This window comes from Anabrus simplex, chromosome 14 (genome assembly GCF_040414725.1).
Source record: "Anabrus simplex isolate iqAnaSimp1 chromosome 14, ASM4041472v1, whole genome shotgun sequence".
Taxonomy (NCBI): domain Eukaryota; kingdom Metazoa; phylum Arthropoda; class Insecta; order Orthoptera; family Tettigoniidae; genus Anabrus; species Anabrus simplex.
The window spans coordinates 3550740-3694918 of record NC_090278.1 but is presented as its reverse complement, the minus strand read 5'-3'; the positions used below and the strand labels follow the sequence as shown (position 1 = coordinate 3694918).

Below are 144179 nucleotides of genomic sequence, written 5' to 3'. Positions count from 1 at the left end.
AATACTACACCACAGTGGCAGACATAAATATTACTACTATTATATATTTATTGAAGAACATTACAGGCTTTCGGCCCAAATACATGTTCCTGTTACAAAGAGAAGGACGTGCCGGAAGGATGTGGGTTCGAATCCCCATCAGGAAGTCGTAAAATTTAAGAAACGAGATTTCCACTTCCGGAGGTGCGTATGGCCCTGAGGTTCACTCAGCCTACACCAAAAATGAGTACCAGGTTAATTCCTCGGGGCAAATACGACCGGGCGTAGAGCTAATCACTCTAACCCATCACATGCCGAGGTTATCAAGGGTGGAAGCTTTTATGTTCCACTCCTCCAAGGGCCTTCATGGCCTGTACGGAGGTGACTTTGCTTTGCTTTGCTTTGTTGCAAAGAGAAAAAGAAATGAACTAAATCTACCAAGTGGACACAAAATAAAAATTAACTAAGTCTACACGTGATTAGCTGCCACCCCCGGAGGCCCGGGTTCGATTCCCGGCTCTACCACGAAATTTGAAAAGTGGTATGAGGGCTAGAACGGGGTCCACTCAGCCTCGGGAGGTCAACTGAGTAGAGGTGGGTTCGATTCCCACCTCAGCCATCCTGGAAGTGATTTTCCGTGGTTTCCCACTTCTCCTCCAGACAAATGCCGGGATGGTACCGAACATAAGGCCACGGCCGCTTCCTTCCCTCTTCCTTGCCTATCCCTTCCAATCTTCCCATCCCTCCACAAGGCCCCTGTTCAGCATAGCAGGTGAGGCCGCCTGGGCGATGTACTGGTCATTCTCCCCAGTTGTATCCCCGACCAAGAGTCTGAAGCTCCAGGACACTGCCCTTGAGGCGGTAGAGGTGGGATCCCTCGCTATGTCCGAGGGAAAAGACGACCCTGGAGGGTAAACAGATGATGATGATGATGATGATGATGATGATGAACTAAGTCTACAATGCGGTCGCTCACATGGGCGGGAGACCTATCCACATGTGAGCGCCACCCGTATAACTTCTCTGCATTCAACAGACTGAAAAGTTTTAAGTTACATTAACCAAGTCGACACTGCAAAATATGGCTTTCTTCTTAACAAATCGTGCTTTTATGCTATAGGATATCCATGCATGCATCAAAAATAAGAAAATATTACAATAAACAATACATTCTCTCGCGTCTGTGGTTTCTGAGAATGGGACACGGGTACTATCTTAACTTAATCTTCACTTATCCATTCAAACCGTGAAAACAACGTTAATTGAATGACACTAGGTTTAATTTTCTAACGACTGGAACTAACCTTCAGAATTGGAAGTAACCAGTTCTACCAACTTGCGAAGAAAGAGAATGGAAGGAGACTGATAGTTTCATTTGACCGTTGATATCCTCATCATGGCAACATGACCTCGAATTTTTTTTTTTTTTTATTTTTTTTTTTTGATTCGTTATGTTCAACTAAGGAGCGCCTGTGAACTTCTTCTTGTTTTTTCAAAATGTCTTCATCCTTTCGCTGTGCTTCTTTTTGCGTTCTTCCTGTAGCTTGTCGTTTAGGTTGATCAGCAAATTTCTGTTTGTTTATGAGATTTATGAATGTTTTTCTGTCTCTCAAGATTTCTTCATTTATACCAATTTCCTGAAGGTCAATGTTTATTTCTGTAAGCCAGTTGTGATTTTTTAGAGATACTACGAGATTTAGTATTTTCTTTGTTAGCTTATTGTTATCCATCCTGATCAGCTGACCATATGTCCGACTCGTTGGCTGAACGGTCAGCGTACTGGCCTTCGGTTCAGAGGGTCCCGGGTTCGATTCCCGGCCGGGTCGGGGATTTTAACCTTAATTGGTTAATTCCAATGGCACGGGGGCTGGGTGTATGTGTTGTCTTCATCATCATTTCATCCTCATTACGACACGCAGGTCGCCTACCTGGCGAGCCGAACCCGTCCTGGGATATCCCGGCACTAAAAGCCATACGACATTTCATTTCAGCTGACCATATTATTTTCATCTTCTTTTTCTAATGGAATCTTCGATTTTTTCTGTTACTTTGTAGATATCCTGTGATTTTCTTTTCATCTCTCTTGTTTTCCTAGGTTTTTTTTATTTGTGATCTGCCACCAGTTATCAGAGTTTCTGATGGATAAAGAGCTTCTACTTTGACAACTGGGTCGTAGTGTCACAATTTTGCGTTTTGGGATATAGATTTTTTGTTCTATCTGCAAAACAATTTTATATGCTTTTTGTGATTTTGTAATTCTTTCTTTGTCCGCTTGCTGATTTATCCAGTTTGGTTGTATAATTTCGCCCAGGTATTTGAATTTATATACTTGGAAGATTTTCTCAAATCTAGTGATTAGAGGTTGGTTGTTAACTCCTGATTTTGTACCTTCCATATACTTTGTTTTTCATATGAAATTTGCAGACTTGTTCTTGCCGCTATTTCATGAAGTTTTTCTACGGACTGGAGTGCTTCTTGTTTGTTGTTGGAGAGGATTGCAAAGTCATCTGCAAAAGCGAGGCAATCAAGATTAATTTTTTTTTTGAGAAGTCTACCTATATTGATCCCTTTAGTTTCATTTTTCCATTCTCGGACCACTTTTTCCAGAACTAGTTTGAATAGTAGTGGTGATAATCCATCACCTTGTCTGACCCCTGTTGTAATTTGAATGGCTCTGAAATTTCTCCTAAAAATTTAACTTTCGCTGTTGTGCCTGTTAGACTTCGCTTGATCAATTCCCTTGTTTTTCTGTCGACTTGAAATTCCTCAAATATGTTGAATAGAGTCTGTCGGTCTATTGAATCAAAAACTTTTTTGAAGTAATACATTTATTTATTTATTTATTTATTTATTTATTTATTTATTATAATTGTTAATCAATCAATCACTACTGATCTGCATTTAGGACAGTCGCCCAGGTGGCAGATTCCCTATCTGTTGTTTTCCTAGCCTTTTTTTTAAATGATCGCAAAGAAATTGGAAATTTATTGAACATCTCCATTGGTAAGTTATTCCAATCCCTAATTCCCCTTCCTATTTGTTCCCTTGAATTCCAGCTTTATCTTCATATCGTGATTTTTCCTACTTTTAAAGACACCACTCAAACTTATTCGTCTAGTAATATCATTAATTGCCATTTTTACACTCACAGCTCGGAACATACCGCTTAGTCGAGCAGCTCGTTTCCTTTCTCCCAAGCCTTCCCAGCCCAAACTTTGCAACATTTTTGTAACGCTACTCTTTTGTCGGAAATCACCGAGAACAAATCGAGCTGCTATTCTTTGGATATTTTCCGAATCTAGAATCAAATAAACCTGGTGAGTGCCCCATGCACTGGAACCATACTCTAGTTGGGGCCTTACCAGGGACTTACATGCCCTCTCCTTTACATCCTTACTGCAACCCCTAAATACCGTCATAATCACGTGCAGAGAGATCTATACCCTCTATTAAGTTGGAATTCAAGAGGACAAATTGGGGCAAATATTCGTTTATAGGCAGGGGAGTTAGGGATTCGAATAAGAATAGGCTAGGAAAACAACAGATAGGGAATCCGCCACCTGGTCGATTGCCCTAAATGCAGATCAGTAGTGAGTAATTGATTGAACATTTTATCTTATTATGTTGATCATAAGTGTTTTTTTTATTTCGTTTATGCCAATTTGTGTATCTTTTTGCTGAAGATGTTCCATATTAGGAAAGAACATGCACTTTTTATACTGTAATTAGTTTTTAAGTTGGATTAGCAATAAAAAATAAATAAGTATTGCAAGGCGGGTTTCTCCATTTAACCTAACCTTAGTTGAGTTGGTGCCAATGCGGGACAACAATGAGATTTTATAAGTTGTAGCTGTTCCTCATGCAGACTTAACTGTCAGTCAGCCCGTGACTCTGACCATCGCCCTCTACTATGGCTGCGCTAATACGCCTTCTCATTCGTCCAGTTATACATGTAAACGAGCGAACACGGCGTAGTTATCAGTTCAGGTGCTTGGGGCGCTGAGAAGCTGGCATTGGTCTGCTTTACGAGACTATTTCAGCGATCATTGCTAAGCGTGCCGGAGTAATTTGAGCCTGTGTTTACGTTACTTTGTGGTTTTCTTTGTTCGTGGACCGTCTTATGCTTATGTTCATAATATGGTTTACTGTTGTGTTCCTTGATGTAAAAGCAAAAGCAGATCGGGAAATGGGATTTCATTTCATGAATTTCCTCTCAACGAGCATCAACGTCGAGAATGGTTAAATATTATTTCAAGGAAGGATTTCTCGCCGAATTTCACTTCAAGATCATCGGTAGTTTGTAGTGTACACTTTCTGGAAAGTGACTTTTGTCCCGGTTTAAAAGTAAGGCGTCTGAGACCCAATGTTGTTCCTAGCGTTTTTCCCGCCTATCCAGCACACAAACTTCCTGCTGAAAAGCAGATTAGGCGTAGTATTCGTAAGTCACCAATTACTCACAGAAGCAAGAAAAGGAAGTGTGATGAAGGCTCTGAATCCACTGGCGGACTGGGCGAGGATTTACGTGAAAATGAACTTCAGCTGACTGTCAGTTATTGTTCAGTAGGGACACAGACACATTCTGACCTTGAGAGTAGGTTGTATAAGGCGGATAAAGAGAAAGCAAACCTTCGAATGAAATTGTGGCGGGCTAACATGAAGAAAAAGTGTTAGAGGACAGACTAAAGTTAGCACATAATAAGCTAGAACAATATCAGAATAAGTATTACGATTCTTTAAACTCCGTAATTGAAGCACAGCAAAATGACGCCAATTACTCTGATCTCAAAGCATGCATTTTGCTAGACATGCTGGAGAATTTTCGCAAAAAACTACCAAGATGGTCCGAGAATATGATAAAACAATGCGTGATTTTTCAATCTGTCTCTCCTAAAGCCTACAGATTTGCGAGAAACTATATGCTTGCCATACCGAGTAAATCTACACTTTCGCGCTATGTAGGAGATATAAACTGTGAGACTGGAATAACACCCTTAATAAAGGAGCGCCTCTTAGCTGAGAGCCAGCGCCTAAATGAAGCGGAGAGATTGTGTTCATTGATAGTCGATGAAATGTCCTTTGGGCAGAAAGACACTTCATTCCATGTTGAACAAATAAAAACCACTCAAGATGACTGTCATGCATGTGAAAAGAGAAATCCATTTACCCTGGCCAATAACCTTCTCTGCTTTTTTGATTTCTGGTGTGACTACTAAATACAGACTACCAGCAGCATTCTTCTTCTCTAAGAGGCTTTCAGGTACAGAGCTACATACTTTAACACTCACAACAATAAAGGAAGTTGAAGCTTGTGGCTTTTTCGTGTTGCGCATTGTGAGTGATAATCATAAGACGAATGTCAGCATGATGAGAAGAATGTCTTCTTCAAAAGAAATCAAACCGAAGATCTGTCATCCTGTTGATAGTGAAAGGCATCTTTTTCTTGCCTTCGATCAATGCCACATTCTAAAAAAACGTAAGATATTCTTTACTTGAAAAATCTATGTTTGATGGTTTCCAAGACATAAGCGGTGATTTTATAAAGAAACTGTATGAGATTCAATCAAAAGATACTGTGAAACCAGTTCCTTTCCTTACTCGCTAGCACATTGAGCCGTCTAACTTTGAAAAAATGAGTGTGCGGCGCGCGAAAGATATTTTCTCGACTGAAGTAATAACAGCCCTAGAATACTTAAAAGAACATTCATATAATAAAGATGCGCGCGATTTTGTTAATGCAGGTGCCACTATCAAATACATGATATCAATAAAGAAATGGTTTGATATACATGATGCCAGTAGCCCACATGTAGCAACATTGCAGCCGGACAAGATGCATTTCTTCAGCTTGGATGACGAAAGATTGGAGTGGCTGGTAAATGATTTTCCCCAGTACCTCAAGGAACTTAAGACCGCCAGTGAGAAAGCCGGAAAGCAATTTCTCAGCAAGGAGACGTATGAGGCCATTCTGTTAACGACAGCATCAACAGTGGGTTGTGTCAAGTACCTTCTTCGGTCAGGATTTCATTTCGTACTGACCCGAGCATTTAACAGTGACTCTATAGAGATGGTTTTTAGCGCTCTGCGGCAAATGTCAGGCAGCAATGACATGCTGGATGCTAGAGCTGTCATTTTCAGTCTCAACCGAATTTTGAAAACGGGAATCTTAGCTATTCCTGCAAGCAGTAACGTAGAGGTGGAGTCTGGCACTTCTGTGATCGGAAATGCGGAAGAGAGAGAGTTCCAAACACGCCCCAAGGTCAACGCAATGTAGTGCATTTACCAGATCAAGTTACGCGTATCCTTGAGGATATGCACAAGTCCCCTGGTAAGTTACTTCTATACTTACGGTAGCTAATGTTTAATTATATTGTACAATAACGATTTCTTTATTGTTGGTCTGAGGCACGATTTAAAACCCGAAAATTTTCTCTTTCAGATCTGGGCTACCCATCTATGAAGTTAGCATGCCTGTCGTATATAGGAGGTTTTGTTGTTCGAAAAGCACTCCTAAAAATCAAGTGTGACTTCTGTTTGATTCTTTTGACAAGACCGAGGTGTCTATCAGTGCTAATGGACTTGGTTTATAAAAGAAATGAAAACAGCAGGCTGCAGTCCCCATCTGATTTGCTGCTGTGGATTTTGAAAATTATTCATGATTTTGTATTGAAAGCACAAACGTTTATGCATAAAAGTCCTGGTGCGTCTATGTGCGACTATTTAGTGCCTGTTTTGCGGGATTCTCCTCACTTCAGTTGTCCTGAAATCGCACATTCACAGTTAATTAGTGAAGTTATTTCCGAGTGTGCTATTCCTGTATTTTTAAATAACATAGCTACATCAACAACAGAGATCTTTGAAAGACCGAAATACTTGAACTCAAAACCCTTAAACAGAAAGGTATGTAGCTCTCAAACAGACAGGTGTTTGTATCTTTCCTGTGGTACCGTTGACGTTATTTTTTACGGCTTTTTCCGCTGCGGAGAGACAGGCTCTTCACTGAATTATTTATTAAGATGTAAGGTGTGATTTAAATATGTTCACCGAGTGATTGGCTAAATATTTAAAAAGATGTATATAAATTACTTTACATGTGCTGTAATGAACAATCGTGTTTGAATGCCAGCGAAACAGCGCTCCGCGGTTAAAATGGAAACTCATATCGCTGTATTGGGAAGGCGTATTAGCGCAGCCATAGTAGAGGGCGATGCTCTGACATGCCTGCATTAGGGGTAAAGTCTATCGGAACTATGTTACTCTCGCTACATTACAGAAGAACGGATTAGACGGCACTTCCTACCACCAAATTAGTTCGCATTCCAACCTATGAATGCCTTAAAATCGAAAATCTACTCATAACATTTACATCTACCAAATACAGTAGAGACAATACGCGACACTGAGCGAGATATCGAGGGACAGCTATTGGAGCTCCCTCTAGCGAGTAGACCTGGAAACTACTGATTCTGTTATAAGAGCACGTGTATTTTTGTGTGAAGTTTTTGGTGTTATTTATGCGTTTTCAGTGAGTTGACATAATTAAATAGTAGCGTGTGTCATTCCTTGAAATCTCCTCTCAACATGAGGGGAAAGGTATGTGCTGTGTTTGGCTGCTGTAATTACGAAGTAGAGAAAAAAGCGCGGTCGTTCTTCAGGTTCCCTCGTGACAAGAACATGTAAGTAATATTGTGTTTGCATATATATTCTTCCAGTGACAGAGGTTTTTGTAGTTGTAGGTGTGATCTGTGCGTTTTGAAATGTCACATAAGTAATTTGGATAAGGTGTACAAGAAAGAAGGGACGTTACGCTTATATAAGAATTATAAGATCTGTTCACATCATTTCCAGGCCAGCGACTTTAAAAATCCTCGACTATACAGCCAAGGGTATGTTACATTTTTACTCTAATTGTACGTAAATATTCCTCAAAGCATCACTATCGACAACATTTTCATACTTTTCTTTCTTTTATCCCTCTTCTCAGATTAAAGCCGGGATTTTATAGATTTTCTTTCTGTTAGTAGGCTTCATGTTAAGAGGAAAATTGTCCAGCTATTAAATGTTAATTCATTACATCATATGTGTAAGGACTGTGCCGATATTTTTATTGACAAGTGTCTTAATGTGATGATACAATGTTTTTAAATGAGAAAAAAGACAAATCCAACCGCAAGAGTTCAGGCAGGAATGCTAAAGCTAAAAAAGTAATGCATAAATGAAAGATCAAACCATTTCACAGCAGTCCATTTCACATTTTGTTTATGTGTCTAATTTCAGTCTTTGAATAATAACCTTTTAAATAAATCTTCATTCATTTATCCAGAATTGCTTTATCAACTTCGAAGTTAATATCTCAATAACACTTTCTTTCTATACGTAATTTATTTATCCATTTCCATTGATATTTGAATTTAGCGCGATTTTTTCAGGTCAAGTCACTAGGAGCGCCACCGTCGAATTATCTCCCATTTTAGCAAGGCTAAATCCGTAAGTGTCGCGTATTGTCTCTACTGTATTTGCATCTACATCTACACCTGGGAAACTGCCCTAAATGCAGATCAGTATTTGATTGATTGATTGATTGATTGATTGATTGATTGATTGATTGATTGATTGATTGATTGATTGATTGAAAATTATCTTTATTATTATTGTTTGAGCCATCAGTTCATAGACTGTTTTGATGCAACTCTCAATGTCACCCTATCCTATGCTAATATTTTTATTTCTACGTAACTGCTGCATCCTACATCCACTCTGATCTGCTTGTCATATTCATACCTTGGTGTATCTCTACCGTTCCTACCATCTTCACTTCAATCAAAAACTAACTGAACAAGTCCTGGGTGTCTTAAGATGTGTCCTATCATTCTATCTCTTCTTCTCGTCAAATTTAGCCAAATCGATCTCCTCACACGAATTCGATTCAGTATATCGTCATCGTGATTCGACCTACCCATCTCATCTTCAGCATTCTTCTCTAACAGCAGATTTCTAACGCTTCTTCTCTCTTTCTTACTGAACTAGTTATCGTCCATGTTTGTCTTCAAAAACTTCTAATTCCTGTATCAATAACATTATTAATCTGTAAATACAGAGAACTACACTATCACCATTACATCATTAAAAAATGTACTCATTCATGTAATTAAAAACAATTTCAGCCAAAATCTATTTTCTACAGTAAAATTACGAAACTTAAAGCTATAAAAATCGTATTAATCATTCATCCAAAGTTGATTTTTATTTATGCTGGGGAGGCCCAACCCGCCTCCCCTCCGTGGCGATCATCCAGTAGAATCTGTCTCCCCCGTTTTTAAAAATCCTATTAATCCTTCATTCAAAGTTGATTTTTATTTATGCTGGGGAGGCCCAACCCGCCTCCCTACCGGGGAAGGCCCCATCGCCGCTTCCCCTCCGTGACGAACACCCAGTAACATCTGTCGCCTCCGTTTTTAAATTTCTTATCCGTATTAGGACAGCATTCTCAACTCAATTATCGCTATGTTTCTTCTCAAGTCTCCGCAATCCATAGAGACAGTGTCGGTAGTGTCGTCGGTGATCGAAGGCACTGTTGAATGCTTAATAGTTTCTCGTCTTGTATAAGATTTCTACTAGAGGGCAGCGTCAGATTGAGAAGTATGTACTGAAGACCAGTTGGTCGGTGACTCAACGTTAAGAAGGCCGAATACCATGAATGCGGTTCCCAAACGGACAGCTTGTTCATGGTCAATATAACTTCCCCGTTGCATGTAAGCTGTTGGCGAGAAATTTTCAGACATCCTTAAGCGCTTCTTATTTGAAGTGTTACCAGAATTCACGCATTCTGTACGTCCAGAATATGTGTGTACTTGAAATGAAATGTCGTATGGCTTTTAGTGCCGGGATATCCCAGGACGGGTTCGGCTCGCCAGATGCAGGTCTTTCTATTTGACTCCCGTAGGCGACCTGCGCGTCGTGATGAGGATGAAATGATGATGAAGACAACACATACACCCAGCCCCCGTGCCGTTGGAATTAACCAATTAAGGTTAAAATCCTCGACCCGGCCGGGAATCGAACCCGGGATCCTCTGAACCGAAGGCCAGTACGCTGACCGTTCAGCCAACGAGTCGGACTGTGTACTTGAAATCCAAGAAGGTTGCCCGCCCAGTAGCACAGTGTCAGTCCGAATGTTGACTTACAACAAAACAGAATGAACAAATAATCACACAATAAAATTGGGTATGCTACGTTCGTCTCTGAGGGTCACCCGGCTGAACTATATAAACAATGAAGAAGTTGCTCGAGCAACTAGCACCCCCGGAATCGACGCCCTATTCCTAGTCCCTTTTGAAGCTAGTTTATGACACTTAACAAATTCTCCTTCACGGAGTTCACTGTGTATTTTACTTGCATCAGGAGGATTAGTTTGCTGATTTAACATGGGATCAGGACTTAGGATGCGGAGTGTGTTCGAGCAATACATAGTCTCCGCCGTGGGGTCCCGAGTGGTAATTACGTAAACATTAGCAGTGCTAATGAGTATGTTGCAGGCATTTATGTGCTGTAGGCTGATTTACCATTTGGCTTTACATAGTCCAAGGCCTTTATACTTCTTTCCTGTGTACAGCGCACGGTCTGGAAAATCTGTTTTAACCGGATTATTTCTTTCAAAGCAATTTCAATAATTTTGTGAGAATCTCGTAGAAAACTTGTGGGTATTGCAGTAATTCATAGAGGGACAAAATGCCGTATTAAGAACTGTACATTTCTGATCAGATTTAAGCAGTGGCGAAGATACCACCGCACCGACACAGATAGGTCTTATGCCGTCGATGTGTTAGGAAACAACTAGGAGTGTGAAGGAATCTGCCGTGGCCTTACATTTTATTTTGCATCCGGGAGATAGTGAGCTGGAGCCTCACTGTCGGTAGCCCTGAAGATGGTTTTCCGTGATTTCCCATTTTTACACCAGGTAAATGCTGGGGCTGTACCTTAATTAAGGCCATGGCCGCTTCCTTCACACTCCTAGCCCTTTGCTGTCCCATCGTCGCCATAAGGCCTATCTGTGTCGGTGCGACGTAAAACAAAATTTAAAAAAATATGTATTTTATTTATGACAAGATATGAGTTAAAATTAATGGTATCTTTGAAAGACACACCCAGATATTTGACGTCTTCTCCTTGTTTTAAGGAATGGATTATATTATTATTATTATTATTATTATTATTATTATTATTATTATTATTATTATTATTATTATTATTATTATTATTATTAAATAATAGTTATGTAATTTGCTTCACGTCCTATTAACAACTCTTTTACGGTTTCCGGAGACGCCGAGGTGCCGGAATTTAGTCCCGCGGGAGGTTTCTTACGTTCCAGTAAATCTACCGACGCGAGGCTGGCGTGGCACCTTCAAATACCACCGGACTGATCCAGGATCGAACCTACCAAGTTGGGGTCAGAAGGCCAGCGCTTCAACCGTCTAAGCCACTCAGCCCGGCTATTATTATTATTATTATTATTATTATTATTATTATTATTATTATTATTATTATTAGTAGTAGTAGTAGTAGTAGTAGTAGTAGTAGTAGTAGTATTTTTAGTGAATTCTCTCAGTATTGGAAGACGTTAAGCAAATAACTGTAAGTTATTCTGTGTGTTCTTGTTGTTCCAATAGGCTTTCATTCTTTCCGAGAAGACGTGTTTACGTTCTTCCGACCACTTTGGTCTGTACTGTTTTTGTTGTTGCTCTGATGTAGCTCCTCAATTGTTTATGTTGTGTCTAAATTAATCTCTTTCTAGAATGTCTATTGAACTTATGTGTGCGTTTTTGAGTCCTTTCGAAGTTCGTTAAGCCAGGCTGTTGAGTTCTCAAGTGAGGTTACATAATCTATTATAATTTTTGTCAGTCGATGTTCTGGTAATTTAGTGAGATGACCGAAGAATTTCCTTCGTCTTTTACTAATGTCAATTTCGATGTTTGAGAACTTTCCTGTTGTTTTGATTGATTGAAACCTGTAACCGTCTTAGGTGTATCTTGCTCCTAAGATATTCCTGATGATCTTCCTCGCTTCTTTTTTGATTTCTTCAAGTTCTTGTTTTCTGTTGAGTGCCAGTATTTCACTTCCGTAAAAGACTGTTGGTTTTATGACTCTGTTCTAATACCGAAATTTTTTAGCCTATATCTGGACATGGGTTTTTTGTTGTAGATGTTCTGGACTAACTCTAATGTTCTTGAATTTTTTGGAGACGAGTTTGTTGTGAGATCTTTCCAAGGCCTGTCGGTTCGATAAATTCTCCGATGTATTTAAAGCAAGGGACCCTGTCAATTGTATCATGTTTTGTTCTCAGGCTCTTCATATCTGTATTTGATGTGTTACTGCTTATAACTCCTAGTCACTAATCAGGTTAATGCATTTATTTACTCTGCTGTATGTACAAAAATTAAGACTTTACAAGCAAAAACACATCTTAATGAATTCTCGATATCGGGCTCCTCCTTTCTTTTGTCTCTTGCTCTTTCACTGCCTTCTAAAATCTCCTACAGATCATAATTATTTATTTATCTCGAACAATATCTGTAGTCCCACCTTTTCTGAACTTTCTTTATCTCGAGCTGTTTAACGGCAGTCTCCTCATCCTATGTTAGTATCGTCAGATCATCTACAAGAGAGAGGTATGGTACGCTTGCGAAAGCCCAGTCGGATTGGCGTTCAAAGTTCACATTTCTTGAGCTCCTTCTCCCATTTTTCCATAACTTTATCTAGGAGGACGTTGAACAGAATAGGAGAGAGTCCATGCCTGTTTGAATATCGAAAGGGTTCTGACCTTTCCCCCATAAACTTCACTTTAGATTTCGTGCCAGTCAGTGTTTGTTTTATGAGTTCTCGAGTTTTGGGATCTAGTCCCCTCTCTTCTAAAATTCGGAACAGTGAGGGCCTATCGATTGAATTGTAAGCCTTTTTGAAATCTACAAAATTGCATATGAGGCGTTCTTGCCTGAGAGCCCGCATATTGAGTATGGTTTCCAGGTTAAAAATTTGTTCGGACCATGACCTATTTGGTCTGAATCCTGCTTGATATTCAGCTAATTTGGATTCTAATTGCTTTTATGTTCTATGCAAGAGACATGCTGATGAAATTTTGTAGGTGACAGATACAAGAGAGACCATTCTATAATTATTTACATCTGATTTTTACATTTTTTTAATGTAGTGGATGGATTAGAGCAATCTTTCAGTCGTCCGGGTGCTTTAAAGTTATTATTATTATTATTATTATTATTATTATTATTATTATTATTCCCTTTACCGTCCAATGTTGGATTTTCCCTCGCACTCAGCAAGGGATCCCACCTCTACCGCCTCAAAAGCGGTGTCCTCGAGCGTTAGACATTTGGTTGTGGATTGAACTGGAAGAAGGACCAGTAACCTCGCCCAGGTGGCCTCACGGGCTATGCTGAACAGGGGATTCGTGGGGAGATGGGAAGATTGGAAGGGATACGCAATAGAAAGGGAAGGAAGGAGTGGGAAACAACGGAAAACCACTTCGAGGATGGCTGAGGTGGGAAACGTACCTCCTCCAATCAGTTGACCTCCCGAGGCTGAGTGGACCCTTTCCAGTCCTCGTACCACGTTTCAAATTTCGTGGCAGAGCCGGGCATCGAACTGGAGCTTCCGGGGATGGCAGCTAATCACAATAAATAATACACCGCAGAGACGGACATGGTTATTATGATTATTTTCCTCATTGTTATGCTTCTTCTTTTTCTTATTGTTTTATTCGTACTTTTAATTGCCGTATGAATCATCATCGTCATCAGATTCTAAAAGCAATGCCTTGTTCCTGCAACCATTGTTCTCTCAGTTGTCCGGCTTCATGGTGGCCTTTGGTCACAAGGGTCCCGGCTTCGATTCCTGGCAGGGTCGGGAAATTTAACCATCATTGGTTAATTCCGCTTACACGGGGGCTGGGTGTATGTGTCGTCTTCATGATCATTTCATTCTTATACCGACCCGCAGATCGTCTACGGGCGTCAAATCAAAAGACCTGCATCCGGCGAGCACTCCCGGCACTAACACCTCGATAATGGAGACTCAGTGCCAAGTCTTGAAGAAATGTTTTCCTCGGTCGTCCTTGGTCTTGATTCTCCCTTCCAGCAGATTGGTAAGAAAGGTATTATGTGGCAAGATGTGGCCAGTGAAGTTAACTCTTCTTCTCTGTATCATTAGCATTAGTTCTCTCTTGCCTGGAATTTCTTGCAGATTTTTTTTTTTTTTTTTTGTGGTTGTTCTCTTTCCAATCCATTTAATCCATGATTAGGTCATTAAATATTTATTTCTCTTTTATATCCCAGTGCCAAGAAGACTCACAGTTTATGGCAGTATTGCGAATAATATTCAAGGACTGTTGCCAATTAGATATTTCTCTTTTATATTATCAGTTTACTGCTTGTTATAGTTCATTGTAAATATAATTATTGTGTGTAATCAAAGTCAACAAGTGACATATAAAATTTTGTTTGCAACTGCCGACGGAAACCTCAAGAACATTAATTTTCTTTTGTGCAATATAACTTGACATTTATTTGCTTGTTTGCATATGTACCGTGCCAAAGAAGAGGCACAAAAGACTTACGACCAATGTGAAAGCTCCAAGAAATTTAATTTCATCCCGTGTAATTACTCAATATTTGTTTATTTATTACGTATTTCATACTATTGTGTACTATCTGCAGTATCATCGTCGACGGGCAGTCATATAGAATGTGCTTAGTTATCTAACTCCCCAGCTACTTTCCGGCAATATTCAAGAATGGTGTTTGTATAGGGACGCAGCACTAATCCCATCTATCGGAGACGAGTGGCAGCAGAAGAGACAATTCACATCACAACAATGATGTCCGACTCGTTGGCTGAACGGTCAGCGTACTGGCCTTCGGTTCAGAGGGTCCCGGGTTCGATTCCCGGCCGGGTCGGGGATTTTAACCTTAATTGGTGTATGTGTTGTCTTCATCATCATTTCATCCTCATCACGACGCGCAGGTCGCCTACTGGCGTCAAATAGAAAGACCTGCAACTGGCGAGCCGAACCCGTCCTGGGATATCCCAGCACTGAAAGCCATACGACATTTCCTTTCACAACAATGATGTTATAATGTTATTGTTGATCTTTGTTGAGCTTTCGATAATGTAGACCTTCACATTTTATTTTCTTCCGAATCTTGAATATTAGAGCATCTCATGCTAAAGCAGTCCCAACGACATGAAAGATATAGACAGCTAAACATACTCGTTACAGCGCCCCTGGTTGAAGCACAACGAACTAACTTTTGCCTGTAACTGTCATGGCGGCTTCCACTTCTTGGTCTTGACAGTTAGCCCTTATCAGTTCAATGAATTAGTGAGATTATATGTTATTGCAAATTAAAGATTTATTTAAAAATAAACACGATATTTTCAAACATGCTTAATGTTGCATTGATGTTATAATGGAATAAGCACAGTGAATATGGTGAGCATTTGCTTGGTTAAAACAAGAATTATGTATGTAGAAGGATGGATAATTCGGCGTCATGCACTAACAATAAAGTCATTCACTACAGAAAGACATGTTATAATGTACAGCAGTTCATTGAGGAATTCACACGCGTAGAGAAATATACCCTGCCTTTTCATGACATACCTTCAGTGTCATTCTGGTATAATTTTTGAATTTTGCTTCTTGGTCTGGTTTGTTATGTTTTATGCTTTTTGCTACTTATGACTACTTTCTAAGAACTGCTGTGCAACATGCAGCTCATACGTCCGTTGGTTGCGGTGTAGAATATCTCTACGGTATCCTCTGCCTGCCGTAAGGGGCCACTAAATGGGGTAACCCCAGATTCTAAAGTTGAGAACACCTGACCCCTGGTTGAGTGTAGCATTCCTTCCACATACGGTATCCTACCAGCATTACCACTTTAATATTTCTACCGGACCTCTCTTGGTCAAACCTAGCTTGACTTCATTCTACTGAATTCATAGCCTACATTTATTTATTTATTTATTTATTTATTTATTTACTTATTTATTTATTTATTTATTTATTTATTTATTTATTTATTTATTTATTTATTTATTTATTTATTTATTTATTTATTTAGTTTAACCTTGCACACCTCTCAAAGACCGTACTCCATCACACATCATCTCCAGATCCTTTCTATGGCAGATTAAGAGAAAACAAGCATAGCCTATGTTTTGCCTGCAAGTGTCATGGCTGCCAGTGGTTCAAGTAGATTCAAAGATGGCCATTAGATTAGCAGTCTATATTTTTAATGTCGTTGGGCAGTCCGTACTTCTTTCATGACCCCCCCCCCCCCCCCACTCGTCTTATTCTTCAACCGATAATTCCTTTATGGTTTCTTCTCATTTTTTGTGATCATGACAATCATGGCAATCTTGATAGAAACCATCGCCATTTAACACGATTAAGCAATATTTCCATGTTAACAATGCTTGACTTGATATGGACTAAGCAACAAAAATGTAAAGGGCCCCATACACGCGCAGACTTAGTCGGAGGTAAGTCTGCGCAAACCAGTCTCTTCAGACATATCTCTGTGTGTATGGCCGATAAGTCTGCCGACAAAAAGTCTGCAGGCAAGTCTCTGACATTCTGGCACTGCTTGAATTCAGCCGGAGACTTTGCGACGAAAGCGCTATCTCAGAGTTGCGGCAGAAAATGTAAATGTGATAACCTACAAATATGAAAATTGAATTAATTTTTTTTTTTTGCGCGCGTCTTCTTCGTGCAGAGCGCTACATTGTGTCCAAATAACAACTCATCTTCTGTACCGACTATCTAATTAATTTCAATCCCTATACATTTTTCAACCATCCGAAGCGCATAATCTTAAACAGAAAAACAGCTGAGCGCGATGTATTCAACTTCCTCGGCAAATAATCATTTAGTCTGAGCGTGTGTGGGCAACTGCATACTTCCGACTTACCTCCCGGAGGCAAGTCCGTGCAGGTAAGTATTCCAGAAGTCTGCGCATGTATGGGGCCCTTAAATTCATTGTTCTATCATCATAGTCGGTATGGTAGAACTGTACAGGACATAAATGATTGTAACTTTTGTTACGGCATGCAATACTTTTCGATAGGAAAACAAAGGTATTTAAAAAAATTAATTTTACGCACCTTCCGCTAAACTACTATTTCATCCAGCGTAAATAAAGATTGTTTATATCCTAGACTGTAGCACCTTATTCCCCGACTCTATACACCAATTTTCATTAAATTCTGCTCACTCATTTTCTCGTAGATCGGCGTTGATATGTACTTAGCAACGAAATCGAAATTCATGAATATCTCTGTTATCAAAGCGGGTACGTTAAAAATAAAAATACATAAATCATCGGAAATTTAATTCTATATAACTTTAGTTATGTAGTATTTATCGAATGAACCATTAATAATAGAAATATTTGAGAATTAAATTTTAGGCTTTCCCCTGAACTATCATTTCACTCAGCGTGAATAAAATTATTTATAACCTAGATTAGTAGTGTATCATTCTCCGACTTTACATTCCTATTTTCATTAAATTCTCTTCATCCATTTTCTTGTGATGCCCGTACAAACATACAGAGAGAAATGACGGAAATTTAAAAAGAGCATTTCCTTGTTGCTGTGGACACGACCGACACAGAAATACCATTCTTTTTAAATTCTGAGCAATGGACAGACAAAACTCTTATTTTATGTATATATATGAGAAATGGCGTGTGGCTTTTAGTGCCGAGAGAGTTCAAGGACATGTTGGGCTCGCCAGGTGCAGGTTTTTTGATGTGATTCCCATATGTGACCTGCGCGTCGTGATGAGGATCCAGTGATAATGAAGACAACACATAAACCCAGCCCCCGTGCCAGCGAAATTAACTAATGCTTGTTAAATTTCCCGACCCTGCAGGGAATCGAACCCGGGACCCCTGTGAAGTGATACAATGAAAAATAATCTGTAAGTACGCCTTACATCTGTTTATATAAAATAAGAGTTTTGTTTGTACATTGCTCAAAATTTAAAAAGATTGGTATTTCTGTATCGGTCATATCCACAGCAACAAGGAAATGGTCTTTATAATTTTCCCTCATCTCTGTCTGTCTGTCTGTCTGTCTGTCTGTCTGTCTGTCTGTCTGTCTGTCTGTCTGTCTGTCTGTCTGTCTGCCTGTCTGTCTGTCTGTCTGTGTGCATGTATGTATGCGCATCACGAGAAAATAGCTGAAGAGAATTTGATGAAAATCGGTGAAGTCGGAGAATGGTGCACTACAATCTAGGATATAAATAATTTTATTCACGGTAAGTGAAATAGTAGTTTAAGGGAAAGCCTAAAAACTAGTTCACACAAATCTATGTTATTGGTGGTGCTATCAATCAATACTACATAACTAAAGTTATATGGAATTCATTTTCCGATAATTTATGTCTTCTACATTTTTACCGTTCCTGCGATGATAACTGAGACATCAAAACAATTCCACTTTTGTTGCTAAGTCCATATCAACGCGGAAAGTGGGCGAACAGAATTTAATAAAAATTGATACGTTAAGTCGGGGAAGAATACAGTACAGTATAGCAAATAACTTTATTCGCGCTGGATGAAGGCCTAAAATTTATTCCTCAAATATCAATGTTATTAGCGGTCCTGTCGATAAATATTACATAACTGAAGTTATACAGAATTGCATTTCCAGACATTTATGTCTTGTAATCGTACATTTTTATCGTACCGGCTATGATGGCAGAGATATTCATGGATTTCGATTTTCGTTGTTAAGTACATATCAACACCGAACCATGCAAAAATAAGTGAACAGAAATTAACGAAAATCGGTAGGTAATATCTGGCGAAAAGTAATACATAACAAAAGTTATAGGAAATACAATTTCCTGTCACTTTTGTCTTACCGTACATAGTTTTACCATACCAACTATGATAATAGAATTGATGAATTTAGACGTTTGTTGCTTACTCCATATCAACTCCGAACATTGCTAACATGGAAATATCATTCAATTGTGTTAACCGGCTATGTTTTCTGTTATGATTGCGTTAAAGTGTAAAACGGCGTGGTCATCGGTCCATACCGTCAACGAAAATTGTGATTAAAAAAGGAGAAAAAATCATATAAGAACGGGCGTTTGAGGAATAAGACAAGGAGTCATGAAAGGAGTAGGAAGAAAACTAAATGTGAATTCCTACAATATCGAAAGCTCATAAAAGTGATCAACAATAACATTATATTGACCATTGTTGTGATGTTTTGTGTTTTGTCTCTTCTGCTGCCACTCATCTCCGATAGATGAGATTACTGCTGCGTCCCGAGTAAAACAGCCTCCCTGTATATTGGCGAAAAGTAGCTGGGGAGTTAGATAACTTTGGGCATGCTATATTTAAACCCATTAACGACGGGTACTACAGCTAGTAATAAAAATAACAACGAAAACAATAAAAAATTCAAGAAAATATTCAAAATATAGAAGTATTTCCGTCTATGGCTTTTATTTCAATGATCTATTACACTTGGTGATGAACCAACACAAGCATTGATGTTCCATCCTTAGACCACGGAGGACAAAGTTCTGCTGGCTGTATACCAGCTTGAAGTTCAAATGTAAGACATAAGATGGCACCACAGCATAGAGGTGTGATGACACACCCTACTTCCACTGAAATCTCACTTTTTAAAAATTTGTTGAATTCATCTGTGGGGAGCACATAAGCAATGCCAGAGAGCATAATATGATAATAGTGGAAACTCTTGCGATAAACTGATTCTGCGTGCCATCTAGCGGTTCGAGGAGATAACTACACTTGCTACTACAGTGAGCTGTGTAATTAAAAGTGACATTTGTAATTAAGATAGTTATGTGCCTCTTTATGTATCACTATTTTGGAAATGGAAGGGCGAGGAGTTATTTGTGCTATGTACGGGTGTTTTATTTACAAAAGATTAAGTGACCACAATTCATTTGACGGATTACAAAAACAAAGTGCTGTGTGTAAACCTGTTAATGTTTGTGTGTCTGTGTTTTTTCTATTTATGTGAATTTTTTTGATTAAACCTATGCATGTAATCGATTTTGCAGGTGTACTCAGTGGGGCAGATTTAGATGAAAATATGGGGACCGAAGGAACAGAATATTTAAATAAAGGCTATGTAGTGTGCTCGGACCACTTCACAGAACAGGATTTCAGAAACTAAAGGATATATATATAGATTTTTGTGATGTTTCTCCACAATGATGATGCTTTCATTTGTTAACAAGGAGGATCACATATAACTGCACTGATTTTTTAAAAATCATTAGGGCAAACGAATGTAACAATCTAACCCGAGATGCAACTATTTCGCAGTTCCATAAGAGGTGTAATGATATGCTAAATCAGTTGCTCTGTGCTTCTCATGACAGTAATTGTGAATCTGATGTTGCAAACTTTCTGATGACTCATAATGACGAAGTACAATTTTGAAGCTAATGTCACTAAACAGCTTGAGGTAAGTGATCGGGTAAAGGCTTATTATTATTATGCAATGCAGGAAAATACAGACCATTATGTCATGAGCTGGACATGTAGCGAATTTCCCCATGCTGAGTGTAGGGATATGTTGTTATCTTATCACAATGATTATTGTATACCGGGAGGTACACCTCATCCCCGTGCATTTAAATGAAGCGCCTTAAGGAACACTATCTATCGTACTAAACTTGAAACAGCTAATGCATAAAGTTGGGACATTGATCAGAAGATGTCACTTCTAAATGACAGACTTATATGTTATTTTAAAGTTTCCTAAACTGACTGGATTTCTTTGTTTTGTTTTGGTGTATCACAAGCAGTTCGCACTTTTCTTCATAGGTGGCTCTACAAAAAAACTGAGGTCATGCACTCTGGTGCAAAGTGGTGTAATTCTAGATTTCAAGAAGTTTTGTGTTTTTGAGTTTTCTCAACTAAATTGACTATTATTATTTTGATACTTCCCGGTTTGCAACACTTCCTTCTCATCCCGCTAGCGTTGGTTTTTAACCAATCATAAACTTTCCGTATTTATTTTTCAGCCAATCATAGGCTTCTTGTAACTTTTTGATTATCCAATAAAATGAGAGGGTGTGTCCGGATTTAGTCCAGAGCCTTCTCGAAACTTCCCCTTGGGTATAAAAGCTGCGGCTTTTCCAAGTTAACTTGTCTTATTGATCGTCGTGTTACTGAGTGTGTGTGTTCAGAGAGGAGGCGAGGTTCCTCATTCTTCGGCAGGCAGAACGTCAGCCAAGGTAATGGCCACCAGTTTTTATCTCTGTACCTTTCTCCACAAACTGACCCGAGGGGAAGGTTCTAATCTTTGACTATGTAACGTCTGTTTTCTAAAATCTAAACTTTCTTCTTTCTTATGTAAAATTTCATAAAGACTTTAACTATAAATCGGGGATAGAGAGTGCGTTACCCTCTGGAATTCCCCTTCAATTTATCTTGAGGTGACTATGATTTTGTAACTGTTTTCTCCTGTAAATCATTAATTAATTTGTCCTTCTAGTCACCTCAGTAGTGTGGGATTAGCCTCTGTATCATCAGGCCACGAGCCCACGTAGGGTTTAAAAAACTTGGTTTTCAAGGAGTGCAAGTGTACGCCTCCATACATTTTTGAGTTTGGGCCAGTAATTTAACCTGTTCTTCTTTTTCACGAAGGCCCAGTAGCATGGGTACTGTGTACCCCTGTATAAAATAAGGTACTTAACATGGTATTATATATTGTAGGTTGGGTCTAGAGAGGCCAGAAATTGTAAGGTATTGTGTAAAGTTGCCTTGAGTAGGCCGTAACAGTTGGGGAGCGCAGTCTCCTTGGTTGAATTTGTAGAGCATGTAAGCTCTTTTCTGATATTTGTGTAATATTGTGGGGTGCCTTTGGAAGGCCGTAAATTGTAACAGTTGGAGCAAAGTGCTCTTGAAAATTGTGTTTTGGGGGATATCTCTCCTTTTCTACCTGTCTAAACGCAACATTAACGATGTTGGGACCTTTGTAAAGTATGAGCTTGAAGCTCAAAACTGTAACTGCTCTTTTCTGGCGTTTTCCTGTTTCTTCTATTCTGTACTTAACTACTTGCACCTGAAAAGTTGTTTGTTAAAATTTAATTTCTGAAAAGAAATATAACCTTTAATTAAAACTTTTAAATTAATCTTTGACTTTCGTAGATAGACCCATTCCAGCCCGCACCTTCTTTCACCTCTCTGTTCCACGGAAACTCCGTAACAATTATAATATGGGGATTTGCGGATAGAAATGTAGAAATATGATAATTTTAAAATGATGTTTCCAGATGTGCGTGGGGTAATTTGTCTGCCAAAATATCAGGAACATTTGAAAATAGATTTTTTGTTCGAAAGCACACATGGAATTAGAAGCAAATTGACTGGCAGTTTCTTAAATCAAAGAATGAATGTAGTGAAAGTATATGTAACAGCTGTATAAAATTACTGTCTGACAAGTATTTCAAAGTCCTTATTAAGGCGCATGTGAATGATTCAACACAGAAAATTATTGCCCGTAAAAAAATATCAAACTGAAAAATATATCGAATATCCCGATATACGTTACAAGAACGAAGCAAACGACTTAAAATATGTATTTCGTTCGGTTTTTGAAGTCGAAATATGTACCGTTTTAATAGCTCGATGGGTGAGTGTTCTCCTCGAACCGGTAGATGGCAGCACTACGCGCTGTCGCCGCTACTCTGCGTGGTAAGTGAGGAGAGTTTCCAAAGCTATTTGGCAATGCACTCCTTGACATTATGTACAGTACATTGCATACCCCTTTGAACACCTTATGGCTAAGACCCCACTCGTCTTTATCCTGAACTTAAATACGAAATTTCATGAAAACCACTCCTTCCAATTGTCAGTGATGCTTAATTTAGTATGTTTACATGGGGATTGAGATCGATTTGAGTACACTTACCGTATTGAATACGATCCCCGTTTACATGTAGTATTTGAGTATCGTATTGAATCCGCCAGGCATCATTGACGTATACAGATGATGCAGAATTGTAGTAAAATCGATATCACCTCTTAGAATTTAAAAACGCCAAATGAAGTAGAAGCCCAGGAGATAACTTTCAGTTTTGAAAGTATGTGTGGTATTGCAAATGTAATTGGTGCAATAGATAGAAGCACTGCCTTCGTGATGTATATTACGAAGGCAGTGATAGAAGACACATTTCAATGTTACCCCCAACATAAGGTTATCGTGATTTTTTTAATCGCCAGGGCTGGCCGTCTTTTAATATGATTGCAGTTGCTGATCATTTATACAGGTAAATATATTTACTGGGTTATTATATTTGTTATTTCGACAGAACTTTAATGATGATGATTTTGTCAGAACAAACATGGAGTGTGTGTGCAGTCGTTTTCAATACGATCTCAGTACGATCCGCGTTTACATGGAACTCAATTCGAGCCAAGTACGATACGATCCCAGATTTTACCGTATCGACCTTGAGACTCAGTCCGAACTGAGTCCCCGTTTACATGGCGTTTTCAATACGGGAAGTGTACTCAGATCGATCTGAATCGTGCAGGTAAACAAGACGGACTCCAATCCTCAGACCTTAATGCTACTCTCGTCGTTCAAAGATGGCGAAACGAGTAGCCGGAATTGTTGGGAAATCCGGGTTTGTTTTGGTTTGTTGTTATCGTATGTAGTCTGTGTAATTTTATGAAAGTTGACGATAAATGTTAGTTTCTTTGTAGAATATAAGTGTGCGAGTGTATTTATATGAGTCAGTGGACACATACAATCTATAATTATACGCAGTAATGTGAGAATGTGCTTGTTTTGATCGTGTTTTTACCCATTAAAGAACATGAGTGCATTAGGTGGTCCAGGTTTTAGTGTAACTATGGCAATGCCTCTCATACAACTACTCCTAACTTTCCTACGGAATAGAACATTAAGATAGAAATGGATTAGGAATATACATTGTGATTATTTTGAAGTCCATGACAAAACTGTAGCGTGCATACATCATTTTGAGAATAAGTCTGAGGTTATGGAAGCCATTTCTCTACTTCCAAACTATTCTTGTTCCTCGCAAAATATGAATTTAGATAGAATATAATTGATATTGTGTTATTGCGTCAGTGTGTATGTGCTTCAAAGTGTCGAGTGATTTAGATGCAAGTTTATTTTACAATAATCTGTGCTTTGCCTGCGGAAATGTTTGACTGGATCTTGGAGTATAACAGAACTTATAAGTGTGACAGTTGGAGCAATCTGTATAGTGTTACACAGAAGAAATAGTGACTTAGAGGGATTAGCTGGATTTGTAACGCAGGGATTTACACTACCAACACCTTCCGATTCATGCTGTGGTTTATCATCTGTTACCAAGCAGACTGCGCCGAACTGAAGCTCGTCCATGTGGTTAAATATCAATGTTTAGTCAATGGAGTTTTTGCACTCATGTTCTTTAATGGGTAAAAACCTATTAGATCTTTAGTGTCTGAACGTTTCATTACTAAGCTTACTAACGTTGTGTGAAGTGCTGTTATGCCTTATCTCAACAACCAGGGCCGTTCAGTGGGTTAACAACCATTTCGGGTGTACTTGGGCTGAGTGACTCAGACGGTTAAGGCGCAGGCCTTCTGACCCCAAGTTGGCAGATTCGATCCTGGCTCAGTCCGGTGGTATTTAAAGGTGCTCAAATACGTCAGCTTTGTGTCGGTAGATTTACTGGCATGTAAAAGAACTACTGCAGGACTAAGTTTCGGTACTTGGACGTCTCCAAAAACCGTAACAAATGTAGTTAGTGGGACGTAAAACCAATAACATTATTATTTCGGGTGTTCTTCCTATTCGTTGGGTGCTGAATTTAAGAAATTGTCCACCACTTCAAAACTAAGGCAACAAATTATGTTTCACAGTTCTCATGAAAGCGAATAAATCGAGGAATTTCGTACCTTAATTTAGTTCGAAACATTCAAAATTATGTTAGAAATATCACTTTAACAGTTTTATTATGAATTTTCATCTATCCAGCGAAACGAAATCAAAGAAAAAGCGTTATTTGATGAATTGAAATTTCTAAATAATCTGCTTGTTGGTCTTTTTTCTAGTAGAATACATGTGATTCTTGTTGGCGAAGCGTTTTCATACGTATAAAAGTGATTTTCCCTATGATGTTATATTTATCATGTTAATTTACCGCCGTTTATGTAATATGTACGTGGTATTTTCGTGTTAGCCAACACCAGTAATCCGGCTACTTCGGCCGCCATGTTTTTTTTAATATTACGGTCTGAGGATTGGAGTCGGTCTTGATGTAAACGTACTAATTGTGACGAAATGTTTTGATGTCTTTGGAGATTGTTTATTGTTGTGACTAGATATTCACTGATAGTACATGAGAAGAATATTGTAGTATAAAATAAATAATAAGTGCTGAGTTATACTAGTCCCCTACACATCCTTATTCCGTTTAATTGTATTATTACAACCAAATAGCAAGAATGAGAATAGGAGGAGAATTTACAGAAGAAATCGGACTAGAGAGAGGTTTTAATGTTGAGAATATTTCTTAGCAGACGAAGTCAAATACGTCAGCCGCGTGTCGGTAGATTTACTGGCATGTAAAAGAACTACTGCAGGGCTAAGTTTCGGCATTTCGACGTCTCCGAAAACCGTAACAAATGTAGTTAGTGGGACGCAAAGCCAATAACATTATTATTTCGGGTGTTTATATATAATACAAAAAACCTAAAATTAAGCGATTTCCTCAATTGTGCCGAAAGTTGAAGAGTTAAAGAGCACGAAAAATTTTCAAATTGTGAGTCCTGGATAGATCATTCAAACTAAAAACATAAATTTCGAAAATCATTTCCGGCCTAAATGCAGTTCCGGAAAAACGCTTGTTTCTTTACTCGTCTCCTTTATGACTCAAATCCCTGCCAAATTAACTTATTTACATAATTCTTTCTGTAATGTGTTCCTTGGTTCAGTACCCTTAGGCGTTGTTTTGATTTTTTGATAAATGTCCACATCGAATGTAGTTATAAGTGAAACTGTACTGGGCGGTACACCTCCACGCCGCTTATTTAAACCTTGCGCCAGTTGAAACTCCCCTACTGGGAGAAGTCTGAACTTGGTCTTATGTGTTAATTTTCAAGTTACCCTGAAGATGCCACTACTTGGAAATTTTGAAGTTTCTGAACTGTGTTGTTTTCGATGTATTTTTGTTTTGCTTGTAGTAAGAAGTGTGAACATTCTCTTCTAGAGGACACTACTGAAGAACTACAACGGTGCACCCTAGTGCGAAGTGAAAGAACTGGTTTTTTTTTTGGAGAATATTTAATTTCAAAAGTTTGTTCTTTGCTAAATTTCTTTCAGTCATTGTTTAAGTTGGCAATATTAACCCTTCCTTTCCCCTTGTTTTGAATCTAGCCAATCCCGAATTTCTTTAATTAATTTTCCACCAATAATGTGTTTCTTCTTCATATTGTGTAGGGGTTCTCTTTATCCACCAATAAACTGATTGTGGGCGGGTGTTTTCCTTCCTGAAACGCCTCGAACTTTCCGTGAGAGTATATAAACTGCTGATTTTAGGGTCTCTGCGCCACTTCAGTACCATCTTTCAGTGTGTAAAGTACATAGCAGGGGGCGGGAAGCGCCTCTTTCTTCGGGGGGCAGTTCTACTCCAAGGTAATGGCCTTTTAATAACTTCTTTTCTTGCTAGCTCAGCAGTTTAACTCTCGGGGCGGGTCCGAAGCGTTTCTACCATGTAACCTTTTCCTAAAATGTAACTACTCTTAGCATCTATTATCTTTTAAAGCTACATATTGGGATAGAGAGTGCTTAACCCTCTCGATCTCCCACTCATCTTGTTCTGAGGTGAACTTATTTTTCTCAATCGATTCTTCCGTAACAGTAATGTAAATTGTTTCTTTCTTAAGTCACCTCTTTAGTATGGGATTAGCCCTTGCATTTACGGCCTAGTGCCAAGTAGGTTTTAAACAGTGTATTAGGAGTGCAGATCGCCTCCTCTCCATTGTTATTTTAGAGGTCAAGTAATTAACCTTTTTCTCACTTAATAGACCTCAGTAGGTTGGGTATGTTACCCCTGTGTATATGTCCTTAGAGGACAACTTGAAGGTGGAGTTTGGTGTGGCCTTTGATTGGCTTAAAGTTGAGAGCGAGTGGCTCTTTTTCGAAAATTGAGTGTTGTATGCCTCGAGGAGGCTTTACTGTGTAATTTGGAGCAAGTGCTCCTGGGCTTGATTGGGGTCTTCTGCCCCTTTGTTGAATTCGGTATATCGTAATGCTGGGCTAATTGCTCAGAATTGTGTGTCTGGCTCTCGGAGCCCAAATCCTGTAATTGTACATTCTCGATTAGTGGTTTTGCTACTCTGTACCTGCCATTATTGTTATTTCTTGTTTTTTGCTAAGAAAATATAACCTTGTTAAATTTTACATTAACTTTAATTTCGTAGTTTGAGACCCATTCACACCCGCACCTTCTTTCACCTCTACCTACCACAAAAACACGGTAACAAGTGGTAGCAGAGCGTGGTTGAATGGGTCTCAATTTAGCCCCTTTTGACGGCTAAACATTGTTTTGATTCGAACTCTAACAATTTTCTCTGTTGCTGGAAGTTTTGATTTTTTTTTCCTTTTTCAAAATTGTTCTGTCATCATGCCCGGTCCTCGCGATGTTCTCCATCTTAATTATTTGCGCAAGGAGGAGTTGATCTATGAATTAACTATTAGAAATGTGCAATCTGGAGGCACGGTTGCAGTAGACACAAACAAGCTTAGAGAGTCCCTTGATTTGCCCATTTCCATCCCCACTTTGGGAGACAAAGAAATTGACGACTCTCTTTCCACGATCATCGAGAATATTACTGGGCTAGCATCTGTAGTTAGTTTTTTTGACGAAAATGATCCTTCTCCTAATCAAATTAAGCGTGTGCAAGCCAGGCTATTTCATTTTTCAAATAGAGTTAACGATCTGTTGTCGCTAAAGTTGAATGACGTTCAGAGGAAGGAAGCTAGTACGGTGTTTGAAAATATTTCTGAATTATCTAGTAAGGTCACTCAATTGTTAACTGGGGAAGTTCCTCCCAAAACTGATCTACCCGCTACGGTGAATGTAGGTAGCGAGGAAGAGCCTCCTAAGGGAGAAGTTAATAGGATAACCGTTGGAGCTCAAACGATCTCTGCCCCATTGGACAACGAGTCTGAACGCCGTGCATCGTTGAATAATGTACGTTCTGAATTAACTTCTTTGCCACTGAAACCTTTACCTACTATGTCACCTGGGTTCAGCAGCTTGCCTCATCCATTGGCAATGTTGCTCAGAGGTATCTCGAAGTTTTCGGTTAACACTACCAATGAAGTTATTTCTTTCTTAAGGTTTTTTGTTGAATTTCAGGATCATGCCCTTGTTTTTTCTCTTTCTCCATGTCAGATTTTGCAAATCATCTATCCCTATGCAATAGGTATTCTCTCAGACAAAATAGTAAGGGCCATTGCCGAGCAATCATCTATTGAAGACTTCCACGCCCACTTGCTAGCTAACTTCATCCCGGCTAGGGCAAGGTTATCTCTGATTCAGAAGTACTATTATCGAGTACAGAGATTGGATGAAAATCTGGCTGATTTTATACAAGACATTAAGTTTTATACTAGGGTTTTTGCTCTTCATTTTCCTGAAGATCAGATTGTACAGGCTATTGTAGAAGGAATTTCACCATCCTATAGGTCATATTTGTGTTTCGCGGCGTGCCCGCAAACCTTCTCTGAACTTGAAGCATTGGCCGTCTCAGCGGAAGGAGTTAGATACGCCGATTCCTTGCGTGTCGCGAAAGAACCCCCTCCTTCGTTTAGTAATACTCGGCCTCCACCTCGCCGACCAGTCACACCCCGTAAATGTTATGCTTGCGGGTCGCCTGACCATCTTCGGAACAAGTGTCCATTGATCAAGTCTAGTAGGGCAAATAATGGAGCTGGTTCATCACAAGGCTGTTTTAAATGTGGGGCTTTCTCACATATCGCCAAGAATTGCCCAAACTCAAATAGCACCCCCTCCTGCTCAACTTCTGGTGCAAATTCGACCAATGCCAGTAATAAAAAATGACTAGTGGCTTCGGCTGAGTCGACTAATCCCTCTTCCCGAGGCTCAGCCCCTGGTAAACAGGTCGAAAATTCAGGGAACGTTCTATCTTCAAATTCATCTTTTGAATGCCCCAAAGAATGTCTTAGGATTGCGGCGGATAACCCCGCACCGGTTTCTTTCCTTAAAATTGAGTTAAATAATGAACCAATAACAGCTTTATTAGATTCAGGCAGTGTTTGTTCAATTATTTCGGATCAATGGTATTCAAAATTGAAATCGGTTTGTAAACTACCTTACTATGGTTCATCTCCTGTTCAATATGTTTCGGCTAATTCATCTTCATTAGAAATTCTCGGTTCTGTAAAGGTCAAAATTCGTATTTTTAAATTTACATGGAAAATCAAATTGTTTGTGGCTAAGCACTTGTCTTGCCCCATCATATTGGGAGCCGACTTTATTTCTCACACTGGTCTTGTGCTCGATCTTCAGAGTAGGTCGTGCACTTTCAAATTTGCTTCAAATTGTAAAATCCCCTTATTAAAATGTAATTCTGCATCATGTTCATCTATTTCGCCTACCCAGGATGAGATGTTGTTAGACCTTAGACATCTACCTGAGGAGCAGGCTGATAGTATTCGTAAGTTGTGTCAGTCGTTTCCAGAGGTGTTCTCTGATACTCTTGGTGTTACTGACCTTATCGAATACAAAATTGAGGTCACGGATTCGATTCCTTTCCGTTTTCCACCTTATAGGCTATCTCCACCTAAAATGAAGGCTCTGAAAGAAATCATCGATCAGATGTTGAAGGATGGTATTATTAGGCCCTCTAAGTCGGCGTGCTTCTACACCACTGCTCCCCTCATAGTGCGGGCGAGCGGTATCTCAGGGTACTTGAGGGGTCCGAGCGGCCGCCTTTGGACGCAAGCTGCAACGGCCGGTCTGGCCATCCAACTTAATCAACATCGAAATATTTAATCAACTACATGGACATTTACTATCAGCAATTACTACACTTGGGAATTCAACAGCAATATTTGGTGGACTTTGAAAATTTTTCTTCACTCTCAAGTATTAAAAGTTTTTCTTCTGAATTCAACTTCTACAAACATAAAGACATTACTTCAGCAGTTACTACGAGAATTTTTGAAACTGGATCAAATCAAATTTTCACTATTTTGATAAATGCTTCTGCAATTAATCTCCATAGCAACATCATAACTTGGACCTTGTTTTCAAACAAAAGTTTATGTTCTTCTGTGTTACCCCCTTGGAGGAACTTTTTTTGGGGGGGGGGGAGGTCTGAACCGGGCGGTACACCTCCACGCCGCTTATTTAAACCTTGCGCCAGTTGAAACTCCCCTACTGGGAGAAGTCTGAACTTGGTCTTATGTGTTAATTTTCAAGTTACCCTGAAGATGCCACTACTTGGAAATTTTGAAGTTTCTGAACTGTGTTGTTTTCGATGTATTTTTGTTTTGCTTGTAGTAAGAAGTGTGAACATTCTCTTCTAGAGGACACTACTGAAGAACTACAACGGTGCACCCTAGTGCGAAGTGAAAGAACTGGTTTTTTTTTTTGGAGAATATTTAATTTCAAAAGTTTGTTCTTTGCTAAATTTCTTTCAGTCATTGTTTAAGTTGGCAATATTAACCCTTCCTTTCCCCTTGTTTTGAATCTAGCCAATCCCGAATTTCTTTAATTAATTTTCCACCAATAATGTGTTTCTTCTTCATATTGTGTAGGGGTTCTCTTTATCCACCAATAAACTGATTGTGGGCGGGTGTTTTCCTTCCTGAAACGCCTCGAACTTTCCGTGAGAGTATATAAACTGCTGATTTTAGGGTCTCTGCGCCACTTCAGTACCATCTTTCAGTGTGTAAAGTACATAGCAGGGGGCGGGAAGCGCCTCTTTCTTCGGGGGGCAGTTCTACTCCAAGGTAATGGCCTTTTAATAACTTCTTTTCTTGCTAGCTCAGCAGTTTAACTCTCGGGGCGGGTCCGAAGCGTTTCTACCATGTAACCTTTTCCTAAAATGTAACTACTCTTAGCATCTATTATCTTTTAAAGCTACATATTGGGATAGAGAGTGCTTAACCCTCTCGATCTCCCACTCATCTTGTTCTGAGGTGAACTTATTTTTCTCAATCGATTCTTCCGTAACAGTAATGTAAATTGTTTCTTTCTTAAGTCACCTCTTTAGTATGGGATTAGCCCTTGCATTTACGGCCTAGTGCCAAGTAGGTTTTAAACAGTGTATTAGGAGTGCAGATCGCCTCCTCTCCATTGTTATTTTAGAGGTCAAGTAATTAACCTTTTTCTCACTTAATAGACCTCAGTAGGTTGGGTATGTTACCCCTGTGTATATGTCCTTAGAGGACAACTTGAAGGTGGAGTTTGGTGTGGCCTTTGATTGGCTTAAAGTTGAGAGCGAGTGGCTCTTTTTCGAAAATTGAGTGTTGTATGCCTCGAGGAGGCTTTACTGTGTAATTTGGAGCAAGTGCTCCTGGGCTTGATTGGGGTCTTCTGCCCCTTTGTTGAATTCGGTATATCGTAATGCTGGGCTAATTGCTCAGAATTGTGTGTCTGGCTCTCGGAGCCCAAATCCTGTAATTGTACATTCTCGATTAGTGGTTTTGCTACTCTGTACCTGCCATTATTGTTATTTCTTGTTTTTTGCTAAGAAAATATAACCTTGTTAAATTTTACATTAACTTTAATTTCGTAGTTTGAGACCCATTCACACCCGCACCTTCTTTCACCTCTACCTACCACAAAAACACGGTAACAGAAACAATGCATTGACAAACATTAGCGCTCGTAGTGGTAGAAAAAGGGCAAACTACTAATCTAATCGACTGGATAACGATGGTTAAGGAAAGGATTGCAATTTTTAGGAATTAGTAAAGAATATTATTTACAAAAAATTCCCACCTCATATCTGTAGGATCTTTCAAACATTGAGTTGCTTGCCTGGTTTTTTTAACAACGTGCTTTACGTTGCACCGACACAGTTAGGTCTTATGGCGACGATGGCATAGACAAGGGCTAGGAGTGGGAAGGAAGCAGCCCTACATTAATTAAGTTACACCCCCAGCATTGTCTGGCTCCGTGGCTAAATGTTTAACGTCCTGGCCTTTGGTCACAGGGGTCCCGGGTTCGATTCCCGGCAGGGTCGGGAATTTTAACCATCATTGGTTAATTTCGCTGGCACGGGGGCTGGGTGCATGTGTCGTCTTCGTCATCATTTCATCCTCATCATGACGCGTAGGTCGCCTACGGGCTTCAAATCAAAAGACCTGCACTTGGCGAGCCGAACTTGTCCTCGGACACTCCCGGCACTAAAAGCCATACGCCATTTCATTTTTACCCCCAGCATTTGCCTGGTATGAAAAAGGGACACAATGAAAGACCATCTTCAATGTTGTCGACGGTAGAGTTCGAACCCCTATCTCCTTAATGCAAGCTCACAGCTGTGCGCCCTTAACCGCACGGCCAACTCTCTAGGAGAGAGGAGTTGGACAGGGCTGCAGTTAATCACCAATTCTGTTTAATCATTGTTGTTGTTTGAATCATCAGTCCATAGACTAGTTTTATGCAGCCCTCCATGCCACCCTATACTGTGCTAACCTTTTTTCATTTCTACGTAACTAATGCATCCTACATCTGCTGTACGGAATGTGAAGGGTATCTGTATTGATTACCCGGATAAGATCTCAGTTTCTCAAGTTTTCTTCCTTTCTTTTTAAATCCGTTTATCTTCCAGGGTTGGTTTTTCCCTCGGACTGCGAGGGATCCCACCTCTACCGCCTCAAGGCCAGTGTCCTGGAGCGTGAGACTTTGGGTCGAGGGGATACAACTGAGGAGTCCGGCTCCATTGCTAAATTGTTAGCGAACTGGCCTTTGGTCACAGGGGTCCCGGGTTCGATTCCCAGCAGGGTCGGAAATTTTAACCATCATTGGTTAATTTCTTTTGTACGAGGGCTGGGTATAGGCCCTATGTGTCGTCTTCGTCATCATTTCATCCTCATCACGGCGCGTAGGTCGCCTACGGGCATCATATCAAAAGACCTGCACCTGGCGAGCCGAACATGTCCTCGGACACTCCCGGTACTGAAAGCCATACACCATTTCAGCTGGGAAGGAGGACCAGTACCTCACCTTATGGCGGATGGGAAGATTAGAAGGGATAGACAAGGAAGGGGGAAGAAAGCGGCCGTAGCGTTAAGTGAGGTACCATCCAGGAGGAGAAGTGGGAAACTAAGGAAAACAACTTCCAGGATGGCTGTTGACCTCCCGAGGCTGAGTGGACCCCGTTTCAGCCCTCGTAACACTTTTGAAATTTTGTGGCAGAGACGGGGCACGCACCCGAGCCTCCGGGGATGGCAGCTAATCACACAAACCACTACACCCTAGAGGCGGTCTTGTCAAGTTTTACAAGCTGAAAATCGTCCTGTTCTCTTCCATGGTTGAGCAAAAAAGACAAAATAGGGCGATACCCTATACCTAGGTCTGATAACTACTGAAACCGCCTGAAGCCGCTTTTGTCTTGTTTCCTACCGGACGAGTTGGCCGTGTGATTAGGGGCGCACAGCTGTGAACTTTCATCCCGGAGATAGTGGGTTCGAGCCCCACTGTCGGCAGCTCTGAAGATGGTTTTCCGTGGTTTCCCATTTTCACACCAGGGAAATGCTGAGGCTGTACCTTAATTAAGGCCACGGTCGCTTCGCTTCCACTCCTAGCCCTTTCGTATCCCATCGTCGCCATAAGACGTGACTTAAAGAAAATTCTTCTTCTTCTGTCTTGTTTTCTCTTAATATTACAGACATTATCATTGCCAACCTCAAATACAGTTCATAAAATCTCGACTTTGGAGAAAGTAGCGTGTACGAAACAGACTTAGAGCAAAGTTAAACTTCGGGAAGTATTCGCTTAAAGTCGTGTTCTTGTGTACCACCCTAAACAGGTGGTGTTCAGACCAGTCCTGGAAAGTGAGGTTGGCTGAGCGATGGTACTTGACCGTCTACTTTCCATTTTACTAGATCGAGTTCATTAAATCATTTTACTAAACTTCTCGGCCAAACAATTTTGTCCGAACACGTTTCAATCACTCACCACTAGTGTGAACCAGCCTCGCGTTCCTTGACCTTGTGAATGACGCTCGTACATCACCTCGAATATGGAAACAGGTTGACAGCAAGTTGAGCTGGCTAACCTTCGCCTCATACATTCCTGCTTCCAGCGAGTTGAGTGTTCCCTGCATCAGGACGATAAACCTAAATATATTTGCACATGAGACATTTGGAAAATGGAACAATTTCCTGTTTAAAATACCGTAACTTCAAAAACTTTTTTTTTTTTTACATTTTCACAAACGATTCTGTAATTAAAGCAACAGTAGTCAATTAACAGATCTGAATAGTTCAGATGGCTAAGTACTGGCATTTCAATCAATCAATCAATGAATCACTACTGATTTGCATTTAGGGCAGTCGCCCAGGTGGCAGATTCCTTATCTGATGTATTCCTAGCCTTTTCTTAAATGATTGCACAGAAATTGGAAATGTACTGAACATCTCCCTTGTAAGTTAATTCCAGTCCCTAACTCCCCTTCCTATAAACGAATGTTTGCCCCAATTTGTCTTCTTGAATTCCAACTCTATCTTCATATTGCGATCTTTCCTACTTTTAAAGACACCACTCACACTTATTCGTCTACTAATATCATACCACGCCATTTCTTCACTGACAGCTCGGAACATACCGCTTAGTCGAACAGCTCGTTTCCTTTCTCTCAGGTCTTTCCAGGCCAAACTTTGCAACATTTTTGTAACGCAACTCTTTTGTCGGAAATCACCCAAAACAGGATTTTTTTCCAGTTCTTGAATCAAGTAATCCTGGTGAGGGTCCCATACACTGGAACCATACTGTACTCTGGTTGGGGTTATACCAGATGCTTATATGTCCTCTCCTTCACATCCTTACTACAACCCCTAAATACCCTCAAAATCATGTGCAGAGATCTGTACCCTTTATTTAAAATCCCATTTATGTGATTACTCAATGAAGATCTTTCCTTATATTAACACCTAGGTACTTACAATGATTCCCAAAAGAAACTTCCAACCCATCAACGCAGTAATTAAAACTGAGAGGACTTTTCCTATTTGTGAAACTCACAACGCGACTTTTAACCCCGTTTATCAACATACCATTGCCTGCTGTCCATCTTACAACATTATCGAGGTCATTTTGCAGTTGCTCACAATCTTGTAACTTATTTATTACTCTATACAGAATAACGTCATCTGCAAACAGCCTTACCTCTGATTCCACTTCTTTACACATATCATTGATATATATAAGAAAACATAAAGGTCCTATAATACTGCCTTGAGGAAATCCCCTCTTAATTATTACAGGGTCAGATAAAGCTTCACCTACTCTAATTCTCTGAGTTCTATTTTCTAGAAACAGGGCCACCCATTCAGTCACTCTTTTGTCAAGTCCAATTGCACTCATTTTTGCCAGTAGTCTCCCATGATCCACCCTATCAAATGCCTTAGACAGGTCAATCACGATACAGTCGAGTTGACCTCCTGATTCCAAGATATCTGGCCTTCTGGACTCAAGTCGGCAAGTATTTGAAGGGGCTGAAATAAGCCAGCCTGTTGTAGGTAGATTTGTTGGCACGTAAAAGAATGGCCGGGGACAAAATTCCAGCAGCTTAACGTCTACGCAAATCGTAAAAATAGTCGGTACGCAAATTCAATATTATTATTATTATTATTCACAAAGTTGTACCACAATAAGGAACGCGATTGAACTTATTTAGTAGTTGAATTTGCTTTCTTGTCTTACCAGAATCTCGCTGGTTTTTTTTTCTTCCGTTCTTCCGTCCATTCAGTGATGGTTCTCATTTTGGGTTTTTCAGCAAAATGATGGTTGTTCACCAACGTTCTAAAGCTAGGCGTGTTCCATATGATTTCAACAGTTATGTTAAATTTTTGCAGGTCTTTTTCAGTCTCGATTATCCAATATTATTCTTAACTTTTTATTTATTTATTTATTAACTTAATTATTTATTTACCCACGAAGCACAAGATACAGCTACACTGAGCAAATTTCACTTGTACTGTCAACAGACTAATTAACAATTGTAATAACAACTGTCCAAATCGAAAACCATAAGAATGTCCATGTTCATAGCCAAGTGGTCGTGGGTCAAAATGGCGCTATGACCACTTCACAATCAACTTATCCTTAAGGGACTGTTTACACCCCTCTCGAATATACTCTTACTTGACTTTTTGTGAGGAGGCATGGTTAAATATCTTTTTCGTAATTCTTTCATTCTCATTACTTAAATATGGCCATAAAATTTCTATCGTCTTTATCTAATGCTGTCTGATATTTTCTCAGAATGCTGGTATAATTCAGGAGACCTCGTTTTCATCTACACTCCTTCTATGCATACTGGGTCAAAGATTTTCCTAAGAATATTGCTTTCTTGTTTTGGTCCGAATCGTTGGCTGAGTGGTCAGCGTACTGGCCGTCGGTTCAGAGGGTCTCGGGTTGGATTTCCGGCCGGGTCGGGGATTTTAATCGCTTCTGATTAATTCTTCTGGCTCGGGGACTGGGTGTTTGTGGCCATCCCAACACTCCCCGCTTCATATTCAGACGACATACCACACTACCAACCACCACAGAAACACGCAATAGTGATTACATCCCTCCATATAGGGTTGGCGTCAGGAAGGGCATCCGGCCGTAAACAGGGCCAAATCCACATGTGAGACGCAGTTCACACTTGCGACCCCACAGATTGAGAAAAGCGGTAGGAAAGAAAGAAGACGAATTCTATGCGATTCTATATGATTTTTATAATTTAGAACTTCTCCCTCTGTTTGCTTCAGGATTTAATCCGGGTGATATCCTCTAAGTATCTGAACTTATTTCCCTGGGGGATTTTGTTAAACCGAGTTACCAGAGGTTGTTTGTTTAAATATCGAGGAGATTCTTCCAGGTATCGGGTTTTCTCATATGAGATTAGGATTCCACTCTTAGATGGATTTGCATGAAGTTTGTCCAGGAACTGAATTGCTTCTTGCCCATTGTTGAATAGAATTACCAGATCAATTATTATCATTATTATTGTTATTATTACTTTACAGGGTTTCCGTGGTTTTCAGAAGTGTAAGAAGGTACCGTTGTGAATGGGTGGACAGAGAAAAATAATGGAAGCATAATTTAAAACACCAAATTCTAAAATTTCATTTCCCCCCACCCCCACCTTAAAAAAATTTAAACTTGATAGATAATCTGAATAAGCAACAACAAATAACAGTTCAAGAGCTCGTCAGCTTGGATAACAAGGTTGGACTATAAGTCCAAAAATCAGGTACAATAGGGACAATTATCGGCACAGTAATTCATAACGAAGGAGCTTTGTAGCTCTAAAGGTACGCATACTTGCTCCACTCTCTGGCCCCAGGGACTCTGAACTTTGGAGCGTGGGTTGGCGACCACGGGGTCCTCAGCTGGGTCCTGGCATTGCTTCCACTTACTTGTGCCAGGCTCCTCACTTTCATCTATCCTATCCGACCTCCCTTGGTCAACTCTTGTTCTTTTCCGACCCCGACGGTATTACGTATGGAGGCCTAGGGAGTCTTTCATTTTCACACCCTTCGTGGCCCTTTTCTTTCTATGACCGATATCTTCATTTTTCGAAGTGTCGGATCCCTTCTATTTTCCCCTATGATTAGTGTTATATAGAGGATGGTTGCCTAGTTGTACTTCCTCTTAAAACAATAATCACCACCACCACCTCCACTCACTTACATCCTATAAGACCGAGCTCCAAAATTTTGCCAAATTTACACTATCTACTGTCATTTCTGCTCGACATTCTATTACACACTCGTCTATGAATGATGACAGTTTAAACAAGGTTTAAGAGGATCGGCCAGAAACAAAAATGCTAGGAGGCGAAACACTTGTAGTTCTAATGAAAGACACTTAAAATCCTACATGGCCCGAATTTACAGAGGCTAAGGCGGTTAACTACATGCAAAATATTAATTTCCAAAATAGTGTTAAGAGTTTTAGAAAATCAAGTCACCCCCGTACCAAGTTGAATGGGAATTAATACAGGGTGAACACTCTTTGTTCCCGAAGTTACAGCAGGGTTTTGAACAAGGTCTTCAGACTTGCTTGAAAATTTACATTTAAAAGGCGATATTAAACTTCAGAATTTCACATTAAGAAAAAAGTTCGAAACCTTCCCCTCAAGTTAACTGTCTGGAGCTATCAATGTCTGCCATTACCTTGAACTGTTGGGCCTTCCAACGACAGCAAGGCTGCCCCTGCCCCCAACTACGCCGTACACACACTTAGCCCGGAGCGATGAATATGACAATACGGCCCTAAAGCGCCCAGCTTATATAGCAACTCAGAAGGGAAACTTCCAGAACTCTCTTGACCTAGGCAGAGTGCCTGTACACACCCCCAATTTTAATTGGCTAGAAAAATCTACACGAAAATTTCTGATTGGTTAATAACTTAAGGAAGAAGGAAGCCGTAGTAGTGCTGTCAACCTCAGCACATAAAGGAACAAAACAATGCAAAAACACTTAAGGTTTACCAAATTTGACAATAGCAAATTCCCTTAAAATGAATTGTCCGTCCTCCCGCCAGAGAGGGCTCATAGGCCGATAGTAGAGACATCTAAGGATAAAAGGTCCAAATTTCTTCAGATACATAGTTTAAGGTTTACCGCACAGATGGCCTTCTAGAAGGCGCGCCGTTCAAATGGACGGAGAAGGTGTACCTCCGGTGCAATTATTATTATTATTATTATTATTATTATTATTATTATTATTATTATTATTATTATTATTATTATTATTATTATTATTATTATTATTATTATTATTATTACAGCAATCAACTACTAACATGTAATGCAGATGGTGTTAAATTTACAGCATATATAACTTACATTTCTGTATAGTGGTGGTGATTCTTGTTTTGAGAGGAAAAACAGTAAGTAAGTAATTCGTCTTTATTCGTGGCGAAGTTAGGGCTCGAGGCCCTCACTTACACTTAACCACAAGATTTAAAATTATTAAAATATATTTTTAAACATAACAAATCTTTTTTAAAATAATATAGTACTAATATAAAATATGGAGATAGTAATAAAATAAATAATTATAGAATGTACAACACGTCAATATAGATGAACATGATAATAATTCTAAAACTAACACTAGTAATAATAAAAGAAGGAAACACAGTAAGAAACCTGTAACTAGCAAATACATTTCTAATTTTTGTGAAAATAAGCTCATTCACGCACTCACACTACGCACATCGAACAAGTCAGGTAGAGGTATTCAGCATATGATTTCGGCAATCGATCTTAAATCTCGTATGAGAACGTAAATCTCTAATGGTAGCACGTAGGGTATTCCACAGCCTAGCGGCAGTGACTACAAAGGAGCGGTTGTAAATCCTGGAGTGACTAAGGAGCCAGATCGTGTATCGTGGTTGTGATAGGAGGAGAGGTAATTAAAGTTTGATGAGAGATACACTGACTGACAGAGCAAATGCAACATCAAGGAGGAGTCGGCACGGAAGAATAATTGATGTTTATTTCAAACCGATATGCAGGTTACACAATGCGCACGGCATCGACTCAGTAGGATGTAGGACAACCGCGAGCTGCGATGCACGCAGAAACACGTCGAGGTACAGAGTCAATAAGAGTGCGGATGGTGTCCTGAGGGATGGTTCTCCATTCTCTGTCAACCATTTGCCACAGTTGGTCGTCCGTACGAGGCTGGGGCAGAGTTTGCAAACGGCGTCCAATGAGATCCCACACGTGTTCGATTGGTGAGAGATCCGGAGAGTACGCTGGCCACGGAAGCATCTGTACACCTCGTAGAGCCTGTTGGGAGATGCGAGCAGTGTGTGGGCGGGCATTATCCTGCTGAAACAGAGCATTGGGCAGCCCCTGAAGGTACGGGAGTGCCACCGGCCGCAGCACATGCTGCACGTAGCGGTGGGCATTTAACGTGCCTTGAATACGCACTAGAGGTGACGTGGAATCATACGCAATAGCGCCCCAAACCATGATGCCGCGCTGTCTAGCGGTAGGGCGCTCCACAGTTACTGCCGGATTTGACCTTTCTCCACGCCGACGCCACACTCGTCTGCGGTGACTATCACTGACAGAACAGAAGCGTGGCTCATCGGAGAACACGACGTTCCGCCATTCCCTCATCCAAGTCGCTCTAGCCCGGCACCATGCCAGGCGTGCACGTCTATGCTGTGGAGTCAATGGTAGTCTTCTGAGCGGACGCCGGGAGTGCAGGCCTCCTTCAACCAATCGACGGGAAATTGTTCTGGTCGATATTGGAACAGCCAGGGTGTCTTGCACATGCTGAAGAATGGCGGTTGACGTGGCGTGCGGGGCTGCCATCGCTTGGCGGCGGATGCGCCGATCCTCGCGTGCTGACGTCACTCGGGCTGCGCCTGGACCCCTCGCACGTGCCACATTTCCCTTCGCCAACCATCTTCGCCACAGACGCTGCACCGTGGACCTATCCCTATGGGTATCGGCTGCGATTTGACGAAGCGACCAACCTGCCCTTCTCAGCCCGATCACCATACCCCTCGTAAAGTCGTCTGTCTGCTGGAAATGCCTCCGTTGACGGCGGCCTGGCATTCTTAGCTATACACGTGTCCTGTGGCACACGACAACACGTTCTACAATGACTGTCGGCTGAGAAATCACGGTACGAAGTGGGCCATTCGCCAACGCCCTGTCCCATTTATCGTTCGCTACGTGCCCAGCACAGCGGCGCATTTCACATCATGAGCATACCTCAGTGACGTCAGTCTACCCTGCAATTGGCATAAAGTTCTGACCACTCCTTCTTGGTGTTGCATTTGCTCTGTCAGTCAGTGTAATTCGGTACACCTGAGTTTAGAACGCCATGCAGAAGGGACAACATGTGGAGACTGCGACGCTGATGAACACGAAGCAATGACAACTCCCTATAATAGGGTGAAATGTGAGAAGCATATCGAAGCTTAAATATAAATCGAATACAGGTGTTTAAACTACGTTCGAGCATCTTGTTACTGTCTTGAGTTATGTCCGTAAGTGCAGTGTCGCAGTAGTCTAGAATTGGTAAAAGATTAGGGATTTTACCAGTTGTATTTTAAGATGTTTTGGAAATATGGAAGAGTAGCGTTTGAGAGGAAAAAGAGATTTCTGCACTTTACGGCATGTATTTGTCACTTGTTCAGTCCAGTTTAGTGTCTCAGTCATTATAACACCTAAGCATATTCGAGAAGCCGCTAACTTACCCATCTTTAAAACCAAGCTTGTTAATTTTCTAAAAGTAAAAATGCCAAGCGTATAGAGTACTGATTTAGTATACTATATCACTGCTGTTCATATTTGGTTTCTATCACTAGGATGCCTTAATATTATTTTTATTATTCTTCATTGTACAGTATATTATACTTTTGTCCTAGAAGCTGATGTTCTAAAATCTCATCTTTGTTGCCAAATGTAATTAGTTGTTGAGTCATCAGTCCATAGACTGGTTTGATGCAGCTCTCCATGCCACCCTATCCTGTGCTAACCTTTTCATTTCTACGTAACTATTGCATCCTACATCTGCTCTAATCTGTTTGTCATATTCATACCTTGGTCTACCCCTACCGTTCTTGCCACCTACACTTCCTTCAAAAACCAACTGAACAAGTCCTGGGTGTCTTAAGATGTGTCCTATCATTCTATCTCTTCTTCTCGTCAAATTTAGCCAAATCGATCTCCTCTCACCAATTCGATTCAGTATCTCTTCATTCGTGATTCGATCTATCCATCTCACCTTCAGCATTCTTCTGTAACACCACATTTCAAAAGCTTCTATTCTCTTTCTTTCTGAGCTAGTTATCGTCCATGTTTCACTTCCATACAATGCCACGCTCCACACAAAAGTCTTCAAAAACATCTTTCTAATTCCGATATCAATGTTTGAAGTGAGCAAATTTCTTTTCTTAAGAAAGCTCTTCCTTGCTTGTGCTAGTCTGCATTTGATGTCCTCCTTACTTCTGCCATCGTTGGTTATTTTACTACCCAAGTAACAATATTCATCTACTTCCTTTAAGACTTCGTTTCCTAATCTAATATTTCCTACATCACCTGCCTTCGTTCGACTGCACTCCATTACTTTTGTTTTGGACTTATTTATTTTCATCTTGTACTCCTTACCTAAGACTTCATCCATACCATTCAGCAACTTCTCGAGATCTTCTGCAGTCTCATATAAAATAACAATATCATCGGCAAATCTCAAGGTTTTGATTTCCTCTCCTTGGACTGTGATTCCCTTTCCAAATTTCTCTTTGATTTCCTTTACTGCCTGTTCTATGTAAACATTGAAAAGGAGAGGGGACAAACTGCAGCCTTGCCTCACTCCTTTCTGGATTGCTGCTTCTTTTTCAAAGCCCTCGATTCTTATCACTGCAGACTGATTTTTATACAGGTTGTAGATAATTTTTCGTTCTCGGTATCTGATCCCTATCATCTTCAGAATCATAAATAGCCTGGTCCAATCAACATTATCGAATGCCTTTTCTAGATCTACGAATGCCATGTACGTGGGCTTGTCCTTCTTGATTCGATCCTCTAAGATTAGACGTAAAGTCAGGATTGCTTCACGTGTTCCTACATTTCTTCTGAAGCCAAATTGATCTTCCCCCAACTCAGCTTCAACTTGTTTTTCCATTCTTCTGTAAATAATACGTGTTAAAATTTTGCAGGCATGAGATACTAAACTAATAGTGCGGTAGTTTTCACACCTGTCAGCACCGGCTTTCTTGGGAATAGGTATAACAACATTCTGCCGAAAATCGGATGGGACTTCTCCTGTCTCATACATCTTGCACACTAAATGAAATAACCTTACCATGCTGGTTTCTCCTAAGGCAGTCAGTAATTCAGAGGGAATATCATCAATTCCAGGTGCCTTGTTCCTATTTAGGTCACTCACAGCTCTGTCAAACTCTGATCTCAAAATTGGGTCTCCCATTTCATCAGCATCAACAGCCTCTTCATGTTCCAGAACGAAATTATCTACATCGTTACCTTGATACAACTGTTGGATATGCTCCTGCCATCTTTCTGCTTTGTCTTATTTCCCTAGAAGTGGCTTTCCATCTGAGCTCTTAATATTCATGCACCTAGATTTCCTTTCTCCAAAGGTTTCCTTGATTTTCCTGTATGCAGCATCTACCTTTCCCAGGACCATACAGCCTTCGACATCCTTGCACTTCTCCTTCAGCCATTCTTCCTTAGCTACCTTGCACTTTCTATCCACTTCATTCTTTAATCGCCTGTATTCTTTTCTGCCCTCTTCATTTCTAGCATTCTTGTATTTTCGTCGTTCATCAATCAGGTCTAGTATCTCCTGAGTTATCCACTGATTCTTAGTTGATCTTTTCTTCCTTCCTAACATTTCTTCAGCAGCCCTACTGACTTCATTTTTCATGACTCTCCACTCTTCCTCTATAGTGTTTCCTTCGGCCTTTTCATTTAGTCCTTGTGCAACATGTTCCTTGAAACAATCCATCACTCTCTTTTCTTTCAACTTGTCTAGATCCCATCTTTTTGCATTCTTTCCTTTCTTCAATTTCTTCAACTTCAGATGGCATTTCATGACCAACAAGTTGTGGTCAGAGTCCACGTCTGCTCCTGGGAAAGTTTTGCAATCCAACACCTGGTTTCTGAATCTCTGCCTAATCATAATGAAGTCTATTTGATACCTTCCAGTGTCTCCAGGTCTCGTCCACGTATACAGCCGTCGTTTGTGGTGTTTGAACCAAGTATTGGCGAGGACTAAATTATGGTCAGTGCAGAATTCAACCAGCCGACTTCCTCTTTCGTTCCTTTGTCCCAATCCAAATTCGCCTACTGTGCTACCTTCTCTTCCTTGGCCTACCACTGCGTTCCAGTCTCCCATCACGATTAGATTCTCGTCACCTTTGACATATTGTATTAAATCTTCTATCTCCTCATATATTCCTTCAATTTCTTCATCATCCGCTGAACTAGTAGGCATATAGACCTGCACTATTGTGGTGGGCATTGGTTTGGTGTCTATCTTGGCGACAATAATTCTTTCACTATGCTGGTCGTAGTAGCTTATCCGCTGCCCTATTTTCTTATTCGTTATTAAACCAACTCCTGCATTACCCCTGTTTGATTTCGTGTTGATAATTCGGTAGTCGCCTGACCAAAAATCCTGTTCTTCCTGCCAACGTACTTCACTTATACCAACTACATCTAACTTTAGCCTATCCATCTCCCTTTTCAGATTCTCTAACCTACCACAACGATTCAAACTTCTAACATTCCACGCTCCGACTCGCAGAATGTCAGTATCCATCTTCCTGATGATCGCCCCCTCTCGTGTAGTCCCCACCCGGAGATCCGAATGGGGGACTAGTTTACCTCCGGAATATTTTACCCGGGAGGAAGCCATCATCAGTACATCATTCATACAGAGAGAGCTGCATGTCCTCGGGAGGTGGTTGCGGCTGTAGTTTCCCGTTGCTTTCAGCCGTGTCGCAGTATCAACACAGCTAAGCCATGTTGAGTATTATTACAAGGCCGTATCAGTCAATCATCTAGACTGCCGCCCTTGCAACTACCGAAAGGCTGCTACCCCCCTTTCGATGAACCATTCGTTAGTCTGGTCTCTCAACAGATACCCATCCGATATGGTTGCACCTGCGGCTCGGCTATCTGCATCATTGGGACACGCAAGCCTCCCCACCGCGGCAAGGTCACATGGTTCGCAGAGGAGGAAATGTAATTAATATTATAATTATTCATTGTACAGTATATTATATTTTTGTCCTAGAAGCTGATGTTCTCAAATCTCATCTTTGTTGCCAAATGTAATTATTTGTACTGCACCATTATGAGCCTTGGCTCAGGTGCCTCTTTTGAAAAAAAAATAAAATAAAATAAAATAAAAAGTTTCTTACTGAACTTACCTACAGCAGGGCTAAATTTTCCTTCTTCTTACTCTTCTTCCTGGACATTTCCGAACTACTTTGGGTGAGCACTAGTGTAGACTGAACCCACCTTTACTGCCACATGCATTTTTTGCAGTGGTTTTTTTTTTTTTTTTTTTTTTTTACAAGTTGCTTTACGTCGCTCCGACACAGATAGGTCTTATGGCGACGATGGGACAGGAAGTGGCTAGGAGTGGGAAGAAACCGTCCGTGGCCTTAATTAAGGTACAGCTCCAGCATTTGCCTGGTGTGAAAATGGGAAACCACGGAAACCATATTCAGGGCTGCCGACAGTGGAGTTCGAGTCCACTATCTCGCGATACTGGATACTGGCCGCACTTAAGCGACTGCAACTATCGAGCTCGGTGTGATAAGAATCGACAGCTGTCAAAAAGAAGGAGCGATCCAGAAGGGAGTTGGTCCCTTCTCCATTTACAGTATATATAACAGGCGGCGAAAGAAATCAATCCAAGGAGAGGAAATCAAAACTCTTGAGATTTGCCGATGATGTTATTTTATTCGAGTGCAGAAGATCTGCAGAACTGCTGAATGGTATGTAGCCTATACAGTCTTGGAGAAGGAGTAACCAAAACAAAGCCCATGGCACTACAGCCCTTGAAAGACCTTGGCCTACCAAGCGGCCGCTGCTCAGCCTGAAGGCCTGCAGATTACGAGGTCAGCACGACGAATCTTCTCGGCCGTTATTTCTTTCTAGACCGGGGACGCTATCTCACGTCAGATAGTTCCTCAATTCTAATCACGTAGGCTGAGTGGACCTCGAACCAGCCATCAGGTCCAGGTAAAAACCACTGACCTGGCGGGGAATCGAACCCGGGGCCTCCGGGTAAGAGGCTCGCACGCTACCTCTACACCACGGGACTGGCTATTGGAGAAGGGGTATACGATGAAAATAAATCAAAAGGAAATGTAATGGGATGCAGTCGAACGAAGGCAGGTGATGCAGGAAATATTAGATTCGGAAATGAATTCATAATGAAAGTAGACGAATATTGTAACATGGGTAGTAAAATAACTAATGATGGCAGAAGTAAAGAGGACATAAAACGCAGACTAGCACAAACAAGAAAAGAAATTTGCTCACTTCGAACACTGATATAGGAATTAGAAAGATGTTTTTGAAGACTTTCATCTGGAACGTGGCATTGTATGGAAGTGAAACATGGACGATAACTCGCCCAGAAATAAAGAGAACAGAAGCTTATAAACTGTGGTGTTACAGAAAAATGCTGAAGGTGAGATGGGCAGGTCGAATCACGAATTAAGAGATACTGAATCGAATCGGTAAGAGGAGATCGATTTAGCTAATATTGAGGAAGAGAATGGTAGGACACATCTTAAGACAACCAGGACTAGTCCTGTGGGTTTTTGAGGGAAGTATAGGCTGTAAACTCGTCTGGCTTAGAACAAGGTATGAATATGACAAACAGATGAACGTAGATGTAGGATGTACTGTAGTTTTCTGTGGTGATTTGTAGCGTGATGTGTTGTCTGTAAATTAATATGTGTATTAGGTAAGAATAATATAAACTGCAGGAATTAAGCAAAGTTAAAACCCCGACCCGTCCGAGAAACGAATCCGAGGCCTCTGAACCGCTGGCCATTCGTCCAAGGAGCCTCACAGATGGCCAACGATTACCATTAATGAGATGTACAACGGAAGAGGACCAGCCGTTCGGAAAATGGGGCTATTAAATTGTAGGACTAATTGAAAATGAAGGACTCTCTACGTTTCGCACATTTAACACTGTCAGATTTCGGAGAAAATAAGAATAACCAAGTATATTCCCTTAAGTGTTAGTTAAATACGACTAGATTTCAATACACAAAGGATTTTATTATTTTATATTTATCACTGGTATCGTCGCATTGAAAGAGACTGGATTCTAAATTACCTCGATAACATGTTAACCTTTGAGGCACAGAACAAGATATCCTATTTCCTTCCATAATGGCATGGAACAGAAACCAGTTTAAAAAAAGATAATTTGGTAGTACAGACGGTAAATTTGACAGTAGATTATGCGGAAATGTACCTCGAGGTTCTTCGCGATTGCCAAGAACAACCTCCCGAGTCACTTATTAAGTATAGCCTCAGACCATATTTTTCTCAAGGTTTCTTATTCTTATTATATTTCAAAAGTGTCGCTTTCCACACGAAGAAAAAAAAAAGGAGTAACTGATAACATGGCACGTTCGTGTGTGCGTTGCTAGGCTACCTGATTGCTGTGTACCGAGTTCTCTTTCCTTCTCTCTTCCGACAAGTTCAAAACAAAACACAAACGAAGCAAAGCCCTTGGAGCGGTCGCGGCTTGTCTCTCGACCCGAGTGTAATGGGCCTTGCTTTGACAGTTGAACATCGGCTGAGCCAAGGAGAAGGCGGTGAAGAAGACAGATTAACCATTTGTTCTTATGAGAAGTGCTGTTTTTCTTTTTTTTTTTTTTTTTCTTTTAGACACTCCATCGACGTCATAATAACTTGCATATATGTTGTTGAAATATGATTGACTAAGCAGTTTCAATACCTCAACAGAGGAGTGAAGGGTGTTCTAGTATTATTTCGCTAATATTCATGCTATAGGCGATAAATATTTAGCTTGAGCGATTTGTAAAATAAATATTGATATTACAATAGCGTCACAACATTGCTGATAGTTTTCATATGCGTTAAAATAAATATTCGTGTTCTGGTTTTAAGACACGAATTCGTACCTAACCTTTCGGTGGTTATTTGTGCTGTATGTGTCTTAAATACTTGAAATTACTCTATATTTTTGAAAAGGTTGTAAAGAAAAGACTAGTATATATTAAGAATAATGTGGGCAAGAACAAGAGGATTCAAAGAAAGCGGGTTCGTAAGAGGAGAAGATCGTCTTTCATCGTCAACAATGATGAGAAGTTTCGTGATTCTGGTTTTCATGGCCTCTTCTACCAACGCCTTACCCGTTAACGAGACCGAAATATGTAAGTACAGTGTATTACTCTTATTCTGTACACTTTTAAGTGATGAATGTTCACTTTGTTTTCTTTTGGTACCTACATTTTAGACAGAAAAGTCGATCGACACTATTTGTTTTTAATGATAGGGGGAAGTCCAAAAAGCCTCCGTGGCTCCGACGGCAGCGCGCCAGCCTCTCACCGCTGGGTTCCGTGGTTCAAATCCCAATCACTCCAAGTGAGATTTGTGCTGGACATAGTGAAGGCGGGACAGGATTTTCTCCGGGTACTCCGGTTTTCCCTGTCATCCTTTATTCCACCAACACTCTTCACTATCATTTCATCTCATCTGTCATTCATTAATCTTTACCCCCAGAGGAGTGCGACAGGCCTCGGCAGCCGGCACAATTCCTATCCTCGCCGCAAGATGGGGGCATCACTCATTCCATCTCTGACCTGGTCAATGACTGGAAAACAGCTTTTCATTTTCAATACTTTTGGAATTTTGGAATTTGCAAGTTTGGTTAACCCTCTCTTGGGCAAGGTCAGCTAGATACCCGAGGGTAGCTTTTTTCCTGGAATTTGTTTTGCTAGAGGACTTAGGGTTGAGAGGGGAAGATGAAAACGATCTTAATACTGACATGCCTTGTAAGCTAAGTGTACTGTGAAGTGCAGTAGGGTGTTTAGATTTTACAAGTACTGATGCAATATCTCGGTAAACTTTAACATAGTTTCATTCATTAATTTTAATGAAAACCTACAACCTGTTTTCCAGTCATTGACCAGGTCAGGGATGGAATGAATGAAGCCCACACTCTTGCGGCGAGGATAGGAATTGTGCGGGCTGCCGAGGCCTGTCGCACTTCCCTGGGGCAATGCCCGACAGATGAAATGATATTGGAGAGTGTTGCTGGAATGACAGGTTAAACCGGAGTAAAACCTGTCCCGCCTCCGCTTTGTCCAGCACAAATCTCACATGAAGTGACTGGGATTTGAACCACGGAACCCAGCCGTGAGAGGCCGACGCGCTGCCGCCTGAACCACGGAGGCACCTGAAATGTATGAGAATTGATTGCCAAATAGGAAATACAAACCTGGGACAGGTAGACAGTTTCAAGTATTTAGGATGTGCGTTCTCCCAGGATGGTAGTAGTATAGGAAGTGAGATTAAATCAAGTTGTAGTAATGCAGTGAGGTCGCAGTTGCGATCAACAGTATTCTGTAAGAAGGACGAAACTATCTTTACATCGGTCTGTTTTCAGACCAACTTTGCTTTACGGGAGTGAAAGCTGGGTGGACTCAAGATATTCATAAGTTAGAAGGAAAATGGCGTATGGCTTTTAGTGTCGGGAGTGTCCGAGGACAAGTTCGGGTCGCCAGCTGCAGGTCTTTTGATTTAATGCGCGTAGGTGACCTGCGCGTCGTGATGAGGATGAAATGATGACGAAGACGACACATACACCCAGCCCCCGTGCCAGCGAAATTAACCAATTAAGGTTAAAATTCCCGACCCTACCTGGAATCGAACCCGGGCCCCCTGTGACCAAAGGCCAGCACGCTAACAATTTAGTCATGGAAGTCAGAAGGAATAAAAATGCTATTGTTTTTACGTCTCACTAACTACTTTTTCGGTTTTCTGAGACGCTGAGGTGCCAGAATTTTGTCACGCAGGAGTTCTTTTACGTGCCAGTAAATCTACCGACACGAGGCGGACGTATTTAAGCATCTTCAAATACCACCGGACTGAGCCAGGATCGAACCTGCCAAGCTGGGCTCAGAACGCCAGCGGTCAACCGTCTGAGCCACTCAGCCCGACAAAAGTTAGAATTAACAGTCATGAAAGTATCGAAAAGGATGGCCGGTACAAACAGGTAAGAACAATGGCAGGAGGGTACTAGGGATTTAGGAGATAAAAGTTAATTTAAGAATGAACTCGATGTATACAATTGTACGCATAAACCGGCTTCGGTGGTGGGGTCGTGTGCGGCGAATGGAGGAGGACAGGTTACGTAGGAGAATAATGGACTCCATCGTGGAGGGTAAGAGAAGTGGAAGGAGATGATGACAACAATGTCTAGACTCAATCTGTAATGAGTTAAGGGTGGACCAACACTTTAGACGGACCAAAAATGCGATTTTTCAATTTTTTTATTTAAAACTGAACTTTTCTCTTTATAACAGTCAATATTTTTTGTTAATATCGCCAATACTTTCGGAGTTATGACCAAAAACGTGAAACCCTGTCACCCAAGCGAGCCCTTTATCAGTAAGTTTGTTGCTCGTTTCCCTGATAACTCTGAAAGTTGTTAAGATATTAAGATGAAATTTTTCATGCATGTATATTTCATAGAGAAAAGGAAGATATTCTGGAATGATTGACCTCGCTTTGTTGCTTAAGTTTAAAAAAATATTTTCAAATGAAAATTAGTGAAAATATTCACTACTTGAAAATAACTTCATGAAAAAATATTTATACTTGATGGACTTCACTGATTCTAGTACATCTTGTAGCTATAACATTACCAATCATAATACAAGTAGAATCATAGAAAAATATTAATGTGTTAGGAAATTATGAAGGAAACGACAAAATAGTGGCCATGATACACCGTCATTTAGAATAATTAATTTATTATGCACTAGGCGCATGTTCATAAAGTATGTGGTGGAGTAGCCCTCTGGTGAACTAAGGAATAAACAAATCAGTACAGTATTAGACAATCTTACTTACCACTTAATGTAATCTTTGATTTTTTTAACATTTATGGTATCCATTTGATCGGAAGCAAATGCAAGTATATTATTACACTGACGAATGTCCCGAAAGTAAATTTTGGTTTTGCTATCATTCTTTTCTTAACTGATAAATGCAGCATATTATAATGGACATAAAACAGGCGTCCCAGCGGCCAAATGTGAAGTAGACAGCAATGATGGCGCTTATTTTCCTACTGCAACAGTATTTGCAAATCGCACACTTCGTATAATTTTATAAAATCATTTTTTAAGGAAATTATCAGTATTTATGAAATGAGAGTGCAATTCGTCACTGCTAATGTCTGTTCTCTTTCTTTTGAATGCTCATTTGATCGATTACTTGTGAGCGCCGCAAAAGGGATGTATACTACTGAAATAATATATATGATAATTATATAGTTTTCTATGATTTGTAAGTATGTACGCATATTATTAAGGAATAATGTGTTTGTCTTACTAACTTTCCTTTTTGTATTAATCTCCATTGCTGCGGAAAAAAATGTTTAATACACCCCTTTTTCTATGTTCAAATGTGTAGGTCTACCCCTTAAAGATAAGAGGTATAGAACTAAACGAGGACACAGAACTAGTTTGGTAAATCGACAGAGGCTTGCAGACTGAACGTTGAAAACGAAGATGTTTGTATGTACAGTATGTTACGACTGATCCGAAATGAGGAGTGTCACCCAGGTGGCCGATTCCCTGTCAGTTGTATACCCGGCCCTTACTTTCGAAAAAGTTGTGAATTCTTTATTAATCCAGTCTCTAATTCCTCTTTGCAGAATTGAATATTTGCCAGATTTTGAATTCTAACTTTACGTTCATATTATGATTTTTCGTACTGTTAAATAATCCACTCAAGCTTCTGTCATTTCACGCCACCTCTTCACTGATAGCCCAGAACATACCGCTTAGTCGAACAGCTCGTCCCCTTACTCACAGTTCTTCCCAGCCCAAACATTGTAACTTTCTCGTAACACTAATCTTTTTTCTAGTGCGGCCAGTATCCACTATTCAGGAGATAGTGGGGTCGGCAGCCCTGAAAATGGTAGGGGAGAAAGGGGCAAGTTGACGGTGATTAGCTTCCTTTCGAAATTCCGCCAGAACATGGCTCGTTTTACACCTGTGATGACATGCTTATTACTGCTTACCTGTTCATGCAACAGCACTGCAGTGTTCAAACTTCTTGTTTAAATAGTAGTAAAAAGTTTATTTTTATGTAAATTCGTCATCTTGCCGTGTGCTCGGGGTAAGTTAACAAACCTATTGGGGGAAGATGACGAGGATTCTTCTCAACTGTTTCAACACGGAAATTCACTGAAATTTGTTAAACACACCATCAAAACTTTAAGTAACTTAATTTTAAGTATGGACTACACAAGGACATACATTTCTAAAGAACATAAATTTGAAAAATGTTAAAATACTTTAATATAAATTTTAAAAAATAATTTTTAGAAGTTCCTCCTAAAATTAATAACTACTGTACATTACACTGAATACAAGAACTCTGAATATACGTTGTATTCAGCACATATCAGAGAGAAACCGTCCACTACCTTCGTAATTTGAGCAATTTTCATGCCACCACACTTAACAGTTATAACACATTGATCCAGTCTTCATTCGGAGGCTGAACATACTTTTACTACTCGTTGCGGATTATTCGCAGATTCGGATATGAAGCCCAACTGCCTGGCTACTTTTCTTTTCTTGCTCTTTACGGGTGGCCCAGACTGGTTGCGCAGTAGATGTTAGTTTTCCCTGGGCCTGCTCGTGACGTCGTGTGCAGCATACAACCACGCGTGTTGTTTACGGCTGCTTGTCTTATAAAAAGCGATTTCCATGTAATATCAATATGTATTTTTTTTTTCGAATATTGCAAGTGGTTTGAATAGTGGTGTACTGTATTTTGCGTAGTGTGCGTATCGTAGTTCGTTTCTGTGAGATCTCGGATAAGTTGCTGTGTTTCGTGCAACGAGGTGAACTTAGTTTCTTTTCGTTAGTTGCGTGAAAATTATAACAGTAGCTGGAGCGAAATTTGTGAGTGTTCATAGTATCATTGTAGTGTATATATATATGCGTCTTTTTTGCGATACTTTGCGTGTGAATAAAATGTCTTAAATGTGTTATAGCAGATAATAACTGGTCGAAATAACTGGCAACAATGCTTGGATGTGCAGTAACTGGCTGTCTCTCATACAGCAAAAAGACGAAAGGAAGAGATATCGTGTATCATTCATTTCGGTACCTCGCCGGCTACTCCGCCAACCGTGGAACGAACTATGACAGGTCAATGGGGAGTCCCACCGGGCAAATGCTTTCAATTTCTTCTGGTACAATCCGTGTAGAATGGATAGAACTCTTATCGCGGGTAGGTCTACTCGTTCCATCAGAAAAATAGCTAAACCAAATAAAGGATTTGATGTCATTTTCACGGACACTCAAGGATGTGCTGAACAGTCACGCGAACTGTGTCAGATAATTATAAGTAAATTCCCCGCTGTGCCACCAGAAATAGTAAACATGTATGTTAGAACGAGAACGTTTATACGCATTCGACAAATGAACATTCGGGCAAGGACTGAAAAATCCATTGCAACTCATCGGCGAAATGCACGCACGACAGTGGATTTCGTTGTCAAAAGCAACCACTTCATGACATCTGACATCACAGATAGAACTGTGTCCTAATTCAATGTTTTTCTTGTTTCCTTTTATTCTGTAATTTTAAACAGTAGAAACATCTATGCATGGTTTCGATTATGAGCTTGCTTCTGCTGCTGTTATAATATGTGTTAGTTTTAAACCCGATACCTGCCGAAGTGTGTTAGTACATCGTATGTTAACATACGTAGTTCTATTTCCGAAGCTTTTACTGCCAACATTTAATATTACAAACATTTCATATTTCTAAATATTTATGTTGACAGATTTGAGAGCGCGTAACCTTCTTTAAACTATAGAGGAACTTGGAAATGTTAATAAATTTCAGGCATTGGTCAGTGTACCGTCATGTATTCACATATTATATTTACGCCTTATTCCTAATAAAAATAATGAAAACTAACTATGCTGTACCATCTTTCCATCTTATAACAGCTGATATGATATGCTGCGAGTTCTGAGAAACTGTAATGTTTGATGTTATGAGTTTCCTACTGATTTGCTAGTAGCGCGCTCAGGGTTCGGCTGCTTTGCTCCTACGGTGATGTCATTCCGTTAACCCATAGCAGGTCGTCTCGCGTTGGGCCCAACCTTTAGTAGTGTTTAGGGACCTTGCTGATCTCATAGCTCTCTTTCTCGTTGTGACAGGCATTTGAGTAGTCGAATACCACATATTGTCGTTGGCGCTCTGGGCTGTGCTGGCGTTGACACTTCAGGTTCTAGTGTTTTATCACAGTGATTACTGATAGCCGTATTTTGAAGTATCAGGTATCGAGGGCATGTCTGCATGTCCATTACGCTCTTCACGTGTTCCTGAGGTAGAAGGTTGGGGCTGTTCTTCATAATATATGTCTGTTGTCACTGCTGGAGAGTCATCTTCCTTATCAAATATTTGTGGGTTGAATGGATCAATTCCACATGCTTCAAATCTTTCTATGGCGTTGCTCATAGTTCCATTACAAGACATCTGAGAATCTTTCACAGCATGCATTGCGGCTATCATGCTTACTTCATCCCAGTCCCGTCTCTACATCTTCCGCTGATAATTTCTAGTCATTTCTGTTATTAGCGTAAGGGTACGGCCTATACCTGGCCTGGGGTAAGATGACGAATTCGTCAACTTACCCCCGTCATTTTGCCCCACGCTGCTTAGGAGGCGGTTTGCCCTTATAATCGACAGACGTCTTGCAATCAAAATCATTTAACACTGAATTAAGTTGGAAATATATTGATATATAAACAAAATAAGACGGTTAATTCGTATTGTGAGCACACTAGTAGCAGAAGTTTCCTGCACATACGTCAGATATTTTAGTGCGACAGCGCCAGACAAATGTCTACCACTACTTGTCACAGACTGAAGACATTTCCTTCTACGTGTAAGTAATGAGTGTAAGATATCGGACCCAAGGTCACACGGTAGCTAACTTAGTGAACACAATACTACAAGAGTTATGGTGTTGCCCCGGTTTCCCCTATTCCATGGTTCCCCATTTTCACACCAGGCAAATGCTGGGACTGTATCTTAATTAAGGCCACGACCACTTCCTTTCCACTCCTAGCCTCTTCCTACCCCATCGTCGCCATAAGACCTATCTGTGTCGGTGCGACGTAAAGCACCTTGGAAAGAAAAAAATAAATTGTCTCAAATCGCCCTGATCAAATAGTGCTGCTTTCCTTTGAGTCTTTTCCAGTTCTCGAATCAAGTAGTTTTAGTATATATCTGTTGCTGCTCTCATTGCTAGAATAGCAGCTACAGCAAGGAAATTCTAGTATACTCTAATTGGCCCTCTGCTTTAGATCCTTACTACAACCCCTAAATACTCTCATAACTAGGGCACGGATGTCTAGATGGCCCTACATTTTTGGTTTCTTGTTTGCTTGAAATAGGTTCTTTTATGTTTTGGTTCGTTGTAACGGCCGGGTTGATTACCACTTTGCAGGGAACGTTTGCGTTCCAACGCCTGCGGAAGTCGTGTTATCTTCAGGATTGCCAACTTTGAATTTTCTTTGCTATAGCTGCTGGACTGATTTCGCCTAGCTATAATAGCAATGAGCGCAGGAAGCGATTTATGGTGTAGTGGTTAGTGTGATTAGCTGCCACCCCCGGAGTCCCGGGTTCGATTTCCGATTCTGCCATGAAATTTAAAAGAAATGGTACGAGGGGTCCACTCAGCCTCTGGAGGTCAACTGAGTAGAGGAGGGTTTGATTTCCACCTCAGCCATCCTCAAGATAGTTTTGAGTAGTTTCCCACTTCTCCTCTAGGCAAATGCCGGGATGGTACCTAACTTAAGGCCACGGCCGCTTCGTTCCTTCTTCCTTGTATATCCGTTCCGATCTTCTCAACACTCCCACCCTCACAAGGCCCTTGTTCATCAAAGGAGGTGAAGCCGCCTGGGGGATGTACTGGCCCTCCTCTCGAGTTGTATCCCCCAACTCAAAGTCTCACACTCTAGGACACTGTCCTTAAGGTGGTAGAGGTGGGATCGCTCTCTGAGTCTGAGGGAAAAACGAACCCTCGAGGGTAAACGGATTAAGGAAGAAACTTTATTTGTATTCACTTCATAGTAAGGTAATGTCAGATCTTGGTTGAATTACGTTTATTATCACTAGTCCAAGATTTATGATTTTTATACCACTTCACACGATTTTTACGTTGCCTTTAGTTGAGAAATGACTATTTTCTGTGTGATCTTAATAATAATGGTATTGATTTTTCGTCCCTTTGGACGTTTTTCGGATAGGTGTCGGAATTTTGTCCCGTTGGAGCTCTTTTACGTGCCAGTAAATCTACCGACACGAAGCTGAAATATTTGAGCACTTTCAAATACCACCGGACTGAGGCAGGATCGAACCTGTCAAGCGGGGATCAAAAAACCAGCGTCTTAACCGTCTGAGCCACTCAGCCCGGCAGTGTGATCTTACTTTAAGTCATTTTGGAATAATTTCCTTACAATACCTTTCACCGAAACATCAATCCCATCATGCTGTCAAACTTCCTGGATTTCTTTGGAGGATTTCCAGTGATCTCTTGGTGATAATCTGCAAATAGCCCTCACATCCCTTAGAACTTAACTTTAGGATTTCTACCAGTTTTTGGAGCTGTTTTATAGGATTTGCAAACTTTTATATTTCTGGCATATTTTTAAAACTGCAGGCACTGTAGCATTTTCACCAATCCTTCTGAAAGTCTCCTTGTACGTGTAGCCTTCTCCAGGAAAGGTAATTGCCTTTTTTCGTTGGCGACTTTCTTTCTTACAGATATGTCGAAAATATTTTACATTGTCACTGTCTGCTCACCAAGGTGGCTGTAGTTCAGATCCATTCGAGCAACTACCTCCTCTATGCTGATGACCTTAAAGAAAAGATGAGTGACTGAGAATTGTTACAGTCTGATATTAATAATATTAGTGATTCTTGCAAAAAGGGGCATTTAACCGTAAATATTTCAAAGTACAATATCCTTCACGAGAAAATCGCAAATTAATGTTCGTTCGCAATCTGTTTACCGTCCAGGGTCGATTTTTCCCTCGGACTCAGGAGAAGTGGGAAACCACGGAAAACCACTTCCAGGATGGCTGAGGAGGGAATCGAACCCCCCTCTACTCAGTTGACCTCCCGAGGCTGACTGAACCCCGTTCCAGCCCTCGTACCACTTTTCAAATTTCGTGGCAGAGCCGGGAATCGAACCCGTGCCTCTCGGGGTGGCAGTTAATCACACCAACTACTACACCACAGAGGCGGACGCAAATTAATGTATTCAATAAAATTATCATATACCAGGTTTATGCGACGGCCGACTGGATCCTTCAGTACGCTGCTAGCTAGAACGACCCATCAAGTCGGCCGTGTGTTTGCATAAGTCTTTTCCGGTTTCACAAAGAGATGGCGCCAGCGAACAGTACACAGCGTATGAATTTTCAAGTGCATGGGTTGTAGGGGTATGTTGGCAAGTCATATGCATAAAGTAGTCCATCTTGATAAATGTCTCATTTACTGAGTATGATATGTCATTTCACTCTTGTGGATGATTTTTGTGTTTTTTCTTGTAATGTGTTATTATTGTTTTACCAACGAATATTAATTAACTTACATTTTTATGATTTTTATGATTTTATGATTTTTATGATTTATAGGCTATTCCATATACTAATTCTTCTTTTCGAATATCGGTTTTAGTTATATTATTAGGAATTAATGCTTAGCTGCGTTCCACAGCAGACAGTGAGCCCAATGTTTCCACCATGTTGGATTCTGCATTAAGGTTTGATAGGTTGTAAGTTGGTCTTGGTTCGTCCACGGCTAACTGGACCCCTCGCTCCGCTCCTTATACCGGCCTTGACAATCGCTTGTGAAGCCCATCATAAAGCTTTAATTGGAAAGTTTCACCATAATGCCGCTGGAGCGCTATCCTCCTAAGTCACTAACAGGAAGCTGTATACCGCAAATTACCGCATTTCCAGTTTTATTTATATTGTTATGCTGTTGTAAGTGTAGGTATTGTGTTCGCAATGAGGTGTTTGTTGGCTTGTTACTGAGAGTTCATAGTTATGCGCTAATTAGTTTTTTATCGTGTGGTGTGGTGATTTGATTTTTTAAATTGTGTTGACAAATCTTGGATTATGCGATATTGTTTTGCTCCTGTTTGTACGTCTAAGAGAAATTTTCTGCAAACAAACAAAAAAATGTAATGAGTGGTTCAAAGTTATTTCTCGCCGTAACTTCGTCCTAAATAAGAATTCTAATTTACGCGCTAATTCCTTTTTTCTCTTTATTGTGCAGATTTGTTTTTCTTTAACTGTGTTTGGAAATATTCGAACATGTATTGCTGTGTGCCTTTTTTTGTACTCCGACAGGAAAAAAGAGCAAATGAACACTATCATTTCACGAATTCCCTGTAGACCAGGACAAAATTAAGGTGTAGCTGAAAGTAATTTCTCGTGATAACTTTGTTCCAAACACTAATTCTGCTCCTTCTGTTGTTTGTAGCCTTCATTTCAGGAAATCACTTCAAAGTTTTGCATTTTACAGAAATCCCTCATTGCCTCCCACTACAACTAATAAACTGACGCAAAGCTGAGAACACTACGTTGAAATGTATGAAAAATAATTTGGCGAATTCTGATATTGTTGAGATTTACTTACAAATTCATTTTCAAATGTCAGTTTCACTGTAGAACAACTAGTATACAGTGGAGATATGCCTGAAGCAGCAATGACATTACAAGCACAAGGATGACTGAAACACCTAAGTTTGTATTATAGCTCCCTACAGCAACCCTTGAATTAGCATTTTCATCTCAGTTTTCCGTTTCTATTTTCGGGTGTTTACTACCCATAAATATTTTTCCATTGAATAATCCTTTAGGTAGAGTCATATTTACCACATGACAGCAACACAACACATTTTTTCAAAGATAATATTTAAACATTGGCAAGTATGAACCATTACTGTTATACCAATAAGGCCAAAGTATGAAGCTACGTGTTACCTGTGCAAGTATTTGCCAAGTATTTACTAAAAGTAATTTTCTCTCACTGAACTTTTATTGAAAATTCTAGTGCATATGAGTGAAATGTAATCTGACGCTATGAAAATCCACAGCCTGTTTTCAGACATTCGACCGCGTCAGAAATGGAATGAATGAAGCCCCCGTATAGCGGAGAGGATAGGAAATGTGCCAGCTGCCGAAACCTATCGCGCTCTTCTGGGGCAATGATAAATGACTGACAGATGAAATGTTGTTGGAGAGTGTTATCGTTGCCATAGCAACAGATCATTTTCGATCAGCGTTAGTCAAATTTTTCTCACCAGTGGCACTAAACGTCAGACTCTAAAGGTGGATTCACACATCTCCGGGACGTGACGGCGCTCTTCGTGTCCGTATCCGTCCTTTCTGACACGAATATTTCACGTCTGTTCTCACACTTCAGTTCCACGCAAAAGTCGGCAATCAAGTGTTCCATGTTGATTTTTTTAGCGATGATGAACTGTTAATGATAGCTATAATCTTGAATGAAGAGGAGAAAGAGAGGAAGAAACAGTGGGTTCGTCCTATATATAACTCAGGGGTAAGGAAGGAGAGTTTTCTACTCTATATAAGTGCTTGAAGGACGACGAAGTAAAATTTCACGGATACACTACATTTGCTTTCAATCACTTGAAAAATTAAATAAATGCAATTGTTGATTAATTTTTAATACCCCTGACTTTGTAGGTTGGGGGCAGAAAGTGCCTTGACGCGCCAAAGTCGGTGCCTATGCACAGACAGACTGATTTTCTTAATTTTAAAAGCAAAAAATGTTAGTTACCTAACTTCAGCTTCCATTTTCTCGCCAATTCCGTCCCATACACGCTTCTTCAAACCACTTTCCAGATATTTCGAATCAGCTAAATTATATAGAAAAGAGTGTGCTTTCACTAATTCAATCAGCATTTCGTCCTTCATTTTGGGAGGTAAAGAACAATTCAAACGTACACAGATAACCGCAGTACTCGAAGAAAGCAGAGAAGGAGGAAGGCGGCAAGAGAGAAAACACGTCCGTGAAAACAAGAAAATATCGTTGGCGAGCAAATACGTATTGCCGGCACGGATCACGGGGAAGCACTGAAGGTCACGGCGAATGACGTCACCGGAAGTGTTGGAACTCATCCCTGCCGGGCTGAGTGGCTCAGACGGTTGAGGCGCTGGCCTTCTGATCCCAACTTGGCAGGTTCGATCCTGGCTCAGTCCGGGGGTATTTGAAGGTGCTCAAATACGTCAGCCTCGTGTCGGTAGATTTACTGGCACGTAAAAGAACTCCTGTGGGACTAAATTCCGGCACCTCGGCGTCTCCGAAAAACCGTAAAAGTAGTTAGTGGGACGTAAAGCCAATATTATTATTATTATTATTATTATTATTATTATTATTATTGGAACTCATCCCTTCGTTTACATGGCGACGATATTTTATTTTCACGGAAAGCGCTGTCACGTCCCGGAGATGTGTGAATCGACTCTCGTGGGCCCAACTATAAATTTTATTTCGACTTATCGAAATTTCGAGATATCGAGAATACTGTTTCTGAGCGTTTATAACACATAATTGAATAACACGTATCTACTGACTTATAGTGAATACATTATTTTAAACAATATTTTAAAATATACAAACAAAGTCTATTTTACCGCATCACTGTCCGACTCGTTGGCTGAATGGTCAGCGTACTGGCCTTCGGTTCAGAGGGTCTCGGGTTCGATTTCCGGCCGGGTCGTGGATTTTAACCTTCATTGGTTAATTCCAATGGCCCGGGAGCTGGGTGTTTGTGCTGTCCCCAACATCCCTGCAACTCACACACTACACATAACACTATCCTCCACCACAATAACATGCAGTTACCTACACCTGGCAGATGCCGCCCACCCTCATCGGAGGGTCTGCCTTACAAGAGATGCACTCGGCTAGTAATAGCCATACGAAATTTAAAAAAACGCATCACCTTAATTGTATGTGTGTATGTTCAGTCTTCAGCCCTAAGGCTGGTTGGATCCTCAACAGCTCTGCCATCATCTGTCACAGATGGCCTAGGCATCACTGAAGAGGCGTACTAGGGAAATGAGGAGTGAGGTAGTTTCCCGTTGCTTTCCTCACCGAGCCAGAAGTTTCTATTGCATATCAGTCTGCCAAGCCCACTGAAATGCATGCACCAACTGACGCTATGAGCAACAGTTTCACACCATTCACAGCAGGGACTGGCTGCATAAGGAATGGCATTACTAACATCGCTCATACCTCAGCCACTTATTGTCAAAGCCAAGGATAAGACAGAGACAGATCAATGAAAGTAACAGAATCGCTCTAGCCCATACCGGAAGACATAGTGCACTGTAAACACTAGGTCCCGCCAGCAAAGGCATCACCTTAATTATAATCCTTTTTAGAAGACAAGATACAGTACATAGAGTAGTGAAACAAATATTCCTTCGTGAACACCTTTGGAAAGTATCACAGTCTCTGCTGTTTGTTACTGTTAACCTTTGCTCCTTTACGTTAAACTTCTCCTCAAGCCAAGATTCGTAAATGGAGCTTGCCATCCGCGATTTCGGGGGTTGCTTTCGTACGTGACCGGTAATGAATTCACACTCGAGAAACAGCGAGGCTTCGCCAATTTTCCGATCACAAAAATGTTAGTTTCTCGGTTCCCGTCATATTAGCTCCCAACATCACTGTACACCTTTCATTACTTGTTAACTGTTCCTCACAAACCACAAGTGCCTGTTGCACAGTTAATATTGTACAACATTCGAGTGACAGAGTATTTTTGCCTTTAAGGGAGGAAATGTTTGCTTCGAGAAGTCCGTGTAACCGAATTTCGAGTAATGGCGGTTCGAGATATCGAGGTTCGACTGTATTGACTTTTAATTTATTCTTAATGCTTCATCTGCAGATGTTATTGCACTCTACAAGATGGCAATCATCTGTTGTTGAAATATGCCTCACCTTCTTCTTTTCTAGTTGACCTACCTTAGTCAACTCTTGTTATTTTCCAACCCTGACGGTATAAGTTTCATGAGACCTAGGGAGTATTTAATTTTCACTCCCTTTCTTTGCCGACACCTTCATTTTACGAAGTGGCGGATCTCTTCCACTTTTCTCTCTGATTAGTTTTAATAGAGGTTCGTTGCCCAGTTGTACTTCCTCTTAAAACAGAAATCACCACCACGACAATCTGACGTTTAGTTATATTTAATATTATCCTATGTTCCACGTGCTGCTATTGAAACCTAACCATTTACACCAACTAATTCGGAAAAGTTTGATTTCCATGAATTTGAAGAAGAGATATCATATTCTAAGTTATTACTCAAGTACCGACAAGAATAACTGCATGCATTGGAGTACTATGTTTGCAGTTATTATTATTATTATTATTATTATTATTATTATTATTATTATTATTATTATTATTATTATTATTATTATTATTATTATTATTATTATTATTATTATTATTATTGAATATTTAGTACAGCATGGACCCCTATTTCACAAGAGTGCATTAGGTCTGTAGTTTATAATCTTAAAATATTTTAAAACGAAAGATTAAGAGTTCAATTTGTTAAAGATGTGCTGAATTAATGTAAAAAATTGCTTAAAACAACAAGGCTTCTTGAAAATATCATGCAATGGTTTAGAAAATGTAAGATCACAGCAGTTCAGGTGGTACTCAAATATAAGATTTTTCATTTCAAACACGGGGCAGGAAAAAAGTCTGAGCAGAACCACAAAGCATAAATATTCATCTGTAATTTGGATTTTAAATCGCTCAAGGTAAGATGTACATTTTCCATGTCCCGATAGAAATTGCGTTAGGACAAAGTTTGGCACTAAAACTTTACTCTGAAGTCGATCTTTAACTTCGGGGAAGAATAGTTCTCTTGTAACCGATCTTTCAAGCTGGAAGTCTACCTATTGTTCCATTGGTGTATAATATATTTCTTGATTTGTCGCTTAACAAAGCACACTGGAGGTTCAGCATATGTAATTCCGATGTTTGATGTGGCGGCTAATTTTGCTAAAGACTACGAATCCAAGACATTCAGATGTGAGGTCATGTTTGCGGTTAAGTACTTGATAGTATGACTATTTAGGGTTAATAGTAACCCCGATCAGAGAGCGGGTAGCCCGCCTCACCACTTCAGGCTGGGGATTGAAAGCAATAACATAAATAAATTAATAGTAAGTGCTGGTGTTTATTGTGCCATTAGCGACGGATAGATTCCTAGGGAATGAAGAACAATAATTAGGGTACCACCACATGATCTGCACTCAGAGGCAGATTGGAGTAACAAAACTCTGTTTTAAATTATGTAATTTAAGTGTAATTTATGACTGAAATAAATTATTTAAAATTCCCCTCGTTTTTTGGTGTGCATTATTTTTTCGGAACTGTTCCACAAAAAGAACAACTTCGCCCACTCTGACCTCACATCTAGTTTGAAAATGCGGTACCATTTATTCAGTTTTAATTAATTACTAAGTGATTTACTTGTGGTTTGCTGCGGAGTTCTACATTGTATACAGAATTCTAGGTTAGGTAGTGTACACGTTGCGAGTCAAATTGTATTAAATTGCGTAGCTCTTAACGTTACCCCAGAAAAGCGACCGTAAGTCACCAGACGTCTTTTCTCATGTGAAGACTGGGTTAGGGAATTTTCATTGTAATGGTAGGCCCTCTTGCCAGTCACAATCAAGTTGGGGAGTTTTCATTATAATGACAGACTGACTCTCCACCTGCCTTTTTACATCCTCAGAAAGACTGTCTTAGTGATTTTCCCAACTGCAACATAGGTCATTCCAATGACGTCAGTAGGAATGTTCCGATTGAAACCAATGCTATCATATGAAATACTCGACCAAATAAAGAAACACACATCTTCTCACAGTCCATAGTTCCAGAGCTGGAATGAACAGGCCGCAAACGGCCGTGAGCCGTTAACGCTCCTCTGCTCACTCCAATCAGTGCCTCAGAGTAGGGGTCGAACAGCTGGAATACTATGATGAACCCGTGTGTTACGTACCAGCAGTATCAGAAAATGTATGGACAGAGGAATGGCATGCTAAAGAAGAAAGTTATCTAACTCCCAAGCTATTTCCTGCCAATATTCAAGCAGGCTGTTGTACTCGGTACGCAGCAGTAATCCCATCTATCGGAGAAGAGTGGCAACATACGAGACAAAAAACATCACAACAAACAATGGTCAATGTAATGCTATTGTTGATCAATTTTATGAGCTTTCGATATTGTAGGCCTTCGCATTTAGTTTTCTCCCGACTCTGAAATACAAATCTTTTCATAATTGTCACGGTAAAACTGAATAAAACATAAATGATCGGAAATTGTATTCTCTATAACTTTTCTTACGTAGTACTTTTCAGTAAGACCAATAACATGGGTGGTATTTAAAAATTAAATTTTAACCACCTTTCCCTAAACTACCATTTCATCCAGGGTGAATAACATTGTTTATAGCCTAGACTGTAGTTTCTTATTCTCCGACTCTACATACCAATTTTCTTTTACATTTGTTTACCCATTTTCTCGTAGCTTGGCATTGATATGGACTTAGCAACAAAGATACAAATTCATGAATATATCTGTCATCATAGCCGGTACGGTAAAAATGTGTAAGACATAAATGATCGGAAAAGTAATTCTATATAACTTTAGTTAAGTAGTATGTATCGATAGGACCACTGATAATATAAATATTTGCAGTTGTAATCGAGCTAGCGAAGCGAGAGGTTGTATTGTGCAGTGAGTGCTGAGTGAGAAGTATGAATATTGCTATAGAGCAATATCGCGCGGCCATAGGTCGATGGCACGGGCGAGTGAAGTGTGTGTGTACGCCAAGTGATAAGGTGCATTTACGAAAATCTGGGCTTGAGGGAACTATGATGGTAGCAGCAGTGGTGGCAATTCTTCTGATAATAGGAGGCATAGAAATGAACCTTGGACCAACGGGTTCATTGAGCTGGGAGGACATAGATAAGATTAGGGAAATAGTCAGAGATGCTTGCCAGTGTGACCAAACGAGGGAGTTAATTCGCGAGCTGAGAAATGATATGACAGAAATGAAAGACTGTATAAAAGAAGAGAGAAGAATTATGACAGAAAAGGTGGTGGAAAACTCTAGGGAAATAGAATTATTGAAGTCGAATATGAAGGAGATTGAAGGAGAAACTGATAAATTAAAGTGGCGACAGAAAATGACTATTCAGGACGCAAAGAGGAAAAATATTTTCATATACGGCATCCCAGAGAAGGAAAAGGAGGATTTGAATGATCTAACGAATAAAGTGTTGGATATCATAAATAACCATATAAAGATAAATTGTAAAGAAGAAGATATTGATGAAATCTATAGGCTGGGGAGAGTCAAAGGGAAAAGACCTATTAAGGTTGATTTCTGCTTTGAAGGCGAACAAAATTATCCTCAATGGGAAGAACTTGAAAGGAGAAAGGATTTGGGTAAGAAGAGATATGGATAAAGAGACAATCATGGAACAGATAGTCTTGCGATTTCACCTAGTAAAAGCTAGGAACTATGTACTAAAAGCATACATAGTGGCAAACGTCTTATAGTAGGTGACAGTAACTGGTCGCGTATCTGGTCAATTGCACAGCTACGAGAAATGGATAGACAGCTGAGTCCATCACACCAGGAAGTGCAACGGCCTGTAGAGGAAGGAATGTGCCAGTCAGCTGCCTGTGCCGTGGCCGATAACGTACAATCTCATGACAACAGCGATCTGCCTACTCTACAGAGGAACAGAAGACGACAGAGTGACGAACACCTAGTGGAGGAGGATGGACAACCAGCTGACTGCCGAGTCGACACGAATCCAGGAAGTAGCGGCACACCTGATGACAGAACCAAGACTCTGGCTGGGAAAGGTAAATCCTTGAGTGTAATAGACTTATGGATTAGAAAGGGCAAAGGACAGAAAGACAATTTAGACAAAGAAATAGTTACTTCACCAGAGGGTAGTATTATAGAACTGGAGAAAAAGAGAATAACTAAAAGTAAGACAAGCAACTCGTCTGAGAGTAAAAGTAAGAAAAATCTAGAATGGAATATTGGTATGGTCAACATTGAAGGTTTCTTGAGCAAGTTAGGAAATGAACAGGTGAAATTGTTAATGTCAGAAATGCACATCATTACCTTTGTTGAGAGTTGGATAGCACCGGGATATGAAGTACATATTGGAGGTTTTAAAACGTATAGTAAGGCAAGGGGCAGGAATGCTCGTAAAGGTAGATATCCCGGTGGTATTCTAACCTTGATAAGGGAAGAAATAAAGGAGAAAATTGAAATAATAGAAACAGATATTGAAGAAATACTTTGGGTGAAAACAAGGGTAAAACAGAACAGGGAGGTTAATCTATGTTTCGGTTTTGTATACAATCCTCCCGAGGACTCGACATTGGCAAACAAGGAATTCTTCACAGAATTAGCACTAGAAGTAAACAGATTAAGGAATATATATGAAGACATAGGTATTGTAATAATGGGGGACTTTAATGCGAGGATTGCAGACTTAAAACCAATTTATAGTAAAGAGGCTGAGGAAATAATAATTAGAGAAAGAATTAGTCAAGATAAAGTTTGCAATAACTATGGTGGAAAACTGTTAGAATTATGTGTTACAGAAGAACTCTATATTTTAAATGGGTGGTGGCCAGGAGATGAAATGGGTAATTTAACGTTTATAACAGAAATGGGTGGTAGTGCAATTGACCTAGTATTATGTTCTAGGGAGGCATTACCACTCGTTAAGAGGATAAGTGTTAAAGGTTGGGAGAATCGCATCACTTACCCATAATTATTAATATGGTAAGCACGGAAGAGAATACTGGGAGGAATTATATAAATAATATCAAAGAGAGGCCAGTGACGAAATATATATGGAGAGAAGACCTCAGCGCAGAATTCAAGGAATATTTTGAAGGTAGGTCCTTTGAAATTATCAAGATAGGAATAAAGTCCGCGATGGAAGATAATAAAATAGACGAGGCGATAAAGCTATTAGAAAACTCAATACTGATGGCAGGATATAAGATGCGGGCTCGGGAGGTAAGAATACAAAGAAATAGTGGGTGGTACAATGAAGAATGCAGACAAAAAAGAATCAGAAGTAATGAAAGCACTAGGCACATTCAGAAAAATAGGCAGGCAGGAACCAAGAACTGCATTCTGTAGCAAAAGAAAAGAGTATAAAGAATTATTGGTAAGAAGTAAAGTTTTGTGGCAGAAGAAACAAACTGGCAACTTAAACAGAGAGGCTCTGAATAATAATACTAAGAAAGTATGGCTTAGAATAAATCAAATCTGTAAAGATAGAAAAAATATAACCCAGGTAAAAATAAGCCATAGAGAATGGATAAATTACTTTAGTAAACTATTAAATGGTGAAGGTAGTTGGAAACAGGATGTTCAGAAGAGGGGAATCTCGAGAGGATTGCGTTGCTCCCTGCCCGATTTAGATAAGGAAATTTCAGCCGCTGAAGTAAAAGAAATATTAGAGAAAGGGAGGAAAGGGAAAGCAGGAGCAATTTCAGGAATAAACAATGAATTCTGGAAGGAAGCAAGCAAAAATAGCTTTATACTAGCTAGTATACTCAAAATATTTAACAAGATCTTCGAGGGAGCAAGATTCCCTAAATCATGGCAAGAAGGTATCATCTGTCCTGTATACAAGAATCGTGGAGACAGATCTAATCTAAGTAACTATATAGGGATTACGTTGCTAGATTTTTAAGCAAGATATACACAGGGATATTGGCAAAAAGATTAATGAATTGGGCAGAGGAGTACTTGATCCTGTCGAGTTTACAAGCTGGATTCAGAAAGGGAATGAGGACTAGTGACAATATAATGGTAGTTAAAACAATATTAGATAAATATATCAAAAAGCAAAGAGGCAAGTTGTATATTACCGTAATTGATTTAGAAAAGACTCTTGATTCGGTGAGTAGAAAAGCTGTTGCCCATAAGTTGGGGCAGATCGGAGTATCAGCTAAAATTATAAGAGCAATTGATAATATATATTCGGAATTTAAATGTTCAGTCAAAGTTAAGAATGGTTTAGTAGTGGGAGAGATAATTTCTAAAGTGGGCCTAAAACAAGGGTGTAAACTGTCCCCCATATTATTTTTATTGTTTATTAACGATATTTTCCACTCGAAAGAATTTGAAAAGGAGCTTCTCCATGTCTTGAGTGCCAAGATATTCCAGGCCTAATCTTTGCGGACGATATCATTCTACTTGCATTAACACCCAGCAAGATGCAGAAGAGTATTAATGAGGTATAGAGCTACTGCAAAGAGTGGCATTTAAAGGTTAATCCACAGAAAACCAGAGTAATGGTCTGTAAAAGGGGTGTTAAGCATTCTAAGAGTGAACAGTGGTGGATGGGTAGGACAAAGTTAGAAGTGGTAAAAAAAAAAGAATACTTAGGGACGATTATAAGTAGTAATGGAAACAGGTCTGACCAAATAAAAGGATCAAAAATGAGGGGAATAAGTGCCTTGGATAGTAGCAAAATATTAGATAAAAAGATGCCTAACGTAGAATACAAAATCCAGGAAAACATATTTAATGCAATAGTTAAAGCTAAAGTACTGTATGGATCAAAAATTTGGGGAATAGATCAGGGAATTGTAGCATTAGATATAATCGTTAGCAAATTTGCCAAAATAATTATGGGACTACCTAACTGTGCTGTAAACAGTGGAGTAAGAATGATGTGTGAAGGGGTGAGTATGCGAGCTGAGATTGCTAAGCGAATAGTCAAGTATTGGTTGAGATTAAGGACTGGGGGAGGTGGTGAAATATTAGGCTTAGCCTACCATCACCAAATGAAACATTTAAACGAAGGCTACTGGGTGGATGGGGTAAAGAAGCTTCTAGAGTACATAGGAATGGGATCATACTGGCCGACTAATACTGAAAGGGATGACAGGAGATTGCATAAGAAAGTAGTTCAAAGAGTGAAAGATATAGAAAGACAAACAATTAGGACAGAATGCAATAGTAAGAGAACACTAATAGAATTTTGTAAAATAAGTGAGAATATGACAATAAGGAAACAAATGTTAACAAAAGGGAAATGAGAGGAATAATCTGGTGGTTGATGGGAGTGTATAAAAATAAAGCTTTAAGAGGAAAAAATGACGAAAATAAATGTATTTTATGTAATTCAAATATGGAAATGGCTCATTTGATTAATGACTACAAAGAAACAAGAAACATTAGAGAGAAATACATAGAAAGGAAAGAATTGGATAAAATTCTAAATGAAAATGAACTGTACACACTCTCAAGTCTATTAAACAGAGAATGGAAGAAACCGGGAAAGATAGCTAAATTATTTAATATTATGAGAGGTATTTGGGAAAAAATGTAAAGAAAACAGAGATAATTACATGTAGTTATGTTCAAAGATATATGTAAGTAACTATTAATGAATATGTCTGTGGTAGTAAATTATAATTGAATATGGTACAAGTTACAAGTGAGTTACAGTTCGAAATTGAACAGAACTAGTGACATGTGATAGTGATGGATGCGATGATCGGACGGTCTCTCCCCCTATTGGTGGCCATCCTTGAATGGGGGGGAGGGGGTGATGTCCGTTCATTGTTTTCAATCGGTCGTGTGGAATTAATATATTCGATTTATTCACAGATATGGAGCATTATATACTATAACTCACTAATAAGTAAGGGTGACTATAACTATAAGTTTAGTATTATGTTCCGTTTTTTATATTTGTTCAGTTTTGTTCCTTTGTTCCTTTGTTCCTTAGGTATTGTATATTTCTATTTAGTAGATTCAATTCATTGATATGTAAGCCGTACTGTACACCTTCTAATGAGGTTGTTGGTTGTTTGTCTGCCCGTTTTATTTTATTTTAGTTTGGTTTGTTAGTTTGTTTGTTTTTGGCTGCTGACGTACAGTAGAGTTGGGAGAGGGGGAGATAGGCCTGACCTATCTCAAGCTAAAGTGTTGATTCGGTACGTCTGCACATGTAGAGTAGAATAAAGTAGTGAATAGTGTTAGGTTAGAGGACGTAAGTTGTCAATCAGACAGTGAAAGATGAGCCGAGTTATGGAATCCGTCTCGGCAGTGAAATACAGGTGTGACAGCCTACATGTAGAGCTAGGCAATCCGCACACATGTGGGCTGTCACAGGAAGGAGTGGTGAGGAAATAACATTGACAGCTTAAGGGGTCTATGAGGTATCGGTTTCCGAGCCTCATGAGACATGTCTGGTCGTGACATCCCAGGGAAGGGTGGTAGCAGTTCCTCACCAGGGGTGATGTCGCGGCCAGACAGATTTAGGTTAGAGTTAGTATATATTTATGTAGTAAAGTAGTTAGTTTAGTTAGGTGGTGTGTTGAATGTGGAGCTGGCGATCCGCCCATGTGCAAGATGCTACAAAGTGTTTATTTTGAATTGTATATGGGAACATTGTAACTGGGCGAAAGCCTGTTATGTTCAGTTCAATAAATTCAATATTATATTATATAAATCTTTGAGAATTACATTTTAGGCCTTCCCCTAAACTATAATTTTACTCTGCGTGAATAAAATGATTTATCGCCTAGATTGTAGTAGCTCATTTAGGAATGGCAACGATATATCGGTTTTTCGAAATACCGATATTTTCCTTTCGATTTATCGATATATCGATACAGAAATTTTGATTCAATTTATCGCATAATACTGTATATCGGTTTTTCCATAAAGGTATCGTTTTCTTTGAATTATTATTTTCATTAAAACATACGCACTAGAGCACGCCGATAATTCTGTAAGAGATGGTGCTAGTGAAAGTGGAATTGCAACCTAGAAATATCCAATCTAATCAATGCCTTGCTCTGAGCCTCTGATAGACTGGACTATAATTCGAATACAAACGGTGGAATAGGTAAAGCCGCTGCCTACGTGATTAGTGGCAGTTTACACAGCGCGAAATACGTTCTAGTTTCAGAGTCGCCGCTAGACTTCGTGTTAGCTCTCCACTGTTAAACAACAAAGCCTCAAAATTAATTATAAAATGCGTTGATTTGTGTATTCAGCTTGTGGTGAATATATGGTTTATATTTAAACGTAACATTAAGAAAATAGAAGCCTCCGTGACATATGCGGCAGCGCGCCAGCCTGTCACCGCTGGGTCTCGTGGTTCAAATCGTGGTCACTCCATGTGAGATTTTTGCTGGAGAAAGCGGAGGCGGGACAGGTTTTTTCCCTGTCGTCTTTCATCATTCCAGCGACACTCTCCAGTATCATTTAATTTCATCTGTCAGTCATTAATCATTGCCCCAGAGGAGTGTAAAACCGGGCGAGTTGGCCGTGCGCGTAGAGGCGCGCGGCTGTGAGCTTGCATCCGGGAGATAGTAGGTTCGAATCCCACTATCGGCAGCCCTGAAGATGGTTTTCCGTGGTTTCCCATTTTCACACCAGGCAAATGCTGGGGCTGTACCTTAATTAAGGCCACGGCCGCTTCCTTTCAACTCCTAGGCCTTTCCTATCCCATCGTCGCCATAAGACCTATCTGTGTCGGTGCGACGTAAAGCCCCTAGCAAAAAAAAAAAAAACAAAGAAAGAGGAGTGTAACAGGCTTCGGCAGCTGGCACATTTCCCATCCTCGCTGCTAGATGGAGCTTCTTTCGTTCTATTCTTGACCCGGTCAAATGACTAAACAAGCTGTGGATTTACATTAAGAAAACGTTTTGTGCATACTAATAAATATACAAGAGCCGAGATAGTATTTATTGTAAACATTCTATTCACAGGATGTTTATTTCGCGTGGTAAACAGCGGTTTATTGCTGTGTACCATTCTGCAAGAAGAACTACGAGAAAAATGTGTCAAAATTATATCATGTCGGGATGACGAGAAAAATAGCATGTAGCAACCTTCCTCGAACTGTGTAGTATGTGTTGAACATTTTGAAAGCACGTGCTTTAGCATTTCTACTAAAACTAGTCGCAGCAAATGCCAACACTTTTTTCAGGGCACCCATTGTATTTGCATGCCAAGACTAGGCTATGTACTACTACTACTACTGCAATGTTTTCTAATGCACTTGAGGATATGTACACAATGTCAGAAAGAAGAAACAGGGACTTGAATGGATATGCTGGATTTGGTACGCAGGGTTGGAAGTTATTACGACAACATAAAAGCTCAAACATTTTTCTATCGGTGCGATGGTACCAGCAATAAAGTACAAAACATCAAAACCTAATTCAACCATGAATTCTAACACCTTCAGTGTCTGAGTTAATGTTATTCACCAGAAAAAAGACCAATGACATCTTTATTCCCAGAATGCAGTGATAAAGCCATACATTCTTGCACGGTAGATGCTGCATCATATTCTTAACTATTTTCAGCCATTCCTACTAATTTACGAGGTTTATATGAACTTCATCAAGCATTACTGACATTATTTTTTCATTCTCTTTTACGGGTGTACTTGTTTCTCTCAAAAGCTATTTATTCAGGACTTATGCCTCGACTGCAGTCTTGTGGCTGGGGGCAATGAAAATTTGTGTCACGGAAATATAACCCTAGCAACCGTGCAGGCTGGTAGTCATCTGAAATCAGCAGCCTTTGATGGATAATTAAACCGCGAATTCCAGTAGCAACCAACCAGACGCGTGCACAGGCAGAATAAACCAATATTGATATATATGCACTCAGGTCTGATGATACTGCAGTTGGTCTTGGACTCTTGGGTTATCATTAAGCGATATATCGATTGAATATACCGATATATTATGTGCAATAAATATAGATTATCGAAAATGTTTTCAATATATAGCAGTATCAATATATCGGTCCTCCGTGGCTCAGACGGCAGCGCGTCGGCCTCTCACCGCTGGATACCGTGGTTCAAATCCCGGTCACTCCATGTGAGATTTGTGCTGGACAAAGCGGAGACGGGACAGGTTTTTTTTCGGGTACTCCGGTTTTCCCTGTCATCTTTCATTCCAGCAACACTCTCCATTATCATTTCGTAGCATTTATAACTCATTAATAAATCACCTTGGGAGTGGCGACCCCATTGTAATAACAGCCTTATGTGTCATTCATTACATCCCTGACTCTGTCAATGACTGGAAAACAGGTTGTAGGTTTTTTAAAATCAATATATCGGTATTTAAAAAAATTTCGCCATACCTAGGCTCATTAGCAGGCTTTACATATCGAATTTCGTTGAATTATCTTTAGCCGTTTTCTCGTGATACGCGTACAATTTACATAATACGGAAATTGAGGAAAATTAAAAAGTGCCTTTCCTTGTTACTATGGACATGCCCTACATAGAAATACCATATTTTTTACATTCTGAGCAATGTAGAGACAAAAGTCTTATTTTATTTGTATAGATTAAGTTCCTGGAGAACTTCCAAAAATAGTAATGATCACAACAGTAACACCATAAGGGTGCACACCTAATGGTGAAAACAAAATCCGATCTATTTAAAACATAGCGTTTGTAATGATTTTAGAGTTGAAAGACTTTTACGGGACAGATGCATGATACAATATCTTTCAATCCAACCCGTGTATTTTTAATGAGGAATACTGATATTTATCTCGCCATTACATATGTTCAGTGGACTTAATACCCATGAAAGATCTTGAATTATGACAATTTCAACTCTCCAAAGTTAACATTTGTTTTCGTGCATATGGGAATAATCTGATGTAGTGTACTACCAACAGATGTCTCACAAGTAGTACACGGTATGCGCTTCTTGTGTGTCATGCACTGCCTGCTCGATCTGCATCCGATCATCGGAAGGCAGTGAAGAATCACGGCCGACATGATAGCTAGTTCCTTACCGGCCTTGACAGTCGGGTTCTACGCACAGTTTCATAGGTCGACAAGTGACGCTGGCGGCGTAGTGTTCTGTCGGGTTCTGCGGTAGAAAAATGCATACTCCTCTGTTGAAAAGATATTTACTTTGATATGTCGATTTATCTTTATGGAGAACGTTGTCCTCTCAAGACTCTATATTGGCAGATGGGGTGTCCTTAGGCCATACTCTTCCACGCTCTTTTTTCGGCTGGGTGGCCTATCTCATAACTGACTCAGCCGGCCCAATCAACAATAATTAGGCAGACGCCTCGTTGGCTGTCGCCTTCCCTGCTTCACTATGTACGTAGTCCTGGTCAAGGGCGTGGACGTCAACTACACGGATACCTTCCTTTTCCAAGAACTTGAAATTGGTGCCTCCTCCATACGTGACCTTGTTCGACTTCAAGACCGCTCTTCGGGTCAGCCTTCCCCGGATATATTGGTGTTCTACCGTTGTTGGCGTGAGGCACGGGATCGGATCAACAATGGCGTCAAGATCAATGATCGTCGACATAAAGTGGTATATCCTTCCGACGAACTTTTGGCAGGCCTTCGCAATCTCTCCTCCCCAATAAAACCTATCCCAACCCCGTCTTCTCCCGAATCAACGCGGTCCTCTTCTCCCTCCGTTCCATTTCCGTCTACCCATACCACCACCACCACAACCACTACCATTACTACTACTACTACTACTACTCCCACCACAACCTCCATTACTACCTGCTCCACCTCCACCTCTCTTCCCTCGACCAATACAATTGTTCTCTCCACCGCTAGTCATCCGTCTCCTATTATGTCTACTACTCCCACCTCCACTCCTACCCCCTTACCTCCTCATCCTTTGCCTCCTGCCAGCTCTGTTGCTACTACGGTTCTTGCTTCGCCAGGCCAGAATGCTGCTGCTTCTGCTCACCGCCAGTCTTCCTCCTACAGTTGTGTCATCCGTGGCCTGGACCCTACCATCTCTGACCAGGTTGTCTTGCAAGAACTACAACTGGCAGGCGTCTCCGTTCATCGGGCGTTCCGAATTTACAATGAAGATGGCCCCACCTATATGGTTCGCCTTCAACTCACCTCCGCCGCTGAGGTTGAACGACTTGTCACTGATGGAGTTCTCTTCCGCCGGCGAACATATCGTGTGGAACGTTCCCGTTCCCCGCCTCGTACAACTCTCCCCCCACCGTCCCCCGATTCTTTTCCTCGCCAGTCCCCACTCCCCCCATCAACCCCTCCTCAGCCAGCAGTTAATCTTCCTGCCTCACAACCGACCGCCATACTTCCGCCTCTTCCGCTCCTAGACCTTCTTCGTCTCTTCGCTATTTCCCTCACCAATATGACCAATACCCTCTATTACCTTCTCTTACAGCATTACCCTAATCGGTCTCCACCCTTCCTCCCTCACCCCCCCATTTTTCCGTATCCATCAATGTAATTTGTTCACTTGTACATGCACTTCTAGCACTTCTCAGTATTTACTCTTCTCACAAGCGCGCCCGAGATCCATTGTCACGTCAATGAATTTCTCCTTCCGTTTCCCCTGGTGTTCGTAGGGGTTTTGCCCCTGGGCTCCGGCTTGTTGTCACGGTATCCTTGAACCATTTCTCTTACGGTTTCTTTTTACGGTATGTACGACACATACCCGCTATAACATACTCTTTTCACTTCTTTTCATTTCCACTTGGCCTAAGAGCTACTGGTTTAGCTGTGGCCCGCCCATCTCATATGCAGGTGGGAATGAAATAACTTTTTGATGATGATGATGATGATGATGATGAGAACGTTGCATAGGGTAATACTGTTAAAATGATTAATCCAAGGTACTTTCGTTGATATTTGCCAAAATAATGTCGTGAAATGAAACTGCGGAGAGATGGAGTAGTCAAGCAACGTTCCTTAACTGTGAGGAATAATAGTAGGTAATCATTATATTACCCATAGCACTTAGAACTTGCCACAAGGATATTGTTGAATACTTTTTTCTTCTGATGATAATCTTGAGACTGAGCGTCAGAGTTTGAAAATTCTTCAAGTGCTGCTGTCAGGAAGAGTGTGTGGTCGAAACATAAAATACTTTTTTCCTGCTTAGATATTCAGTGCACGGATAACAGAAATGTTTTGACTCAAACATGTTTGAATTGGAACTAGAGGACCACTCCACAGCATTCGTTATAAATAGGTCAGATAACTCTTCTTGATATGCCCCCGTAGTCATTTTGCCTGCTGTTGCCAGTGGTTTTATGAACATTTAATAAGAAGAGCATTGTGATATGCTACAGATCGTAGTCAAAATTCATCCATTCTGATGTCGTGTTGTCTGTTTGGTAAAAAATCTATCCATATATTCACTTGTTTATCGTGCAGTTCTTGATGCAAAGCTTGGTATTGTGTCGTAGAAGGCAATGGGATTTTTAATCACAGTTCTTCTATACAGAACGGTTGTCTTGTGAACCCATACAAGACCGACTATAATATCGTCGCTGCCGGGAACAAACCTCCTATGTGCAGTAATGGGTGAAAATGATATTATGGTTCTATTGGAAAGCCCATACCGCGCTCTACAATGTGACTAAAACATACTCTGTGACATTTCAAAGTTATAGCTGCTATTCCAAAAAATATTCTACCTCCTATCTGACAGTTTATTGCATTAGGCCCCTAATTCTTGCTAACTTGAAAGAAGCGAAACATTATATTGTACGATGATGATGCTTGTTGTTTAAAGAGGCCTCAAATCTAAGTGAGAGTGTGAATTTGCATGTATGAATCAGCAAGCACGCTTGTGTGTGTGTGTTTGTGCGTGTATGATTGTGAGATCATGGACTTATGTTGTGTACCATTATTCTTGTTCTTATTACAATATAAACTATTAATTTGATAAACATTTTAAAATATTAAACGATGTCATCTAATTGAAAAGATCTCGTATGTGTCATTTTCCGAAAAAACTAAATATCCTTTGCGCAACATCTAACAAAATTATATTAATTTTGTAGCGAATATGTGTAACAAACAATCTGCAGGTACTTAGACATCAGATAGGAGCTAAAGGGTATTATAAGCAAGAATTGTTCACACTAGGTCATTAATTACATTTCTTAAAAGTTAAAGATTTATTCATCTCTCCTGTAAAATTTTATGTTTTACATATAGGAAGTTTCTTCCTGGCAACGATGATATCTTAGACCGTAATATCAAACCCAAAGTGGTGGACATCATAGGGGGATCAGCTGCCGACTGTTCAAGGTTAGGGATTCATCTACATAATTCGCATATTAGCTTATTTTCCTCCGGGGTCCGGCTCCATGGCTAAATGGTTAGCGTGCTGGCCTTTGGTCACAGGGGTCCCGGGTTCGATTCCCGGCAGGGTCGGGAATTTTAACCTTAATTGGTTAATTTCGCTGGCACGGGGGCTGGGTGTGTGTGTCGTCTTCATCATCATTTCATCCTCATCACGACGCGCAGGTCACCTACGGGTGTCAAATCAAAAAAAGACCTGCATCTGGCGAGCCGAACATGTCCTCGGACACTCCCGGCACTAAAAGCCATACGCCATTTCATTTCATTTCCTCCGGGAACTCCAAGATTAATGTCAAAAACATGAACTTAGTAGACAGTAATTGGAATGGCGAACAATAAACAAGGAAAGGATTACGAACGGATGCGTTAGTTAGGCTGATGCATTACCTTAGCATCGTTTAAAATATGAACAGCACAACGCTGACATAACGAAACATGTAAGTAAATATGACATGCAATACATACATTTTATCTAACAACCAGCTGGTTCTATTTAATACAGTAATAAAGGATGATAGCATTCCTTTTATTGACTGGCGATGGTGCTTGTCATGATTGTCTTCAGGTGTAAAACTCGGGGATGAGTGGTGACAGAAGATACAACGCATATCAAAATAAACAATGGTCAATGCAATGCTATTGTTGATCAATTTTGTGAGCTTTCGATATTGTAGGTCATCAAATCGACGGGATTACTGCTGCGTACCGAGTATAACAGCTTGTCTGAATATTGGTGGGAAGGAGCTGGGGAGTTACATAACCTTCTTCTTTAGCATGCCATACCTCTGGTTCATAAATTGTCTGCTACTACTGGTAGAGGAGAAGAGTGCTCACGGCCGTCTGCAGCATCGTCATTTCCATATCTGGAACTTTGGATTGTAAGAACGGCGGCGTAGTATTGTAGACAAAAAAAGTGACTGAATGGGTGGCTATATTTCTAGAAAATAGAACTCAGAGAATTAGAGTAGGCGAAATCTTTATCTGACCCTGTAATAACTAAGAGGGGAATTCCTCAAGGCAGTATTATTGGACCTTTATGTTTTCTTATATACATCAATGATATGAGTAAAGAAGAGGAGTCAGAGATAAGGCTTTTTGCACATGATGTTATTCTGTATAGAGTAATAAATAAGTTACAAGATTGTGAGCAACTGCAAAATGACCTCGATAATGTTGTGAGATGGACAGCAGGCAATGGTATGATGATAAACGGGGTTAAAATTCAGGTTGTAAATTTAACAACTAACTGCGTCAATGGGGTGAAAGTTCCTTTTGGGGATCATTGTAAGTACCTGGGTGTTAATATAAGGAAAGATCTTCATTGGGGTAGTCACATAAATATGATTGTAAATAAAGGGTACAGATCTCTGCACATGGTTATGAGGGTATTTAGGGGTTGTAGTAAGGATATAAAGGAGAGGGCATATAAGCATCTGGTATAACCCCAACCAGAGTACAGTATGGTTCCAGTGTATGGGACCCTCACCAGGATTACTTGATTCAAGAACTGAAAAAAAATCCAAAGAAAAGAAGCTCGTTTTGTTTGGGAGATTTCCGACAAAAGAGTAGCGTTACAAAAATGTTGCAAAGTTTGGGCTGGGAAGAACTGGGAGAAAGGAGACGAGCTGCTCAACTAAGTGTTATGTTCCGAGGTGTCAGTGGAGAGATGGCGTGGAATGACATTAGTGGACGAATACGTTTGAGTGTTGTCTTTAAAAGTATGAAAATAAAGTTAGAATTCAAGAGGATAAATTGGGGCAAATATTCGTTTATAGGAAGGGGAGTTAGGGATTGGAGTAACTTACCAAGGGTGATGTTCAATAAATTTCCAATTTCTTTGAAATCATTTAAGGAAAGGCTGGGAAAACAACAGGTAGGGAATCTCCCACCTGGGCGACTGCCCTAAATGCAGATCAGTATTGACTGATTTGATTAATTCGTTAAAAGTGAGTATTTCATATATCATTACTTTTAATTGCGATAATCCTCCGGGCTTCATTGCATTGTCCTATGTTGATTTTATTTGGAAAACCGCAAAGACAGTCTTTCTGAGGAATAAAATGTCAGGTGGAGAGTGAGCGCCTGCTATTATAATGAAAACTGCTCAACTCGATTATGTAAGAAAAGACGTATGGTTACTTCCCCGTCGCGTTTCTGGGGTAACATTAAGAGCTATGCAATTTATTACAGTCTTACTCACAACGTGTACACTACTTAAAGTAGAATTCTGTGTAAAAGGTAGAATTCCGTAGCGAAGCACGGGTACATCAGGTAGTTTTATTATCAAATACTTTCACAATCAGGGCACTGGATACTTCGAAACAGGCATTCTTTGATGAATATCGTCAAATCTACCATCATTGTGTACTTTAATAAAAAGAACATTTTCATCCTTCATGATTACTTTAAATGGAACCACGAGTTTGATCTGAGGTCATTAAAAGTAGATCAAATCTTGTTCGCAGCACTTCTCAAAATTCAACTCGTCTCCCTAGAATACTCATCACTTTCTCTTGGAAAAATATTTCCTGAACACAAATATTTGTTCGATGCGTTAAACAGTTTGGCCTTTGACTTAATTTCCCCGGTGTATATTCCTCACCCATTTCTCCCTTAACATTTTATATTCAAGGATTTTAAAAATTGAATTACTTGCAACAGTATCATTTAATCTATAGCCTAGTACACAGCACGAACGATCCGTTTTGGAAAATGCTACAGCCGTTGCAGTACAACAATAGACTCTGTAATGCACAATTATTTACACTTTTAACACTACACAATAGGAATTACTCGTTAAAGACTGCATATATACTTTATCTGCCTCTGCTGGCAGGACCTAGTGTTTACAGTGCACTATGTCTTCTGGTATGGGCTAGAGTAATTTGTTACTTTCGTAGATCTGTCTCTGTCTTATCCTTGGGTTTGACAATATGAAAGTGACTGAGGTATGAGCGATGCTAGTAATGCCAATCCTTATGCAGCCAGTCCCTGCTATGAATGGTGTGAAAATGTTGCTCATAGGGTCGGTTGGTGCATGCATTTCAGTGGGCATGGCAGACTGATATGTAATAGAAACTCTGGCTCGGTGCGGAAAGCAACGGGAAAGTACCTCACTCCTCATTTCCCTAGTACGCCTCTTCAGTGATGCCTAGGCCATCTATGACAGCTGATGGCAGAGCTGTTGAGCGGCATCGCTGATGGACTGAACATACTTTATACTTCAATAACGCGGCTGAAGTAGTGCTTCTTAAACACAATGTAAACAAACATAACACACATCCCTTACGACCACCACGAATTCCATCATTTTCCCGCCAATCGATAGTAGCATTAAGGTCTGAGATATCGTATTCCGTCTTGGCTCATAGGTTAGTCTCGAAGGAACGTTTTCTTTTGCCAGGCAGAGAACTTTTTAAGATACATTGTCTTCACTCTTTCTAGTGTAGCTATTAATAGGTTATCCTTCGATAGGTGTTCCCAGATAATGTCTAAGGCCTATGTCATGATGGAGTCTGTACGTAGAATTTTTTTAAAAATCTCAGCAGCATGTACGTTATTCGGAAGCTGGGAAAGGTTAAAGAATCAAAGAGTATCTAACAGGGAATTTTTAGTATTCTTCCGTGATCATAGGAAGTGTGTACTCTCTGGCTTGACAGGTAGTAATCAAACATGTCTGCATGCAGTAAGGATGAAAGTCACATAAATATCAGAATATTAATGGAAGTGTTAGTCCCTTAACAACCTGCGGCCTTCGTCTGCAATTACTGGAGTGACCATTTAATGACTTTACTTTATGATTACTCAAAGTTGGTTGAACGTATCAATGTCTCCTGATTGACCGGCAGGTAATTCTAGAGAGAAGGAAGCGAAAATGAAGCAAACTGGTCCAGATCTGTTTTTAGTAAGCTCCTTTAATATGTTGTTGTTTAAGTCATCAGTCATTAGACTGGTTTGATGCTGCCCTCCATGCTACCCTATCCTGTGCTAACCTTTTCATTTCTACCTAACTACTGAATCCTACATCTGCTTGTCATATTCATACCTTGGTCTACCCCTACCGTTCTTACCACGTACACTTCCTTCAAAAACCAACTGAACAAGTCCTGAGTGTATTAAGATGTGTCCTATCATTTTATCTCATCTTCTGGTCAAATTTAGCCAAATCGATCTCCTCTCGCCAATTTGATTCAGTATCTCTTCATTTGTGATTCGATCTATCCATCTCACCTTTAACACTCTTCTGTAACACCACATTTCAAAAGCTTCTATTCTCTTTCTTTCTGAGCTAGTTATCGTCCATGTTTCACTTCCATACAATGCCACGCTCCACACGAAAGTCTTCAAAAACATCTTTCTAATTCCTATATCAATGTTTGAAGTGAGCAAATTTCTTTTCTTAAGAAAGCTCTTCCTTGCTTGTGCTAGTCTGCATTTTTGTCCTCCTTACTTCCGCCATCGTTAGTTATTTTACTACCCAAGTAACAATATTCATCTACTTCCTTTAACACTTCATTTCCTAATTTAATATTTCCTGCATCACCTGCCTTCGTTCGACTGCACTCCATTACTTTTGTTTTGGACTTATTTATTTTCATCTTGTACTCTTTACCCAAGACTTTGTCCATACCATTCAGCAGCTTCTCGAGTTCTTCTGCAGTCTCAGATAAAATAACAATATCATCGGCAAATCTCAAGGTTTTGATTTCTTCTCCTTGGATTGTGATTCCCTTTCCAAATTCCTCTTTGATTTCCTTTACTGCCTGTTCTACGTAAACATTGGAAAGGAGGGGGAACAAACTGCAGCCTTGCCTCACTCCTTTCCGGATTGCTGCTTCTTATTCAAAGCCCTCGATTCTTATCACTGCAGACTGATTTGTATACAGACTGTAGATAATTCTTCGTTCTCGGTATCTGATCCCAATCACCTTCAAAATCGTAAATAGCTTGGTCCAATCGACATTATCGAATGCCTTTTCTAGATCTACGAATGCCATGTACGTGGGCTTGTCCTTCTTGATTCGATCCTCTAAGATCAGACGTAAAGTCAGGATTGCTTCACGTGTTCCTACATTTCTTCTGAAGCCAAATTGATCTTCTCCCAACTCAGCTTCAACTAATTTTTCCATTCTTCTGTAAATAATACGTGTTAAAATTTTGCAGGCATGAGATACTAAACTATAGATAATAAACAAATAATTTAACAAACAACATATTACTATTACACATAAAGAAAATAAAGTTAATGAATTTACACTCTCGATTAATATTACATACGGTACTAAATCTTGTGCATTAAAGGGATATACAATTAATATCCCCAATTTTCACATGCACCGACCTTTTTGTTATTGATTACCATGAGATAACTTTATATATGAACGGGGAAATAAACATGAAGTATTTTATACTAGAATATAGAACAGTCTAACACTTGAATGTTGCACAGGTTTTTGTAAGATAGCATTAAAGATGTATGCCTCCTTAATAAGTGTAATTATCCTACGAATAAACATAATAAAAAATTAACACGAAGTATAGAAATGAATGGTAATAGTACATATGAAGGCTGTTTTTCTTTCAAACTCCGTTGATCTATAAAAAAGACACATTGTCATAACAAAGTTATTTTATCACAAAAAGTTTAGTAGTTTCATGCTTATGTTTCCACATAATTGCCAAAACGATTTAGGTATTTGTCGTATCACACCAGCATTTCGATGCTCTCTACAAAAGAAGTCTGCCGCCAGTGAGAGGTAATGCTTCATAAACTGCACCAGCAAGACGCCTGCCTGGTCCTAAAAGAAAGGTCAGCCATTGTTTTCCTGTTCCTCAGTGTCAGTTTGAATTTTCTGGCTTGTTTGGAGAAGAAGGATGCATCCACTGCTTAGACTGTTCTTTGGTCTGGAGTGTTATACAAGACCCAAGTTTCTTCACCAGTAACGATGGACTTGAAAGACTCTTCCCCCTCACTATGGTAAATGAAATGTCGTATGGCTTTTAGTGCCGGGATATCCCAGGACGGGTTCGGCTCGCCAGGTGCAGGTCTTTCTATTTGACTCCCGTAGGCGACCTGCGCGTCGTGATGAGGATGAAATGATGATGAAGACGACACATACACCCAGCCCCCGTGCCGATGCGGCTGAACTTGGATTTAAACGACATCTGCAGTGTCACTATTCATCTCAGCGACAGCAAAACCTATTTATTAGATGCTATTTTCGATTATTTTTATATGCCGCCCCTTCTCCATTTGCACCCCAAAGGGTGGCTTACAGCCACAGTGCTTTTCTACAGATAGTCGTATGTGTAGCAGAATTTCGCCTTGGTCTAGCCTACATTTGCGCACATGCCTGCTTCGAACATCAGGCCTGTATTCTACTGTAGAATCTTTGAGGTGATGTTGCCATGGTTACGACTGGTCATTTCTTCATCCGATTCCTAACGCGGCGTAGTATGGCGCCAATATCTCCTTAACGGTTGGGTTTGGACCCTTAAAACATGGTTTTCGGGCCCCGTAGGGCCTCGCCGAGTTTTGTTCTTCGCGTCATGGGGCGTTAAATAAGCCTTGTCTCGCCCTTGTACGACAAATTCGATTTTTCCCCTATATTAGCCAATGTTAATGAATCAAAGGGCCTAAATATAGGGAATGGCGAGAGCTGCTAAAATTTATTGTAGATGGGGTTATCCGCAGGGTCCTAAACGGTAAGTACACAACATCTGGTTCGGATTAGTGCGACGGTGTGGATCTGTATAAGAAACAGACAGACAGACATTCTTTATGTATAGATCTACCTTACAAAGGATGCTTGAAGTGTCATCCTTCATAAACACCATTAGAGATGAAACCAGGCCTCATCCGAAAAGAACACAAGATGTGGGTCGAATAAACGATCATTCAGTGATGCAAGATACCACTCATAATATCTCACACTTGTGGCTTGATCAGCAGGTTTCGAACATTGGGCCCGTGTACACCTGTATGGTTTGATGTGTAACAGCTTTGTAGCTCTGTGTACAGAAGAACAGACACCCCTACTTGTCTTGATAATTTTGTGAATGATTTATTCGATGACCGTTCAAGATTCGCACTAATGTCATTTAGCTTTTCCTCTGTTAAAACTGTCCGTGTGCGCGCATGCTTTTTTTTATTGAGCACTGAGCCAGTAGTTTCAAATTTATCTGTGCTGATGGAGGTGGCACTTCACCAGAAAATTGCTGAACAAATGCATGGCGTACGCATCGAACCGACTCACACTTAAAATAACTTTTACAATGATAACTGTTTCACCATGTTTCACCATGTTAACAGCTGAGATTCAGACTGGCGACTCATGCTTGCCAGGTCGAACACGTTCAGACTCCTTGCAAGGTCAAGCACTATGCGCGTGCCTCCCGTACAGCTGCTTAGATCCCGGAGAGTAGAACCGCCGCTGGACGGTCTGGGTTTACGGGAGAAACCCTGTAGTTAAGGATGTCTGTTGAAAGATGAGAAAGTGGAAGGATTTCTTGTACATTAGGGTGATTATTTTGGATGCCTGCGATTAGGAATTTAAAACGATGGGAGTGGAGATGGGTTGATATACTGGGAAAGGTACATAGAGGTTGAAAATTGGCGGAGGAGGTGTCGAAAGGAAGTCGGTATGCGATACGTATTGCGTGTCTGTCATTTTTAAAAAGTCTGGAGCATTATACGGGTGGCATAGGCAGTGACAGGACAGATGAAGGATTTGTGTATGTTCAAGGATTTGGGCAGGTTTTAATCGCCATGTATGGTTGGTGATGGAACGGAGTGAACGGAATCTACTTAAGGCTTTACGATGGTTTTTGGAGAGGTGAAGGTTCCAATTCATGTTATTTTGGAATCTGATTCCTAGGTATGCTAGTTGATTTGACTCTACGAAGGATATATTATACATTGTTAATTGGACTTATTAGTAGGACGGCATACACGAGATTTAGGACAGAAAATGATAAATTGGGGTTTACGGAAACGTGTCTGGAGTTAAACCAGGTTTCGAGGGTGTTAAGTAGCTTTTGAACCTAGTATTGGAGGGAGGTGTAGGTGTAACAAAGGGCTAAAATGGCTAGGTCATCTGCGTGCTGGTACAAGCGTAAGGGAACTTCTGGGTGTGGGATATCATATGTAAACAAGGAGTAAAGCAAAGGAGACAAAGGAGATCCCTTAGGATGTTCAGAGGTTATTGGGAAGGAACAGGAATGGGTTCAATGGACAACGATTTCAGCATGACTAGATTTGAGGTAATTGTGTATGAAACGTTTGATAGTGGTAGAGAGCGGCAGATGACGGAGCTTATAAGGAAGGCCTGAATGTCATACGGAATCATAGGCCTTGCTGACATCCAGGCTTATTAGGACTGCAAGTTTACGATAGCTGTTCAGGGAGGAAGTAATATGTAACAGGTCATCTTGAGTGGAAAAATGGGGTCTGAAGCCGGTTTGGGATGATGGGATTAGGCTTAATTATTGAAGGTATTTGGATATTCTTCTGTTAAGGATTTTCTTCTAGTATTTTAGTAAGTACTCCAAGCAGGGATATTGGTCTGTAGGAGCGGATATCATAGGCAAGTTTGTTCCTCTTCTTGAGGCTCCTTGTCCTAGCGGAGGTTGGCGGTCCACATAGCCAACTCCGGACGAGATGTTGCAGCATGGAGAGCATCTTCTGAAGTGCAGTTGTGCCATCTTCGGATGTCTTTCAGCCGTGAATTCCTCCTCCTGCCAACAGACCTTTTCCCCTGTATCTTACCTTCAATGATGAGTTGTAATAGTTGGTACTTCTCCCCTCTCATAATGTGCCCTAGATATTGGGTTTTCCTTTTTTTACAGTAAGTAATAGTTCTTTTGGTTTATTCATGCGATGAAGGACTTCGTCATTTGAAATTTTCAGCACCCACGGTATTCGGAGTAGGCGGCGATATAGATACATTTCAAAAGCATCAATTCTTTTTTCTAGATTTTGGTCAAGGGTCCAGCTTTCACATCCAAAGAGAAAAATGGAGAACACATAGCACCGAATCATTCGCATTCTTAATTTACTTTTAGAAATAGTAGGGTATTTGCTTTACCCCCATTGTTCAGGATACACACCGGTGTAAAGCATGGCATTATAGATAGTGGAGAGGATATGGAAAAGGAGCATGGGACCTTCCCGGATATGTCGATATGTGATTCGATCATTTTCAGGAGCACTGTTGCGGTGATGCCGGATGATTTCTTTGGGACCATAGGAGTGTTAAGAGGGTGGAGTAATCAGTCTCACAAAAATGTAGAAAAGAAGGTTCGAATGGCTGTCGGCGAATGGCTAATCGTTAATTCGCATTTTCTCCCCAAGTCTGCAGCACTCAAACGTTAAGTCGAGACATAAAATGCAGAAACTGTAGTGGTGGTAGTAGTATGAGGGCCATCCGGAAATTAAGTTCCCCAATTTTTTTAAAGACAACGTAGTTAAATGAACAATTTTATTGCCGGGATCAGTGGCTCAGACAGTTGAGGCGCTGGCCTTCTGACCCCAACTTGGCAGGTTCGGTCCTGGCTCAGCCCGGTGGTATTTGAAGGTGCTCAAATACGTCAACCTCGTGTCGATAGAGTTGCTGGCACTTAAAACAACTCCCGTGTGACAACATTCCGGCACCTCGGCGTCTCCGAAATCCGTAAAAAGTAGTTAATGGGACGTAAAGGCAGTAACATTATTATTATTATTATTATTATTATTATTATTATTATTATTATTATTATTATTATTATTATTATTATTATTGTTATTATTATTATTACAATTTTATTGGCATCCGATACAGCAAAGTTGGAGTTATTTTTGGACATAATCACCACCAGAATTGAGACACTTGTCATATCGTGGAATCAACTTTTGTATGTCGGTGTCGAAGAAGTCTGAACCAGCGTGTGACATTCGTCTTCATCTCTTGGCCCGTGTGAGGAAAGGAAATTCTTGAGGTTCAAGGAAAGATGAAAATTACTGGGAGACAAATGAGGACTGTGCGTTGGATGATGAAACACCTCCCAGCCGAACTCCTGCAGAACAGGAGCCGTATATGAGCGAGCATTGCCATGGATCAACACAGCACCTGCACTGAGTATTCCACGCTCTTGTTTTGAAAGACCTATCGCAATTTCCGTAGAAACTTGGTCACAGACCGAACCTTGCAGGCGGCGGAAGAAAGAATACGAGCCACTGCTGCTACGCTACTGACACCAGGCGGGACTTGTCCGGCCGGTTATGATTGCTTCATCATAGATCTGTCGCGCATGCTCATATTTCCCGGCTAAATAGTTTTGTTTGGACTACGTCGTATCAAGATCTTTCGGGGGATGTAGAGTAGGTTTAAGCCTACAAGTGACCACGCCTGGTCAATGATCTGACAACTATGCATTCGGGAGGTAGTGGACTGGTCCCACTGTCGGCTGTGTTGATTTATCATCGCAATACTTCTCCTGGCCTCGGAGAGGGTGTCATTCTCTTGGTGCAACTTTCTTAGATAGTATCAAGGTCGAATCTCTCAATTGAAACCCCATTCCCGGTTCACTCTGAACTAGCTTGAACTGGAATTTTGTTTTTCATACTGCAGTAACACTCCACACAGCCAGTGACATTTATGAAACTGAAGATGTCTTGCTCCCGGCGATGAAACCTCCTAGTACCATTCTTAAGAGATGGATGTACTCTATTGTCCTCGCAACACGGAAAGGGAACGTGAATGATGAGGAAATGTAAGTCCAGGTGACTGGCTGCAATCACTCTATAACTTAGACGTTGATTCCCTTACCCCACATTCTCCTAGACCTCATATGCCCCTTCTCATTTCAAAAGCTATCTTCACTATCTCCTACGTAAAAAAACACCACTTTTCCCTTTGCAAAAATCAAATGGCCATACATATATAAATACTAGCTGATGTACCCGTGCTTCGCTACGGGATTCTCAGAAGGACTGCCTTTGTGGTTTTCTAACTGAAGTCAACACAGGCCATTACAAAAACGACCGTAGGAATGTAGCGATTAAAGTCAATGCTATCATATAAAATACTCGATGAAGAGAAAAACTGCACATTTTCTCACTTTAACGAACAGTACTACGGTGCCAATCTAACAGTCGAAAGTTCCAGAGCTGGAATGACCAGGCCGCAGACTGCCGTGAACACACCTCTGCCATTATTTATGTACATGTGCACACTGCTCATTCCAGTCAGTGCCACAGAGTAGGGACTGAATAGCTGCAATGCTGTGATGAACCAGTGTGTTACGTACCAATAGTATCAGAAAATTTATGAACCAGAGGAATGGCATGCTAAAGAAGAAAGTTTTCTAACTCCCCGGCTACTTCCGGCCATTATTCAGGCAGGCTGTTACACTCGGTACGACCGGGCGAGTTGACCGTGCGGTTAGGGGCACACAGCTGTGAGCTTGCATCCGAGAGATGGTGTGTTCGAACCCTACTGTTGGCAGTCCTGAAGATGGATTTACGTGGTTTCCCATTTTCAAACCAGGTAAATGCAGGGGCTGTACTTTAATTAAGGCCACTGTCGCTTCCTTCCCACTCCTAGACCTTTCCTATCCCATCGTCGCCATAAGACTTATCTGTGTCGGTGCGACGTAAAGAAAATTTAAAAAATACTCGGTATGTAACAGTAATCCCATCCAACGGCGATGAGTGGCAACAGAAGATACAAAGTACATCACAACAAACAGTGGTCAATGTAATGTTATTGTTGATCAGTTTTTTAAATTCTAAGCAATGTAGAGACAAAAGTCTTATCTATATATATAAAATAAGAGTTTTGTCTGTTCATTGCTCAGAATTTAAAAAATTGGTATTTCTGTATCAGTCGTGTCCACAGTAACAAGGAAATGCACTTTTTAATTTTCCGTAATTTCTGTCTGTCTGTTTACTGTCTGTCTGTATGTATGTATGTATGTATGTACACGCAACACGAGAAAACGGCTGAAGAGAAGTTAATGAAAATCGGTATGCAAAGTCGGGAAATAAGTCGCTACAATCTAGGCCATAAATAATTTTATTCATGCTGAGTGAAATGGCAGTTTAGGGAAAGGCCTAAAATTTAATTCTCAAATATTTATGTTATTATTGGTTGTATCGTAATGAAAATCGGTATGCAAATTCGGGGTAATATGTCGATATAATCTAGGCCATAAATAATTGTGTTCACGCTGAGAAAAATGGTAGTTTAGGGGAATGCCTAAAATTTAACTCTCAAATATTTATCTTATTACTGGTCGTATCTTAATGAAAATCGGTAGACAAAGTAGGAGATAAGTCGCTACAATCTATCCTATAAATAATGGTATTCACGCTGAGAAAAATGGTAGTTTAGGGGAAGGCCTAAAATGTAATTCTCAAATATGTATGTTATTAGTGGCCCTGTCTTAATGAAAATCGGTATGCAAAGTCATGGAATAAATCGCTATAATCTAAGCCATAAATAATTTTATTCATGCTGAGTAAAATGGTAGTTTAGAGGAAGGCCTAAAATATATTTCTATTAGTGGTCGTATCGATAAATACTACATAACTTAAGTTATATAGCATTAAATTTCCCTCCTTGGAGGCAGCTCTACCCAGGGAGTGGCGCCCCTGCCTATGCGAGTCCCAGAGCACGCTGACCCGGTGTGTAGTATCTGGTAAGGGTCCCAGCTCAGGGTTACGAGTGAAGACCTCAACGACATCAACGGCGGAGAGGGTGACCTTCGGTACGGCGGAGATGTTGGAAGAGGCAGCCCTGTACATGGGGATTAATACGTGTACAACAAAGGGCACGACGGTTCCACATGTTAGTGGCGGTACCCCGACAGCGTCTGTTCCCCATGTTAGGGGCGGCTGAATCACAACTCACCAACACGTCTGGCAAGCGTGGTGTTTTATTGCCGAGCACCTTCCATAAACTCCTTTGACTTCGAATTTTCAAACGAAACTACCCCAGGTGAGTAGAGTGAAAGACTCAGAATCTCACACTGACAATACGTCAGTCTGCCTCAAGGATTCTGGGGGAGGCAAAAATTCGAAAAGAACGACTAAAAAAGTAAGAATAGCCACATACAACATAAGAACTATGAGACTAGCTGAAGACCTTGAAAGGCTAGAACAAGAACTGCATGACATAAAATGGGATATTCTGGGTATTTGTGAGACTCGCCTTCAAGGAGAAAAAGCTGAGACCCTTCCATCAGGTCATGTCATCTTACGTAATAACGGGAATGCTTCTACACATGGGGTTGCTATTCTTGTCAATAAAAATATCAAAGAATTCATACACAAGATGATTTGTGTCTCTTTCAGAGTGATATATATCGTCCTCAAATTGAATAGTAAATTCTCCATACAAGTCATACATGTCTATGCTCCAACCAGTACTTCTGACGAAGAGGCAGTGGAACAGCTGTATGAAGATATCACCAAAGCGAAAAATTCAGAAAAGACACAACTCTGTATCATCATTAGAGACTTCAATGCAAAAGTGGGTCAAAAGGAAATCGGAGACCCAGAGAACATTGGTACATATGGACTAGGCGATCGAAACGAAAGAGGAGAAAGATTGCTAGAATATCTCACAGCCGAAAATCTCTATTGCATGAATACTTTCTTTAAAAAGCCCATCCAACGAAAATGGACATGGAAGAGCCCCGATGGACAAACCAAGAATGAGATAGATTTTATCCTGACCAACAAGAAGAAATATTGTACAGATGTTACTGTTCTCAATAGATTTGATACAGGAAGCGACCATAGGCTAGTTCGAGCAACCTTTACATTTGACCTCAAACTTGAACGGTCCAAAATGACAAGGGGGTACACTTTTCCAAGAGTAGAGGACTTAGAAACACATCAATCATCATTTCAACAAGCTCTTACCAAAAAACTTAACCCAACAGAAGATTTGAAATACTTGGACGTGAATGAACTTAATGAGAAAATTACAGTCAGTATTCAAAATGCAGCAAAGGAGATCCCATTGAAGAAAACTAATAAGAAGAGCCGACTTTCACTCAATACCATGCAGCTCATTAAGGACAGGAAGACAATGGACAGGGATACAGCAGAATACAAAAATCTTAACAAGACCATTCGCAAGGAAATAAGAAAAGATCTAAGGAAATTTAATAATAACATGATCATACAGACAATTGAAGAAAATAAAAACATGAAGATTTTAAAGAACAGCATGTCTACAGGAAGACCAAAAATTACAAAACTTAAGAACCAAAATGGAGAAATAGTCACAGATAGGCAAACGATTACTGAAGTTATTAGAGATTTCTACTACAAGCTGTATACATCAACCATTAATAAACCATCCAGTGATGAACAACTAGCCCAGAATTATACACATGAAGTAACACCGGAAGTAACCACTGCTGAGATTGAAAGTGCTCTTAAACAACTAAGGAATAAAAAATCCCCTGGGGAGGATAAAATAACGAATGAAATGCTGAAATTAGGTGGAAGAGATCTGCTAGAAGCCGTGAGAATACTCATGAACAAGTGTATTAACTCTGGAAGAATACCAGAAAACTGGAAAAATGCTGAAGTGATACTTCTCTTCAAGAAAGGTGATAAGGAAAATTTAGAGAACTATCGTCCTGTGAGTTTGTTATCACACCTTTATAAGCTCCTGACTAAAATTGTAACCAACCGCCTCACAAGAGAACTGGATTTTTATCAACCTGCCGAGCAAGCGGGATTTCGTAAAGGTTTCTCAACTGTTGAACACATCCAGACTATTCGTCTTCTTCTGGAGAAAACCACCGAGTACAACATCAAGATTCATCTGGCCTTCATTGATTATAAAAAAGCTTTTGACTCAGTGGAGATCTGGGCAATCATGAAGGCACTTCAAAATGCCATGATAAACTCAAGGTATATAAAGCTTCTGGAAAACATTTATGATCAAGCAACAATGGTAGTCAGAGTGGACGAAGACCTCATCACCAATAAAATCCCAGTTGGCAAAGGAGTTCGACAAGGTGACACAATCTCTCCAAAGCTGTTTACCCTTGCCTTGGAAGATGTATTCAAAACCCTTCATTGGGATAATAAAGGAATAAAAATCAACGGGTTATATTTGAACCACCTGCGTTTTGCCGATGACATTGTGCTCATAAGTGAAAATCTATATGAGCTAGAAAGCATGATCCAAGAATTAAAAACTGCTTCTGCTAAGATTGCTTTGGAAATGAACATTAATAAAACGAAAATACTAAGCCCAGAGAGTCGACCACTTAAAATGGGAAACCAATATATAGAAGCTGTCGATGAGTACATCTATCTTGGACACAAGATAAAACTTGGAAAAGACAACCAACGTGCAGAAATTCCTCGCAGAATAGGTATGAGTTGGACTGCATTCCGAAAACTAAGATTCGTCCTGACCAACAAGGATGTTCCAATTAACCTGAAGACCAAGGTTTATAATACGTGCGTGCTGCCAGTTGCTACTTACGGTCTGGAAACGATGACTCTGACGAAGGAAAGTGCTCGCAAGCTTCAGCGAACACAACGAGCCATGGAGCGACAGATGCTAGGGATCAGCCTTATGGATAAGATCCGTTCAGAGGACATCAGGAGAAGAACTAATGTAACAGACATCCTAGAGATAGTAACAAAACTAAAATGGCAATGGGTAGGAAACGTAGCTCGACAAGACTACAACAGGTGGACCTCTAGGATTGTTCACTGGAGACCATGGGGACACAAGAGAGGCATTGGAAGACCCCTGAAGAGATGGCTCGACGACATAAAGCTGTTGGCTGGAACACGCTGGTTCCAAGTGGCTCAAGACCGAAGACGATGGAAGAGGCCTATATCCAGCAGTGGATTGAAATAGGCTAGAAAAGAAGAAGAAGAAGTATGTCTTATACATTGTTACCGTACCGGCTAAGACCACAGAGATATTCATGAATTTGGAATTTTGTTACAAGTCCGTTTCACCGCCGAGTCACAAAAAAAAATTGGTAAACAGAATTTAATGAAAATCGGTATGTAAAGTCGAAGAATAAGGAACTACAGTCTTCGCTATAAGTAATTTTATAAGACACCCTAATATCACAGAGTCGAAAGAAAACTAAATGTGAAGGCCTACATAAAATTGATCAACAATAACATTACATTGACCATTGTATTGTGCTTTGTGCCTTCTGTTGCCACTCATCTATGATAGATAGGATTGCTGCTGTGTAGCGAGTATTTAAAAAAAAATTGTTTTACGTTGCACCGACACAGATAGGTCTTATGGCGCCGATTGGGATAGGAAAGGGCTAGGAGTTGAAGGATGCGGCCTTGGCCTTAATTAAGGTACATACGACATTTGGCTGGTGTGAAAATGGGAAACCTCGGAATACCATCTTCACGGCTGCCGACAGTGTGGTTCGAATCCACTATCTCACAGCTGTGCCCCCCTAACCACACGGTCAACTCGCCCGGGCGTACCGAGTGTAACAGCCTGCCTAAATATTGGCGGGGAGTAGCTGGGGAGTTCGATAACTTTCTTCTTTAGTGTATCATTCCTCTGATTCATACATTTTCTGATACTACTGGTACGTATCACACTGGTTCATCCTGGTCATTCCAGCTCTGAAACTCTTGGACTGTTACATCAGCACCGCGGTACTGTTCGTTAAACGTGAGAAAATGTAAGGTTTTCAATTTGATCGAGTATTTTATGTGACAACATTGCTTTTAATCGCTACATTCCTACTGATGTTGTTGTAATGGTCTATGTTGACTTCACTTAGGAAAACCACAGAGTCAGTCTTTCTGAGAATCCCGTAGCGAAGTACAGGTACATCATCTCGCGGTCATGGCCATCCATCAACGGTTGCTAATTTCAGATGGCAACCAAGCATAAGACATAGCCAGTTGCTACGTTGTTACGTTAACATTGTCTGACCATCCATCCATACCTTACATCACAGCCTGTACGGTTGCTAGGTAACATTGTCCATCCATCCATACCTTACATCAACAGCCTGTACGGTAGCTAGGTAACATTGTCTGTCCATTCATACTTTACATCACAGTCTGTACGGTAGCTAGGTAACATTGTCTGTCCATTCATACCTTACATCACAGTCTGTACGGTTGCTAGGTAACATTGTCCATCCATCCATACCTTACATCACAGCCTGTACGGTTGCTAGGTAACATTGTCCATCCATCCATACCTTACATCACAGTCTGTACGGTTGCTAGGTAACATTGTCCATCCATCCATACCTTACATCACAGCCTGTACGGTAGCTAGGTAACATTGTCTGTCCATCCATACCTTACATCAACAGCCTGTACGGTAGCTAGGTAACATTGTCTGTCCATTCATACCTTACATCACAGCCTGTACGGTTGCTAGGTAACATTGTCCATCCATCCATACCTTACATCACAGTCTGTACGGTAGCTAGGTAACATTGTCCATCCATCCATCCATACCTTACATCACAGTCTGTACGGTTGCTAGGTAACATTGTCCATCCATCCATACCTTACATCACAGTCTGTACGGTTGCTAGGTAACATTGTCCATCCATCCATACCTTACATCAACAGCCTGTACGGTAGCTAGGTAACATTGTCCATCCATCCATACCTTACATCACAGTCTGTACGGTTGCTAGGTAACATTGTCCATCCATCCATACCTTACATCACAGCCTGTACGGTAGCTAGGTAACATTGTCTGTCCATCCATACCTTGCATCAACAGCCTGTACGGTAGCTAGGTAACATTGTCTGTCCATTCATACCTTACATCACAGCCTGTACGGTTGCTAGGTAACATTGTCCATCCATCCATACCTTACATCACAGTCTGTACGGTAGCTAGGTAACATTGTTCATCCATCCATCCATACCTTACATCACAGTCTGTACGGTTGCTAGGTAACATTGTCCATCCATCCATACCTTACATCAACAGCCTGTACGGTTGCTAGGTAACATTGTCCATCCATCCATACCTTACATCACAGTCTGTACGGTTGCTAGGTAACATTGTCTGTCCATCCATACCTTATATCACAACCTGTTCGGTAGCTAGGTAACATTGTCTGTCCATCCATACCTTACATCAAAGTCTGTACGGTTGCTAGGTAACATTGTCCATCCATCCATACCTTACATCACAGTCTGTACGGTAGCTAGGTAACATTGTCCATCCATCCATACCTTACATCACAGTCTGTACGGTTGCTAGGTAACATTGTCCATCCATCCATCCATACCTTACATCACAGTCTGTACGGTAGCTAGGTAACATTGTCTGTCCATCCATACCTTACATCACAGTCTGTACGGTTGCTAGGTAACATTGTCCATCCATCCATACCTTACATCACAGTCTGTACGGTACCTAGGTAACATTGTCCATCCATCCATACCTTACATCACAGTCTGTACGGTTGCTAGGTAACATTGTCTGTCCATCCATACCTTACATCACAGCCTGTACGGCTGCTAGGTAACATTGTCTGTCCATCCCTACCTTACATCACAGTCTGTACGGTTGCTAGGTAACATTGTCTGTCCATCCATACCTTACATCACAGTCGGTACGGTTGCTAGGTAACATTGTCCATCCATCCATACCTTACATCACAGCCTGTACGGTTGCTAGGTAACATTGTCTGTCCATCCCTACCTTACATCACAGCCTGTACGGTAGCTAGGTAACATTGTCTGTCCATCCATACCTTACATCACAGTCTGTACGGTTGCTAGGTAACATTGTCTGTCCATCCATACCTTACATCACAGTCTGTACGGTTGCTAGGTAACATTGTCCATCCATCCATACCTTACATCACAGCCTGTACGGTTGCTAGGTAACATTGTCTGTCCATCCCTACCTTACATCACAGCCTGTACGGTTGCTAGGTAACATTGTCTGTCCATCCATACCTTACATCACAGCCTGTACGGTTGCTAGGTAACATTGTCCATCCATCCATACCTTACATCACAGCCTGTACGGTTAGAATCCCACCTCCTTGCAGAGGGACATCTGCTTCTAATCTGGATGGGCTTGCCATGAGAGGGGGAGCTATTATCTGTAGTAGGTACAAATACATATTTCAGTAAGTTGTTGAAGTGCCTGACTACTAACGTACATGAACGTGCTTGGTAGTTACACTGCGAGTTATATTTATTCGTGTGTGATTCACTTCAAGTGTTAGAATGCCTAAGATAAAGCCATCTAAAACTCTACGTTCCTCAAGGCAGTATTATTCAACCTCTGTGATTTATTATGAGTAAAGAAGTGGAGATGATGTTATACTGGTTATAGCAATAAATAACAAGACTGTGAGCAACTGTGAAAGGACCTTGACAATGTTATGAGGCGGACAACGGGCAATTGTGTGATGATGAACGGGGTTAAAAGTCAGGTTGTGAGTTTCACTAATCGGAAAACTCCTCTTAGTTTTAATTACTGCGTTGGTGGTGTGAAAGTTCTTTATGAGGATCACTCTAAGTACCAAGGTGTTAATATAATGAAAGATCTTCATTGGGGTAATCACATAAAGGGCACAGATCTCTGCACATGGTTATGAGGGTATTTAGTGTTTGTAGTAAGGATGTAAAGGAGAGCGCATGTAATTCCCTAGTAAGACCCCAACTAGAGTATGATTCCATTGTAAGCGACCCTCACCAGGATTACATGATTCCTGAAATGGAAAAATTCCAAAGAAAAGCAGTTTGATTTGTTCTGGGTGATTTTCGAAAAAAGTATTAGTGTTACGAAAATGTTGCAAAGTTTGGGCTGCGAAGACTTGAGAGAAAGGAGACGAGCTGCTCGACAATGTGGTATGTTCCGAGTTGGTGTGAAATGACGTTATTAAACGAATACGTTTGAGTGGGGTTTTTAGAAGTAGGAAAGATCACAATATGAAGATAAAGTTGGAATTCAAGAGGACAAATTGGGGCAAATAATCGTTTATAGGAAGAGGGACTGGAATAATTTACCAAAGAAGATCTTTAAGGGGGGAGACCAGCTTAACACGGAGAAAATAGACCAATATTCATTCAGTTGTTATATATGCTACAAACGTTGTTGACAAATGCTGCACATATCCCAGTATTGGCATGCTTCCTAGCAATCAGAAGCAACTTCAATAATGTCAAAATTCTAATTATAACAATTTTAAATACAATGTTCAATATTTTGCGCCTTTTTAACAATGTACCACGGTTTCCTTCATAACTCTCTTAATGTTTCACGGATAATTATGATTTTTTCACGGTTTCTTCCCATAGTGTTGTACTACAATCTGTACCTCATTCAGATCAATAGGATTTATATTAAATTTTATATAACATATTTATTTACTTAAACATGAATATTTTCAGGTGCTCGGAGTAAATACTCGACAAAAATATCTAAATCACAGTCTATGTTGGTGACTGAGGTTCATTTTGTAGGTGGAGGATTGGTACACAGTTTAAAAAAGGAAAAGGACGAACATTCTAATAAACTCGGAATTTATAAGGGTGGTGGTGATTATTGTTTAAAGAGGAAGTACAACTAGGCAACCATCCTCTATATAACACTAATCAGAGAGAAGAATGGATAGGGATCCGACACTTCGAAAAATGAAGGTATCGGCCAAAGGAAGACAAGGGCCACGAAGGGCGTGAAAATGAAAGACTCCCTAGCCCTCGCAAACCTAATAGCGTCGGGGTCGGAAAAGAACAAGAGTTGACCAAGAGAGGTCGGATAGGATATGTCAAAAGCGAGGAGCCTGGCACAAGTAAGTGGAAGCAACTCCAGGACTCAGCTGAGGGCCCCGTGGTCGCCAACTCACGGTCCAAAGTTCAGAGCTCCTGGGGCCCCTTTTAGTCGCCTCCTACGATAGGCACCGAGGACGATCAAGACGATGACCAGGACGACGACAACGCACCTGAATCGCTCCTGGACCAACCTCTTCCGCAACATCGTCGCTGGCGGACCCTCGTCCCTACGGAGTACGCCAAGACTCTCCCTCTTCCAGATGATGATCGTGTATACCGACTTGCAGATGCCTTACGTCAGCGGATTCCACCGGACCCACAAGGCAGGGATCAACACGAGGGACAGGCACTCCTCTGGGCCCTTTCGTCATGGCCCTTCCTTGACCTCGGCCAGAGACAGTTCTTCTATACCCGCGCGTCGCTGATCTATATCGCACTTTCCAAAGGATGGCAGTACGCACTTCAACTGGACAGCGCCATGGGCGATGAAATTGTGCAGCTGCCGCCAGGATTCCAATTCCAGACTCCCACCAGGGCGCCCCCGGTCCGTCGCGGCACGCCTCGTCGCGGTAGGGGCCGCGGCTCTCGGGGAGCCCCGAGTGGAGCCTCAGGAGGAGCAACTTAATTCCTCGTCCACGCCGGTTTCGCCTACCAACCGGTGTGAGACTCCCGGTCAGCAGTCTTATCTGCGGCTGGGCTGTGTTATTCTGATTGCTATTGCTATATATGTGTCACTTTTATGCATTTTCTCTGTCATGTTTTCTTAACATATCCATCTGCATTTATATATATATATTGTTTTGTTGTGTATTTCTGATCCCTCTGGAATATTCTTGTAAAGAGGGACAGCTCCTATGTATTTATAATAAAGAGCACTTGAGGGGCACGGGACCGAGGAAGGATGGTCGGCCCGGGGTTGTGCTCCCGTCTTGCAGTCGGGCTTTCGCCCTGGCTGTAGGAAGGGAGATTGCAAGACCCATGAGCCAAGACGTACCTTCACCGATACCGGGCTCTCTCGCCTGCTCCCTCGCTCGCTGCGGCTTCGCCTGTGCTGTTTCCATACACGCATCTCGCGGTTTCCTATATAAGGAACCTCGGGATGGGAGCAGGCGACAGTCGTCAGCGGGCGGGGGAGAGGCGGACTGTTTTTACTAGCTCTTCGTTCACAGACCACAGATGAGGCTGGTCATGGCAGTTAATTGATCCTTCTCTACTTCACGTGTTTCAAAATGTGAGGTCAGGAACGTGGTCCTTCATCTGACGGGGAGGGGAGGGGAGGGGGGATCACATCACGTGCTTCAAACGACCTGAGGTGAAAATAAATGAATGAAATCTCTCGACAAGAAAGTACTAATCTGAGGTGTGATTAGCATCGAGGTTTTACTTGGTAATTGTAACTTCCACTTTTTCTAGTGAGCAATTCTTAAAGACCCTGCAGCATTCAAGGGCGAGCACACATTGGGACGCTGGCAAAGCAGATATTTGTAAACCACGCAATTCACTGCATCATCGCAAGAAACAAAAATGGCGTATGCAGCGTTGCCAAGTGACGGAATTTTAACGTAGGTGATGGGAAAAATATGGCTTTGACGGACGACGGCTTTTCTGACGGAAATTTTTACGAATTATGTCGCCTTTAGTAGGCTCAATAATGTGAAAATCTCACTCAAAAACAAGCTTAAAGCGAAGATGAGTGAGCGAATTGGCCGTGCGGTTAGGGGCGCACAGCTGTCAGCTCGCATTCGGGAGGTAGTGGGTCGAATCCCACTGTCGGCAGCTCTGAAGATGGTTTTCCGTGCTTTCCCATTTTCACACCACGCTAATACTGGGGCTGTACCTTAATTAAGGCCACTGCCACTTCCTTCCCACTCGTAGGCCTTTCCTATCCCATCGTTGCCTTAAGACCTATCTGTATCGGTGCGACATAAAGCAACTTACAAAAAAAAAAAAATTCATTGCACCCTAACAAACTAACACACAATAAAGAGACTACCACTCTGACGAATGCGGCAAGCTGGTGAATCATACCACAGTGTCCATGACCTTGGAAAAAAAAAAAAAAAAAAAAAAAAAAAAAAAAAAAAAAAAAAAAAAAAAAAAAAAACCTATTACCCTTCTTCACAGCACATGAAAAGTCGCTTTTTAAATAATTCCTAGTTTCAGCCGGTTAGAATGTAATGTTTTCTCTACAAAGTGGTCTCTCCCCCCTCCTACTGGCTGCCCTGCTCTGCGGCCAACTGCTTCTCAAAGTGCGCCCGGCCTGAGAGATAAGGGAAACAATTCATCCACAGTGCCCTCTGCAAGGTGAAGACAAGCCTGTAGCAACTTCAATTGCGTAAGCTACTAGAGTAATTTTTTGACCTTGTACCAGACCTGGTTCAGTAAATAATCCCATTATATCCACGTGATTGTAACTTAAGTGCGATAGAGGTGCTGTCGGAAAGAAATCATACGGAGAATACAGTTGAACCTGACTTATACGTGTGTCACGGTGAAGAGCAGACTTTACATATAGCTAAGAATTAATGAAAAATCAGGTTTAGATATTATACTATATAATTATTGAATTAATTTTCTCTATTTTCAGGAATAAGATTTAAAATGTTCTTATTTCCCTCCCTGAAAGGGAGGTCCGGGACACCTAGAACGTAACGTCTTCTCTCTGGCCAGGATTTTCAGGCGGGTTGGGAGATCTGAAGGATTATGAAGGTATGGAGTGTAGGCTATGGAGATTTGGAAGGGGGATTTCGCTCTCTGGACTTAGTTTTCTTTGTTCTTTTCTTCTCCTTTTTATCTTTTTTTTCAACTTTATTTTAACATCAAAGTCATGTTGGTAAGCAACTGGCCGGTCACCATGGCAGCCGTACTGAACGTCTTTTCGATGATGATGATGATGATGATGATGTTATTTGTTTTACATCCCACTAACTACTCTTTTACGGTTTTCGGAGACGCCGAGGTGCCGGAATTTAGTCCCGCAGGAGTTCTTTTACGTGCCAGTAAATCTACCGACACGAGGCTGACGTATTTGAGCACCTTCAAATACCACCGGACTGAGCCAGGATCGAACCTGCCAAGTTGGGGTCAGAAGGCCAGCGCCTTAACCGTCTGAGCCACTCAGCCCGGCTAGAACGTCTTTTCGCTAGACAACAAGTCTGTTCTCATGGCAACAGAAATGCAAGTACTGTTGCTAAGCAACCGGTGTGTTGCTATGGCAACTGGATTGGAAGTCATCTTGCTAGGCGACGGGTCTGTTGCCATGGCGACCAGATTGAACGTCTTGTTGTTAGGCAATGGTTCTGTTGCCATGGCAACCCGTTAGGAACTCATGTTTCTTAGCAACTGGTCTGCTGCCATGGCAACCGGATTGAACGTCTTATTGCTAGGCAACGGGTCTGTTGCCATGGCAAACGGATTGGAAGCCATGTTGCTAAGCGAAAGGTGTGTTGCCATGGCAACCGGATTGAACGTCATATTGTTAGGCAATGGTTATGTAGCCATGGCAACCAGTTAGGAAGTCATGTTGCTAAGCAACTGGTCTGTTACCATGGCAACCGGATTGAACGTCATTCTGCTAGGCAACTGCTCTGTTGGTGTGGCAACCGGATTAAATTCACGTTGCTGAGCAACTGGTCTGTTGACTTGACAACAGATTTGAACGTATTTTTTGATAGAAAACGGGTATGTTGCCACGGGAAGCGGATTGAAAATCAATTTACTAAGCAACTGGTCTGTTGCCATGGCAACCGGATTGAAGGTGTTATTGCTAAGAAACTGGTTCGTTGGCATAGCAAGCGGATTGAACGTCTTGTTGCTAGGCAATAGGTCTGTTGCCATGGCAACCGTATTGAACGTCACGCTGTTAGGCAACAGGTCTGTTACCATGGCAACCGGATTAATGACACGTTGCTAAGAAATTGTTCTGTTGCCAAAGCAAACGAATTAAAGGTAATATAGTCAAGCAACAGGTGTGTTAACATGACAACCGGACTGAACGACGACTTATTCTTAGGGAACAGGCCTGTTGCCATGGCAACCGGACTGAACGACGACTTATTGCTAGAGAACAGGTCTGTTGCCATGACAACCGGATTGAACGTCATGCTGCTAGGCAATCGGATTAATGTCACGTTGCTGAGTAACTGGTCTTTGGCCTTGGCAACCGGATTAAATGTCATTTTGTTATGGAACGTGTCTGTTGCCTCGGCAGGCGGATTGAAACCAGTTGCTAAGCAACTGGCGTGTTGCCATGACAAGCGGATTGAGCGTGTTGTTGCTAGGAAGCTGATTGATTGCCATGGCAACCGGATTGAACGTGTTGTTGCTAGAACGCTGGTCGATTGCCATGGCAACCGGATTGAACGTGTTGTTGCTAGGAAGCTGGTCGATTGCCATGGCAACCGGATTGAACGTGTTGTTGCTAGGACGCTGGTCGATTGCCATGGCAACCGGATTGAACGTGTTGTTGCTAGGAAGCTGGTTGATTGCCATGGCAACCGGATTGAATGTGTTGTTGCTACGAAGCTGGTCGATTGCCATGGCAACTGGATTGAACGTGTTGTTGCTAGGAAGCTGGTCGATTGCCATGGCAACCGGATTGAACGTGTTGTTGCTAGGACGCTGGTCGATTGCCATGGCAACCGGATTGAACGTGTTGTTCCTAGGAAGCTGGCCGATTGCCATGGCAACCGGATTGAATGTGTTGTTGCTAGGAGGCTGGTCGATTGCCATGACAACCGGATTGAACGTCATGCTGCTAGGCAACCGGATTAATGTCACTTTGCTGAGTAACTGGTCTTTGGCCTTGGTAACCGGATTAAATGTCCTTTTATTATGCAACGTGTCTGTTGCCTCGGCAGGCGGATTGAAACAAATTGCTAAGCAACTGGTGTATTGCCATGGCAACCAGATTGAACGTGTTGTTACTAGGAAGCTGGTCGATTGCCATGGCAACCGTATTGAACGTGTTGTTGCTAGGAAGCTGGTCGATTGCCATGGCAACCGGATTGAACGTGCTGTTGCTAGGAAGCTGGTCGATTGCCATGGCAACCGGATTGAACGTGTTGTTGCTAGGACGCTGGTCGATTGCCATGGCTACTGGATTAATGTTTACATACATTTATATAGATTACCAGCTACATTACCCGGCGCTCTCCGGGCGGGTACTTTATTGATTGTTTACTTTTAGGTTTTTTATTACCTGTTAATTATGTGCGAAGCGAATATTTGTAGATTTCGTTATTGTAAATTTACTGATACTTCACCCCTTTTCCACCACCGCCCAGAGGGATGCACACACTTAAATCTATAGTCTGGGTGATTTTTGGACGTTTTTCACCCCTTCTCACTCCTCATGACGATAGGGACTGAACTTGGACTTATACGACATGCGGAGTCTCACTGTTCATCTCACTGATCCCGAAACCTATGGATTCGACGCCATTTTCGATTGTTATTATTATTATTATTATTATTATTATTATTATTATTATTTTTCACTCCTAGGGGCATCTAACCCCACAGTGCTTTTTTCCAGACAGTCATATGTGTAGCAGAATCTCTCCTTGGCCTAGCCTACATTGACGCACGTGCCTACTTCGAACACCAAGCCTGTATTCTACTGAGCTGACGTTGCCATGGTTACGGCTGGTCATTTCTTCATCCTGTTCCTAGAGCAGGGTAGTGTGACGCCAATATCTCCTTAACGGTTGGTTTTAGGACCTTAAAACACTGTTTTCGACGGAGAATTGCTCTTCGCGTCGTGAGGCTTATAATGATCTTTGTCTCGTCCTTGTACGACAAGTTCGATATTTCGCCTATATTAGACTGTTTTAATGTGCCAAAGGGCCTAAATCTAGGGAATGGCGAGGGCTGTTAACATCCCTTGTAGATGGGATTATCCGTAGGATCCTAAAAGGTAAGCATACAACATTCGGTTCAGATTAGTGGAACTGTACTGATTTGTGTAAGGAACAGACGGACGGACAGACAGACATTCTGTTTTATATATACGTAGATTATACATGACATTTTTTATATTTGGGACTGCGTACATTACAGTATGTATTTTGTTGATAGGGACTATTCGCATTTTATTTACACACATAGATCACCTTTATAGACTGTTATGCCTTTCAGCGTTTAGTCTGCAAGCCTCTGTCAATTTATTAACCGCCTCTGTGACCTCGCTTACTTCTTTACATCTTAGCTTTAAATCATTAGAAACTGAGTCATCTTTGTCTCCCTATACTTCTCTTAGGCCTACCCTCGATAACAGAGTCCACTATTCTCCTAGCTAACTTATCCTCCTCCATTAGCCTCACATGACCCAACAAACAAAGCCGGTTCTGGCGCACAGCTTCATCCATCGAGTTCTTTCTAATTTAGCCTTTATTTCCACATTCCGAGTACCCTCCACCTATTGTTCCCACCTCTTTGTACTAGCAATCATTCTCGCTACTTTCATATCTGTTACTTTTAACTTATGAATAAGATATCCTTAGTCCACCCAGGTTTCACTCCCGTAAACAAAAATTGGTGTGAAAACAGACCGATGTAAAGATAGTTTCGCCCGGGAGATGACTTCCTTCTTACAGAATACTGTTCATCGCAACTGAGAGCTCACTGCATTGGCTTTATTGCACCTTGATTCACTCTTACTTACTATACTACCATCCTGGAAGAACACACTCATTGGGTGAGTTGGCCGTGCGGTTAGGGGCGCGCAGCGGTGAGCCTGCATCCGGAAGATAGTCGGCAATATCCTGATCCTCTGTTAGCATCGCCAGATCATCTGCAAAAGTGAGGTACAAATGGCACTGCGAAAATTTTGCAATACGCAAAAACGGTTGGCTGGACACCCCTGTTATGGCGAGGGATGAAAAAAAAAGAGGGGTGAAAACCGGTGTAGAAGACAGCAAGGCGCGATCTTCACACCAGTTGTTACCAAGCAGTGGGATTGAAAGCAAGTTAAGATGTCAGTGTGGTCTAAAGGTGAACATCGCGCAATTATCCGCTACAATTTTGCTCGTGGATTAACTGTTGACCAGTACCTGGAGGAAATGAATCCTGTGCTGGGGAAAGACTGTCCACATCGAGCAACAATTTTCCGCTGGTACAAAGAGTTTGTATGTTATTATTATTACTTTTTTACCTGCGTATTGACCACTCAGGATCACGCTACAATTTCATTTTTTCTTTTTTTGAAGTTTCCTCTTCAGTCAGTACTCCTTCATATATGCGGGTTTTTTTCGTGTGGCTATTCCTAGCCGAGTGCAGCCCTTGTAAGGCAGACCCTCCGATGAGGGTGGGCGGCGTCTGCCATGTGTAGGTGACTGCGTGTTATTGTGGTGGAGGATAGTGTTATGTGTGGTGTGTGAGTTGCAGGGATGTTGGGGACAGCACAAACAACCAGCCCCCGAGCCATTGGAATTAACCAATTAAGGTTAAAATCCCCGATCCGGCTGGGAATCGAACCCGGGACCCTCCGAACCGAAAGCCAGTACGCTTACCATTCAGCCAACGCGTCGGACATATATGCGGTGTGCTGTTTGTTCTATTCATGACTCCGGGCTCTTCCCGTCTTTGTAGTTATTTCGACTTGAAACCCTTCCAAATTTTGAATCAAGGTCCGAAATGTCTTCCTGTCTAACATCTGACCTTCCTGGATGTTGGACTTTTGTAGACCTTTATTATTATTATTATTATTATTATTATTATTATTATTATTATTATTATTATTATTATTATTATTATTATTATTATTATTATTATTATTACAGGGGTACCGTGGAGCATAGAGGTGTAAGAAGGCACAGGCATGAATGTGTGGACAGAGAGAACAAATTTTTATTTAAAACATTAAAATTTGGAATTTTATTTCTTCCTTTTTTTTCGTTTCTTTTTCAGATTTTAAACTTTAGACAAATAACACTGGACTATATGAGATCAGCTCATGAGCTTAAGAAATAATTTTAGAAAAACAATCATATAACAACGATTTAACAAATGAGCTTGAAGCTCCCAAGTTACAATTTTGCAAGAGCACCATTGCTCCCACAAGGAAACTGAGCTCCCAAAATTCACTACATTCACTTGGAACGTCTTTGCTTCATATAATTAAGCAGGAGACAATTCGCCGAAATTTATAAGTTCCCAGCCTCTCGAATGAGCAACCTAAAACGTATTCACTATCTTATCTGCTTAACAGTAAGGCCCCTTTCATACGAGGCAACTAGTGGCGCCTGTACGGGAAACAGGTCTACTCCCCATTTCTAAAATGAGTGAGGAACTGCTTCTGCTTGCTTTGCTAATCCAAAAGAAAAAGATAAATAAACGCAGGGCAAGAGCAATGAAGGTGCATCCTCCACCACAGAGGTCGTGCACAGGATTTGATGAGTCAAGGACCTTTGAATTTGTAGCTGATGAAGGATTTGGTCTTTCCCGTCATATACTGCGACCATATGCGGGCACTTTCCTGAGTGTAAAAAACGCTTCTTTTTTATTTATAGACTTTCTACAGCACGCAGATACATTGAATGTACCTTTGGAATACTTGCAAAAAATGGCGTATTTTACATAGACCAGTGAATGTTGACACCACGCTAGTGTGTTGTGTTTTGCATAATTTTGTACGAGAGAGGTATGGTGTTCAAATCGAAGATACTTTGACAGTAGATGGATTGTTTGAAATGGGCCCTGCTTCAGGACCTACATCAAGACTTGCCAGAAATTTACGAGACAAGTTTGCCAACTACTTTATCAGTGAGGAAGGTGCAGTTTCATGGCAAATAGATCGTATTTAGAGACATAAGTATTGCGTCTAGAGTACTATACAGATCATAGATGGACACCAAAAACACAATTGTACTTTACATGCGTTTAGTAATTTTCAGTTTGCCAATGGGCTCTTTTTAATAACATTAGTGTCCAACTCGTTGGCTGAATGGTCGGCGTACTGGCCTTCGGTTCAGAGGATCCCGGGTTCGATTCCCGACCGGGTCGGGGATTTTAACCTTCATTGGTTAATTCCAATGGCCCGGGGGCTGGGTGTTTGTGCTGTCCCCAATATCCCTGCAACTCACACACCACACTTAACACTATCCTCCACCACAATAACACGCAGTTCTCTACACATGGCAGATGCCGCCCACCCTCGTCGGAGGGTCTGCCTTACAAGGGCTGCACACGGCTAGAAATAGCCACACGAAATTAAATTAAAATAACCTTAGTTAAGTAGTGATGATCGTTTATCTTTCATTCTATTGCTATCTTGCTTACCTTGTAAATCTCCGGCATGATTGAAACTTTTCACTACAGTAAAAACAATTGAAGCAAATAATGAATGAAATACTCTTTTCTGAATATACTCGGTAATTTACAGAATTGTCTTGCTAAATTGAGTTTTCTTGTAACAAATTAACAAAAGGTGGTACTTAAAATATAAGGAAAACGCTTACTTATCTCGTTTCTCTCTGCTGGTGTTTTGTCATCAAACTCGGGAAGAACCTCAATATAATGCTATGCCACGCGTTTCTTCGTTCACTTTTCCATATTCATCGACTGAAGCGTTCCAAATCGTGGGATATTTTTCAACTCTATATATCAGGTCTTCCGTTTCACTTGTTCATCTGTTAATCTAATAAGACTACTTCTTTCCACGTTTGCACTCATATCTGACAATGAACGCAGTACGTTCGTTATTCAGACTTCCTAAATTACACGAACTGGATCAAACTGGAGTGGACAGTGAGAAGTAGCGGCTACAAGTGGCACCGTGTGAAAGCTCTCATTTAAAATAATGCTTTACCTCGAGTGGCGGCCGCTAGCTGCGCGAGTGGGCGACTGCAGGCGATTGTTTCCAGCTCCCGCAACTGCAGTCGCCACGTATGAAAGCTCTCATTTAAAATAATGCTTTACCTCGAGTGGCGGCCGCTAGCTGCGCGAGTGGGCGACTGCAGGCGATTGTTTCCAGCTCCCGCAACTGCAGTCGCCACGTATGAAAGCTCTCATTTAAAATAATGCTTTACCTCGAGTGGCGGCCGCTAGCTGCGCGAGTGGGCGACTGCAGGCGATTGTTTCCAGCTCCCGCAACTGCAGTCGCCACGTATGAAAGCTCTCATTTAAAATAATGCTTTACCTCGAGTGGCGGCCGCTAGCTGCGCGAGTGGGCGACTGCAGGCGATTGTTTCCAGCTCCCGCAACTGCAGTCGCCACGTATGAAAGCTCTCATTTAAAATAATGCTTTACCTCGAGTGGCGGCCGCTAGCTGCGCGAGTGGGCGACTGCAGGCGATTGTTTCCAGCTCCCGCAACTGCAGTCGCCACGTATGAAAGCTCTCATTTAAAATAATGCTCCGCTAAAAGTTGCCGCCACTAGTCGCCTCGTGTGAAAGGGCCCTAAGTGCCCATTCTACATGGCCTCAGTGACAGAAAAAAAAAAGTTAACGTTATTGGCCAAAAATCAAAATGTTAAGAGGCGAACGCTTGTACTCTTTTGAAATTCACCAAAATATTATTAACAACCCTATGTGGGCTTATGGTCCGACGTTACATAAGCTAAGCCTATACTACGGAGGTGACTAGATGGAGAAAAAAATTAAACTACAAAAGAAAGAGGTAAATGTGAAAGTTTACGAAATCTTAGTCACCTCAATACCAAGTTGAAGGGGAATAAAAAATGGTTCCCACTCTTTATTTCCTAAGTCAGACTAAGATCTTTTCGCTATGTTTAAAGTTTCATATGGACAGAGTTATATTAAGAACGGATTTTAAAACCTTCCCCTCAAACTAGCTTTCTTGGACTATTACATGATTAAAAGGTATCTGCCATTACCTTGAGCTGGTGAACCTTCCAGAGCAGGACGAGACAAGCCTTCCCCTGTTTCCCCTACGAACACACCCTACTGCTGGGAGCGATCGAAAGACAATATGGTCCGAAATGTCTCAGCTTTAATAGCAGAGAGGAAAGTCGCAGAATTCCCTGGGCCAAAGCCCTGGACACACCTTCAAATGTCATTGGGTAATCGAATAAATTTCAAAAATTCCTTATTAGTTAATTTTTAAAGCCGGCGGGAAGAGGTAAAAGTGCTAGAAACCTTAGAACACTAAAAATAGTCTACAAACAATTCAGTTTAGGAAACCTTGACACACAAAATTACTTCGAAAATTGATTGTTCATCTTCGCACCAGAGGGCACACATACATTATAGTCAACATTATAGACATCTGACGATAAATGTTCAATTTTTTTCCTTTGGAAGTTTCGCAGTTCATATCACAGATCGCCTTTTAAAACGCTCTCGTTTTAAATGCACGGAGCGGGTGTAGCTCCAGTACAGTTCTTCTTCTTCTTCTTCTTCTTCTTCTTCTTCTTCTTGCGTTCCGGCCTTCTAAAGACCACGTTACAATTTCAATTGTTCCTCCTTAGTTGTTCTTTCCTTTTCTTCCAGTATTCTTTCATTGTTTCACTGTGTTTCTTTTTCCTGTCTTCAGTCCACTTTGTGCCTGTTTTCTTTTCCTTTCTCCATTGGAATCCTTCCATTTGTAAGACTTTCTTCCTAAAAATCTTTCTTTCCAATAATTCTTCTTCTCTTATGTTGTTCCTTTTCAGGTCTTTCTTGACTTCTTGAATCCAGGTGGTAGTTGATTTCTTTTCCCAAAGGTACATGAAGATTCGTTCAGTTAATCTATTGTCATCCATTCTGTAAATGTGTCCAAGAAATAGCAATCTCCCTTTTCTTACTGTTTCTGATATGTTTTCTACGTTCTGGTAAATTTCATTGTTACTTCTTAATTTCCTAAACTCTGCAATTCTTAGAGGACCTAATAATCTCCTTATAATTCTTCTTTCTAATATTTCTAATTTATCAAGCTTGTAGTTCAGTGCTAGACATTCACTGACATAAAGGCATTCTGGTTTCACTGCTGTATTGTAATGCTTTATTTTAAGTTTTCTTGATAAGCACTTTTTGTTGTAAGTATTCTTAGTTATACCGTACGCTCTTTCCATCTTTTGTATCCTCTCCTCTATAGCAGATTTTTCTAAACCATTTTCTTGAATTGTCTCACCCAAATATTTGAATTTCTTTACCTTTTCTATTTGACCAATATCAGTTACTAAAAACTTTGGGGCACTTTTTATATTATTTTTTATTATACATACATCATCATTATAGACCGTTATGCCTTTCAGCGTTCAGTCTGCAAGCCTCTGTGAATTTACTAAACGTTGCCACAATCCTTTATTTGCAACTAGTGCTCTGGCATGCCTTTGCTGGCAGGACCTAGTGCTTACAGTGCACTATGTCTTCTGGTATGGGCTAGAGTAATTTGTTACTTTCGTAGATCTGTCTCTGTCTTATCCTTGGCTTTGACAGTATGAAAGTGACTGAGGTATGAGTGATGCCAGTAATGTCAATCCTTATGCAGCCAGTCCCTGCTATGAATGGTGTGAAAATGTTGCTCACAGGGTCGGTTGGTGTATGCAGTTTAGTGGGCTTGGCAGACTGATATGTAATAGCAACTCTGGCTCGGTGAGGAAAGCAATGGGAAACTACCTCACTCCTCATTTCCCTAGTACGCCTCTTCAGTGATGCCTAGGCCATCTATGACAGCTGATGGCAGAGCTGTTGAGGATCCCACCAGCCAGCGGCATCGCTGACGGACTGAACATACATACAGTGATCTGGCCTCATTTAGTTCTATACCTCTTATCTTCAAATCGTTTGCAAGCGAGTCTAACCATCGTCGTCTTGGTCTCCTTCTACTTCTGTTACCCTCCATAACAGAGTCCATTATTCTCCTACCTAACCTATCCCTCTCCATTCGCCTCACATAGTTTTACCATCGAAGCCGGTTTATGCGTACAGCTTCATCCCTCGAGTTCATTCCTAACTTAGCCTTTATCTCCTCATTCCGAGTACCCTCCTGCCATTGTTCCCACCGGCTTGTACCAGCAATCATTCTCGCCACTTTCATGTCTGTTACTTCTAACTTATGAATATGGTAATATAGTAAGTTAGATTGGATCGAGGTACAGCAAAGCTAATGCACTCAAGACTTAAGACATTCAATTTCTCCTTTATCACTATACTAGCATGTGCCCACGGCTTTGCCCGCCTTTAGTAATTCAACTGTTAGATGTTTCTAAACTCTTTATTTAAAAGCAAATTAAAGCATTCTATTTATTAACTCACATCTATTAAACGTAAATTGCATGAAATACATTATTTTTTTTATTTTATATTATTACTTTCAATGCTTACGATACCGGGTTGATACATGGTACAAATAATATTAAAACCATATAAAAGACCGTGTTATATAATACAAAACATATTGTTTCCTTAGAGCTTCGGAATAAACTATATTAATGTCCTTCTATTTGGAGGTATGATGTATACTGTATTGTCTTTGCCTTTCGAACTCTTGAACAATCCACGTACAGCTGACAATGGCAAAAGCACCGTTTTCGAAGATGGAGTCCTTCAACTTTAAGCGATTGTCCTATGTCAAAATTTCAGATCACTGTGTGTCGTAGATTTGACTGGACTTCGCATACATACACACAAACACTTCAGAATATTACGGGCTGATGGCTCCTCGTGTCGTGGGCCGAAAATGGCTTCCTACTCAATGGACTTACAGTCCGAGGAATACCACTTCGCCCGCGGCATGCTCAGTAATGATGGTGGCTTCAGTAATATTCGTCATCAGTTTCAGAGCCGTGTTCATTGCAGAGGGAAGGATTCATATTCCTGAGAAGGATAATCGGTGTCTCAAATCGTCCACCCCAAGATGTTCGAGGGTGCTCCAGGTGACTCCAAATTGTTCAAAATCTGTGTCGTGTAGTTGACAGCCTCATCTGTATGACATGTCGTGTCGATAAACTTTTCAATTTATAGAAAACGGGATAATTCTTGTGAGTGTTGCTTGTTGATGACGTTGACAGCTTCATATCTTGGAGCAAGAACTGTTCTTAGACACAGCCATGCGTCTTAGGTGAAAACCTGTGCCCACCTATGACAAACATTTTAGATCTTTGTTTGCCGTAGGTTTGGCTGGGCATCGCACACGTGAACACAGACAGATAGACATACAGACATCATGGATTGAAAGAAAATGGCTTCCTATTCCACGGACTTACAATGGCATCCTGACTGATATATGTATTATTCCTTGTTTATTATTATCGTCTATCTTGTGTCATATATGTTTCCTGTAAATGTATATGTGCCCAACCCTTGTCCCCTTTCTCTACGGGGTTTGGGTATGAAGTAAGATGAATCTTCGTAGATTATTTTTACGACCGGATGGCTTTCATGACGTCAACCTAATCAGATGAGTTAATGCGATGAAATGAATGACGTTATATATGATAGTAAGAATGAAGAGGATGAAACTCGGCGCCGGCACATAGCCCACTCTTCTCGAATAGCTCCCGATCCGACGGACCAATCACCATCAACAGCGTCATATGCTCTCACACCATATAAGACCAGAAACGGTTTCCTACGCCCTGGACGTAAAATGGCTCCTTGAATATTGTGTTCTCTACCTATCTTATGTACGTTGCCTAGCGGCAACGACTCTATGCATTTAATCTTGGTGACAGCACGTTGGATTGTCATAGTGAGTGGTGGTGATTATTGTTTTAAGAGGAAGTGCAACTAGGCAACCATCCTCTATATAACACTAATCAGAGAGAAAAAATGTAAGGGGTCCGACACTTCGAAAAATGAAGGTATCGGCCAAAGAAAGGCAAGGGCCACGAAGGGCATGAAAATGAAAGACTCCCTACCCCTCGCAAACCTAATAGCGTCGGGGTCGGAAAAGAACAAGAGTTGACCAAGGGAGGTCAGATAGGATAGATGAAATTGAGGAGCCTGGCACAAGTAAGTGGAAGCAATTCCAGGACTCAGCTGAGGGCCCCGTGGTCGCCAATCCACGCTCCAAAGTTCAGAGCCCTGGGGCCCCTTTTAGTCGCCTCTTACGACAGGCAGGGGATACCGTGGGTGTTATTCTACCGCCCCCACCCACAGGGGGATTGGATTGTCATATCCCAATGCACGTTTTCCGATGGTTTTTCGTTCATAACTCACCAAGGAAAGCGAAAATGAAAATTCCGGCTTTGAGGTGCATTCGGATCCCCTTCCATCTACCTATGTTCATACTTTCAGATCTCTGCGTGCTGTAGAGTTTGCTGGGCACAGACACACAGACACACAGACACACAGTCACACAGTCAAACACTTCCTTTTATAATTATAGACTAATAATAAGCACCTCCGTGACTCAGGCGGCAGCACGCTGGCCTCTCACCGCTGGGTTCCGTGGTTCAAATCCCGGTCACTCCATGTGAGATTTCTGCTGGACAAAGCGGAGGCGGAACAGGTTTTTCTCCGGGTACTCTGGCTTTCCCTGTCATATTTCATTCCAGCAACTCTCTCCAATATCATTTCATTTCATCTGTCAGTTATCATTACTCCAGAGGAGGGCGACCGGCTTCGGCAGCCGGCACAAATCCTATCCTCGCCACTAGATGGGGCTTTACTCATTCTATTCCTTATTCGTTAGATTGTCTGGAAACAGGCTGTGGATTTTCATTTTTTCATTATTATTATTATTATATTATTATTATTATTAATATTATTTTATCCTAGTTGCTTTACGTCGCACCGACACAGGTAGGTCTTATGGCGATGATGGGACAGGAAATGCCTAGGAATGGGAAGGAAGCGGCCGTGGCCTTAATTAAGGGACAGCCCTAGCATTTGCCTGGTGTGAAAATGGGAAACCACCGAAAACCATTTTCAGGGCTGCCGACAATGGAGTTCGAACCAACTATCTCCCGGATGCAAGCTCACAGCTGCACGCTCCTAAACGCAGGGCCAACTCGCCCGGCGAACTCGCCAGGTATTATTATTATTATTATTATTATTATTATTATTATTATTATTATTATTATTGTTGTTGTTACGGAGATTTCCGTGGTAGTTAGAGGTGAAAGAAGGTGCGGGAGTGAACAGGTCTCAGGCTACGAAATTAAAGTTAAATTAAAATTTAACAAGGTTATATTTTCTTTGTAAAATCAAGAAATAACAAGCATGGCAGGTACAGAGTAGCAAAGCCACTATTCGAGAATATACAATTACAGAGTTACAGGATGGGCTCCGAGAGCCAAGCTCACAATACTTGAACAATTAGCCCAATCTTACGATATACAGAAATTCAACAAAGGGGCAGAAGACCCCAATCATGCCCAGGAGCACTTGCTCCCAATTACACAGAAAAGCCTGCTCGAGGCATACAACACTCAATTTTCGAGAAAGAGCCACTCGCTCTCAACTTTAAGCCTATCAAAGGCTACACCAAACTCCACCTTCAAGTTGTCCTCTAAGGACATAGACACAGGGGTAACATACCCAACCTACTGAGGCCTATTAAGTGAGAAAAAAGGTTAATTACATGACCTCTAAAATAACAATTTGAGAGGAGGCGATCTGCACTCCTAATACCTTTTATTTAAAACCTGATCTGGCTCTAGGCCGCTAATGCAAGGGATAATCCCATACTACAGAGGTGACTTAGAGAAGAACAATTTACATTACATTAAGGAAGAATCGGTTGTGAGAAATAAGTTCACCTCAAAACAATATGAGTGGGAGCTCGAGAGGGAGGTATGTGTACACCCAGAAATTGCCAAACAGTCTCAATTTTTTCAATTTTGAATTTCACATTATCTGGATTCGTTATTTTATTAGCTTTAATTTGTTGTAAATTACATAACCCTATCTTAACTACTTTTTGAGATATTGACATTTATGTAAAATGCAGCACACTGAGCCACGCCCCCTTTTATGGACACAAGGGTTTATTCTTTGCCTTCTGCTCATGCTGATGATCTGTGACTTTTGTTTTCTTTCTAATTACTGATGTACAATATAAAGGTCACTCCACACTAACCCTGTGCTGCTATCTATGAGAATTGCTCTTAATTATTTGACTAAACAGCTGTGAATGTTTTGAGCACCCTTGCATTTTGTAGGCCTACTATTTATATTGATACACTGTACTTTTAGAAAGTTTTCCAGCAATTCTAATTTGTTTATTTTTAATATTGTTGTACATTGTTGTTATAACCATGGGTAACAGAAAAACTAAAAGGAGGCCTGTAAGGAAGATCCATGGAAACCAGTTTACAAACATGAAGAAAGTTGATAGGTTAGAGCAGGACAATACAACTGGATACCCAAAGGTGAAGGCAGTTGGTGTTCCTTCCAAACAGCAGTGGCACATAGCACAGTGGATAAATATAAGCCTCAAAATGGACTACCTGGCAATTACTTGAAGCTGTCAAGCCAGTGTACTCCAAGCTGACTGATCCTGCTATGCTGAGGCGTTGTCTCCATGGCAAATGCAAATTCAAAATGAAATTTTAATGGCATGATATGGAGGAGATGCCCAAAAGATGGTTATGTAGGACTAAAAACATTGAATTTTTGTGTTATGGATGCTATTTTCCATTATAATTTTGGCCCAAATGTAGAATTGGAAACTCTAAAGCGAGTGGGTGTTACTATTGGTAAATATACTCGAGCCAGTGTGGAGTTGACTAAAGCTCTAAAACAGAAAAATTATCACCTACAAAACACCCTAGAGCAGAAAACCAGGAGGAGGTACCTGAGAGGAAGAAGAAAGATGAAGGAAGACCAGAATACTGCATTACACGGGACATCATATGATACAGGAGGTTTCTAAAACTGTGTTAAAACTTTGAGGTGGATTTCTCTGGAATATAATTTTTAATGCCTTCCGTATTTTAAAAAATCATAACATTAGACCTAATTATCGTATTTCACTGAATATTCTTTTAAATAAAAGCCAAAAGCCTACTCCAGGGCACAAACCTCAGATATGTAACTATTGTTGTATAATATAATTGATTATGTAATTTGTTTATAAACACTCACCAAAACATTTGTATCAACTAAAGTTATAGGACATCAACAAGCACAATTTCATTCTAGGATCATGTCTTTTAGGTTTATGCTCTACCTATAAGTGTTGTAAAGAAAATGCAAAAAACAGATTTGAGAAATGTCAATTAGTTTGGGAGCTATGATGTTTAAAACAATGTCATACATTTTTAAACAAAATAATTTGTTATAAACAAATAATGCAATATTTTTAGTTTATATATATACTGATCTTTCTACTTTTTCTTGCTCATTCCAGTAACCTAAATTCCAAACAGGAAACCTTGTAATTAAAAAAAATAAAATTCTGGGTGTACACATACCTTAAGCACTCTCTATCTCAATGTGTAGCTTTAAAAGAGAATAGATGCTAAGAGTAGTTACATTTTAGGAAAAGGTTACATGGTGGAAACGCTTCGGACCCGCCCCGAGAGTTAAACTGCTGAGCTAGCAAGAAAATCAGTTATTAAATGGCCATTACCTGGTTGTTGAACTGCTGCCCGAAGAAAGAGGCGCTTCCCGCCCCCTGCTATGTACTTTACACACTGAAAGATGGTACTGAAGTGGCACAGAGACCCGAAAATCAGCAGTTTATATACTCTCGCGGAAAGTTCGTGGCGTTTTTGGAATGAGAACACCCTCCCACAAGGATTTTATTGGTTCACCAAGAAAACCCCTACACAATACGAGGAAGAAACATATTATTGGTGGAAAATTAATTCGAGAAATTCAGGATTGGCTAAATACAAAACAAGGGGAAAGAAAGGGGTATACAGCCAACTTAAACAATAAAAGAAAGAAATTTAACAAGAAACAAACTTTTGAAATAAAAAATTTCTCCAAAAAACAGTTCTTTCACTTCGCACTAGGGTGCACCATTGTAGTTTTTCAGTAGTGTCCTCTAGAAGAGAAAGTTCACACTTCTTACTACAGGTAAAACAAAAATACATCAAAAATGACCCAGTTCAAAAACTCCAAAATTTCCAAGTAGTGACATCTTCTGAGAAACTTGAAAATTAATACCGTAGATGAAGTTCAGACTTCCTCCAGCAGAGGAGTTTCAACTGGCGCAAATTTTAAATAAGCGGCGTGGAGGTGTACCGCCCGGTACAATTATTATTATTATTATTATTATTATTATTATTATTATTATTATTATTATTATTATTATTATTATTATTATTATTATTATTATTATTATTATTATTATTACATAAGCCTCTAACCGCAAGTAACACCTAAGAGCACACAGAAACACGGCAGTCAGCACGGGACACGTTCAAGGTCTCCTGCTAAGGTACGAATCTTTCCGGTCTCTGAAATGTCAAGAGTCATTAAAGTATGAGAGAAAGATGCCGCAGGAGATACTTTCTGAACACGTCGGAGTAAGAAGGTTTACAATATTCTAGTAAAAATATTAGGAATAGTTTCTTGGCAATAAAGTTCATGTGTACTTAGCTGCAGGATGGAATGCTGCGGTCTTAATGTGATGGATGCCTAAGGCTGAGATAAGACATTTGAAAAGTTCACTTTCTAACTGCCTTCCTTGATCTGTTGTGTTTATCTGAAGTATCCCGTAGTGGGGTAATATCAGTGAGTGGTACCAAATACAGTATAGACCAGAGGTGTTCAAAGTTTTACCTTCGTAACGAAGAAGTAAAGTATATTGCGATTATACAACAAATAGCAAATGACTGTCGATAGATGCCAAATAATAATAATAATAATAATAATAATAATAATAATAATAATAATAATAATAATAATAATAATAATAGGCTAATAATAATAATAGACTCACTGACTGCATGTTCAGCGTTGAGGCCTTCGGTTCAGAGGGTCCCTGATTCGATTCCCGTCTTGGTCGGGGATTTTAATGGCGTTTGATTAATTCTTCTGGCTCGGTGACTGGGAATTTGTGTTTGTCCCAATACTTTCCGCTTCTTATTCACACAACGTACTACACTACCAACAACCACAGGAACACGCAATAGTGATTGCATTCCTCCGTATAGCTTGGCGTCAGGAAGGGCATCCGGCCGTGAAACGGGTCAAATCACATGTGCCACATAGTTCGCACCCGCGACTCCACGGGTGTGGGAAAAGCGGTATAATATTAATAAGAATAAGAATAAGAATCCAAGCGTGTTCGCCGTGTGGTTAGGGCCGTGCAGCTGTGATCTTGCATTCGGGAGATAATGGGCTCGAATCCCACCCTCGCGTCGGCAGCCCGGAATATGGTTTTTCGTGGTTTCCCATTTTCACAGCAGGCAAACCTTAATTAAGACCACAGCTACTACCTTCCCAATCCTAGCTTATCCATCCTTCTGCCGGCGAATCATGATTATATTATGGCCCGATATACTGCTCGACATGAGCAAAGAGGATGGGTTTAAACTGAGCACCATCTGCTATCTCATTCTAACACGTCATGCGTGCCACAGAGATACCATAGCAAAAGCTGAGAACTTCATGGACATAAACAAGGCATTTGAAAAATCGTAATCCCAAGTGCAGAATTATGTTATACCTGTTCCCAAGGAATCAGGTGCTGACAAGTGTGAAAACTATCGCCCCTTTAGTTTAGTAGTTCATGTCATAGCACATATTATTTACAGAGAATAAGCTGCCTCTGTCGATCAGTGGTAGGGTGTCGGCCTCCGGATCCCATGATAGGGGGTTCTTAGTCGGATTTTTGAAGGGCGGAAAGAAGTCCATTCGAGACTCCATGTCGTACGATGTCGGCATGTAATTTAAAGGATCTCTGGTGACACATTTGGTTTACCCCACAAAATTAATTAAATCTCAGCCATAGACGCCGAAGAGAGTTTCGGTTTACACGGTCTGCCATCTAGTGGGCCTAGAGTAATACGGAACGTCGAAATTGACGAGCAGACAGCCAGATGGCGTCAAATTGAAATGTCTGCACACGGTAGCTGAGGCCATACGATTATTATTATTATTATTATTATTATTATTATTATTATTATTATTTTACAAGTTGCTTTACGTCGCAACGACTCAGATAGGTCTTACGGCGACGATGGGACAGGAAAGGGCTAGGAGTGGAAAGGAAGCGGCCGTGGCCTTAATTAAGGCACAACCCCAGCATTTGCCTGGTGTAAAAATGGGAAACCACACGGAAAACTATCTTCATGGCTGCCAAAAGTGGGGCTCGAACCCACTATCTCCCGAATACTGGATACTGGCCGCACTTAAGCGACTGCAGCTATCGAGCTCGGTGTTATTATTATTATTAGAGAAGAATATAAAGACAAGTTGAAACTGAGTTGGGAGAAGGTAAGTTTGGCTTCAGAAGAAAATGTGGGAATAGGCTCCGTGCGTATAGCAATGTGCTGCTGCGGGTAGAAATTACACGAACTACTTAGGGGCACCTTCATCAACAGCTGATCATAGGAAGCTGGAATATGTGTGATGTTTACATACATATACAGTGCTGGCAAAAAGCCAAAGACTTTCTAGCACACTGCAGTGACCCAAGGAGAGATGTTAGGAAGATGGCTACATGGCCATCATATGGAGGGAAATTCAAAAATATTTTTCTTCTTCCTACATTTCATCTCTTTTTCATAAAATTCAGCAAACATTCAACACCCCTAAAATTTTAATACACATTTTTAAATGACTTTTAGTAATAACTGGTTGATTTCTACCTGGTACACCTGCTTGTATAACAAAATTCAGAAAACTGGCTCAAACCGTTTTCTACTTATTATTTATTTTGTTATACATATATGACTTTTTTAAGCATGCCTTAACTTACAAAAATCAACTTAAATTGGGAATGGGTGGAGCTAGAGACCTCTGGTTTTCATTAATGGGTGGCATTTCTGCTGTACTTTTAGCTTCAGTGCCAAAAAAATGTATGTTAGAACCATGTTTAAGGCCTGTAGATGATTATCTGCTTTTGACAGGTGTCCTTCAACTTTTTGCCAGCACTGTATTCAATCATTTTTACAGTGGCCTTTTCTCCCTGAATCCCTTTCTATGGGATGCATGGGAAACCATGTTTCACAAGTTCTAATCGATGGAGGTGTTCACCATATGTTTCTACCAGCAACTCAATCTGGAAAACATCCTAGAGATATGAGCTATGAATTTTATGTATATAAAGTATGAGAATATATTCTTTAATTGTACAATCATGACGAATATAATGACAAGTGTGATGACTCAACCCTTATAGCGTGGTAGTTTGTGGACCCGCCACTGGGAGCACCGCGAACGACAGTGTCCAACACGTGCTTCAGTAGACCGGCGGGAGATATTTCAAGTCAATAAGTTGAATTTTCTTTGCTTTCAGTTCCTAAACTCAGTTCATTGTGTGTTGTGCACTTAAAGCACGTGTGTTATGTGGCTTGATTAAATTAATAGTTCAACATGCCGTACTGTTTTGTGCCTGGCTGTAAGTCAGGCTATGGTTGAGTAGTTAATGGTATTAAGATTCTTTTCACCACCGAAGGATATAAAAAAAAATTGAAAAATGGGCCAGAGCTGTTCCACGAAAGGATACTGTGTTAATGCGTAGTAGTAGAATTTGTCAAGTTCTTTTCTCTGATGATTTGATAGTAAAATCAGATAATTTTATAATGAATGGTGAAAAAGTGGTTATGTCTCCTGTGAGATGGAAATTACGTCCAGGAGCGGTGTCTCACATTTTCCCTAATTTTCCGAAATACCTTTCAAGTGAGATTAAGTCTTGTGAAACTTCCAACAGGAAAAGAATCTAGACACCACTAGGAAAAGAAGAAACAAGATTGAAGATGGGAGTGCATCAGCTAATGGAGAATTAAAAGGTCAATTCTAATGTTGATCAAAATTTGAGTTATTATCCTATTGTGCTTTCTGATGCCCAAAATACCTTTTCATCACCATCGTTTTAGATTCTAGTCGATACATTTTGAAGTTTTAATTTTAATTTGCATTTTGTTGCACCTCGTACCATTAGGGGCCGATGACCTAGCGGTTATGCCCCTTTAAACAACAATCATCATCTTTCTAATACCTATGTCAGTGTTCGACGTGAGTAAATTTCTTTTCGTAAGAAAGGTCTTCCTTTTCGTGCTAGTCTGCATGTTATTTTGTTCTTACTTCTGCCATCGTTAGTTATTATTTTACTACCCAAGTAACAATATTCGTATACTTCCTTCTAAGTTGATTAAGTGTTCGCCCTGTGCCCATTCTCTACGTGACAATAATCAAAGTACATTTTCAGTTCTCTCCGAAATAACAGACTACGGTTCAAGCAATAATGAAGTGTTTTTAACACGCCCTTCGAAAAGTATATGCGACATTCGTTCCCAAGCCGAGAAAATAATTCGTGAAAAACTGAACTCAAAATCGATGTGGGGCGAAATATTTTTTGGTTGTATCGATTCCATAGACAAAATTTCAGTTGATCCTTCAGGAATTGGCTGTTGTCTTCAACATGTTGTGGATATAATCCCCACTTGTTTATCATTATCTGAAGTGCCGATTTTTCTTCAGTATGAAAGAAAGCCGTTGATATTTACAATCTCGAACATCCGCCAAATCTTCACGCAAGCTTTCGAAAGTCCATTAACCGACAAACTGAGTTGGTGTTGGTTTTAATATGCTGGGAGTTGTGTGTTATTATTGTGTATGTACGCTCGAGTAACTTGTTCTTTCCGCAACATGTGATGAAGGTCGTAGATCTTTATTTCCGTGTATGAAATTTTTGCATTGTTCTCTGCCGTGGTATTTTAATTGTAATCTCTCAATTTTTTTAATAAAATACAGTGTATATACTTATCAGTTACGGGGTAATACGTTTCCTGTGTCACCATTCCTAAGACCAGCTGATCGGTTATGTGGAGCTACCACACACTAGCGCTGCCTGGCGGGGCGCGCTTGAACTCGTTGAGTCATCACACTTGGTTCTTATATTTGTTATGGTACAATGTTCAATTCTCAGGCCTCCGGGCCTCTGGGGGAGGCAGCTAATCACACTAACAGAGGCATCTGGAGGGTAAACAGATTGAGAAAGAAAATCAAAGAGGAATTTGGGAAAGGAGTACAAGATGAAAATAATAAGTCCGAAACGAAAGTAATGGACTGTAGTCGAATGAAGTCAGGTGATGCAGTAAATATTAGATTGGAAAATTAAATCTTAAAGGAAGTAGATCCATATTGTTACTTGGGTTGTAGAACAACTACCAATGGCAGAATTAAGGAAGACATAAAATGCAGAATAGCACAAGCAAGGAAGAGCTTTCTTACAAAAGAAATTTGATCACTTCGAACATTGATATAGGAATTAGAAAGATGTTTTTTGTAGACTTTCGTTAGGAGTGTGGCTTGTATGGAAGTGAAACACGGACGATAACTAGCTCAGAAAGAAAGTCTTTGAAATGTGGTATTACTTAAGAATGCCCCCTATGAGTGGGTCGGTAGAATAACACCCACGATCGTCGGAAGAGGCGTCTGAAATGGGCCTCAGGGGCTCTTAACTTGGGAGCGTGGGTTGGCGATCTTCTGACCATTAGTTGAGTCCTTGAATTACTTCCACATACTTGTGCTAGGTTCCTCACTTTCATCTATCGTATCTGATCTCTCTTGGTAACCTCTTTTTCTTTTCCGACCCTGACGGTATTACGAATTAAGGCCTGGGGAGTCTTTCATTTTCACCCCATTCATGGCCTTTGTCTTTCATTTTTGGCAATTTCTTCATTTTTCAAAATGTCGGATCCCTTCCATTTTTTCTCTCTGGTTAGCGTTATATAGAGGATGTTTGGCTCTTAAAACAATAATCACGCCGGACTGAGTGGCTCAGACGGTTGAGGCCAGGTTCGATTCTGACTGAGTCTGGTGGTAATTGAAGGTGCTCAAATACGTCAGCCTCGTATTCGTAGCTTTACTAGCACGTAAAAGAACCCCTGCGGGAATAAATTTCGGCACGTCAGCGTCCCCGAAAACTGTAAAAGTAATTAGCGGCATGTAAAGCATATAACATTATTTAAACATATAATCACCACAACCATTCCCAACCGTCAGCTGTCTGAGAATGTATTCTTGTGGTTTCCCATTCTCCGGCACTAAGGTGAATGTCGGGACAGTTCCTAGTTTAGGCCACGGCCACCAGGCCTTTCACCTTCTCCGACCGTCTCCTTCACTGTTACAAAGTACGGCTCCATGACTGAAAGGTTAGCGTGCTGGCCTTTGGTCACAAGGGTCCCGGGTTCGAATCCCGGCAGGGTCGGAAATTTTAACTATCATAGGTTAATTCCGCTGGCACGGATGCTGGGTGTATATGTCGTCTTCACCATTTCATCCTCATCACGATGCGCAGGTCGCCTACGGGATTCAAATAAAAGACCTGCACCTGGCGAGCCGAACATGTCCTCGGACACTCCCGGCACTGTTACACATCTCCTGGCCAGAGAGACGGCGTTACTGTGTAAGGAGGCCCGCCTCATCCCTTCAGGGGTGTAATTAAAACTTGAGTAGATACGTTCAAGCTTTAAAGGACTTAAATAGAAATACACAAAAATGTTTGTACATTTCTAAATATATCTGAGTGTGAGTTTTTCAAGAACCAAACGTGTCCTACTTTACCAGGTGTATGCATAGGCCTAAGTCTTTTTCGGTTTCACTAAGAAAGAGATGGCGCCAGTGAACAGTACGCAGCGTACTGTACAGATACATCAGTTTGTTCGTCTGAGACACACACAAGTTGAGTCCGCCAAACACTAGCGTCTGTGTTGTATCGTTCAGTGATCACGTCGTCGTTTGTGCCTGAAAAGAACATTTGCGGCACGGGTTGCTTTTCTTATTTATTCAAAAGTAAAAGGCTGTGGAAAGTCATCGTTTGCTGATATAAACATATGGTGAACACGCTCCATCGATTAGAACATGTGAGTGATTTTGTGTCTGATGGACCAGAGTGGTATTGTGTATTACGAGCTCTTGATGCCCGGCGAAACCGTTAACGCACAACGCTATCATCTACAAATGATTAATTTAAATCACGTATTGATTGAAAGACGATCAGAATGGGCCAGAAGACATGGCAAAGTGATTTTGTTACACGACAATGCGCCGTCTCACGCAGCGAAACCAGTGAAAGACACCTTGAAATCGCTTGTATGGGACATCCTTCCACACCCGCCGTACTGCCCCGACCTGGCGCCATCTGACTATCTCTTCGCATCAATGGAGCACGCGCTCACAGAGCAGCACTTCAACAATTTCGAAGAAGTTGGAAAATGGGTCGAAGAGTGCTTTGCTGCAAAATACAAGCAATTTTTCTGGCATGGTATTGATAACTTACCTGAAAAATGGGGGAAGTGGTTAGAAGCCGGTAGCCAATATTTTTAATAAACAAAAAAAATATGAATTTCCTTTGAAAATTACGTGTTTTATTTATCAGGAACAACCGGCAGAAACTTATGCATACATCTACTGATTAAGTTCTCTTTTTCGGATAGTTTGTACATTTATTTGTTCAAAATTAGTTTCGTCAGACTAAAGAACATTTTTCAAAGTTGTACAATCATGTAATTGATGTGAGTGTTTTCCTTCTGTTTCAGTGCCGAGCTATCTGAAGCCGTGTCGACAGGATGATCCTTCTCTCAATGAATGCATTCGTAATTCCATAAATACTCTCATCAGGAATATTAAATCAGGTAATTCCTTGGTATACATTGTACATAATATTACAAAGAGAGCAAGTTTGTGAGCACATGGGTAGCAGTCTCGGGTACCACGCCATTGATTTCAGCAATTTCCTCACCATTTGAAGTCTTGTTTCTTGAAGATTGTCGGGGGCTATATATTATTGCTCCTCTGTATGCATTAACAGCTCCCCGAACTAATCTGCTTGATGTCCAACTGCACCACACATTGCCCTCCACTCCTATCCAATGCTTACCATTACTGACACGTATGGAACGACTGGTAGACACTAATATACGGGAATACTTCCGGGAAGCTGGTCCGCTAAATGAAAGCCAGCTCGGTTTTCTTCCTGGAAGATCCTGTAATACTTTATTAACAAAAGTTATTGATGAGTGGCAGTTCTCCCTCGGGAAATCTAAAATTGTTCAGGTAGACTGCGTGGCTCTGGATTGGGCTAAAGCTTTTGACCAAATTCCGCATGAACGACTTTTTAGATCAAGTCGTTCCCCTGACTGAAAGCAAATTTCGAGCTTCTGCCACTTATCATTTGAATGTGTTTTCATTTCAGGATCGGAGGTGCTTGGGGTGCCGTCCATAGACCCTTTGGCAGTACCTGTAGCGGACCTCAGCTTTGACTCAGGGAACCTCACATTACTGCTGACCCTCAAGGACATATCAATCATGGGGATGAGCCAGATCAACGTGACATCAGTCAAGTAAGATCAGTATTAAATCATATGAATCTTTCATCTGTTAGATTCTACGTTCTGCGATCAGAAAATTCGTGGATAGCAATTCTCACTTCATCATTCCACCATTTTTAAACACAGTTGTTCCTAGACATTCCCTTGCTGTTTCTACTAGAGCATTCCTGTATGCCACCCATTCTCTTTCTATATCCTGAACCTGCTTACTGTCTACTGTTCGGAACTTCTCACTAATCATATAAATGCACTTCCGTCTAATTTCCTCGTCTTGGAATTATCTACTCTTATTCGTCTGCAGATAGATTTCACTGTCTCTATCCTAGGCCTAGAGATACTTAGTTCACTACAGATCAGACAGTAGTCCGTATCATCCAAAAATCTCCGGAGAACCTTCACATTCCTAACAGATTTCATGAATTCGAAGTCGGTTAAGATATACACTATTGTGAATATTATCAGACCTACCCTCCCATGTGTAGCGGTGAATAGCCTTACGCTTTAAGAATGTATTTGTAACTGCTAATCCTACATTAGCACAGAAGTCCAACAAACGCTTCCCATTCCTATTACCTTACACCATATCTTCTCCACATTTACCAATCGCTTTTTCATATCCTTCATTTTTTCTTCCAACTCTCGCAGTGAAATCGCCCTTTAGCACTATCTTATCCTTGTTGACCCTGAATACAATGCCACTGAATGCTTCATAAAATTTCTCAACTTCATCCTCATCTGTACCTTCGCATAGTGAATACACTGAGACAATTCTCGTTCTAATTCCTCCAACTGTCAAATCTACCCTCACCGTTCGCTCATTTACGTGCCTACGTGCCTATTGCGTGCAATAGTATTTCTGATGAACAGTCCTACCCCACACTCTGCCCTTCCCTTTTCATCACCCGTCAAGTACACTTTTTAACCTCCTACCTCTTCCTTGTTATCTCTCCTTATCCGAATATAATTTACTCCTAACACATCCAGACGCATCCTCTTTGCTGACTCAGCCAGTCCTACTTTCTTTTATAAGCCTCACGTATATTGATAGCTCCCCATCGAATTCCATTTCGTTCGCAAAGTTTTTTTCCAAGGAGTCCGTCGCCTGTCAAATGGGAGTGGGACTCCTTTACTCTCATAGTTCGCTCCTGCTTGGTGCTGCCCTCTTATGCAGCCGGTTTAAACTCGTTCACCCCCTCTCTCTCTTGCGCTGGTCAATCAGCGCTCGCCAACCCCGCCTGGGAGGCAATGGATCTGTGTGTGTTCGCGGAGGCCATGACTCTGAGTTCAACAAGTATGGAAAGCAGACGTGTTCGGTGTCCACACAGTGACGTAGCTTCGGCTAATATTGATCCTGGGTAGATCCATTGACTGCAGGGTGTTTGTCACCCTCAGTCTTGCTTAAAACGTTCTGCGCGACGCCTGTGTGTGTGTGTGTGGGGGGGGGGGGAAGTGACGCAGATGAAGAATACAGCCGTGGTATCCCATGCCTGTCATAAGAGGCAACTAAAAGGAGCGACGAAGGGGTGATGGATCTTGAACCGTGAGATTACTGTGATTAGTACCATTATGACGGACCAGCGACCAGGATTTTGGACCCCATTACACAACAAGCATCACCAATTCAGACTTTTACTTTGGAAGCAGTCCCTTGTTCAGTTTATACCATTGTTTTACGTTATTTTATAGGAAGGTGGGGCATTGCGGTTCGGATCAGCTTACTGTTTTAAGTTGTTCATTGTCGCATTTTTTTATTCTGGTGAATGGGTGGATTTTGGAATTTTAATAGTCCTTACTAGGGCTCGCAATCTATAAATCTATAAAATGATGTAAAACATCCACAAAATAACCTAAAAATTGGTATAAAAGTATGTAAACGTGTGATCAAAATTCATTCATAATTTCAGTTGTAATTACATGTTTAATGCAGGAATATCTTCTTCTTAATCTGTTTACCCTCCAGGGTCGGACTCAGCGAGAGATCCCACCTCTACCGCCTCAAGGACAGTGTCCTGGAGCTTCAGACTCTGGGTCGGGGGATACAACTGACGAGGATGTCCAGTACCTCGCCCAGGTGGCCTCACCTGCTATGCTGAGCAGGGGCCTTGCGGGGGGATGGGAGGAGAAGTGGGAAACCACGGAAAACCACTTCCAGGATGGCTGAGGTGGGAATCGAACTCCCCTTGGCACTACAGCCCTTGAAAGACCTTGGCCTACCAAGCAGATTACGAGGTGTCGTGTAGTCAGCACGACGAACCCTCTCGGCCGTTATTCTTGGCTTTCTAGACCGGGTTCGCTATCTCACCGCCAGTTAGCTCCTCAATTCTAATCACGTAGGCTGAGTGGACGTCGAACCAGCCCTCAGGTCCCGGTAAAAATCCCTGACCTGGCCGGGAATCGAACCCGGGGCCTTCGGGTAAGAGGCAGGCACGCTTCCCTTACACAACGGGGCCGGCGGGAATCGAACCCACCTCTGCTCATTTGACCTCCCAAGGCTGAGTGGACCCCGTTCCAGTCCTCGTACCACTTTTCAAATTTCATGGCAGAGCTGGGGATCGAAACCGGGCCTCCGGCAGTTGCAACTAATCACACTAACCACTACACCACAGAGGCGGACTAATGAAGGAATGTAATGCTTAAAAATGCCACATTCTGGTAGTATGCAACATACAGAATTATAATTTTAGGACTTCCGTGTTTGTTAAAAAAATACTTGCATAATTTAGAATTAAATATTTATTTTCCACCTAGAATGAATTCAACGAATCCGCAACGGACATCCTGGAGAAACAAACTGAAATTAGTATAACTGGAATTATATTTGTGTTAAACACACTGGGTTTACAGAAACTGGAATTCGGAAACGTTCCCTCAGGGCTTTGCAGTATATGACAATAGTGGTCTCCAGGTTTCTAGGTCTAAAGGATCATCGGTTTTCAGACAGTACGTTATGAAACATCTCTCCACATCAGAGGTTGTTAAGGGTTCATACTGGGAGCAAATGAGATCTTCCTCTTCAGAAACACTCACATCAAAATTTTCTCCTTTCAATAATTCATTTATCTTGCACATAAATGGATACCCCTGGATTTTTCCAAGCACTAGTTCCAATTTTTCATTCCCATTCCCTCTCTTTTCAGATACAGTTCAAATGTATGTATTTACTAGATGTTTGATGTATTCACAAAGACGCACACACGAAAAGGTGCCAGCTGTGTACACTATTCTATTTACAAATTACTTACACATTATACACACAAACTAATAAACTGCCAGTATAAATTAAACACTACTACGAAGAATCAGGATAAGACTGCATGTCAACTACCAACCCACCAAAACCAATTCACATACTTGACCTGAAATACTCGGCTAACACGACTTCAACACAAGCCTCATCAGAAAAACTCAACTCTACCATCAAGTCTGTCTCTTTATATATGTTGCTTGGCCAGGCTTCTAGAAGAATAATGACATGACATGTTTTATCGTAAATTCGAGAGTCTCCAATAGCCTACTTACAATGTAAGGAACTTTTTACATAATTCTAGTCGCGCATAGCATTGTTCTGGACTTATTACAGTGTGTTGCACAATTTTACATTCGATTATACATCATATATATAGGTAATAATAAATTACATACTATTAATTACGTGTTCTTAAATTAAATATACTCATCTAAATATATGTACAGCAGATGTTTCATGACATAACCTCACAAATAATACAATCATGATTATACCAAATAAGGTTCGTACACAACTACGTAAAAAATAATAATAATACTAATACTAAATGTATGTAAACACTTCATAGCCATACCCCACAAGGCATAATAAAATAATAATGATAAATCTATACTTCCATTATTTACCCGTGGGTTAGAGAATATTGTTTCCAAATTATAATAATCTATTACACTTGCGTCATGTTTAAGTGGTGATGGAGGAACTAATGATAATTCGAATTGAGAATGAGCACAGAAATGTAATTGAGAGAAGGTGAAATTGCGAAAAAATAGTTAAGATCTAAAAAGGACAAATAAAACCCACTATTTTCTGGCCTACAATGGCCGAGAATGAACATACATTATGTTGGGTCTCGTTTTCGGACACTCGAGAAAAAAATGATTTTTTTCTCAATTTGCGAGCCGTAGCGATTACATTTCGTCTCATCTAGTACCATTAGGAGCCATGATCTAGATATTAGGCCCCTTTAAAAACAATCATCATCATCGTTCTGAGCGTGCTCGGTGAAAATTATGTGAAGCAGGATGCTACCCTTACTTACACATAGTCCAAGTGAGGATCTCTCTTTTAACGGGTTAGGGACCACCGGTGGATTATATAGTCCTGGTTGCCTGAGCACAAGGAGAACATGACTCAGAATATGTCCGAGACGCCCACTTCGAGGTATCCCGACTCTTAGGACCGCTCACTAAGCCACTCAGCCGTTGCCCATGGTTCACGAACAAGGACGTGACTACAGTAACCCACAACACGAACCACTTATTAGTATTGATATTCTTCTTCTTATTATTATTGTTGTATCTAGTTCAAGATAAGTTTTTTCTGTCTTTCAGAGCCAGTCTTGCCGACTACAAGTTCGAGATTGCCAGTAAGACCCCATTTTTTGAGGTGCACGGGATGTTCATCTGCGATGGAGGCGTGCTTACCTTCCCTTTGCATTCATCTGGAGCCTTCTTCGTCAACATGAGTAAGTGATGTTTGATATGGGCAGTTAGTAGTAAACGTAAGATCCAAAGGGCAAACTCTTTTATAATTAAAGGAACTTTACATTACATTTTAAGTGAAATTAAAATCAAAACATGAAAGAAAGAACAAAGCTTACCCTGAGATTCAGAAGGTCGTTCGGGATCTCTGGTGGCGAGTTTGAAGGCCACTGGTGGCGCTGTTATCAAATTGAGCACGTCAAAATTGGGAGTGATGATTCACGCCAGTCCTGACAACGTGTGTGTAGAGTTTCGTGACATTAGCTGTAACGATACCGAAGCGGATCGACCCTTACTGGGAGAGCTACACAACAGCCCTTTGCCATTCAAAATATAGCTACTCTGCAATTTAAGGAATGTGCAAGAAGCGTGATTTCTTGATATCAAAGAATGGGATCAGTGCTGTATCGAATAAAAGTGGTAAAGGCCGACTGGCCTTAATTCCAGACGGGAAAAACAGGCAAAACTACGACGAGCCACCAGCTGTACACCAGAAATGGCGAAGAAAGTGAAGAACCTTGTCTCGGGTGGTAATCCTACACCCCCCCCCCCCCCAAAGGACTATCTCACGTGCGTTCGAGATGCTTGTTTCAACAGTTAACATCATAATCAACAAGTACCTGCAATTAGAAAATCGGTATAACCGATGAGTTCACAAGCTGTTGCCACGTCGCATTTCGGATCGTCGCACTAACGCAAGAAAGCTATATGTGGGCTATCTGGCAGGGGACAGATGGAAAAATGTGGTGACATTAGACGAAGCATATGTGTACGTTATGAGACAAAAAATTATCGAAAATTGTATGAAGAATAACAGGAAAGTTTTCCAAGGGGTTTCATTATCATCGCTGGATACTGCTACAATGGCAAGTTAACCATTCGCCGTGTCCCTGATAGTGTGAAGAGGAATTCTACATACTATCAACAAGAGGTTTTAACACCCATTTACAACACAGACATCCCAGCACTGTATGCGAGGGCGAAAAATCGGCTAGGGGTACACCGAGACAAAGCACCCAGCCACACATCTCGTTTGACTCGTCTGTTCCTAGAGAGAATGTTGATGAAAAATGTAATCCGTAATATTCCTTTTACTGAATTTCTGGTGAAGGCATCCGATGGGTGACCTATTGTACCAGTAAAAGAGCCCGACTTTAAGATTTTAATTTTAACGTAAGCATGAAATAGTTCTCAGGGCGAAACTGGATGGACACTAGCTAGGGCTTGGTACAGGAGTCAGGGTCCTATCTACAAGAAAAATTTTAATCAGATTGAATAAGAGTTTATTCATGAAATGCATATCAAGTTGCACATCACCTCATTGTACATAGGGGTTGTCTTCAACATCGTCCTTTTAATGGTCCGGGTCTCCAGCTCACCGGGCCGAACAGGCTGGAACACGTTCCGGAAGATGCCAAATACTCCGTTAAGATGAGGCCGGAACACCCAGGTTGGTCGTGTATGAGTAAGTCTCGAACTTCCGATGTTCTGGATGATCTCCGATGGTCTTTGACGATGTTGTAGGTAATCACTCATCACCTAAGTCCAATGTGGCTGATAGACTCAATGTCCACAAAGACTTCGAAAATGTGTTCTTTGTCACTCGCAGAATTTACAAGTCAAAGTTCATAAAGACCTTGAATAATTGGTTTCTCACCACTGGCGAAATTACAAGTCACTGTCCATAAAAACTTAAAAGAATTCATTCCTTAACACTCGCGAAAATGACAAGTCCATGTTCATAAAGACTTTGAATAATTTTGGAGTTCATCACTGGCAAAGTTACACTTCAATGTCTGTAAAGACTTTGAATAATTTTAAAGTTCATCACTGGCAAAAATTACAAGTCAATGTTCATGAAGACTTTGAATAATTTCAGAGTTTATCACTGGTAAAAATTGCAAGTCACTGTTCATAAAGACTTGGAATGATTTGTTCCTTAACACTCACAGATATTACAAGTCCATGTTCAGAAAGACTTTGAAAAATTTTAGAGTTCACCACTGGTAAAAACTGCGAGTCAATGTTCATAAAGACTTGGAATGATTTGTTCCTTAACACTCACAGATATTACAAGTCCATGTTCAGAAAGACTTTGAATAATTTTAGAGTTCACCACTGGTAAAAACTGCGAGTCAATGTTCATAAAGACTTGGAATGATTTGTTCCTTAACACTCACAGATATTACAAGTCCATGTTCAGAAAGACTTTGAATAATTTTAGAGTTCACGCGCGCACAATTGATAAGTTCCATATGGCCGTGATGGTTTAAGTTCCGCATGAAGACTGTAACTACTTGAAGATAGCCTCTGACGACTACGGCAGCGTGTAGAGCCAGGCTGAATACTCAGCTGTGACTGACTGATCAGGCTAAAGTGAGCCCTCCTTATATTCGGTTTGGGGGCTTCTAGATCATCATCTAGCGTGATCCCTTGAAGCGGGTTATCTCATGAATCCCTCGACGGATTTACTTGAGATTCACGCTTTGCGACGTTTATGTGATTCCCTTCAAAATGACATGTCGCTCAAGTCGCTACCATAATTATCAGAGGAGTTTTAAAATTTTCTTAATCGAATGTTCGTGAAGGTGTGACGCTTGAATCCAGAACATACCAGGTCAGGCGAGCTACACTTGGCGTGTCAGGTGAGTGATCTATCTTGCCCCTGCAGCTACGTCACACACACAACTGTCCTCGACTCGCTAGCTCGTTCCACCGAATGTAAACAAACCAGGCTTGCTCGGAATATTATTACGCGTGATGATTAAATGCAATTAACTATCAAAAAATACGCATGTACAGGTCGTAACCGGTACACTATGGAATTCTATGCATCTGGACTCCTAAAAAGGACATAGGAAATAGACATCCACGCACTATCAAGGGTCTCTGGAACTCTTGTCTTTCTTTGTATTGGCTCTACGTCACACCGACACAGATAGGTCTTATGGCGACGATGGGACAGGAAAGGGCTAGGAGTGGGAAGGAAGCGGCCATGGCCTTAATTAACGTACAGCCCCAGCATTTGCCTAGTGTGAAAATGGGAAACCATGGAAAACCATCTTTAGGGCTGCCGACAGTGGGGTTCGAACCCACTATCTCCCGAATACTAGATACTGGTCGCACTTACGCGTCTGCAGCTATCGAGCTCGGTGTAACTCCTGTCAGTAGGAGTGGGATAAGATAGACATGCCTCTTTATACACGTTGCATGGCCAGGTTTCTAGAAGAATATGACATGACATGCGAAAAAAGGCTGCTGCAATGGAAATTATGTACGTTGTTTGCCTATAACAAGAAATGCTGGCTTTCCAACTTAGCATGATCGTTGGTGGAGACTTGCCCTTCAAACATCGTCCCCAGCTTCTGTAGCCAAGATTCCCAAGCAGAGACCGAGAAGCACGACCATGTTCGCTAGATCAATAAAGACGCGGACGCTACGTCGTTCTTACCTATGGAGCAGGGAAGATCCAGAAATAGGAAATGGCGCAATTGAAAAAAGAAACCAATCAAAATGCATAATTCACCTTTGGATCTTACCTTTCACTAATAAGCTGACGCTATGTTAAATGTCTTTTGCAACATGAAACGCACTTCCAGACTTGCTAATTATGGTACAGTGTGTTACAAAATAATTCAGGCGTTCAGGTGCAAAACCTGCCAAATGCATAACTTATAGCTTTGAGAAAATCCCGAAAAATGTGTAGCGGAATAACCATTAATATTAGAATTTTTCTTCTTTATTATTCGTATTACTTTAGTTCTATATTTAGGGCATGTTTCATGAGATTAGAAATTTACATTTTGATTTTGATTTTACATTAGGCAGATTTTGCTCCGGAGTTCATACAAATCATTAAAAAAAAGTTTCAATACCGGTTTGGATTTTATATTATTTCAAATTTACTACAACATAGATAGCCGATAGGGATAGTGACAATTGCACAATGAACAGTACTTCACAACTTTTGAATACTGTTTGCAAGTTGTTTTAGTCCTACTATGTGTTATGCATTACGATATTAGAAACTCCTCTGAGTTACGTGGTTCGCAAGTAGCATCAGGGAGTTCATCTTGTACATTTCCCTTCCTTCCATCCATCACACCTTCCTAATATGACAAATCAGGGACATCCCTCCATGAATCCCCAAAGTGTTTTTTCACTAGCATCTTCACATCCTCGGCTTTTGACGCTAAAGCAGGAATTCCTGACCAAAAAAGAAAATTCTTCATTCCTCCATTTTCTGGGTTTGCGACTCTACTCCTTGAGTCCTTGGGACTTGTAGACAGCGATCTTGATTTTCCCTCCATTATTTACAACCTCACGCTAATATGATTCGCAATACTGTTTGTAATGTCCGTAATAATGCGCCTAATCTTTTTATTGTACACCTTTATCAAATCCTGACAGATGGCTCCTAATTTGTAAATGTATTTAGCAGGTTTTGCAGCTGAGCCTCACATTCAACAGTATTTTAACATGGCGTTTGGGTACTTCAGTACCCTAGGTTCCGGAGTTCCAAACACCAGTAATAACCGAAATTGGCCCAAAATGCATTAAGCAGATTTTGATTCGGAGCCGCTCAATTGACCGATGACATTATTCGCAAGTTGGCAGGGTCACAGTGGGCTTCTCATTCTCAAACAATCCGAACTTCAGCAGTGGCACTGGGTTTTTCTGCTGCTGAATATGCTTCCCCAGTTTGGTATAGTTCATCTCATGCCAGACAGATAGATACGGCTCTCAATGAAACCTGCAGATTGGTTACAGGTTGCTTAAAGCCTACTCCGACAGATAAACTGGAATAGCGCCACCCTGTTTACGTAGCTGCCAACAGGGAGGGGCTTAAAGTGGAACAGAACAGCGCCCACCCGCTGCATGGACATAGTCCTCTTCAGCAACGGCTGAGATACCCGAAGAGCTTCCTGGACACCCTGTGGGTGGGGGTCGCAGATGAAGAATACACCCACGGTATACTCTGCCTGAAGTAAGAGGCGACCAAAAGAGGCGACCAAGGGATGATGATATCAGAACCATGTGTTTACTTGTGATTTGTACCATTACGTGCTGAACACCTTGGGTCGACGTTACTTGTGACTAGTACCACCTTGGGAGGAAAACCACGGGTTTGACAGGCACCTGTGATAAGAACAACTGTGATGAAAGCTGCGTTGTCTCAGAGTAGTACCATTATGGGAGGAACACCATGAGTTTGTGTTGCCTGTGGGCGTTGCCATAATGTGTGACACAGCACACTGTGGGTCTGCATTGCCTATGGTTAGTACCACTATGTGAGTGACACCATGAGCATACGTGGCCTCTGGCCAGTTCCAGTTTGTGAGGAACTCCACGGGAATACTGGCGCCCGTGATTAGTCCCGCTATGTGAGGAACACCATGCGTTTGTGTTGCCCGTGGGCGTTGCCATAATGTGTGATTCACTGTGAGTCTAAATTGCCGATTACTAGTACCGCTATGTGAGCAACACTATCAGTTTCACTGTGTGAGGAACACCACGGGAATACTGGCGCCCATGCTTAGTCCCACTATGTGAGGAACACCATGCGTTTGTGTTGCCTGTGGGCTTTGCCATAATCTGTGATACACTGTGGGTCTACATTGCCTGTTATTAGTACCGCTATGTGAGCAACACCATCAGTTCCAGTGTGTAAGGAACACCACGGGAATACTGACTCCCGTGCTTAGTTCCACTATGTGAGGAACACCATGCGTTTGTGTTGCCTGTGGGCTTTGCCATAATCTGTGAAACACTGTGGGTCTACATTGCCTGTTATTAGTACCACCATGCGAGAAATGTCATGAGTGTACGTTACCTGTGATGACGGGCCGGCGATCTGACCCCTTTAGATAAGTATCACCCCAGTACTTAAGGCATTGTGAATAGGATCCATTGATTGCTTTGTTTCACGATCATTTTTTTTCGTCGTCATTCGTTTTAAACTCTAGTCAGTGGATACATTTTGAAATTTGAATTTTCATTTTGTTCACCTCGTACCATTAGGGGCCGATGACCTAGCTGTTAGGCCTGTTTAAACAACAAACATCATCATCTTTATCAGAGCTTCTTACTGTCTCACCAGAGAAGGCAAGACTGGAGCTGTGGAAGAAGAGGATCCCTCACCTGCGCGGATGGATGTCAGCAGCTGGCTGGTGTGGAAGTCCCTGAACAGGCTACGAACAGGAGTGGGAAGATCCAGGGATACCTTGAAGAAATTGAAGTTCAGCACAAGTGATTACAAGGTGTTATTGTGGACAAGAACAAACCACGAGCCACATGCTTCAGTGCCCTCTGTACCCAACATCTTCTACAAGCCACTCGAGTGCATTGGGCATGTGTAATATGTGCATACTTCAAACTGACTTGTATATTAACTGTAAATGTGTATGTTCTTGACTCCAGCATCATAATAATAATAATAATAATACAGCCACACAAATGAGAGCTTTTAACAGTCAAATTAAGATGTTCTTGAAAACTGCGAAAGTTCACTCCCACAAAATAATATTTTTATTCCATATCAGCTAATGCATTTCTATAATGTCTGATTACAAAAGATGCTTATACATACAAATAAGTATGAGTTCCCATTGCTTCATCTAAAGTGCTACATTTTCACAGCGACAGGAGGAGTGTAGATTTTTCTTACAGTTCGTCTTCTTTTTGCAGCCGATGTGACAGCAGTTTGGATACTGTACTATCATGAAGAGGTGCCAAGTTCTGGTGGTCCCAGCCATTTTAAGATAGACGACTTCGGTCTTGACATCATACCTTCAGATATACAATTTGACTTCGGCGCAGAAATGGATGGTGACAATGAACTTGGTGAGTAATATTTGTATATTTGCACTAGACATTTATTTCTATCCCATCGACTCTCATGATTTATGCAGGTTTACTGAGAGAGTTGGTTGGTTGGTTGGGTTGGGACGTCTCAATGCTAGTTTGCATACGGGAGATAGTGGGTTCGAACTCCACTGCCCATAGCATCAAATATGTCTTTCCATATCTTACCATTTTCACACCCGGCAAATGTAGGGGTTATACCTTCATTAAGGTTATATTCACTTCCTTCCCAGTTCTAGCCTTGTCGCCATAACACCTGTCCAAGTCGGTGCTACGCAATACCAAGATTATTATTATTATTATTATTATTATTATTATTATTATTATTATTATTATTATTATTATTATTATTATTATTATTATTATTATTATTATTATACCCGTTTACGGCCATTTGAGATGTTAATCAACAATCACACATTATTGGACGCCTTCTTTTCAGCCCAAAATCTTTGCATTCTTTCGCTGGCAGCCCGTCTTCTTTCCTCTGTCCATCTCCTATTTAGTGTCTGTTCGTCATGGAAGCCTCTAAAGCTGTAGATCACTGATCTGCATTTTGTTCGGTTTAGAATGTTTTCCCGATTTGATCCAGACTCCTCAAGATCCTTCCTTACCTTCCTGAACCACCTGTCGAAAGATTTAGGTCTACTGTCAAGTGTTTTAAAAATCTGTTTTGTCATCCTCTTCTCGTTCGTTCTAAACAGATATCCATAAAATTTGAGTCTTCTTCTCCTCACTGACTCAATGAATCTTTCCTGGTATTATCCCCTTCCTCGCAACCTATACTCTCCATCCACGAGTTTTGGACCTATAGTCTTGCGGAGAATCTTCCTCTCAAATTTCTCGCCTGCTCTTAGTCCAGATATTCCTGTAATTCGGAGGCATTCACTAGCATACAGACACTTTCTTTGATTACTGTATTTTAGTGTCTTAGTTTAGCTCGCCTTGAGATGATTTTCCTCTTGTATATAGGCTCCGTGCGCTGATGGGAGAAGTGCACCGCTGCGCTGCGAGTGGCGAACATTGTAAGTTAATGCGTTTCAACTCTCACATATCCTCTGTCGTCTCAACGTGTGCTGCCATGGCCGACTAAATAATAACAGTGGGATTTCGGAGTGTTTCATGCAACAATAATTGGCCACATTATTCCAAGCTTGCAGAAAGTGGTCATGTAACAAATTTACAAGAAGAACAGTTGGCAGGAAATAGCATCAGAGCAATAACTGCAAATGTGATCAGAAAGAAACATTGGTTCATTAGATACCGTATCCTACCATTTCACGATAGATGAAACGTAGTAATTTATGTATTGGTAGTGGTGAAAACGAGATTAGTATTCATATACACATTCAACAATACTGTCATCAGAAAAATATCCTTGGTCTATTTCTAATACGATATCATGTTGGCGTAGGTTAATCTTACTAGGGAGTCGATTTATTTTAAATTTGAATTTATTCTAAACATAGCGATTCTCTCGCATTTTCTCAGGAATTGGGGCCACACCGAATGCCACCCCAACATCCTCATTTCTGCTGTGATCCAGTCTAGTGAGTCGCATTGGCCAGCGAAGCATCTTCATCTCCATGACATGCAGCTGTTGTTCGTGTCTCCTTGTAACTGGCCAATACTCGGTTCCATACAGTGTCGCTGGTCTAATGATGGTTCTATAGACTTCGGATTTCAGATACGTTGGCACCCTCTGATCAAAAAGGACTTCACTTCATCCACTTCGCCACTTCATCCAGGCAGCGTTGATGAAGCTTCGAACATCAGGGAGCGTGTCACCATCCGATTGGATACGTGATCCCAGATATTTAAATTGAGATGTTTTCAGAATATCAACGCTGTCGATGTTAATTGACCGATCGCTTTGTACCCCACACTCTTCGTGGCGTTATGTCGCAGGCCGTATCTGTCCAAGGAGTTTTTCCAACCTTGGACTGGTTGTTGCAAGTCTTGGCGGGACTCACAGGCGACCATAACATCATCAGCATAGAGTAGAGTCCACGGGAGTGGTGTTAACACTTCTGTGCTGATAGTGTCGAGACAGAGGATGAACAGAAGCGGAGAGAGAGCCATTCTCTGATGAACGCCAACTTGAATGTGAAATGGTGCAGACATTCCAGCAACAATTCGAACAGAGCTGGTGGCATTCCGATACAGAAGCTTGATCCATCGAATATATACTTCTGGTACACCACGCAGCCTGAGTGCATGTCAAATACGAACACGAGGCAGCCTATCAAAAACCTTTTCGAGATCCAAAAAAGCGATGTGGGGTGGTTTATTCTTTTTATTGTGACTATTATTACGTATGTGATGGATACGAATTGAACAGTGTTTTATGAGCCACTTAATGCAATTTAAGAATTTGAAACCAAACTGACCGTATCTTAAACAGGTCAGAAGATATTTTATGTGGACAAGTTTGCTAAATAACCCTGTATATTCAAGTAACAGTTAATCTCCATTAATTAAGCAAGTAAACAGTAGAAACTACAGCGTTTCAAACTCTAAAGTGACTCTCATCAACATTTAAGTACTCTTGGAGTTGCTAGTTTATAGTTTAGACTCTTGATATCAGTGGCGATTCGTGCATGAAGCGCTGTTGGTCGCCGCTCTGTCGCCTTTTCAAAAACATTTAACGCTATTTCATTCCATATTTGATTACATAAAGAGATGGACAAATGTAGCGAAGTTGAACTTTTGGTGGTGTGCTATTCGGTTATACAATGTTATCTTTATTACTTTGGCTGTAAACATTTTGCTTTTCTGTTTTCAAGGAAATGGCAAAGGCTGTCCAGCAAACACGGTGATTTGTTTTTAGTCGTGAGGCGCTCGGACTGTGGTAGGAGAGCCCTCAGTAGGCTTAGCAAGTGTGCGGGGTGCGGGAGGAGCCTGGAAGGACAATATGGGCTTGCCAGGGGGAGGGTAGAGTGCAGGCGGGTATATGGTCTGTCCGGCTGAGTCCTCAATAGGTCCCTGGACTTAGAAAGTGCGTGGGGTGCGGGAGGACCCTGGAAGGACAATATGGGCTTGCCAGGGGGAGGGTAGAGTGCAGGCGGGTATATGGTCTGTCCGGCTGAGTCCTCAATAGGTCCCTGGACTTAGAAAGTGCGTGGGGTGCGGGAGGACCCTGGAAGGACAATATGGGCTTGCCAGGGGGAGGGTAGAGTGCAGGCGGGTATATGGTCTGTCCGGCTGAGTCCTCAATAGGTCCCTGGACTTAGAAAGTGCGTGGGGTGCGGGAGGAGCCTGGAAGGACAATATGGGCTTGCCAGGGGGAGGGTAGAGTGCAGGCGGGTATATGGTCTGTCCGGCTGAGTCCTCAATAGGTCCCTGGACTTAGAAAGTGTGTGGGGTGCGGGAGGAGCATGGAAGGACGACATGAGCTTGTCAGGGGGAAGGTAGAGTGCAGGCGGGTATATGGTCTGTCCGGCTGAGTCCTCAATAGGTCCCTGGACTTAGAAAGTGTGCGGGGTGCGGGAGGAGCATGGAAGGACGACATAGGCTTGTCAGGGGGAAGGTAGAGTGCAGGCGGGTATATGGTCTGTCCGGCAAAGCCCGCAGCAACATCGCTGACCACTTTACATTTCTCTTCTTCCCTTCAAGATATATTTCTAACCTCATATGCATGCAATTTGTGTGTTCCGCTTCCTTCTTCAAACATTCCACCAGCATGTTGACTCTGCGATGGGGGCTTCCAACGATAGTATTTAATTTGTTGTGCCATCCTTCTACAGCATTCGTGGTTCTATGTCTCTTACCGTAGCAACTCCACATTTCGATGGGGAATTCTTCATTTTGTAGCCATGTGTCCACAAAGTAGTCGAAAAACTCGAAGAGTTTCTGGTTGTCGGAAGCTTCCGCACGAATCTGGAGCCATCCGTCCTCCGGTTTCAAAAATGCCAGTGCCGCACACATGGTGACGTCATTCTGACGGTATTCCTCTGTAGGCCCAGACTTTGAATTTTTCTCCATAAGCATTTCTTCATGCGGGGCTGAGTGGCTCAGACGATTAAGGCGCTGGCCTTCTGACCCCAACTTGGCAGGTTCGATCCTGGCTCAGTCCTGTGGTATTTGAAGGTGCTCAAATACGTCAGCCTCGTGTCGGTAGATTTGCTGCCACGTAAAAGAACTCCTGCGGGACTAAATTCCGGCACCTCGGCGTCTCCGAAAACCGTAAAAGGTAGTTAGTGAGACCTAAAACAAATGACATTATTATTATTATTCCATTTTTTCATATGCAAGTGGCACCCACTCACTTGAGTTGAGGGTAAAACTTGATGTGGAGCCGATATTGCAGCTGCCTCAAAATCGACATTGATTTTACTGGGACACTACTGTGGAACTACTACTTTAATAAGAAGGAACAGGCGAATGTAGGTTTCTTCCTTCTTAATAGGGAGCAATGCAAATTCCACAGGGAACACATTTGTTTCGTCCGGCCGGCCTCCTAGGTTTGCGTGAACAGTGTAGACTTGTGCAAACTGTTTGCTGCAGCACCTAAATGTACCATCCATAAAAAAATGTGTAGATGTTTTTAAACTTTCCTCTCCTTTGTCTCCACTGAAAACTACGATTCTTTCTTCTAGTCCGTATCTACAAGAAGAAAACTGCTACCATCGGTCATTTTTAAGATTTCTTCATTGGGAATAATGTCACCACGTTCTTTTAGCTCTTGTCGATTTCCACGCTCGTTACTTCGTTGATTTCGCAAGGTTCTCTTCAACGATTCTGCGTGGGGCATTTTTATCACAAAGTCATAACCTGAAACGACCATATTGATTAATTATAAAATCTTAATTATATTATTAGGATATATATATAAAACAAATATATATATTGTCTCATTCTTATTTTTCTTATTTCTAACCTTACAATGCATTTTTCAAAAAAATCATAATAACCAATTTTATAGAATTTATTACGCTCTATAATTTTTGTTCGGTCAAAATTTGCTTTTAAGTACCATCTAAAGCTAAAAATAACAACAACAAAAAACAGTTTATGTCAAGAGAGTAGAAGTGCTCCAACAATGTATTGTTTCCGGATGTACAGGCTATGCCAAATAATAGTACACTATATTAGTAGTAAATATATGAATTTTCGTAAATACACATTACACATTGTTATTTATTGCCCTATAACATGATTCGTAATAAAAATCTCATCGTTGGTTTATTTTACCATATGGCACGTGTACTTTATATTAATATAACACGAAAGTTATTATAATGTAAATAAGGACGTTTCTTTACTAACCTGTATCATGTAGGTTTCCTGTTTCATCGGTGTATATCTCGCATAACTGTGTAGTTTCTTCTCGAGCCCTCTTCTTGACGTTACACACATGCTTCTTCACTTCTTGAGCGGCGTCATCAGGTGGTCCACACAAATGTTCGGATACAAAAAATACTTGTTCATTCTTCAACCGCATCAATCCCTTACAGTGACATGACTTTTGGCGTAAACATAGCCACGTAACAACACCTGCTTTTGTTTCTCTATACTTACGGTACGCGTAACCATTATAATGAGCGGAGGCCTACCCCTGATCGTGGTAACAATTTCTATACTCAATATTGTTAACGCTATGGAGGTTAAAAGTAAAATGAACAAAAGTATGGGTATGCGCCCCGAACCAGCCGCAGCGGAAATCTCCAATATTGTTCGCATAGTTAGAAAACTACCTTGTAGATGTGTGTGACATGGTGTGGGAGGTTGCAAACACAATGTTAAAATCGGAAAGCTGATCCAGGGTAGATGGGATTCTCAGGATAGTGTTCGCAGATTTCCGGCAACGAAATATTTACCAAGACCTGGGAAACCCTAGCCAGGTAGTAATAATCCCTAGTGTGCGCAAATTTCCGCTTTAATGATGTGTTCGCACTTTTCCGGCATCCGTGCCCGCTGCCGAAGCCTGTCGCACTACTCTGGGGCAATGATTAATGACTGACGGATGAAATTAAATGATACTGGAGAGTGTTGCTGGAATGAAAGATGACAGGGAAAACCGGAGTACCCGGAGAAAAGTGCACTATTTGTAGGGTGATCACGTTGTTGAATACGTGTTAATTCGGGAGTGCACTGTTTATTTGTATTCATGAATGTCGTTATTATCACTTGTGATTGTGATCTGTGAAACAGTGTGGTGCCATTGTAGTAGGGATTGCATTAGCTGTTAGCCTGTTAATATGTGTGCATAAATGCCATTGTAGTGTAGTTAATTAATGAATGTTGTAGTGCATGCATATTTCTATTCATTCACTGTCAACGGATTATTATTATTATTATTATTATTATTATTATTATTATTATTATTATTATTATTATTCATGTAAAAGTAGCGTGGGGCTGGTCAGTGGAAACTGGACCGATTGGGGAGGGGAAAGTGAACCCTCATTGCTTGACACGTACATCGCTTGTTTTGTTTCAGGGGAGGCCATGAACACGTTCCTGAACGGCAACTCTCACGAAATATTCAATGACGTGAAGCCTAGGATCACAGATCTTCTTGGACATATATTTTCCGACTTAGGTAACAGTGTACTGGCCAGTTATTCCGCTAGTACACTCCTTCCTGAGAAGTAAATTATTCGTTCTTATTGGTTTCCTTGTTTTATTTTCTTACCCTGTGAAAATGCATTCTTCCTCTTGCATCCTCCTTACGTTCAAACAACAGTGCATCAAGTTATCGAAGAAACTTGGCTCAAGAGTGAATCTACACCGCAAGATTGCTGGAAGCAGCTGGGGTGCAAACGCTAATACTCTACGTTCTGCTGCATTCGCTCTTGTGTATTCTGCTGGTGAATATTGTGGTCTTGTGTGGGAAAACAGCGCTCATACCACTAAGATTGATGCGCAACTCAATGAGACCATGAGAGATATCAGTGGTACTGTTAGATCTACTCCCACACAGTGGCTACCAGTTCTAGCTAATATCGCTCCGCAAGGTCTAAGGAGGAAAGCAGCTAAGGTAAACTTGCTCAAGAAGATCACCTCTCATAAGAACTCTCCGTTGTATGATGCCCTGCAAGATCCACCAATGAAACGTTTGAAATCACGCAAGCCACCCTGGGTTGATTTAGAAGGTACCAATTCTTTCAACATGACCTACAAGTGGCAACAACGTTGGAACGAAC

At 40.9% G+C, this 144179-nt stretch overlaps 1 protein-coding gene across 1 annotated transcript; it reads left to right on the top strand.

Annotated features, from left to right (window-relative positions):
* The first annotated feature begins 47682 nt into the window (after nt 1-47682).
* Nucleotides 47683-143647, top strand: LOC136885782 (protein takeout). The gene is made up of 6 exons (XM_067158518.2): nt 47683-48205; nt 124645-124740; nt 125301-125448; nt 130018-130151; nt 136855-137010; nt 143474-143647. Exons 1-6 carry the CDS (start codon nt 48058-48060, stop codon nt 143626-143628), a joined length of 837 nt encoding a protein of 278 aa, XP_067014619.2. The 5' UTR covers nt 47683-48057; the 3' UTR covers nt 143629-143647.
* Nucleotides 143648-144179: the final 532 nt, after the last annotated feature.

Coding starts and splice junctions, on each gene's coding strand:
- LOC136885782 (XM_067158518.2), top strand. CDS start 48,058: ATGTGGGCAAGAACAAGAGGATTCAAAGAAAGCGGGTTCGTAAGAGGA. Junction 125,449..130,017: donor ATCAACGTGACATCAGTCAA/GTAAGATCAGTA, acceptor TCTGTCTTTCAG/AGCCAGTCTTGCCGACTACA. Junction 130,152..136,854: donor AGCCTTCTTCGTCAACATGA/GTAAGTGATGTT, acceptor TTCTTTTTGCAG/CCGATGTGACAGCAGTTTGG.